Source organism: Dreissena polymorpha, chromosome 1, assembly GCF_020536995.1.
Source record: "Dreissena polymorpha isolate Duluth1 chromosome 1, UMN_Dpol_1.0, whole genome shotgun sequence".
Classification (NCBI taxonomy): domain Eukaryota; kingdom Metazoa; phylum Mollusca; class Bivalvia; order Myida; family Dreissenidae; genus Dreissena; species Dreissena polymorpha.
Window position 1 is genome coordinate 68,631,265 of NC_068355.1, and position 133,042 is coordinate 68,764,306.

A 133,042-nucleotide genomic window follows, 5' to 3' on the forward strand; every position below is an offset into this window, starting at 1 on the left:
AAGCAATACATTAAAACACACACATATTATTAATAACATTATTCTTTAACAGTAGTTCAGTGCAAATTTTGAACATGCCATATAACATTTATACAATTTACTTAGTCCTTTACAAAAATTTGTTTTAGATTCAAGCATGTGTCAAACATGTATTCAAACAAATTGCCCATGATTGCATACATAAAATAATAAGATTAACAATATTTGATATTTCATATCATTATCATTTTTTTCATATACACAATTATGAATAAATAACATCAAATAAACAAGATATGTGTTTGTCAGAAACACTATGTCCCCTTCTGCACCGCTTTGAAGTTATATATTTGACCTTTGACCTTGAAGGATGACCTTGACCTTTCACCACTCAAAATAAGCAGCTCCATGAGATACACATGCATGCCAAATATCAAGTTGCTATCTTCAATATTGCAAAAGTTATGGCAAATGTTAAAGTTTTACGCAAACACACAAACAAAGCAACAAAACAACAGACAGGGCAAAAACAATATGTCCCCCACTATAGTGGTGGGGGACATAAAAAGTTTATGCATCATCAATTTAATGAAACAGTGTTTAATACAGTCCCGCAAGGGGTTCTGAATCAAGGTTAGTTCCAAACTATCATTTTGTTTTACGCAAAGTATCTGTCTTTGTGATTGCTAATTTTTTTGGCAAAATTAATAATTTCGTTTTTTTAAGCATCCTCGCTGTCAGAAAGCAATAAAAACATACCTCGACAGCGGAATCAACATTTTGAAAAGAAACAGGTTTATAAGTTTACAATAACACAGAATGCTTTGCGCTCAAACATCATTCCCACGTATTTCTTGGGTAAATATAACCAGTTTACTTTTATTCAAGTGATGTGTCTTGAATGTTTTTTTAAACAACAAATGCAGTTATCATCAATCGTTTATTGGAAGAAGGAAATTATTCAGAACCTGAAATGAGGTCGCTTGGATAGTTATGAATCACATTTCAGGGGGCATCTGGGGTATTTATGGCTAGAAATTCCCATATTATCCAGCTCAGACAGAAATTCACTGGAGACATGCCGGGCGAGACTGTCAAAACCAAATGTGAATAAATGGTAGTTAAACTTCTGTGACTTTGTTGTTAACCTGGGACTTGAAGAAAAGCCAAGTCAGATTTTTAATGCACTATGAGAAAGGGTTCTCTCTTGGAACTAAGATACAAAAGGTGAAAGGCCTGTTAAAAAGGAAACTGCCCTAGTACCACATGTCACCGGTGGCCACAGTAAACAGAGACATACTGTGATGTTTTGTGGCGCAGCTGATGGAAAGATGTTACCCTCATATCTTGTGTACCCACAACCATGCCCAATAGGTTATAATCAATCACTTGGGCAATCGAGAAAATTGGCATCACTTATACACTTAAGGGTTTGATGGATGCAGTGGCATTTAAATGGTTTATTGAACATTTTAACAAAAACTTGGCAGAAGAAAGACCAGCGGTTCTTCTAACGAACAGAGTAAGCAGCCACATCAACATGGCAGCTTTTGAAATGGACAAAAGTAAGGGCAAAGAACTGTACAGAACTGTACAGACTAATTCCCAACGCAACCCACCTTAAGCAACCTGTCGCTAAAGGTGTGTTTGAACCCTGGAAGAACAGGTGGTATCAAGTTGTCAGGCCATGTTTGAGAGCATCCAGGAATACCAGTAGGAAAGGAGAATTTCACTGAGAAGCTAAAGGAAGCATTTTTCCTTTTTACATGCCTCTTACAGTTGTCAACAGTTTCTGGAGCTCTGGGATCTACCCTATTGACAGTGCTGTCATCACATCAACACACCTAAAGACAGGCTTAACAAACTCTCAGAAGACGGAGAGCTTGCCCTCGAAAATAGCAGGCCAACCCACACAGAAGAGGCAAGGTGACACCAAATTTGATGCCCTTAGTGCACTTCGTGATTAAAAAGTGCTCTTTCAACACCTGTCTGTGCCAAACACAAAGAATGATGTCAAGAAGCATATGATGTTGAAGAAGCTAACCATGCTTCCAGGTGTATAAGCAACTGTATCTTCAGTCACAAGGGAAGCAGGCAACTGCATCTGTTACAAGTGATACACAGATAATCATGACACTAGTTTTCAACCTGAAAGCAATACAAGCTTAGTCACTGATGAAGCAGCCACTGATAACACAAGTGCATTAAATCATCTGGCATCTGTTTGTTCTAAGGTTGAACTAAGTTCTTGAACTCAGTTCTGATGAAAATGATATTCAGTTGTTGAGGTTTCTGAACAGTCAAATACTTTCATTTCACATGCATTGAAAAGGAATCTGGTATATCCTTGGTGACAAATTCAAAAGCGCAGAGGTGCAATGCAGGACCTTCCCGACAACTTGACCTCCCATGAGTCACTATATTAAATTGCATTGAAGAAACTATTAAAAGCGAGAAAAAATGTGGAAAAGGACAAAAGGCCAAATTTAAATATCTCAATCAACTAAACAAAAAAGTGCCTCTCATAAAAAAACAAAGCCAAGAAATCTATGAAGAGAAAATCTGAAATGGCAAAGGAGAAGTCATCTTGTCCAAAGAAGGACGAGAATGTCTTCTGTATGAGCTGCCATTTGCTCTGGGTAGAAGATCAGTTGCTACAGTCTGAAGTTTTTGGATTCAGTATGACAACTGTAATGAATGGATTCACAATTATTGCTGCTCTGGAGACCAGTGTTTGGATAAAGAACGTCTATTTGTGTACCCGGAGTGTGGTTTGGTGTTAAGCTTAATTTCAGTTTTATTTTAAGAGATAGGTTTTTATCACATGCATAGAAGTTTTTTTAATTTTCAGTTACCAAGTGTTTATTTGTCAAGAATTCTAAATACTTATTCACTTCATTTCTCAGTTTGATTGTTAATTATTGAGGAAGTGAGTTGGACGTCTGCAATTTTTAGTCATTATAGTTATCTTAATCACTTCGTATTTGTTAAATAATCGTAAAAAAAACTTCAAAACACCATACTTATGATAGTGTGTTTAAACGACAGGTTCTTGTGTACTTTTCATGCATCACACAGAAGCACGGAGTCCAGAGCTCAGTGTTTCAAAGACAATGACCAGAATTCATTAAATTTGATATGTCTGCAGGACTGTGTGATTAAGGGTTGTCATGTGTACACAATCAGGCCACCAGTGACAAACCCACCAAAGCTGTTGGTGGACAGGGAGTATTTAAACATACATGACCACTGTGCTTTGTTTGTTTTGGGTTCTGGAGCTGGACTGTTATGATGCAGGGTTGCAATGTATGTTAACCGATGAAAAACAACGACTCTATCTTACTGACATTGCCTGTTTGCCTGTTGGTCATGTGCAGAGAGAGTTGGCACCTATTGTAAGGAACATTTTAGATGCTGGTGGAAATAAGTATGCAGAGACATGTGGTGAACCAGAACCAAGTACATACCCATGGCCAGAGCAACAAGACATTAGGGGTGGTGGTGTTTTGCCATTCACATACTTTTTTTCAACCTGCACACTCTCACATTGAGATTTTAAAAGATCTGAGAGACTTCATTTTAAAAATGGTGGCTTACAATATAATGGCAGTATCGGAAATATGAGATTGTTCTTGTCATTTGTTTGTTTTCTAAACATGTTCAGTGAGTTCTTATGTTAATTATGTTTTCCATTAGTTTATAAGTCACTATCCACATTCAAGCAAAGTTATTGCTGTTTTTGAGTTCAAATTTTTACATTTATGATGCATCTGATATTGGTTGTTTATGAACTTTTGCAAATACTTGGCACATGTTTTCATGTTCATGTTTTTATGTTCAAGATATTGGCTGTGATGTATTTGGTCTCAATTGTATAGTACTATTCCCCTTACTTTCCTTCACTTTAATTTGTATCGGAAATTTTCATTTTATTAACTGGTCCTCACTTCACTAAATTAAATTAAATTTCAAACAAACCAGATTGTTTATAAAGATTGATTTTGAGATATGTTCATAAATGCAGGGTCTTAATTCCAGAAACATTCCAAACTAGTCAGTCGAACTGTAAATTTGTTTATATATGTTGACATGTTTTTCTTCATTTTATTGTTTGAATCATTTTTGTTGGGCCTTTTTACCAAAATGATCAGTGATTGATTAGTTCTCATCTTTTTGTTGTTGAGATTAAAACATTGAAATTGTTGTTTCTGTTGCTTGTTTCATTTAATCACTTTGATGCACAACAGAAATCAAGTGTACTGCCTTTTGACAGCTGTTTGACAGTCAAATAATGTTTTGAGACGGTCACTGACCTTCACACTGAATGCATTTGGCAAACAATTGACCAATCAGTTATGTGATTCGGAACACCCTCGAATGGTTCAAAATTCCCATCCAGATTGGCGGGTATTGATTAATTTCAACAGGTTATTATGAAGGCGAAGATGAAATGCATTCAAAAGTCCAAATATGTACCACACGTGACCTTCTATATACATAAAGTTTACTTGATAAAACTTTAAATTATAACCGTCGGTGCTGAAAATATTGTTACTGATTCAAAACTCCTAGCGCTACTGTAGTTTATCAAACATATAACACCACATAACTGCAATCTATCTTATACAAATTAACATAATTTAATTATAAAATAATAATAAAAAGGTTGGGCATTTCGCCCACCTGACACATGCTTCCCAATAAAATTTTACCTTCCTGGACATGCGCCCTCATTGAAATTTACCAGTATGTGGGTAAGATAATACACAGGGTGACCAGTATCCAGAACAGCGTATGCCACTTAAGCAAAACAATATCAAGAGGGCATGGCCAGTTGGCCAACTTCCTTAAAATCTTTGTTCCTTCTGGACAAATGTTTTCAATAAATCATTAAATTGGGATATTCCTTTGTTATGATCATCTCATTAATTAATCATGAGTTGTTACATTGTACATATTTGAATCTGCAGTACTGTTACAATAGAATACTTAAAGCAAGAATAAAGTGAGCAACTTGTACAAGGATGAGTTTGTAAATTTGTGTACCAACAGGGCGAGTGATTTATAATATATTTTGTGTAATTTTTCATAGAGTAATTTCACAAACAAATACTTTTGTCCACCGGGCATGAAAACTATGATATGATGCCATGGTCTGGAAGGAAGAATTTCCTTAGATGGTCCCATGTTTAGGTGGCCCAGACGTAGAAATACATGGCCTGCCACGTCGGCAAATAGCCAAGTAAGGGTCCTAGAAACAAAAAGTACAAGTATTGCACGTCAAAAAAACAATTTTAACGATGTGCCAGTTAACATTCCTAGTGCAATAGCTATTCAGCAGCTTTACCTATATAAGATAAGCCCTTATAACGTGGAAAAAATTGAATAATACCTTGAATTGCCATATACCATAGCTCATTAAATTCATAAAGCAAACAACTAATACTAAAACATAGTCATAATAAGATATTTATGATTTGAACCTGTGTTCTATTAAATATTTTAAAGATAAACATTATTTAAGTTTATTTTTTACCAAAAAATATGTTAACATTTTCACAAACAAGAATATAATGATATAACTTGTAAACTTACTAATCACAAATCCGCTGAGAGGCACATACTGAGATATAACTGTCAGAACAGCAGTCAGCCGAGACCTGAAAAACAGGATCCCGCCACCACTATTGATGTTCTGTTATATTTAACCCTTTGCATGCTGGGAAATTTGTTTCTGCTAAAATGTCGTCTGCTGAATTTCTAAAATTAGCATTTTCTTCGATTTTTTCCAAAGAATATTATCAGAATAGCAAACAGTTTGGATCCTGATGAGACGCCACGTTCTGTGACGTCTCATCTGGATCCAAACTGTTTGCAAAAGCCTTCAAAATTCCTTTCTCGCACTGAAAGGGTTAACATTGTATTCTGTTAGTTTCAAAGGTTGTTCTTAATTCTATAAGTCATACAATGTCAATGTGAATAAGGTGCATGGACAAATATTAAGCCTTGATTTATTTAAGCTAATGGCATGTCAGTCACATTGGTTCAACAATATATCACAGAACAAAATCCCATTAAAAAATATCAAGGAACAAATTGCATCACTTAGGTTGTTTAATATAAATTAAAAGTTAAATTCATGATCATGACATTATTTATTTTTTATTTATATATTGAACAAAAATCTTCATTGACATTTAAGGAGGCGACCCTTGTTCAAATATGTTTAGATGTTGTGGTAAAGTAGTTTGTCTTAAACTGAACTGTGGGGTTTAAGGCACAGACTTAAGCTAACTTGCCTCAAAGAAAAAAACACGAGGATAGTAATTAGAGGTATTCAGAAGGGCCTAGTCATATTAAGGGTCTTAAAACAAACTTTACTTATTACTCAATTTTCAGTATTTTATACTGTATATAGGAAATCCTCGTAAAGTCGAAAAATATAATGAAAACAACAAAACTTTCCAATTGTTTGTAGCGCTTTATAATTTTCAGGTTTTTAATTCCTCAAAAGATGCATAAAAGGCATATTTTAGAGCATGGTTAATGTTCAGTATTACTTTTTTATTGCAAAAACATAAGTAGAAATAAAACTTGTAAATCTGAAACAATTTTTTTTTCAATTTACCATAATGTGGAAAGGTCCCTTAAAGAAATAGATCCACATAAGTCGCAATTTCGTAGTATGGTAAGAAGCTACCTGTTTTCTTGAGTCAGGCAAGGTTTCTTAGTCTTGTAAGCTTACAGAGAAGCTTCTGATATGGGTTCATTTAGGATAAAACCCATTTTAATATCACGCAACTCAAAAAAGACATTTGTAACCAATATGACCCTTAACTAAATGATGTGTGAAAAATACCAAAGAAATCAATATTAAAGACTTCCTGATATTAACTGAACATAGACATTAATATTAAGCTAATATGCTTATTAAAAAAATCATTTTATGATTCATTTTTTTATACAATATTCAGAAGGATGGAATCACAACTGGCCTGTCTGGAGTTTTCATTTTCTCATAATTTTCAAATGAGTATCACAAATGATTGATGGTATCTTAAACTTAGGTAAGAAAGACAGGGCTTTCTCAATCACTCACCATTTTGGGAACAAATTTATCAGTTTGGCTAAATAATTTTCCATATAAGCTACAACTGTTTTATTCATAAAAAAACTAAACAGAAAATAATTAACAATAAGAATTTTCCATATTGAGCCAAAATTAAGATTTACAACATTTTGAGCTAAGGGAATGCAGTAAATATCCCTCTGCAGTTCTATGTTTGTGGTATGTACATGATGGCCCATAGACTCACTTGGTGTAGTTGCAATAGAATGGTGACCTCATCAGGTAGTACAGCAACATCATGTTCCGCCTCTTCACCTCCTGCTGCTCTCTAGGATTGAGGTCCTTTAGGTCCCCATACAGCTTCTGACTGCAAGCAAACAAGCATCATCATATAGTATCACAATAAGGTTACAAATAGAATAACAACCAAGTAATATGCACACCTTTCTATCCTTGGATTAGATTCCAACATTTTATCATAGCATATTTTCTTATCTCTCTATTTGTTGTTGTTTTTTTTTCTACCAGATGGTTATCAACATTTTCTAGATAGGCATGAGGAGAACATGTTTCTGCCCACGTTTCATCTATGTTTCCAAAGATGCACAGCCATTGGAGAATCCTTTGTAGAAAACCACACAAGAAACATTTTGGTGAGCTACTGAGAAAGTTCCTCAAAAGCTTAAAGCCTCATTACTACTCTAACTCAAAATCAACAAAAAATGTGTACAATATTTCGTAAAATCAAGTTAAACAATTAAAAATCAGTGTTCCTTATGGCAATTGCCGAAATTTCAACGCCAAATGTGGTCTGGTAAAATAGATGTTTGTAGTTACAAAATGCTGAATTTAATTATTGTTTTGCAACAGCAGTAAACCAGAATCTTTGATCACTTTGGTAGAGGGCCTACTGTGTAACAGCAGCAAACCATAACCTTTAAGCACTTTGTTAGAGGGCCTACTGTATAACAGCAGTAAACCAGAACCTTTGAGTGTTTTGGTAGAAAACCTACTGTGTAACAGTAGTAAACAACACCTTTGAGCACGGTGGTAGAGGACCTACTGTGTACCAGCAGCAAACCAGAACCTTTGAGCACTTTGGTAGAGAACTTACTGTGTAACAGCAGTAAACCAGAACCTTGGAGCGCTTTGGTAGAGGACCTACTGTTTAACAGCAGCGAACCAGAACCTTTGAGCACTTTGGTAGAGGACCTCCTGTGTAACAGCAGTAAACCAGAATCTTTGAGCACTTTGGTAGAGAACTTACTGTGTCACAGCAGTAAACCAGAACCTTTGACCACTTTGGTAGAGAACTTACTGTGTAACAGCAGTAAACCAGAACCATGGAGCGCTTTGGTAGAGGACCTACTGCTTAACAGCAGCAAACCAGAACCTTTGAGCACTTTGGTAGAGGACCTCCTGTGTAACAGCAGTAAACCAGAACCTTTGAGCACTTTGGAAGAGAACATACTGTGTAACAGCAGTAAACCAGAACCTTTGAGCACTTTGGTAGAGGACCTACTGTGTAACAGCAGCAAACCAGAACCTTTGAGCACTTTGAAAGAGGACCTGCAGTGTTACAGTTTTATTAACTTTCATCAAATCCAGCTTCCATGTTTTAAAGAAGGATCTAACATTTAGGATTTGCCCAGAGGGCAAAATACCTTGGATTTGCCCAGAGTTCAAAATACTTTGAACATCTACTTTTGCTCAGTGAAGAAGGGTTGTCTAATAAACCTCCCTTTGCAACCTTCAAAAGATCTTAACATTTTTTATGTTCCTCAAATTGTATTGTGTTATATAAGCCACAGTCAAAAGAATAACCTTTTTATTATACAACTAATTATATTTTCATGAAGATTGGAAGGACTCTTATTGTGAATCTTTGGTGTAAGGTTTTGCTATAACAACTATTGGCATTCAGAATTTAGGAGTGTCGAACATGTTAGAGGGAAAGAGAAGGAAGTTTGAAAGGACAATATCATGAAAATAGCAAGACTTTGTAAGTTTTTCAATTTTAAAACTGCTATATTAACTTAAGGACGTACATGGCATTTTAGTTTCACTCAAATATTTTTACTGAAGCACCGGTTGCGAAATAAGTGCTATATATTTCGGATATCCTGATAAAAAAGAATGTAAACAATGTTATAAAGAAAGAACAAGTTATTTACTGTATTATTCTTCTTTTACTCATATTGCTACACATAATTTGTGTTTTCATTTACATTTAAATCTTCTTTTTCATTGGCATACAGCAATACATGTACTAGTAATGTTTTTTGACATGCACCATGTACATGGTTTTCACTGTGTTTTTAAATTGTATTTTAATACATGCATTAAAACTGCATTTGTAAACAAATGACCCTGGTGACCTATTGTTTTCTTTTTATATTTGTATTAAGTCATAACTCAATAAACATTTAGGTAAATTTGGAAAAAATCTAGGTGGAGGAAGTCATGTTAAAATAAAAATGACTGATGCATTTATTTTCAAATGTGAAATTCTGTTGTTTTTGTTTATGTTTAAAAATTGATAAAAAACATAATTTTAATGGATTCATGTTAAAAAACATTAATTTGCAGTCAAATTAAATCAGTATTACATATTTTGTGAGGAATATAGAGGTTGTTTTCAACACTTTTCTCATTAATTTACTCTAGTTTTTATGTTATTAACTTATTGGTGAATTGTTATTGTGCTGAAATATGCTTGTTGTTCAAGTGCGAATATAAAATGAACAACACTGGTGACCCATGATTTTTATTTTATTTTTCTATCAACAACAGATGGTTCTACCTAAATATCAAAAATTATCAAATTCTAAGTGGAGCAAAATTTGCATTAAAACTGCCGCGTACGTCCTTAAAAGTGTTAATAATTACAACAGAAAGATACCAGAGAATTGACATTTTGAATATTGAAATGCAACATGGATACCAACTTTTAAAAAGCATTTGCCCACCCCCCCCCCCCTAAATTTTTATTCAACATTGCAAGCTGACATCTGCTTAAGTAAACTCTTGAGAAGATGTCATTTAATTGAAAAGACTATTAACAAATAAACACACAACAATCAACTACAATGGGTAGGTTTTCTGGCCTTCTGGCAGTACATACCAATGCTTTGGAAGCCTACAATCTATTTTACTGGTACCTTGTCATGTCCAGCCCAAGTGCAACCAGCCACGGTTTCCAGGAATCCATTCCAAATGCATACATGCTTAATACTGTAGTTCTGTTAAGGTTAGTGGATGTAAAAACACATGTTATATAAATTTTAAGAAAATCGATAATTACAGGAATTATTATCATGCAAGTCAAACGTTCATTGCAACATAGCATTCAGTTATTTTGTATGTGCATAAGATATTTGTAAAGTTTATTTTCATCAAGAAGTGAAAAAAGAAGATATAAAGATAGTATTCATAATGATAGTGGGAAAGGGTTTATCCATCAGTATATGCAAAGGTTATGGCTGAGACAGGAATTTTCATGCTTTTTATCATTATGACCAAATTTGACCTTTGATGTTTAAAAAAAATCCATACCTTTACCATATGCAATTGAAATTGCAATGAATTTTTCAATCTTACCATATGCCCAATAATTATAAATAACATATTCTACAGACCAGTAGCAACAAATGCTATAAGTAACCCTTGGAAGGATACAGTGAGCCAGTGGACGGGCACAATGCAAGCCCTCTGCCCAGATTCTTTTGCCCGAAAGTGGTGTTGGTAGTTGTGTAAGAAGTCGTTGTTTCCTAGCCAACAAGTTTGCCTCTGGGCTCACCTTGCCGTTCTGTGGCACACCCCAGCTACGAATGTTGTTGTGTCCTGCTGAAAACAAGTAGCAAATTAATGAGCACATGACGGACAGTTAGGAGAAATCAACATGATCGAACCATTATGTGGCACACCCCAGCTACGAATATTGTTGTGTCCTGCTGAAAACAAGTAGCAAATTAATGAGCACATGATGGACAGTTAGGAGAAATCGACATGATCGAATTGTATAATCTAATTACATGTGTACATGTACATGTATCAGTTTCTAATTTCTTACCAATTATAATCGATAAACATGTATTTCCAGTTGCATAATCAACAAAAAACATTTGGTAATATCAAAGTCTCATTTCAAGAAATAATGAAAAAAGAAAGGAAAATCTTAAAAATTAAGTTTTACTTATTTATATTTATAAAATGTTTTAAATGGGTTTACACATGTACCTCATTAAATATTGTCAATTTAACTAAATTCAGTGAGAAGGACGGATCTATAAATTTAATTGACTGAAATTCGCTTAAACTATTGGACATAATAAGATATAAATACTCCATGTGCCACAAAATACATTTTACCCAAGTGATTGGTGAAAAAAATGTCTACAACAACACTGATTCAAATTGATGACTAGCTACCATAGTATGGTTATGTCAGTCATTTTATTAAAAATTCAATGATTGCCTTTGGTGCAACAGTTCACACGAAATTAACAGACCTCAATACAATCAATTTTCTTTTATGTCTTTGTAATATTAATATCAACAGAAATCTATGCTGTACATACTTGTTTCAGAAATATTAAACAATGCATAAGTCTGAGATGAATGATGCTAGTTAATTGTCCGGGGAACATTCACATTGAAGATTCTCAATCAGATTCCTTAAATAACATTTGACAAAAAGCTGAGTCAACCAAGTCAATAACTGTTCACAATCTACTAATATCAAAATCAGTGCGGGAACCGAATTTTGAAGGCCTTTGCGAACAGTTTGGATCCAGATGAGACGGCACAGAACGTGGCATCTCATCTGGATCCAAACTGTTTGCTATTCGGATAGTATTCTTGTAAAAAAATCGAAGAAAATGCTAATTTTAGAAATTCAGCAGACGACATTTTAGCAGAAGACAAATTTCCCAGCATGCAAAGGGTTAAAGCCCAAAACTCTGGAAAAAATCATTAACGAACAACATCCTGAATTAATGCACATGTTGGTTACATGGTGATTGATTTGAATACACCAATATGTAGCTGTAAATTATCTTGAACAAGCCTGTACAAATTATATATTAATTTGAGTAATCATTAAAGTCCTTAACTCTTTGCATGCTGGGAAATTTGTCGTCTGCTAAAATGTCGTCTGCAGAATTTCTAAAATTAGCATTTTCTTCAATTTTTTTCAAAGAATACTATTAGAATAGCAAACAGTTTGGATCCTGATGAGACGCCACGTTTTGTGGCGTCTCATCTGGATCCAAACTGTTTGCAAAGGCCTTTAAAATTCAGCTCCAGCGCTTTAAGGGTTAAGCTCAAGGACAAGAGGGCATGAGGGCCCTAAATCACTCACCATTCAAGTTACACCAACGTTCCACATGGTTACACTTTTTGACCAAACTTCACTCAGATTAAACATGGTCTTGATATATTCACAATAAAAGTATTTGTTAATATTTGACCTGATGACCTAATTTGTTGGACACCATGATCCAGATTCCAACTCGATTAAGATATTGTCAAGATAAACATTCTGATCAAGCTTAATCAAGATTGAGTCATATTTAGTCACAAAAAAGTTGTTTCTAACAAGTTTCAGCAAGATTGGCACATAAATGTGGCTTTTGGAGTGGTAACATAATGTTTCAAATATTAGACTGCGTGCTAAGGTGAGCTAATAAATCATTGACAGGGAATATCCTGGAAGCATGCACACCTCCCTCACGCAAAGTTTCTTTAAATTTTTAGTAAGTAGATGTTTAGAAAATGTCATTGCTAGTGTAATGTACAGACAAATCAACAATTACATGTTCCCTTGACAATTTTGGGGGGAGAATAATTACAGGATAAGACAACACTTCAAATATGGTCAAAATACCTGCATCTAATGTGCGTATTTCACGTCCAGAACTTTTCAATTTGAAGGTTTTCTGTTGGGCACTATTTTCAATCTCTTCGTCAAACACATCTTCAAGTCTCTGAAAAAATGACAACATGTACAATTTGTATTAGCATCGGCAATAGTTTTGCCAAGTATTAGTATAAAAGGAAAATTTTGAGGCAGTTAGCATTTATAAGAATAAGGCAAATTAAATGTTTAAAATGAATTATGAATAATCATTTGTATTTTGTAGAGTTTATTCAAATCCTCTAAAAAGAGGATTGTATATTAATTGACAGTATTAATTCTTTAAATATTTTAGCTCAAGGTCATTGTTCTAGAAATTTTTATTATTTTGAAATTTAAAAATGAATGGACTTCATTCAATTACAAAAATTTTAACAGCACATCAAATATAGGCATTCAACAATGAACAAAAAGAAGATCGATATAAAGTCGATCAAAGCTTAAACAAGACATAAATGGAACACTTATGTTTGGGAGTGACATTACATCATGTTCCTCCGATGTCTTTAGAATTTCACGGTCAACTGCAGGAATGGCTGGCGTTGACACCATGCCAGCCTCCATCTTGATCAGCAAATAGAACCGTAAAGCTGTCCTGTAAAAAGCAAGACACATGGGATATGTCATGCAAAAATTTGTCTTATTCCATATACTGCAAGGCTCCAATTTAACCAGTGCAAATGAGCAGTCTGGTCAGGCTCATTTGTTTGTTTCAAATTTATGTCCAATAAAAACCATGCAATGGACAGACCTAAAGACAGATTGACTTTCAAATAATAATTATTATGTTCCCTGACAATAATGATAAAAAAATTGCTTTACTATGTTTACTAGTCATGTATAAAATACATTTATTTGAATGTCTACTTAAAAGTTAGTTGCTTGATATTTATGTTAATACCACTTACCATGAAGCCATATACATGTACAGGACAATGCATATTGTAGTCAATAACCACTTTCTTCATTAGCCATATACCAGTTCAGTTTCACATACATCATGTGTATAACAGTTAAAAGTCACTTAATGCATATGTGCACTAGCTAAAAGCAACTTACTTGACAATGTGTATGATGGTTATGACTATCCAGGCCCCCTTTGTGCCCCACCTCTTTCGTGCCCCCATCTCTAGGAACACTTCCACATGGTCCAAGACTGTCAACCACCTGCGCAGGTGAGTTGCAAATTTATTCTGAAAATATTTTTTTCCGTATTATTGAATTCATGTTTAACAAAGACATCATAGGTCATTTTTAATGACTGCTTAAATAATTGTTAATTACTACTGTTTGAGAGAACTACACTTTGACTGAGAGAAACCTTTTCCAAAAAACATGACTACAGTGGTCGAGATACCTTCCTTAGAAACATGACTACACTTAGATACCTTCTTAAGAAACATGACCATACTGATTGAGATTTCTTCTTTAGAAACATGACTAAACTGATTGAGATACCTTCTTTAGAAACATGATCTAACTAAGATACCTTGTTTAGAAACATGACTACACTGATTGAGATACCTTCTTTAGAAACATTACTACACTGATTGGCAGTGATTGAGATACCTTCGTTAGAAACATGAATACACTGAATAAGATACCTCCTTTAGAAACATGACTACACTGATTGAGATACCTTCTTAAGAAACATGATTAAACTCATTGAGATTACTTCTTTAAAAACATGACTTCACTCATTGAGATACCTTCTTAAGAATCATGACTACACTGAGATACCTTTTTTCAAAAACATGGCTACACTCATTGAGATTTCTTCTTTAAAAACATCACTTCACCCATTGAGATACCTTCTTTAGAATCATGACTACACTGTTTGATATACCTTCTTTAGAAATATGACTACACTGATTGAGATACCTTCTTTTGAAATAGGAACATGATTATACTCATTGAGATGCCTTCTTTTGAAACCTGACTACCCTGATTGAGATACCTTCTTTAGAAACATGACTAAAATGATTGAGATACCTTCTTTTCAAACATGACTACACTCATTGAGATACCTTCTTTTGAAACATGACTACACTCATTGAGATACCTTCTTTTGAAACATGACTACACTCATTGAGATACCTTATTTTGAAACATAACTACACTGATTGAGATACCTTCTTTAGAAACATTACTACACTAAGATACCTTCTTCAGAAACATAACTACACTGATTGAGATACCTTCTTTAGAAACATGACTAAACTGATTGAGATACCTTCTTTAAAAAGTTAGAAACATGACTACATTCATTGAGATACCTTCTTTAGAAGCATAATTACACAGATTGGGATACCTTCTTTAGAAACAGGACTACACTGAGATACCTTCTTTAGAAACAGGACTACAATGATTGAGATAAGTGCTTGAGAAACGTAACTTCACTAATTAAGAAACCTTCTTTAAAAACATAACTACACTGATTGAGATATCTTCTTTAGAAACATGACTACACTTATTGAGATTACTTCTTTAAAAACATGACTTCACTCATTGAGATACCTTCTTTAGAAGCATGACTACACTCGGTAAGATAACTTCTTTAGAAACATGACTTAATTGATTGAGATACCTTCTTAAGAAACATGACTACACTGATTGAGATTACTTCTTAAGGAACATGACTACACTGAGATACCTTCTTTAGAAAATTTACTACACTCTGACTGAGGTTAACATTCAGCTAATATTTACAACATACATGTAGCATATGTACATGTTATTTAAATTGTCCTGTCTTAAGTCAAAATCCATTTATTACCTTTAATGAATAAAATTGCAAGCAATTTACATTGAGATCATGACACAGACATGGTAAGTATAGATATTGCAATGTTCCAAAGGAAGCAAAAGGTATGGTCACAAGTTTTACAATATTAAATGACAACTGTTAGTCCAGACACAATATACTGCCTATAAAACGTGTTAAAGGCTCTATAAAGGTGAAGATACGTAATTATTTACACATTTTTAAATATTTTTTTCATATTTTATTTATAAAAGTTATCAAAAAGCAATATATTTATGCTATTGGACATAATAATAAAAAAATGAGCAATACAACTCGTTTTGAGCTAAAAATAAAGTGTCCTCCAAGTCAATTCTGTTTACAAACAATCAGTATATTTACATTGCTGTTAACTCGCGAAAGAGAAAGTGAAAGTGACTCAGGTCACCAAAAATATAACGACGACTTTTAACAATTTCCGGTATCATTCACAAAGTAGATCTTTTCTAAATGGTTAAAACGTTTGTAGTGATCTAATAAGTTTCTTTCTGCTGGTAAAAAGTTGTTAAAATAGAATTAAAAATTGAATTTTCTTTCGGCTATTTTTAGCATATGTCAACGCTCTGAGGCTTCACATCACGTAAGTTGCAAAAATGTAAACATTTATTCCAATTATGAAACGGGTTTATCTTCCATAATTCTTGACAACGTTGTACCTAAGCTGTGTTATTAGCAGTTTTTATGCAAGAGTAACTGAAATCAGGTAAAAATTAAACCAGTTGATATGCATAATAATTGGATTTGTGACCTTTATAGAGCCTTTAAAGGGGCCTTTTCACAGATTTTGGCATTTTTTAACTTATTCATTAAATGCTTTATATCGATAAATGTAAACATTGGATCGTAAAAGCTCCAGTAAAAAATCAAGAATAAAATTAAAAAAAGGAAAAGAACATTGCCCGGGCCAGGTTTCGAACCAGTGACCCCTGGAGTCCTGCCAGAGTCCTGAAGTAAAAACGCTTTAGCCTACTGAGCTATTCCGCCGAGTACACATGCTGAACGTATTTTATACGTTATATAAGCAATCTTCGTAGTTTCACAAAATTTAACGACAAAAACAGAACTCTCCAAATTATTCAATCGTTTCGCGTTGCAACGCTTTATAATTTTTAGGTTTTATAATCGTCAAAAGATGCATATAATGGCTATATTAGACCATGGTAAATGTTCAGTATTACTGTTTCCTCACAAATATCATAACTAAAACGAAAATTTGCGAATCTGAAACAACTTTTTTCAATTTTGTCAATTTACCAAAGCGTGAAAAGATCCCTTTAAGCTTTATACATTATAATGTTTTAACATTACAGACACACAAACAAACTTCTTAGTTTCATTATTGGAATACTGGTAAGTATGCAATAAAAATTCACTCACAGCATCAGCGATGTATTTTGAAGCTTTCTTGAAGATATTGTCATTTAGAAACACCAGAAGGTTTGATGCAGAATACACCAGTTCAGATATTAAGTCCCCATTCTCAAAGCGTCCTGTAAACAAAAGTTGATATTTTAAAGGAAATATACAGTAATACACAAATCAGATTCTTCTTTGTTGCAAACTTTTTAGATTACAATACATGTTCCATTACTTATATATTTTATCTGTATGGTATCATAGCTTTTAAATTATGTCATATTTGTTTTTTAGAACACAAATGGCATATTTGCAATAAATAAGATTTTACAATTAAAGTGGATGATAACATTTAAATAAATTTGAAGCACATTATTTAAAAGGATTTGTTCACAGGTTTTGGTGGTTTTTTAAGTTATATGTAAGTGGCAAAAATTGATCAATTAAATTCAGAATTTAAGAGCCCAGTTATTATGACAAGAAGGAGTTGAGGGTATTTTTTATCATTCAAATGCAGATCAATTTGTATCTGTTTTCCTCACATTAAAGGTAATGGCCTTGAACTCTAGGTCAGGGTGTACTTATGCCTGCTGTCCTATGCCAGGTTACTTATTTTGGGGGGAAGTAGGGTGGTGCGGGGCCCATTAATCAGAGCAACATTTAATGTCATTATTTGAATTCTTCATCAAGTTAACATTAATATTTATCAATGTGAATTTGACGTGTATAGCCAATCAAACTGCCCTATGTCTGACAGTGTGTTGGGCAAAAATTATAAAGCAATCCAAATTTCATAAAGTAAAAATAAATAATTGCACCAAAATAAAATCCACAAAATAAAAAAAACAGTACTGGTTGAAGAATAAAAACAGGGGTTGTATGAAGTAGAAAACAGTACTGGTTGAAGAATAAAAACAGGGGTTGTATGAAATAGAAAACAGTACTGGTTGAAGAATAAAAACAGGGGTTGTATGAAGTAGAAAACAGTACTGGTTGAAGAATAAAAACAGGGGTTGTATGAAGTTTGTCAACTAGGTTTTCAACTGTGCATAATTCTGAGCTGATAATCAGATTTGATTTTAAAATTGCCTTACAGTATGGCATTATTTCTACAAATTGCTTCATATTAGAAACTTACTCTTAACAAAATCAAAGTAAACCTTTTAAAGTTAAATTTGTTATTTCCTTCATTTGTGCTCTGCATTTATTGAAATACAAGAATTATTGTTTTAACAATAATTATTTTAACAGAAAGTAAATGATAGAAATTTAACAATAAAATCCCTCTCCCATGGCTTGTAATATGTTTTTATTCAACCTCATTCAGCATTAAACTTTATGTAATATTGCAAGAAAAAGGATAACAAGCTTTTCATGATTTTAACCATATGAACTAATCTCACCACTGTATATAGTACAGAAAAGTTTAGCTGGGGTTTTCCTGTGTATATTCCTTTACGGAGTTGGTGGTTTTTGTATTCTCTGGCTCAGGTATTTGACCGTATTTCAATTAAAGTTGAATCTGCTTTTTGATGGAGACATTTACAAATTTGTCACTTTAGACTCCTTTATTTTATCTGCTGGCATTATTTGAAGCAAATATTGACCGCGAAACAAACACAAAAAAGTGTTAAAAAATTAATGGTGTGTGTGAGAAGTGATCTACTAAAATGTATAAATATATAATATATAAAATATATACATGTACATATAATGTATAAATAAAAACAACAATTGTAGAGTTTCCAACAAATATTCAACAACAAAATATCTAGGCCTCAGTATTTTTACTCCTGAAAATTGCATTTGACCACTGAACATTTCAAGCACAGGGTAATTTGACTATTAGGGTAAAGTGAAGGCTGTAGTGAAGATTACATTGGTAGTTGCAATATTCAATAATCTAATTCCCAGCTACTGAAAATGTTGGTCATTGAAAGTTGAAACTCGTAAAGCTTTTTTTCATGTAAACTTGCTGCCTGAAATCAAGGAGTCACTATAATTGTCAATATAAGCCACATTAAAGGTTACCTAGAATAAATAAACATAAATTATCATAAATACATGTATGTTCCTTTTGAGCAAATTAAACATACTTAATTGATATGATGTGCTTGAAGAATAATTAAATTAATCCTGTTTTTCAACACATCATTATTCTAAAAAATGTATTTATTTATGCGAAAGAAAAGGGAAGAGGACAATTACAACGAGGGAGGCATGGTATAGGGGAGATAACCCTGGGTTATGGTTAGGTTAGGGTTAGTGTTAGGGGTCGGGTTAGGGTTAAGTATGGGTTAAGGCTAACCATAACCCAAACCCGACCCCTAAACCTAACCATTACCCTTACCCTAACCCTCTAACCCCCTCATGCACATTACAATACCATGCCTCGCTCTTTGTAATTGTCCTCTTCCCAAAAGATAACGCTGAAACATTTGGAATTTAAAAATGTGAAAATATGACAATTTATTTAACCCAAAATAAACAAGAGCTGTCAGAGGACAGCGCGCTCGACTATCCGAGTGCTTGACAGTATAACATAAGCCAGGGGGGGGGGGTGGGGGTGAGAGGGGGGTATAATGTGGGGTGTGGTAATTTATTAGATGATGTTTAAAAAATAAAAATAATTTATTTTTTTTTGGGGGGGGGGGGGGTGAGGTTGGGGGGGGGGGGGGGAAGGAAGGAATTCTGGTAGGGGCGTGGGGTATTGTTTGGTTGGAATCCATTGTGGTATTCAGGTAAATGTTGTTTTGTCAAAGTAATAATAAAATGTGATCATAAATAAAGAAGTTATGGCAATTTAAGCAAAATATTCAATTATCTAAGTGTAAAAGGGGCCATAATTATGTAAAAATGCTTGATACAGTGGTCTACTCTTGTTTATAGGTTGGGGTCATGTTGGTTAACAAGTATGCAACATATAAAAGCAATATGTCAAAGGATATATGAAATATTTGGGGTAGTACGCAAACTTTAACATAGATTTATCAATAATATGCATATTCTAAGTATAAAAGGGGCAATAATTATGACAAAATGCTTGATAGAGTTGTCTGGTCTTGTTTATGGGTTGGGGTGATGTTGGTAAATAAGTATGCAAAATATAAAAGCAATATGTCAAGGGACAATGAAAATAAATGGGGTAGTACAAAAACTTTAAAATTTGCTGCATATTCTAAGTGAAAATGGGTCATAATTATGACAGAATGCTTGATAGAGTTGTCTGGTCTTGTTTATGGGTTGGGGTGATGTTGGTAAATAAGTATGCAAAATATAAAAGCAATACGTCAAGGGACAATGAAAATAAATGGGGTAGTACAAAAACTTTAAAATTTGCTGCATATTCTAAGTGGAAAATGGGTCATAATTATGACAGAATGCTTGATAGAGTTGTCTGCTCTTGTTTATAGGTTGGGGTCATGTTGGTAAACAAGTATGCAAAATATGAAAGCAATATGTGAAGGGAGAAAGAAAATATTTGGGATAGTACGAAAACTTTAACATTTGCACGCAGACGCTAACGCTAACGCAGACGCCGGGGTGAGTAGGATAGCTCCACTATATATATTTCATATAATAGTCGAGCTAAAAATATATTGCATGCCGTGTATTAACACCATGTACCAATAAACCTTTCCCAACAAAAATTAAATCACTATCATATGAATGTGTCCTCTTTCAAATAACACTGTTATACACTAAAATCTTTGGACAACCAGCATAAGAACAGACAATTTGACACTATTGAAAACAAGAGCTGTCACCATAAGGATGACATATGCCCCCTATTAATGCTTTGATAGAAGTTATGAGCAGTTTTAGAAACCTAAAAGCAGATTTCGAAACCTAAACGCTGACCCTAAGTTCAAGGTCAAGGTCACAGGGGTCAAAATTTGTGTGCGTATGGAAAGGCCTTGTCCATATACACATGCATACCAAATATGAAGGTTATATCTCAAGGGACATAGAAGTTATGAGCATTTTTCAAAACCAAAACGCAAATTTCAAAACCTAAACGCCGACCCTAAGTTAAAGGTCAAGGTCACAGGGGTCAAAATTTGTGTGCGTATGGAAAAGTCTTGTCAATATACACATGCATACCAAATATGAAGGTTATATCTCAAGGGACATAGAAGTTATGAGCTTTTTTTTAAAACCTAAACACAGATTTCAAAACCTAAACGCGGACCCTAAGTTAAAGGTCAAGGTCACAGGGGTCAAATTTGTTGTGCGTATGAAAAGGCCTTGTCCATATACACATGCATACCAAATATAAAGGTTATATCTCAAGGGACATAGAAGTTATGAGCATTTTTCGAAACCTAAACGCAGATTTCGAAACCTAAACGCGAACCTAAGTTAAAGGTCAAGGTCACAGGGGTCAAAATTTTTAAGTGTATGGAAAGGCCTTGTCCATATACACATGCATACCAAATTTGAAGGTTATACCTCAAGGAAAATAGAAGTTATAAGCATATATTCGAAACCTAAACGCAAAGTGTGAAGGAAAGACGGACAGACGGACAAAAAGTCCGATTACTATATGCCCTCCATAAAAATTGAAGTGTAACCTTTTGCAATTTCATTGTTAAAATTGTAAAACTTCCTGATTATGATTTGTAATAAGTTTTATCAAGTTTTTTTTAAGTATTTCTCCACAAATGACATGCAGGGCTCAAAATTAACACTCGCACACTCGCAAAATGCGAGTGAAAAATACCGATTGCGAGTTAAGTTTTAAGCCACTAGAATTTTTGTGCAAGTAAAGAAATAGTGAAAAAAGAGTGTTATTGCTTTATGCACTCGACGTTGTGAACGCTAAACCGCAGGTCAATTTATAGAACGTTCGAATACCCGTATGCGGAAGCTCGCACCTTGTATGTAGACAGGTATACTTATAGTACACATATGCGGATGGTATTGGTACAAAGAACGTGAAACAGTCAATTATCCACACATGTTCATTATAAGAGACATAAAACTTAAACAGTCATGGCGTCGAAGCGAAAAATATCTAGTTTCTTTTTGCCCACTGATGGAAATAACAATACGAAATACAAAGCAAAGTTAACCGTTGAGTTAGGTAAAAAAACGGAAATTAAATCCTTCTACGAAAAGAGTGAAAAGTGGGAACAAGAACTTAATATATAACACTAAAACTTGTTGTTGATGTCATATTTTATTTTGTGTTAATAGTACTAAACTAATGCCCAAACTTGCTTTTATTTATGTTTCCAGCAAAATTTGCGAGAATGTTTTTGATTTTGCGAGTTGGTATTAAAGCTGCTCGCAATTTTTTGCTAGTAGAAAAAAAAGTTAAATTCGCGCCCTGACATGCAATTGAATGTTGATTTAAATAGGTATTGATATTTTTTGGGATGTAGGTTGATTTTAATATGTCTATCTATCTATCTTTCAATACTGCCGGAACCCCCTTGCGGGTACTATTGGCAGGTGCGCGTGTCAGTGTAAGAATAAAAGGTTTAAAAGCATTGAAAGGGAGACTTCAAAGCATGAAAGTGAGGTGAAGTTAAAAGTGTGATAGTGTTAAACAAGAAGAAACATATTTATAGGTTAAAAGTTGTTTAAAAACACTGTTTTGTGCATTCAGGGACGACTGGGGAGTAGAGTGGGGCTAAGGCAACGCTTGAACCCCTCTAGGTCTTCCTGCTGTACAACTGAGGCCAGTAGCCCGTTCCAAAGAACTATGGTGTAAGGAAAGAAGGACTATTTAAAGTAGTTGGCTGATGTATGGACTTGTCTGAATGAGAGTGGGTGCATATGAGGAGTCATCCTCATAGGCCTCCCAAGATATGATGGCGGCGAAATGGCTACCAAGCCATACACAATTTTGTGAAAAAAAGGGTCAGTCAGGAGAGGTCACGTCGGTCCTTCAAAGTCTGCCAGCCAAGTTCAGTCTGCAAACCGCTAACACTGCTGTAGAAGTCGTTTTTCACCCAGCAGACTGCTCTACGTTGTACTTTTTCTATTTTGTCACTATTTTGTTTGGTATGTGGACTCCAGACAGAGGACGCATATTCTAACTGGGGTCTAACTAAGGTCTTATAGGCTACTTCTCTGATGTTTTCATTTTTAGTCTGTATATTCCTGCGGATGAAACCAAGAGATTTATTAGCATTCATTGTAATGTTGGTAATATATTTGTTCCAAGAAAGATCATCTGAAATGGAAACACCTAAATATTTAGCACTGTCTACGACTTCAAGGATTTGTCCATGTAGCCTGTAATTGAAGATGAATTTATGTTTTTTCTTAGAAATAACAAGGACTACACATTTACTAAGGTTAAACTCCATGTCCCACAGGTTTTCCCAATGTACTAATTTGTCTAAATCATTTTGAAGAGAGGCACAGTCTTGCAAGTTGTTAATAGCCAAGTATACAGCAGTGTTATCTGCAAACAAAGAACTTGAGAAGAGATAGAGTTAGGAAGGTCATTTATGTATAAAAGAAAGAGTAAGGGACCAAGTACTGAGCCTTGTGGCATGTCCGATGTTACAGGGACTTCTGATGAGCATTCTCCTTCCAGAACAACTGTTTGCGATCTGCCTATGAGAAAAGACTTAATCCAGGAAATTGTAGATTTGTTCGCTCCATGCTGCTGTAATTTAAAAAGTAATTTAAGGTGGCTGACTTTGTTGAAAGCTTTGCTGAAGTCTAGAAGTATAAGATCAGTTTGATGACCATTTGCGAGGTTGCGAGCCAGTTCATCGACAAGTTGAATAAGTTGGGTTTTGCAGGATCGACATTCCCTGAAACCATGTTGAAGATCATACAAAATGTTATGTTTATTAAAATGTGCTGTGAGATTGAAAGCTACAAAATGCTCTTAAACTTTGCAAAGAATACATGTAAGTGATATTGGTCTATAGTTGGCTGGATCTGCTTTATTTCCTTTTTTGAACAGAGGTACAACATTTGCAGAGGTACAAATCTTTGGTAAGATGCCTGTGTCAAGAGATTTCTGAAAAAGAAGTGATAATATAGGTGCAATTTGCTGACGAAGATTTTGAAGGACAAGTGGCTTGATGTTGTCTGGACCTGCAGCTTTGTGGGGTTTTAGATTGGAAAGGAGCTTCAAAACACCGTTGACCGAGATAGTGATTTCTGGCATGATTGGGTATTTGCGACTTGAAGAAGAATGAACATTAGAGTTCTCCAGGGCTGAAAAGCAAGATTGAGATAGAGTTAGAGGGGACATGGGGCTTAAAACCGACTGAAATTGCTGGTTCAGGATATTGGCTTTGTCTGTATTTGAAGATTTTGTTGTATCTGAAATTTTATCATATAATGTTGAAATACCGCATGCATCTTGTTTGGCGCTCTTGATAAGACTGAAAAGTTTTTTGGGGTTAAATTTTGAGCTGGATTCATCTGGTTCTCCATTTTGTTCTCTTATACCTAAAATATATTCAATGTAATTATTATATGATAATTTGATGGTCTTCTTGATCTGGTGTTTAAGATTTAAAAGTGTTTATTTAATTTTGCTGTTTCTCATTTTCTTCATTTTATTATGGAGTTTGTCCCTCTTCCTTATTAGGCATTTGATGGGCTTGTGTTATCCACGGAAGGGAGACTTTTGGAACTATTCTTTTTGTGGAGACGTAATCTGAAATTCCTGTAGTAATAGCATTACAAAAATTCTCCCAGATGACTTCCACTGGATCTGTTGAGTAATTTGACAAAATGTCATTAGACATATATTCCATGTACTCTTTGAATCCATCCCAGTCTGCTTTCTTATATAATGTACTGTTCTAGGTTTTTGACACATTTGTTTTGGTTTAACACTGGCTGTGAAGTAAACAATTTGATGATCTGAGATACCTGGAAGACAAGAAATATTATTTATTAAGTGTGTTATTTGTAGTGAGAAAAAGATCAAGAATGTTGTCGCCTCTTGTAATATCAGTAACCATTTGAGTCAGTCCAAAATCTGAAAGTAAATCAATGAAATCATCATTAAGGTTAACAAAATTACAGTTGGGTTTAATAGATGGAACATGATCTGTACTCCATGATAATTTTGGGTAGTTGAAGTCACCTAGGATCCAAAGATTTCCTTTTAATTTACTTGCAAGATCTAAAGATTTTCTAAATTCCAAGGCGCTGTTGATGTCTGCTTCTTTAGGTCTGTAATAAGCTGCAATGTATAAAGGTTTACATGATTCGAAAAGCAATTTTATCCATATGATCTTGCAATCTGTTTTGAGTTGTTTTTGCTCGGTGGCTATGATGGTACTTTTGAAGAGTATAAATACTCCACCTCCTTTGCCTGATCTGTCTTGTCTGAAAGAAGAATAACCTAAATATTGTGGAAAAATTTCACTATCTTTGTGATCATTATGTAGCCACGACTCTGTTCCTACAACAATATCGAGTAGAGCTATGAATTCAGGCTTTTTATTAACTATGGATTGACAATTTACTAAAATAACTTTTAATTTTGGATACTGTTTATTGTATGGAACTTTACGATTTGTTTTGGCTGGCGTCCCGGTACTTTGTCGTCTTGGGTCGGGTAAGTCAGTGTGAAGATCACTCAGAATGGAAAAGCTATTTTGCAAATCCACAGATAAAGATGAGTTGGTAGAAAAATTCACCGCATTCACAAATCGAGCAAACCCAGGAGAACGACGCATCACGAGCAACAAGATCATCATATGAAGTCTGACTGATGTCCTGACAGCTGATGTGAAACCAATTTGTACAGGAGTCACATTCAAGGGCTGGGTCATAATCTCTTACCTGAATGCCACAGGAACCACATGGATACTGAGGTCGGGAGTTCTTTTCAACATCGGGAGACATGGACATAAGTATTATACATAAATAGAGTAATGACATGTTACGTGATGGTTTGACTGGTGGGGTAGGGCCGCATCGACGCATGCTTTTCAAAAGACTAGCGCAGGCGACTGTTCTTGTTGGACGTAAGCTATTAGCCTGTTTACTCATAAAAGGACGAACTGTGTCAGCCTCTGACTGTGGAAACAACCTCAGACAGAAGACTGTTATGAATACTGGTGACAACATACCTGTATACATCTTGCTTAGAGATATGTAAACAAACAAAAATGGCGGGTGTTGAGGGTCAAGGTCACGATTTTACCTGTGTCAGTGTATGTAAACACCAAAAGTAGGAAAAATACGCACAAATACAGCTAGGTAAGAAAAACCATAGACCAAGGAACAACCTACAAACGTGTTACCAACTGATATTAGCACAAGGAATAATCCCTGAATGTCAAAAAACAATGTTTTTTGAAAATTGAAAGAGCGAAGAAAATTAGCTGTTAGTTAGCACGACGCATGCGCACTTGAATATGTTGATTGAACTCAATGCTATAAATACATGGGGCATGTTTTCACATGTTTTTTGCCTGTTTAAAGTTTATTTCAAATAACTATGAGCTGTATTCATGTATTCATAAAAGCTCATAGAATTCAAGGAGAACGTCTGTTGCTTACAGGATTTTTGGAGAGAACTATGACTTGCGTTAAGTCCAGCTAGGTCACACTCAGAGTTTAACGATGCTGTAAATTGCTTGTGTTAAGTCTTTTATTTACTTGTAATCAGTAGATCTATGATACTTAAACATTTATGAGGTTTATTCAATAATAACTTTGCATTTCGTTTACAACTTATTGCACATTTACAAAAGAAAATGAGTGTACGATAGTGTTTTTTTTCGAAATGTTAAATCGAAAGTAGATAGTTCACAAAATAGAACTCCGGAAAATCAAAGGTTATTCAGTAATATATATAAAGTACCTGCAACAAGAAAAGATAATATCCGTATTGCAGATTCAACTTGAGCAACGGTCTGCGGGTTGTTTCTAACAGCCTTTTCATACTTGTCCTTTAGTTCTTGAATAATTGAATCTAACTTGGATGCATGTCTCTCTGAAGCGTCCATTTTGGAAACGTTGCCGAGATCTCGAAGTGCGCACAATTTTAATTGGCTGATAGAGAATGTATAATCCAATCAAGTTCGTTGAAACAATTTTACGAACAACAGGTTACACATAAGTATTTGTTATGGTTACATTAACTAAATCATTGTAGTGCCGATTTCTTAAGAGTTCCTTTTCTCTTCGGTATTAAAAGCGATTTAGCGATCTCACCCATACTTTTTGTGATTATTTCCTGCATCCTATGTGTGTCTGCAACATTTTGGCGCATTTCATTTGGAATTACATTAAAGATGACTGTTTGGGGTGCGTTTATTGAAATGCGGGGCTTTTGTCGAAATTTCACTTTCGAAACTCTGTTTTCCGAGGGTGCTTGCATTTGGGCGAATTTCACTTTCTTAGAAGTTGCGAGACCATGTATTTTTGACTGCATTCATTGAAAGAGGACAGATTTATTTTTAAAATTATACCGGTCTTGCAAAATTTGATTTATAGGAGATACAAGAAAAATGCTTTAAAAGTTGGCAGTTTTATAAGGTTGTCGGCACTTTCGGCCCCAAGCTCTTTCGGCCCCGGTTTTTTCAGGCTCTTTCGGCCCAGGTACCAGGCTTTTCCGGCCCCATTTTTTATTTGAATTAATCGTTGCAAATCTGTTGGTGGAAACTCTTTAAAACAATGGAATATTGTTTATTACAGTAATATATTATCTTTATTGAGGATTAATGCATTTGAAAAAAGATTCTCTTTGTCTTTTGCTTCAGGTATATCGTCGTCGAAATGAGAAGAATAGATACAATAATATGAGACGGCTTTGAAAATAAAACAAACTATAAAATAATTTACATTACATTTATTTGGATTATTTTAAAGTTAAAAAAATAAGGAATACATACGTCTTAACAACACAATACATTAATTTAACCTAATTACATACTGCATAATTTACTGCACACAAGTTGGTTATTTTATTAATAATGCAATTACATCATCATAATAATCATCATATAAATATTAATTTAGGCTGATGTTTAGGCTGATGTCAGGTGTTGTATGGCGGTTGCGGCAGTCATTGCAGATGAAGGTAAGAACAATATCCCCCCTCTTTGCACTACAATATTCTGTCGCGGATATGCCTACAAAGTGTTTGCAAAATTCTTCATAAATTTACAACACAACCTAATTGATTAATAACTAACTTGACGATGTTCACACATCGTTAATGCATTAAACAGATGTTGTTTTCTTTAACTACTCCGACCCCGTCAATCATTATCGAATGAAGCCATTGTCTAGCACACTCGCACCTATGCCCGGTTTCATGATCTTAAGCAGGTTGTTCGATAATCTTAGCTAGTCAGTTGACATTGACACTTACCTGTACTTACCTGTATTGCATCATCATCTTAATGTTTTATATAATCAAAATTATGAAAAATATAAATATGGATGAGACTATAATAATAAAATGCATATCACAATTCGTTAATTAATGTGACCCCGTCTTTCATTATCAAGTGAAGCCATTGAATAGCATCCGCACCTATGCCCGGTTTTATGACCTTTATCAGGTTGTAAAATATATGTGTCTAACCATATTTACAAATTGTAATAAGGCAATTAGATTAATTCACATTTGCATTAAATGCCTCAGTTCTCATTTGAAAGCATTTTACAATGTTTCGCGAGAGAATTTTAAGTTTTTACTTTTATTGTTAGTATTTGAAAAAACACTTACCACATGTGATGCCATGCTGCAGCGAGCGAACGGCATTCTTACACACTAAACACTTGTCCTCCTCCATCACAAATTCACAATCACAAACACTAACACTTACAATTATAGAACCAGTAACCAAAGTATAACATAGACAGCAAAATGACTTATGATGCCAATTAACACAATAATAGCACTTATATACGTTTTTGCAATAATTTCGTTAAGAATTGCTAAATAACCGACAAACAAAACAACAATGGAACATACCAAACAAATACTCATCATTTACACCTTTAATCAAACGCAATATTTTACGAATAAACCGACAATCGATGCAATTAAAAGCCGGCACAATCTAACAATTAAAACAATTACATACATTGGTAACAGTTTGTAAAACAATAATGGTTTTCAATTTATTTCATTTTATCATCAATAATCAAAGCAATACAAAGGAACAAACCGACAACACAATATATACCATTTTGAACACCTTAATTCAATCATACACCCTAGTTAATAGGTGTAATAAAATATGAGGCCGAATGAGCCTGGTCGATTTGGGGCCGAAAAAGCTTGGGGCCGAAAAAGCCTGAAATTTCGGACTGGGCCGAAAGAGCTTGGGGCCGAAAGTGCCTGCTACCGTTTTATAATGGGACCCTATGGGAAATTGAATCAGCGTAATATAACCTCTACAGAAATAATCACAAGTAAACAATTGAAATATTAATATTAATATTTTGCAAATAATAGTCCAGCATTCAAAGAGGCAGTGGACCAGACTACATGAGTTGTCTGTAAAAAACTTGAACTCCACCGGTACAATACAGTAGGCTACGGTACAGTATGGTAAGGTAAACACTCACAAGAACAACAACAATAAATATCGCTAAAAGGTAAATAATGGGATACTTTGTAGTTAGTTGTTAGATTTTTTTATAAGTTCCAGTACATACTTTGTATGCAAAGTTTTTAGGTGTTATATTCGTCATATTCATAAACGTTCCAGTTCAATTGTAAAGCATTTTTGCACGTTTTAGTTACTGACGTATTTTTTCGGATAGAAAGTTCGGACATGTTAAACTATTTAGAGGTACACTTATTGTGTTATTCATTAGTGTAAATGCAAAGCTAAGAGTATTTTGTATATATTTATAATGATGAAAAAACCCGCATCAGTCCAATTTAGTCAAATTAAAGAGCAAAAGGCACCAGCTTAATAACAACAGCAAAATTCATCTTCCATTCAAGGGTTGCAAAGCTTGAAAAATACTAGAGTGAAAGTGGAATTCCTCTTACACATTGCCCAACCTAAGACTTTGTCATTTTAGTGCCTGTCAAATACATTTTTCCATCTTAATAGTCTGCAGACAGCTGAAACAAAAATTGCAAATGACAATAATAATTGCAATACACTAATCACTATTGTCAATATTATGCTTTGTGAATTACACAATTGTGAAGTTAGTCATAATAAATGGTAGTTGAAAAAGGGTATAATAATGTTTTTCTTTTAATAATGTTTTTAAGCTTACCTGAACAAAACGTGCTCATGAAGAGCTTTTGTGATCGCCTCTGTCCTTTGTGTTGTCTGCCATAATTAGTCTGTTGTGTGTCGTCAACATTAACATTGTTAACACTCTAGAGGCAACATTAATTGTCCAATCTTCATGAACCTATGTCACAACATGTCCCTCTTATATCCTGGACAAATTTGAAAATGGTTCCAGTTTGTTGAAAAACATGGCCACCAGAGGGCAGGTCATTTTTTTCAAATTTTGCTATAGTAAACCTTTTTAACATTCTGTAAGTCACATTTTAAGTCCAATCTTCATGAAACTTATTCACAATATGTGTCCAAATGATATCTTGGAGGAGATTTATAATGGTTTAGATTGTTTCAAAAACATGGCCGACAGAGGGCAGTTTATCCTATATGGCTATAGCAAAACCATGTTAACACTCTAGAAGTTACATTTTTTGTCTAATTTTCATACAACTTGGTCAGAAAATTTGTTCTAATAATATATTTGATGAGTTTGAAAATGGTTGTGGTTTGTTTAAATACATGGCAGCAAGGGGTGTGGTACATTCTTTCCTTATATGGGTATATTAAAAAAAACATGTTAACACTGTAGAAGTCACATTTATAGTCTGATCTTCATTAAAGTTAGTAAGATTATTTGTTCTTATTATAGATTTTATGAGTTTGAAAATGGTTATTCTTCGTATAAAAATCATGGCCATCATGGGGCGGGGCATTTTTCCTTATATCAAATATGGCTTTAGTGAAACCTTGTTAACTCTCTTGAAGTCACATTTCAAGTGCAATCTAAATTAAACTTAGTCAGAACACTTGTTCTTATGACATCTCTGTTGAGTTTGTAAATTCTTCTGGTTTGTTGAAAAACGTGGCAAATGTGGGGCAGGACAGTTTTCCTTATATTGCTATAGTGAAAACTTGTTGACACTATATTGGCCACATTTCTTGGCAAGTCTTCATGAAACTTCATGGTAAGAACATTTGTACCAATAAATTCTCTGCTGAGATTGAAACAGGGTTATGTGATTTATAAACTAGATCATTAGGTCAAATTAAAAACAAACATGCTAATACTCAAAAGTCACTTGTTTGGTCCAATATTTATGAATCAGCTCTGTATAATTCAGGAAAGTCTAGTTTGTTTGGGTCTCAGATGAGTGCCTTAGGGCTCATGGCCCTCTTGTTTCATGTAAAAAAAAATGTTGATTTGTTTAGGAGCAGTGAGTTTTGACTCAAGGAAAATAATATTTTTAAGTTTTCTATGTGGACAAGAAATTTCCAGCACTGGAACATTTGCTCAAATTGCTAAAAGCTGAAACCACTGTTTCTGTTTTCAGAACCTTATGACCTGAAAATCAAAGAGCAGACTTCACTGCTGTCTTTAATTATGATCAGATTGAAAAAGAACATTCTCTTATTTCTGGTTATTGCTGGAGCTTTTCCTGTTCTTTTTCTGGTGTACGTAGCCCTGCATTCAGATGGTTAGTATTCTTAATTACTTCAGTTATTGTTGATATTTGTTTCACATGTACTTTCCTGGCTACCAGCTCTTTTATGAAAAACCTAAACAGTGCTTATTAAGAGAGCATTACATAGTAAAGTAAAAACATTTATTTTTGGATATTTTATCAATTACTGATTCATAAAATTATAATTACATATCATATTGCTTAATTTATAATATTTTATGAAGATCATGTTGTTTAATTAATATAATTTATTTATATATTTGTATTTACCAATACAATGTTTCACTTAAGCCTTAAATATGCAGATGAACTTGTTGTCCATACATGTCCTATTAGATTAGTTGCTTGTAGTTAGATGCTTATGACAATGTTTTTTTTGTGTCACTTGTTTCTACTTATTTGTCATATGTGCATGGAAGAAAATTTGCGCAAATAAACATTATTTCTCTGACATATCATATTGCTGCCTCCTTTTGCTTGCTTTCTGCACAAATCTATTTCAATTCGTGACTTCATTTTAAAATGAGGAGATAACACTTTTTATGTCCCCCACTTTAGAAGTGCGGGACATATTGTTTTTGCCCTGTCTGTTGGTCTGTTGGTTTGTTTGCGCCAACTTTAACATTTTGCAATAACTTTTGCTATATTGAAGATAGCAACTTCATATTTGGCATGCATGTGTATCTCATGAAGCTGCACATTTTGAGTGGTGAAAGGTCAAGGTCATCCTTCAAGGTCAGAGGTCAAATATATGTGGCCAAAATCGCTCATTTTATGAATACTTTTGCAATATTGAAGATATAAACTTGATATTTGGCATGCATGTGTATCTCATGGAGCTGCACATTTTGAATGGTGAAAGGTCAAGGTCATCCTTCAAGGTCAGAGGTCAAATATATGTGGCCCAAATCACTTATTTTATAAATACTTTTGCAATATTGAAGATAGCAACTTGATATTTGGCATGCATGTGCATTTCATGGAGCTGCACATTTTGAGTGGTGAAATGTCAAGGTCATCCTCCAAGGTCAGAGGTCAAATATATGTGGCCCAAATCGTTTATTTTATAAATACTTTTGCAATATTGAAGATAGCAACTTGATATTTGGCATGCATGTGTATCTCATGGAGCTGCACATTTTGAGTGGTGAAATGTCAAGGTCAAGGTTATCGTTCACAAGGTCAAGGTCATCCTTCAAGGTCAAACGTCATATAGGGGGACATTGTGTTTCACAAACACATCTTGTTATTAACTAAAGCATACTACATGAATCATTGCAAACTTTTGATTAAACTGGAAGATCTAAAGTGAAATTATGATATAATGTCACTAGTATCGTTCTTATTTTGTTATCTTAGATTTTTCCTTAATGTTAACTGAAATTCTTGATTTTCATCTTTACATGTGTGATTATTTGTAATAATTTTTTATATTTATATTGTCTGTATGTCCAGGGGCCACAGAATTCAATTCTCAGGAAAGCCTTGAGCGTCTGGAAACAAAACTGGCCAGCAAGATCCGAGAACTAGAGCAGCACAATAACTACCTTCAGCAGAAGCTGAGGTACCAGCTAATAACATAGTGATCCTTTTGTTATTAAAGGACAAAAGACTCTGAAATCTCTTAATGACCCGCCAGACGCATTATCTTGTAATGTTGGAATCTGTGTTAGACATTTGGCGGATCTGCCATGCATGTCAGCAAAAAAAATTCTTTTTTTATAAAGTACTGGAAAATGGCCCTTTCCGAATAAGAAAAAAACTACAAATTTCCAGATTGCTGTCAAAAAAAACCCAATTGAAGGTTTCTGTAAAAACAAAATATTTTTTAAATAAAATTTAGTAAGTTTCTGTATGAAGCTGCTGCTCTATGGCTTGAACCTAAATAAATATAATATTGACAACTTGACAACATTGAGATATCAATTTTAAAATATTTGGGAGCAGCAACTCAAATACACTACTTTCCCAATGTGAATACTTCACGTAGAAAATTTCCAAATTTCAAGTTTTTTCGCGTCAATTTTCCCAATTGGGCAGATACTGGTCCTTTTCCTTTTATTCCTTTTACCTGTTTTCTTCTCTGGTTTTAGCTCACCTGAGCACAACGTGCTTATGGTGAGCTTTTGGGATTGCCTTTTGTCCGTCGTCCATCGTGCGTCCGTCATCAACATTTTGCCTTGTGAACACTCTAGAGGCCACATTTATTGTCCCATCTTAATGAAACTTAGTCAGAACATTTGTCCCAATGATACCTCAACTGAGTTCGGAAACTGGGTCATGCTGGATCAAAAACTAGGTCACTAGGTCAAACAAAAGAAAAACCTTGTGAAATCTGTAGAAGTCACATTTGATGCCCAATCTTCATGTAACTTTGTCAAAATGTTTGTGTTAATGATATGTTTGTTGAGTTCAAAAATTGTTCCGGTCCGTTGAAAAACATGGCCGCCAGGGGGCGGGGCAGTATTCCTTATATGGCTATAGAGAAACCGTGTGAACACTCTAGAAGGGGCGGGGCAGTTTTCTCAATATGTATATAGTGAAAACATGTGAACACTCTAGAAGTCACATTTTTGGTCCAATCTTCATGAAATTTGGTCAGAACATTTGTTTCCTAGATACAATGGTTGAGTTCCAAAATGATTTGGAACGGTTAAAAAACATGGCCGCCAGGGGGGGTCTTTTTCCTTATATTTATATAGTAAAAAAGCTTGTGAACACTCTAATGTCACATTTTTGCCTTATCATCATGAAATTTGGTCAAAACATTGGTTATGTGGATTTCTTGGACGAGTTTGAAAATAAATGTGAACATTTGAAAAACATGGACACCAGGGGGTGGGGCAGTTTTCTCTATTTGTATATAGTGAAAACATGTGAACAGTCTATAAGACACATTGTTTTCCCAATCTTTATGAAATTTGGTAAGAACATTCGTTTCCTTGCTACGACGGTTGAGTAAACAAATGGTTCATATTGGTAAAAAAACATGGTGGCCAGGGTGGGGGGTAGTTTCCTTATATTTGTATAGTAAAAAAAGCTCGTGAACACTCTTGAAGTCGCATTTTTTGTCCAATCATCATGAAACTTTGTCAAAACATTGGTTTTATGGATATCTTGTTATGATATCTAGGCCGAGTTTCTTAATGGTTGCGGTCTGTTGAAAAACATGGCTTTAAATGGCTTTATAGTGTGACCTTGTTTACACTTTACTATGAAATTACCAATGTACAGGTTGAATGAAATTTATGCATATTATGATATTCATTATCTCCATGCAGTCATCTGAATATTAATTCTGCCGATAAGATATACAGTTAAATTGCCAAATTTTTTAAAATGTATTTTTGTTCCTTTCTGAAGAGGATTATTTATGTTTATGATTAGTTGGGGATGAAGTGCAACAAACATATTTTTGCCATCTGAAAACCCTTTATTAAATTTTAAGTAGTTATATTGATTTCACAGAAAATTACTTAGGGGAGAAACAATTGTATATAATTTGAATTCTGTTTGACCTCCCATCATGAATGCATGGCTTGTCAGGAATGCACTCTTATTTCTTCATTGATCCCATTCATCCACCTGCTTATCAGCAACTAATTAATTCTCTATTGACTGTGCCTGAATTGTTAATGTGATGTAACAGGCTTGCAGCGTGAAAGCCCTTAGTCCCTAGAAATAGGCCCCAGCTGGGAACTCACATCAAAGACCTTCAGACTGATAAGAGTGGAACACAAATTGTTATGGCACACAGTTTATTGATGTAAGGTCAGTAGTTTGGTGTGATTATCAAAGATTTGTGTTTTAAATAGGGTTGATTGTTGTTTTAATTGGAAATATCATTGCAAGGTGAGTCTGAAAATAGTTCCATTTTGTTTAAAAGCAAGGCCTTGAGGTGGATGGCAGATTTCTTTTTATTGCTATAGTGAAACATTTTGAACTCTCTATAAGTCACATTTTAGTTTAATCTTAATGAAACATGCTGAGAACATATGTTCCTATAATATCTTGATTTACTTTGAAAATGGCTCTGGTGCTCTGAAGAGCATGATTTCCAGGGGCGAGCAAATTTTTTCTTGTGAACCTTACGATGATATTTATGTTTCATGAAGTACTTTTATTATTTTGAACTCCACCTTCCCAGAACAGTTTAGTTCCTTTGGGTCTCAGGTGAGCGCCTTAGTGCCCATGGCCCTCTTGTCTTTTCTCACTTTGTATTTTACAATTCCCTTGTGTCTGTAAAACATGGTTAATTTTCATCAGATGTGTCTTACTGACATTTGTTTGTAAAGTTTGTGAATATATCCAAAGCACTTGTTTTCTGTACTGAAACAATCATTGCAATCATATAATCCTCCAATAAATTTCCATCTGATAAGCACAGAACATGACCAAAGCTTTTGTTAAAATGTTTTTAATTATTTTTTTTGTAATGCCATTTTTTGTTAACAGTAAGACTCGGACCCAGTACCTGAACTTGCAGCTGGCTGTTAGTTTAAGTAACCAGTCTGATTCAAGCTTGGCCAACCACAGCAGACTGGACTGTATGAAGCAGGCCTTCAACAATTGTGAAGTAAGTCAATGATTCATTTATGTGTTTTCCATTTGCAGTAACATAACTCAAGTGTTTTTTATGCTCGAGTACCTCTTCAAATAAGTTGGCATAAAGCATTTGCACTGTCTGTCTGTACGTGTGCACTGTCTGTCTGTACGTGTGCAATGTCTGTCAGTACGTGTGCACTGTCTGTCTGAATGTGTGCACTGTTTGTCTGTACGTGTGCAATGTCTGTCTTTACATGTGCAATGTCTGTCAGTACGTGTGCACTGTCTGTCTGTATGTGTGCACTGTCTGTCTGTACGTGTGCACTGTCTGTCTGTACGTGTGCACTGTCTGTCTGTAAGTGTGCACTTTTTGTGTGTGTGTGTGCACTGTCTGTCAGTACGTGTGCACTGTCTGCCTGTATGTGTGCACTGTCTGTCAGTACGTATGCACTTTCTGCCTGTATGTGTGCACTGTCTGCCTGTACGTGTGCACTGTCTGCCTGCTGTGTGTGCACTGTCTGTTTTGTATGTGTGCACTGTCTGTCAGTACGTGTGCACTGTCTGCCTGTATGTGTGCACTGTCTGCCTGTACGTGTGCACTGTCTGCCTGCTGTGTGTGCACTGTCTGTACGTGTGCACTGTCTGCCTGTACGTGTGCACGGTCTGCCTGTATGTGTGCACTGTCTGCCTGTATGTGTGCACTGTCTGTCTGTATGTGTGCACTGTCTGTACGTGTGCACTGTCTGCCTGTACGTGTGCATGGTCTGTCTGTATGTGTGCACTCCCACTGTCTGTCTGTATGTGTGCACTGTCTGTCTGTATGTGTGCACTGTCTGCCTGTACGTGTGCACTGTCTGTACGTGTGCACTGTCTGTCTGTATGTGTGCACTTTTTGTGTGTGTGTGTGTGCACTGTCTGTCAGTACGTGTGCACTGTCTGTCTGTATGTGTGCACTGTCTGTCTGTATGTGTGCACTGTCTGTATGTGTGCACTGTCTGTCTGTATGTGTGCACTGTCTGTATGTGTGCACTGTCTGTCTGTATGTGTGCACTGTCTGTCTGTATGTGTGCACTGTCTGTCTGTATGTGTGCACTGTCTGTACCTGTGCACTGTCTGTCTGTATGTGTGCACTGTCTGTCTGTATGTGTGCACTGTCTGTCTGTATGTGTGCACTGTCTGTCTGTATGTGTGCACTGTCTGTCTGTATGTGTGCACTGTCTGTATGTGTGCACTGTCTGTCTGTATGTGTGCACTGTCTGTCTGTACGTGTGCACTGTCTGTACGTGTGCACTGTCTGTCTGTACGTGTGCACTGTCTGTACGTGTGCACTGTCTGTCTGTACGTGTGCACTGTCTGTACGTGTGCACTGTCTGTCAGTACGTGTGCACTGTCTGCCTGTATGTGTGCACTGTCTGCCTGTACGTGTGCACTGTCTGCCTGCTGTGTGTGCACTGTCTGTACGTGTGCACTGTCTGCCTGTACGTGTGCACGGTCTGCCTGTATGTGTGCACTGTCTGCCTGTATGTGTGCACTGTCTGTCTGTATGTGTGCACTGTCTGTACGTGTGCACTGTCTGCCTGTACGTGTGCATGGTCTGTCTGTATGTGTGCACTCCCACTGTCTGTCTGTATGTGTGCACTGTCTGTCTGTATGTGTGCACTGTCTGCCTGTACGTGTGCACTGTCTGTACGTGTGCACTGTCTGTCTGTATGTGTGCACTTTTTGTGTGTGTGTGTGTGCACTGTCTGTCAGTACGTGTGCACTGTCTGTCTGTATGTGTGCACTGTCTGTCTGTATGTGTGCACTGTCTGTATGTGTGCACTGTCTGTCTGTATGTGTGCACTGTCTGTATGTGTGCACTGTCTGTCTGTATGTGTGCACTGTCTGTCTGTATGTGTGCACTGTCTGTCTGTATGTGTGCACTGTCTGTACCTGTGCACTGTCTGTCTGTATGTGTGCACTGTCTGTCTGTATGTGTGCACTGTCTGTCTGTATGTGTGCACTGTCTGTCTGTATGTGTGCACTGTCTGTCTGTATGTGTGCACTGTCTGTATGTGTGCACTGTCTGTCTGTATGTGTGCACTGTCTGTCTGTACGTGTGCACTGTCTGTACGTGTGCACTGTCTGTCTGTACGTGTGCACTGTCTGTACGTGTGCACTGTCTGTCTGTACGTGTGCACTGTCTGTACGTGTGCACTGTCTGTCAGTACGTGTGCACTGTCTGTATGTGTGCACTGTCTGTATGTGTGCACTGTCTGTCTGTACGTGTGCACTGTCTGTCTGTATGTGTGCACTGTCTGTATGTGTGCACTGTCTGTCTGTACGTGTGCACTGTCTGTACGTGTGCACTGTCTGTCTTTATGTGTGCACTGTCTGTATGTGTGCACTGTCTGTCTGTATGTGTGCACTGTCTGTCAGTACGTGTGCACTGTCTGCCTGTATGTGTGCACTGTCTGTCTGTACGTGTGCACTGTCTGTCTGTACGTGTGCACTGTCTGTCTGTATGTGTGCACTGTCTGTCTGTATGTGTGCACTGTCTGCCTGTACGTGTGCACTGTCTGTCTGTATGTGTGCACTGTCTGCCTGTATGTGTGCACTGTCTGTCTGTACGTGTGCACTGTCTGTCTGTATGTGTGCACTGTCTGCCTGTATGTGTGCACTGTCTGTCTGTGTGTGTGCACTGTCTGTCAGTATGTGTGCACTGTCTGTCTGTTGTGTGCACTGTCTTTCTGTACGTGTGCACTGTCTGTCTGTACGTGTGCACTGTCTGTCTGTACATGTGCACTGTCTGTCTGTATGTGTGCACTGTCTGTCTGTACGTGTGCACTGTCTGTCTGTATGTGTGCACTGTCTGTCTGTTGTGTGCACTGTCTGTCTGTATGTGTGCACTGTCTGTCTGTACGTGTGCACTGTCTGTCAGTATGTGTACACTGTTTGTCTGTACATGTGCACTGTCTGTCAGTAGGTGTGCACTGTCTGTCAGTAGGTGTGCACTGTCTGTCTGTTGTGTGCACTGTCTGTCTGTACGTGTGCACTGTCTGTCAGTAGGTGTGCACTGTCTGTCAGTATGTGTGCACTGTCTGTCTGTTGTGTGCACTGTCTGTCTGTACGTGTGCACTGTCTTCCTGTACGTGTGCGCTGTCTGTATGTATGTGTGCACTGTCTGCCTGTACGTGTGCACTGTCTGTCTGTACGTGTGCACTGTCTGTCTGTACGTGTGCACTGTCTGTCTCAACGTGTGCACTGTCTGCCTGTACGTGTGCACTGTCTGTCTGTACATGTGGACTGTTTGTCTGCACGTGTGCACTGTCTGTCCAGGCATTGAAGAATTTTTCCAGAGCCACTCGCTTGCAGGGCGAGTTGGTCTGACGATCCACTTGCCCTTCACTTTAATCTACTCGCCCTGCATTTAAAAAAATATATATCTATATTTATAGTTATGATCAACCAGAACCTTTTTAACCTACGTAACATAGTGACACTCAACTGCAAGCAAATTAACTGCATTATCTGATGATTTTTTTTTGCTTTCCTTACGTTTCCTGCACCTGTTTCCTTTTCTCAATAGTTTCTGCTTCTCATTTTGATGACCTTTCTTTCTGTTCCCTGTCTCCACCACCTTGCAGATATTTTAAAATAGAACACTTTTCTATGCTGAGTTTTAATATTTCAGACGAACTTTTACTGAAAGACACGCTTGATTGACAAATGTTTACAATATGGTAAATTTTGGCTAAGGCTTCTGATCACGAATAATTCTGTTCATAAATAATTATTGTTTCTGTTTATTTTTAATTAAATATAAGAAATATTATAATTAACCAGTTATGTATTTTTTTTATTTATATTTACATTAAAATGAAATTTTATTCTTCATAGAATGACTAATATCTTTAACTGTGTTTTTTTTTCACTTTAAATCGATTAGCTAAGAGCACTGACACCTACGAAAAGAGCTCAACCGATTTCGATAATTATTTTTACTGTGCCCATGGCGTCATTTTTAATTGTCAAAACGAAAGTGCATTTTCTTTGTGTACATAACCTATTTTTTGTTCGTTCAAAAAATTGTTCGCAATATGTATCAATGTGGCAGGTGTTCTGGAACTGAATTTATATTTCTCAACTTGAAAAACAGCACTCGCCCGGTCGGTCAAGTATTTAACAAACTTCACTCGCCCGACCGTCAACTTCACTCGCATATGCGAGCGGTCGAGTGGATTCTTCAATGCCTGCTGTCTTTACGTGTGCACTGTCTGTCAGTACATGTGCACTGTCTGTCTATATGTGTGCACTGTCTGTCTGTATGTGTGCAATGTCTGTCTGTATGTGTGCACTGTCTGTTGGTACACGTGCACTGTCTGTCTGTACATGTGCACTGTCTGTCTGTATGTGTGCACTTATGTGTGCACTGTCTGTCTGTATGTGTGCACTGTCTGTCTATATGTGTGCACTGTCTGTCTGTATGTGTGCACTGTCTGTCTATATGTGTGCACTGTCTGTCTATATGTGTGCACTGTCTGTCTATATGTGTGCACTGTCTGTCTATATGTGTGCACTTATGTGTGCACTGTCTGTCTGTATGTGTGCACTGTCTGTCTGTATGTGTGCACTGTCTGTCTGTATTTGTGCACTGTCTGTCTGTATGTGTGCACTGTCTGTCTGTATGTGTGCACTGTCTGTCTGTATTTGTGCACTGTCTGTCTGTATGTGTGCACTTATGTGTGCACTGTCTGTCTGTATGTGTGCACTGTCTGTCTATATGTGTGCACTGTCTGTCTATATGTGTGCATTGTCTGTCTATATGTGTGCACTGTCTGTCTGTATGTGTGCATTGTCTGTCTATATGTGTGAACTGTCTGTCTATATGTGTGCACTGTCTGTCTGTATGTGTGCACTGTCTGTCTATATGTGTGCACTTATGTGTGCACTGTCTGTCTGTATTTGTGCACTGTCTGTCTGTATGTGTGCACTTATGTGTGCACTGTCTGTCTGTATGTGTGCACTGTCTGTCTGTATGTGTGCACTGTCTGTCTATATGTGTGCACTGTCTGTTGGTACACGTGCACTGTCTGTCTGTATTTGTGCACTGTCTGTCTGTTTGTGTGCACTTATGTGTGCACTGTCTGTCTGTATGTGTGCACTGTCTGTCTATATGTGTGCACTGTCTGTCTATATGTGTGCACTGTCTGTCTGTATGTGTGCACTTATGTGTGCACTGTCTGTTTGTATGTGTACACTGTCTGTATGTATGTGTGCACTGTCTGTCTGTATGTGTGCACTGTCTGTCTTTACGTGTGCACTGTCTGTCTGTATGTTTGCACTGTCTGTCTGTATGTGTGTCCCAGCATCCAAATATCCGCTCCAAAATATTATGTATCAACCATGTCTGCCATGTATTTACGGATTTGTATATTAATGGATTTAAAATACAAATATAAGCCAACATAAAACGACATGTTGAGTTAATCTCACTTTAAAGTTCAGTATCACTTTAAGAGGTCATTGGTCTTTTTGGCCATTAAAGGGCTTGAAAATTCCTTCCATAGCCATAACTTTGCCATATACCCCGGTATGTACGTTTTAAAATACCTTGGTATAAATTTTTAACAACTATAAAACTACATGTCATATTTAACTACCATCTCCTACCTCAACAGTCAAGGTCCAGCCTAGAGGTCAAAGGTCAATTTTGCCATTTAACAGCTTGAAATTTCTGTTTAATCCAAAACTTTGCCATATATTGATGGTTTGAAAAACAAACTTGGCAAAAATGTAAACCATCATCAGGCAACGTGACAACATAATACACAAGTCTCAAATATTAAGTAAAAGATCAAATTTAGCCATGATCAATCTTGTATGGACTGTTACTTTGTCTTTAATATTTCAAATTTCAAATAACATTCACAAATGAGCACCTTTAGGAGAGGGCATGTCTCTTAAGGTACAATTTAGAGTTCCTTTTAGATCCCTGTGTTGTTTAACCCTTTGCATGCTGGGAAATTTGTCGTCTGCTAAAATGTCGTCTGCAGAATTTCTAAAATTAGCATTTTCTTGATTTTTTTGAAAGAATACTATCAGAACAGCAAACAGTTTGGATCCTGAGGAGAAGCCACGTTCTGTGGCGTCTCATCTGGATCCAAACTGTTTGCAAAGGCCTTTAAAATCCGGTTCCCGCACTGAAAGGGTTAAAACTCATCTTATTGCTTATTTCAAATACATAAATACACAAATAAAACAATAAATTGAAATAAAGACATTTTCTTAACTTAACTTAATTAGTTGTTGTGTATTCAGGACCTTATTTCAAATGTACTGTCAATATATAATAATGAGATGATATTGGTGCAAGTAAAAACAACAGTTTTATTATTTAAAAATGTATTCATTGTAAGGTAATGTCAAAATTAAAGCCTTATGTTAGTCAACATAACTTGGAATAACTGTTATCCCAAAGTTAATGAATATTCATTACATTTAGGTCATCCATGTTGCAATCGTGTGTGCAGGCCACAATGCAACTAGAGATGTCGTCACTTTGATCAAAAGCGTCCTCTTCCACAGGAAGAACCGTCTCCATTTCCACTTCATCTCGGACTTTTCCGCAGAAATCATTATCAGAAATCTCTTCAAATCATGGAATCTCAATGAACGTAGGTGATTTTAGCTCTCCTTGTCATGGATAAGGCGGAAGTTACCACTAATTTTTAGTTGGGTTGTTAAAAATCCAAATGCATGCCAGATGGGCTTAAACAAAATCTATATCATTGATTATAGGAGTGTTACAATCTGTTATAACCTGATTAATCAATTATCTTATCAGTAATTTTTACCAGAAATTTACTTTAATGTTGCTTTTGTGTAAAAGTGAGGTGAATTAATGTCACAATTGCTCATTGTTGGTTTTCTTTTTATGTAATGATCCATTATTGGTTAGTTTTAAACACATGCCATATTAGATTGATATGTAATTATGATGATTTTGTTTTAAAAATTTTAATCTAGTTTGCAACACTGCACTGTCTTTCATATAGTAATATGAACAAGTATGCAAAAAGTAACGAATACACACACACAAAAATGACAATTAACCCTTTCCCACTCAAAGGCAAAGTGAAAATGGCTATGAGCAAACAGCATAAAACCAGAACAGCCTGCGAGTAACTCGCAGTCTGTTCAGGTTTTATGCTGTTTGCTGCCCATCAGTAACTTAGGATTGGAAATGAAGTCTTTAAAACTTGAATCTAGTAAGAAAGGTCTTCAGTTAAATAATACTTTCTCATAGACTAAAAACACGTCAAAATACGTATCAAAGAGGAAAAGGGTTAATGAAAGTGCTGCAAAACACTAAAGAGTGATAACCAATTTTTGGGACATAGACATAATCCAAGGAGTGATGGAGAGAATAATTATTGAGGTAAGTTTGCTTCCTTGTGAGAGAACAATGTTTTGGTTTTAAATTCACTGTTGCTTTTGGTTTACAATTGATATATAGAGAATAACAGGTTACTGCCTGATGGTTTTGTAATATATAAGGCGTGGCTTATAATGAAATAAGTGGCAAGGCATGCCAAATGTTAAAAATGACGTCATGAGCACTTGCGCTTATATTTGTAAAATATTATTTTTGCTGTTTTTGTTGCTTTTTTGTGTATAAAATATATATATATACTTCTTGGTATCTAATTGTTTGTTCTGTTGAATCTGATTTTAATTTTACTAAAAATGATGACTTTATAGTTGATCCCAAGTAATAAGACCTACCTCATAGCACTGACTGATAAAACAACTTCCAGTAGAACTGATTAAGAAAAATATCACAAGGTGTTATATCAGGCAGATATCAATGCAAGGTATGATAAATACGCTTCTGTATGTGACTTGATTAATTGATTTTATTCAAAATGTTAATAGTCTTCAATATTAACCTCATTTAAAAAGCGGTCTATCATGGGTCTATGTTCCTGGTTCTTTAAGCAGGCACTCATTTTTAAAGTAAAAAAAGAAATCCCATGATTGGCATGATGAGTTTAATTCTGCGAGCTCAAAGTACCCAAGTTTCATATTGCAGGAAATAATAAATCTGTCATTATTTTATTGTCTATAAAGTTGTTTAAAGCCCTGATAATGATAATGTCTCATGTTTATTTCTTGCAGTGGAGGTGAGTATATACCCGACCAAGACGGTCCATGAGGACATCAGTTGGATACCCAACAAGCACTACTCGGGGATCTACGGCCTCATGAAGTTGGTGCTGCCAAAGATACTGCCTGTAGATCTACGCAAAGTAAACATTCTATGCTTTTTTCTACGGGAATGTAATAAAAACTTATGTCATTTGTAATTTTCATATTAAAAGGTTAAATTCCATCTGTAGGTTTAATCCGTTTTTGCTTTACTTACTACAAAAGTAAAGAACATCCTTAAAAAATACAATGTGAGATGTTTTAAAAAAGATAAAAATTGACATTACAAAAATAAATTGTAAAATTATCAATACATAGAATTATATGAAGTAAATGTCAAATTTTATTCTTAAATTGCATTTTCTGTATTAAAGAATTTTAAAATAATTCTAAAGTAAAAAATGTTGAAGTAATTTTTAGATCGGCAGTTTTCGTTTTGTCCGTGTCAGTCGTCGTGTCGTCTGCGTCTTGTAAAACCTTAACATTTTGTTAAGGTTTTTAACATTGGCTCTAAAATCAAAGTGCTTCTACCTACAACTTTGTAACTTCACATGTAGCTGCACATCTTGATGAGTTCTACATGCCACACCCATTTTTGGGTTTCTAGGTCAAAGGTCAAGGTCACTGTGACCTCTAAAATAAAAATATGACAAGCTTTCGCAGCTGAGCGTGGCACCGGTTATGCGTTGCTATTATTTAATAATAAATGTACTGGTACACACAAATATAAATAAAGAAATATGTTACTGGCTGCTTTGGACATGAAACCTAGGCCTTTTGTAATTTGTTTGTGTGCTTTTGATATTCTTAAACATATGGTCAGAGTGGGCAGAATTTGATTTACAAATTATGTCTTTTGTGATAAGCATGCATTATGAACAGAACAGAACAGAAAAGAATAGTTTATTTTTGACTTAAGCATGTGAAGTTCATTGTCATTGACATATATATAAATATATGTAATGGACTGAACAGAAATATTTGTTTTTGATGCCTTTCCACTAGGTCTAATGACAATACAATTTTCATGAAATGTTTCAATTTCTGCAGATTGTGGCATACATTTTTGCCAATTTTGTTCACTGATTTTGAAATGGGTCCATTTGTATTGGAAAAATATAGCATTGTTATGAATCAAATTGTGTGTTTTTTTGGTTGCAGAAACCATAAAACTGAGAAAGCGTTTTCTACATGATGTTTACAAAGCATCAAATCATTGAACCATATAGGGGGAATGAAGTTTATTATTTGAGATTTTTTTAATGGGCCGAGACGAGAGAGAATCTTAAATTGGGATTTTTAGCGATCATTTGGGCAAATGTCTATTATATGAGATTTGGGCCCTAATTTGACCCCGCTTTTTAAAAGAGCACAACAACCCCATTGAGTTCTTTTATTATTAGCCCTGAATGTCTCTAAAAAGCAGTACAGGGGTTTAAGACATGTATGTTTAAGGCTTTGCGCTCTGTGCGTCAGTCCGTCACACTTGTCTTGATCTTGCGATAACTTAATAGTTCTTCATATTTTTTCATGAAACTTGAAACATGGACAGATGGCAAAATGGAGATTTTTCCCGTCATTTCATTTTGTTCCAACAACAAGAAATCTGGTTGCTATGGCAACAAGTAGACTTGAAATATTAACAAAATACTCTAGAAATATTGCTGAAAATAGTGGATCTTGCAATAACTTTAAAAGTTCTTCATATTTTTTAATTAAACTTGAAACATGGATAGATGGCTATATGGAGATTATGCGCGTCATTTCATTTTGTTCCTACATAAAAATTCTAGTTGCTCTGGCAACAAATAGACTAGAAGTATTGCTGAAAATGGTGGAGTTTTACCGGTAGGAGACTTATTTTGCTTGGCAATAGTCTTGTTCAATATAAAACTGTATAGAGATACAGACTTTTACCCAAGTGTAATGATAGTGCAGAGTTATGTCTGTTTCTGAATATCCCAATCAGGTTTGCTCCAGTGCCTTAATATCCCAATCAGGTTTGCCCCTATGTCCACATTTCCCAAACAGGGTTATTCCTGTGTCTGAATACCACTTTGCCTGAATATGCCAATCAGGTTTATCCTTGTGCCTGAAAATCCTAATCAGGTTTACCCCTGTGCATGAAAATCTGAATTAGGTTTACCCTGTGTCCAAATATTCAAATCAGGCTAACCGCTGTGCCTGAATATTCCCATCTGGTTAATCCCTGTGCCTGAATATCCCAATCAGGTTTACCCCTGTGCCTGGATATCCAAATCTGGTTTAACCCTGTGCCTGGGTATTCAAATCAGGTTTACCCCTGTGCAATGATCCCCAAATCAGGTTTTCACATGCACAGTGATCTCCAAAATCAGGTTTGCCCCTGTGCAATGATCTCCAAATAAGGTTTAAACATGCACAGTGATCCCCAAATCAGGTTTTCTAATGCACAGTGATCTCCAAATCAGGTTTGCCCCTGTGCCTGGGTAATCAAATCAGGTTTGCCCCTGTGCAATGATCCCCAAATCCGGTTTTCTAATGCACAGTGATCTCCAAATCAGGTTTGCCCCTGTGCCTGGGTATTCAAATCAGGTTGTCAGATGCACAGTGATCCCCAAATCAGATTTTCACATGCACAGTGATCTCCAAATCAGGTTTGCCCCTGTGCAATGATCTCCAAATCAGGTTGTCACATGCACAGTGATCCCCAAATCAGATTTTCACATGCACAGTGATCTCCAAATCAAGTTTGCCTCTGTGCAATGATCTCCAAATCAGATTTACTCCTGTGCTTGAATATCCAAATTAGGGTTACTCTTTTGCCTGGGGTAACAATTTGCTTAAATTTCCATGCATTTACTGCACAGGTTTCAGTTTTTAAGTTATCTACAAAATAAAATAAGACATATAAAATGTCAAGATATATATATACAACTGTGTTTCTTTTCCCTTGCTACTTAACTATTGGGGAAATGTATGACATGTTGGATTTTCTCTCTTTTTTCTTGGTGTGAATGTTCTTATGCAGAACTTCATTTTAATAATTGAACTTTAAGTAAATAAATATGTGACAATGAGAATAAAAACGTCTTTTTATTAGAATTTTGTTCGAGGACATGGATGGACATTTAGGCACAGCTTGCAGTTGTACTTTTGTCTTTGGTCGATATCTTTTCATAAATTTTATAACATAAAATATGAAGAAAACTTTAAGACAATCTAAGTTTTAAGTTTGATTTATTTGATGCGTAGTAGCATGAGTTGTGTTTTGACAGTCTTTAGATATTCATTATTGTACATTTTCATTTCAGGTCATAGTTTTAGACACAGACATCACGTTTGCCTCAGATATTGCTGAACTTTGGAAGCTGTTTGGTGTACTCGCAAAAGAGGTAGATAGAGGGGACTGTGTACGGAGGTTATTATGTCCTCAGGGTGGGAAAAATGTCTGATGGGGTATAATAGTATCTTATGTTTTTGGGAAGATTACAAAAGTAACATTTACTATTGTGAAAACAACAACCAAGTTATTATCTAATAAGGTTCATAGGATTTACTCATGCATTTTATTTGTATACTATTTTGTCTAATTGTATACAATTGTATTTGGGTAGTGTTATCACTAATTTTCTAAATTGCTTTTTTTTTTCAAAAGATTGTTTTCATAGCAATAATTTTTCATGTACTTAATTTGTGTACACATTCTCAAGGACAGACTGAGGAATATTTCCCCACCCCTGATGATCTCATTTAATTGAATACATTTTAGTGTTGTTTGGGGAAAACTGGGCTAAATTAATGTGCGTATAGTGTCGTCGCAGATTGGCGAGTGCAGTACCCTCATGCTAATCAGCCTTACACTTTACACTTGTTTTATTTTGTTTGTTTAAAGGAAGTCTCTTCGAAACAAAAATCTAGTTTAGGCGTAAAACAGTGTTGCTGATTACTGTAATAACTTGATCTTTTCGGACACTAAATAATAATAATAAAATAAAAATATTTATTTGTTTCTTGTTTTAAAATTTAGATACGGAAAATATTAAAAAACAATTACAGGTGTCCAAAAATTAAGAGATAAAATTAAATGTTAATATAATTATAATTGTATTGAAATAAAAGCAATAAATTAATGCACAATAGTGTTTCTGCTTTGAAATAAATACAACTTAACAGCTTTGCTAACTCTTGCCTGAGCAAACAAGTAAAAACATTAAACATACTACTTCTTTATTAGGGAGATATTAGTTAGGATGCTGTTGCCTGAATCAATTGTTTTCTACTGGTATAAATGGTTACTTACCCAATTACACAAATATTCTGGTAAATTGCCCTCAGAAATGCATCTCCCAAGTTTTATCACCTTAATCCGTTTGTAAAAACCCATGGTTGAAGTGTCACAAGATAAGCAAGCAAAGTGCCGAAATCTTGGTAAATAGCGCTGTAAAATATGCTGTCAGAAAATTTAGAGTCATACTTGATACACAAAAATGCGCATATGCGAAAATTAAAAATAATTATTTTGGCAAAAAATGGGAGCGTCAATACATTACTAATATGCATTAATCTCTGTCTTCACAGAACGTTGCTCATTTTATTATGTGTACTTTTTGCAGGCTCTGGGTTTAGTAGAGAATCAGAGTGACTGGTATCTAGGGAAGCTCTGGAAGAACCATCAGCCCTGGCCTGCCCTGGTAAGTGAATGGTAGTGGCTTTACACATTCATAGCATATTCTTTGCTGTAGTTTTGTTGCCTGTTAAAAATAAAAAAAACTTATAAATATTTGTTAAATAGAAAATGTGAAAAATGTTTTTGAAAAAGAATTTGACATTTTTAAGAAACAAACATACAACTTTATTCATCAGGTTTATATACAAATTAGTTATAACTGTATAGTTTATAATGTTTCATGTTTAATATATTAAAAGATTGGTGATTATTTTAGTAGTTAAGTTGAAAAATTAGCATTTTTTTACCAGGTTTTCAACAAATTTGAAGTTGAAAAGCCTGGTTATAAGATTGGCATTTGGTGGGCAGTCTGGTCGATATCTTGAAATTTGACTGACTGATCTTTATGAAACATGGGATATAGCTGTTAGCAAGCTTATTGAATGGGGGCATGTTGAGTCAAGGTCACATTTTCTATAAAAAAAAAACTGCTGAATAACTTGAGTTTGGTTGAAGATTTTGTTCTGCATTTTGTATCTGTAGGCAGCATTCATTCAGATACAGATTGCAAATAGGGACAAAGGCAAAACAAGTGGATTCTAGTCAATAAATTGTGTTTGCATGGGCTAATGTAGAGGAAATATTGTATATAGCAAGCTTTAATGGAGATCTAGCGTTGGGATTGTATTTGAGACATTTCTGGTAGTAATTTGAGATATTTCACTTAAATTTTGTGTTGAGGTAGTTTTCATGATGACCTAGTTGCATTTGGGACCAGTTAGGTAATTGTCACTGTGACTAAACATGGAACAATGGCGGAATTGTGGTTTTGGTTCAATAACTTAGGTTTGCGCTGATCAATTTTGATGACACTTATTATCTTGATTGGGGTTGCATTTTGGGCCAGTTTAGGTGAAGGTGACTGTTACTTAAAAAATATTTTTTGGTAAATACCTTAAGTTTGGATTGAAATTTTTGTGCATGTTGCTTATATGCAGACTATAGAATTACATTCATTGGGGGCCAAGGTTAAGGTTAATATATGTCAATTTCAACATTTTTTTTTTTAACTTGAAAAATTGTTTCCTGTCAATAGCTTGATTCATTTTTGGGAGGGGGGGAGCATTATTCCAAAATTGTATCATCATCAGAGTGTGGTTGCATTTGGGAGAAGATGGATCAAGATTAAGATTACTATTACTGTAAATATGAAAATTGTTTTGCACTTAATTTATTTGTTTGGATTGAGAAGCTGTGATGAAGTTTTGTGAGGATGGTGTTAACATGCAGTCTAAGCTTGGGAATGTACTATGTACTGAGCTGCACTTGGGTGGTTATTCATGCATGACTGTAATAGCTTTTGTTTTATTAAATGAATGCTTTTATACCATATTGTTATCGCAAACAGCTGATTGCAATGTCTTACTTAGAACACATTTCCATGTCTTACCCAGGGTCGTGGGTTCAATACGGGCGTAATGCTCATGAATCTAGCAATTCTTCGAGGGATTGATTGGATGAGAATATGGCGACAGGTTGCGGAGAAAGAGCTCCAAGTAATGTTACACACTGCCCTGGCAGACCAAGTAAGTATAGAGGGAAAAGAGAATGCTCATTTATGTAATCATGTTTATTTCATATGTAAATCATATGTCACTTATAAATAGACATTTTATGAATTAAAAGCTGTATTCAAATTTGACAGTTTTTTTTTTTTGTATTTCACAATTAGTCTTGTACATGTACCAAACATGTTGTAAAGCTTTTGAAACAGTTATTTCTGGTCACAAGCACAAAATAATCCTACAAATTTTCAAGCAAAATAAAAAAAAAGTGTTTTTATTATCAAACTTTTTTGTAATGCTCTGTAATGTAAAAAAGATAACAACATTATGAAAATGTTATTTCCTGTATCTATTTAGAAGACTTCCTTGCAAAAATGAAAGAGCCAGGAGTTTATTTGGTATTTCTGTAATTTCAGGATATTATCAACTCAGTATTAAAACAACATCCTCAACTTGTTAAAACCCTGCCTTGCCAGTGGAATGTACAGCTGAGTGACAACACACGCAGTGAGCAGTGTTATTCTGAGGTCACTGACTTAAAGGTAGGCAGGGGGATTTAAGTTCATCAGGGCTAAAAGTAATTATATCATTTCATTTAAAAACTTAAATTAAGAAAAGAAGTATTGAAACATGTGTGTATAGTGTTGTCGCAGATTGGCTAGTGCAGTACCCTCATGCTAGTTAATTAAGCCTTAATTAAAAACATTAATTGCTTGTCATAATAACCTATTGAAATGGTAAATTGCTAAGTTTCTCAGTTATATTTTGGTAAATTGCACCAGACAAATATACCGTAAAAATCCAGTCATAAGTCAAGATTTTTTTTCCTCAAAAATTTGATTAAATTTACAGTCTCGACATGAGGTCGTTCATGAAAATAAATGATGACATTCTACCAAGATCGATCCCTGCCGCAATGGTTAAAGTTGTTCTTGTAATAAAAACATATTGAAATACGACACATGAAATGTCGTCTTTTAACTGATCCTTACCAATTAATATAACCACAGTTTGCCGCAACATTTCCCTTGTTTTTATTTTCATAATTTAATCCAAAATTGTCATGTTAGCAAGTCCTTTTAACAACTGAACGTGTAAACAAAAGATCAAGTCATATTTAAAGTCAAACGAGAATTGGCAACCTAGTGCGTGAAATGACAGTTTGACGTCATCAAAGGAAAGCCGCTTCCTGTCAAGAACCTATATAGCATCACCCCTCACGCCGATAAAATAAGATTCCTTTAATTTGTGAAGTGACATGTTTAACCAATTGCAAGTTTGTTATTCACTGGTAATTGTCCAATTATGTTTGAGCAAGTGCATAGCTCCGCCTTTGAAACTGTTATGTAGAACAAAGGTGGAGTTAGCGGTCTATTGGTTATGTCAATCATTATTATAAAAACGTGTTTTACCGAGGAAGTTATCAATTGTTTTGATAGTCAAATTTAAAGTACAAAGATTTGATAACAGTGATCACAGTGTGTCATTGGATTATACGTTTGTGGATTATTACTAGCATGGACATTTAGTGCAAACTTTATAATAATAATTACACTTACACATTTGATTTGTGAAAATGCCTGGAAAACGCAAACGCCATGCGTATAACAATCCGTTTAAAATATGCGTGATAGAATTTGCAGAGCTATCAAATAATAATAGTGCTGCAGAACGCGAGTTTGGTATTTCGTATGTTAATGTTGTGTAAATTACGATGTGCATGTATATACATTCTGGTTTCCTTTGTTGTTGTCTTTGTTTTTATGTGGTTCATAGTGATTTGCTTGTCTATATTTTTATATATTATTTTCGATTTCCTAAACATATATCGTATTGATTATATTAAACAAAGTGCATAATACACCTGCCTGCTATGTCTACGTCATGGTCTATGTATAGAATAAAAACTTCCCGTACATTTAAAATGGCGTCTGTTTATGAAATTCATGGACTGACAATTTCTGACTCGACTCATGACTTGGACATATTAAAAATCTCCGATTTTCATATCATTTTTTACCCACCGACATATGAGTGGGTAGACTTATGACTGGGTTTTTACGGTACTGCATATTTTAATTGCATTAACAATTCAATTTATTAATCAAAATAAAAGTTACGAGATTTTTAATATTTTTTCAGAAATTTTTCAAAGTCAACAAACTGTGTATGTATATTTCAGTAAACACGTTATTTGTTGATTGAAAGGCGACACAAATTATTTCATATATACTGCAGTCACTGAGCATACTGTTTGTTTGACCTGATTTACTGTTTGAAAAATGAGGCAAAATCAAGTGTCTGAAAATGTGTGAGATTTACACCCTAAGGAAGGTTATAAACATAATGAATAAAATGTAATGTTTTGATCTACAGATAATTCACTGGAACTCTCCAATGAAGTTGAAAGTGAAGAACAAGCATATAGAGTTCTTCCGCAATCTCTACCTGACATTCCTTGAGTATGATGGAAACCTGCTGAGACGGGAGCTGTTTGGATGTGGTAGCAATCTCACCTACAGCTCAGTCCAACAACAGGTTGGCGTAGATGATTGAATTGTATTGTTCAAATATTTATGTGAGCATGATATGTGTCTTGTTCTGAGAAAATTGGGCTTAATGCATGTGCGTAAAGTGTCATCCCAGATTAGCCTGTGCAGTCCGCACAGGCTAATCAGGGACGACACTTTCCGCTTTATGGTATTTTTAGTTTCAAGGAAGTCCCTCCTTGCCGAAAATCAAGTTAAGGCGGAAAGTGTCGTCCCTGCACAGGCTAATCTGGGACGACACTTTACGCACATGCATTTTGCCCAATTTTCACAGAACACGACACGTATGATTGTATGTCACTTCAGTGCAAACTATTATGAAAATGGTAAGAACAGAAGATTATTGTACAAGTCAATTTATATTGTTGATGGTAATTCAATGATTACCATTCTTAGTATTTGTTCAGTAACACAGGCTACACAAAAATACATCTATATTACAAATTTGTTATAATCAACAACAAAAAGCTTGTGGAGGGTGAAAAAATTATCTCTGCTTGACATTTGAGCTGGTCTTTGGGGTAAACTGGGCTTAAAGCATTTTATTGTCCCAGAATAGCGGCTGCAGTCCGCAAAAGCTAAACTGTTTGATATAACTTTTTGCCTAGAGTGGTTGTTAGTTAGGAAGAAACAAACCAAATATTCTAATCAGGGAAGATTCTTTACACACAGTCATTAAGACCTGTTTTTCCTGAGTGTTGCTTGTCTGTATATCTGTTAGTAAACCTTGATATATCAATACGAAAATAGGCATTAAGTACTAGAAGTACATTAAGAAGTAAAAATGTCAATTAATGAAACTTATATGTATTTTTACCCTCAGTTTTCAATTATTATAAAGTGACTAACAATAGTTTCTGTTGAAAAATATGGATCATGCTTGACTTATTTATTTAGATCAGTGAGATCAGTGAGGATGATGAGTGTTATGACTTTCGTCGTGAGCGTATCATAGTTCACAGAACCCACATCTTCTATCTGGACTACAACTACACGGCTGTAGAGTGGGATGTGACCCTAGTAGCTCAACTCAGCATGGACAGACTGCAGGTTGGTGTGAGGGGAGATGTCTGTGGGGATAGAATGGACAGACTGCAGGTTGGTGGGAGGGGAGATGTTTGTGGGGATAGAATGGACAGACTGCAGGTTGGTCAGAGGGGAGATGTTTGTGGGCACAGAATGGACAGACTGCAGGTTGGTGGGAGGGGAGATGTTTGTGGGGATAGAATGGACAGACTGCAGGTTGGTGGGAAGGGAGATGTTTGTGGGCATAGAATGGACAGACTGCAGGTTGGTGGGAGGGGAGACGTTTGTGGGGATGGAATGGACAGACTGCAGGTTGGTTAGAGGGGAGATGTTTGTGGGCATAGAATGGACAGACTGCAGGTTGGTGGGAGGGGAGACGTTTGTGGGGATGGAATGCGCAGACTGCAGGTTGGTGTGAGGGGAGATGTTTGTGGGGATAGAATGGACAGACTGCAGGTGGGTGTGGGGGGAAATGTTTGTGGGGATAGAAAAGACACTGCAGGTTGGTGTGAGGGGAGATGTTTGTGGGCATAGAATGGACAGACTGCAGGTTGGTGGGAGGGGAGATGTTTGTGGGGATGGAATGGACAGACTGCAGGTGGGTGTGAGGGGAGACGTTTGTGGGCATAGAATGGACAGACTGCAGGTTGGTGTGAGGGGAGACGTATGTGGGCATAGAATGGACAGACTGCAGGTTGGTGGGAGGGGAGACGTTTGTGGGGATAGAATTGACAGACTGCAGGTTGGTGTGAGGGGAGACGTATGTGGGCATAGAATGGACAGACTGCAGGTTGGTGGGAGGGGAGACATTTGTGGGGATAGAATGGACAGACTGCAGGTTGGTGGGAGGGGGGATGTTTGTGGGGATAGAATGGACAGACTGCAGGTTGGTGGGAGGGGAGATGTTTGTGGGGATAGAATGGACAGACTGCAGGTTGGTGGGAGGGGAGATGTTTGTGGGGATAGAATGGACAGACTGCAGGTTGGTGGGAGGGGAGACGTTTGTGGGGATGGAATGGACAGGCTGCAGGTTGGTGTGAGGGAGACATTTGTGGGGATAAAATGGACAGACTGCAGGTTGGTGTAAGAGGAGATGTTTTGGGGCATAGAATGAACAGACTGCAGGTTGGTGGGAGGGGAGACATTTGTGGGCATAGAATGGACAGACTGCAGGTTGGTGGGAGGGGACACATTTGTGGGCATAGAATGGACAGACTGCAGGTTGGTGGGAGGGTAGATGTTTGTGGGCATAGAATGGACAGACTGCAGGTTGGTGGGAGGGGAGTTGTTTGTGGGCATAGAATGGACAGACTGCGGGTTGGTGTGAGGGGAGATGTTTGTGGGCATAAAATTGACAGACTGCAGGTTGGTGGGAAGGGAGATGTTTGTGGGCATAGAATGGACAGACTGCAGGTTGGTGTGACGGGGGACGTTTAAGGGGATAGAATGGACAGACTGCAGGTTGGTGTGAGGGGAGATTTTGTGGGGATAGAATGGACAGACTGCAGGTTGGTGTGAGGGGAGACGTTTGTGGGCATAGAATGGACAGACTGCAGGTTGGTGTGAGGGGAGACATTTTTGGGCATAGAATGGACAGACTGCAGATTAGTGTGAGGGGAGACGCTTGTGGGCATAGAATGGACAGACTGCAGGTTCGTGTGAGAGAAGACGCTTGTGGGAATAGAATGGACAGACTGCAGGTTGGTGTGAGGGGAGATGTTTGTGGGCATAGAATGGACAGACTGCAGGTTGGTGTGAGGGGAGACGTTTGTGGGCATAGAATGGACAGACTGCAGGTTGGTGTGAGGGGAGATGTTTGTGGGAATAGAATGAACAGACTGCAGATTGGTTTGAGGTGACACTTTTGTGGGCATAGAATGGACAGACTGCAGATTGGTGGGAGGGGAGACATTTGTGGGCATAGAATGGACAGTGGGGATGGAATGGACAGACTGCAGGTCGATGGGAGGGGAGACATTTGTGGGGATGAAATAGACTGACTGCAGGTTAGTGGGAGGGGAGACGTTTGTGGGCATAGAATGGACAGACTGCAGGTGGGTGTGAGGGGAGACATTTGTGGGCATAGAATGGACAGACTGCAGGTTGGTGTGAGCGGAGATGTTTGTGGGCATAGAATGGACAGACTGCAGGTTGGTTTGAGGTGAGACGTTTGTGGGCATAGAATGGACAGACTGCAGGTTGATGCGAGGGAGACATATGTGGGCATAGCATGGACAGACTGCAGGTTGGTGTGAGCAGAGACGTATGTGGGCATTGAATGGACTGACTGCAGGTTGGTGTGAGGGGAGACGTATGTGGGCATAGAATGGACAGACTACAGGTACCGTTGGTGTGAGAGAAGACGCTTGTGGGCATAGAATGGACAGACTGAAGGTTGGTGGGAGGGGAGATGTTTGTGGGGATAGAATGGACAGACTGCAGGTTGATGTGAGAGGTGACATTTGTGGTCATACAATTGACAGACTGCAGGTTGGTGTCAGGGGAGATGTATGTGGGCATAAAATGGACAGACATCAGGTTGGTGGGAGGGGAGACGTATGTGGGGATAGAATGGACAGAATGCAGGTTGGTGTGAGGGGAGACATTTGTGGGGATAGAATGGACAGACTGCAGGTTTGTGTGAGGGGAGACGCTTGTGGGCATAGAATGGACAGACTGCAGGTTGGTGGGAGGGGAGACGTATGTGGGCATAGAATGGACAGACTGCAGGTTGGTGTGCGGGGGAAACGTTTGTGGGCATAGAATGGACAGACTGCAGGTTGGTGGGAGGGGAGACATTTGTGGGCATAGAATGGACAGACTGCAGGTTGGTGGGAGGGGAGACAATTGTGGTCATAGAATGGACAGACTGCAGGTTGGTGGGATGGGAGACGTATGTGGGCATAGAATGGACAGACTGCAGGTTGGTGTGAGGGGAGACATTTGTGGTCATAAAATGGACAGACTGCAGGTTGGTGTGAGGGGAGATGTTTGTGGGGATAGAATGGACAGACTGCAGGTTGGTGTGAGGGGAGACATTTGTGGGGATGGAATGGACAGACTGCAGGTTGGTGGGAGGGGAGACGTTTGTGGGCATAGAATGGACAGACTGCAGGTGGGTGTGAGGGGAGACGTTTGTGGGCATAGAATGGACAGACTGCAGGTTGGTGTGAGGGGAGACTTTTGTGGGGATAGAATGGACATATCCAAAAATATCTATCATATATAAATACGCCACATTACTGCACATTACATTACATGTTTATTGTTTACAAATTTTATACAAGAAAGCATGTGTATTTTGATTGTGATTTTTCAAAATCAAGCGTGGTAATGTTTGTGATTTTTCTGTGAATACAAAGGATACTTTTTCTTAAGGTGGGGTGGATTGTTTACTGGTTTCAAGTGTTTTCTACTTTAGATTGTAAGTCATTTTGCCTCACAGAGAGTTTGGGGCTTGAATTTATGTTTCCGTCATGCAACATTTTGCCAATAAAAGAGTTAGTTTTGTATTTTGATTTTTTTTTGTTGTAAACATTTTCATGTAATTGTCATTTGCACCAGAAATAGGGTGTTTTTTTGCATTTGCGACTCTATCACAGTGATGCTTTTTCATTTTAAGCATCAATTTTAGAAATAGGTAAAATTATGGCTAAGCAAGCAAATTTATTATAACATTATAGTCTTACCTCTAATGTGGAAGAAAATGTTTCAAAACATACAAGTAAACAAGTGCTGTTTGTAAAACACGCATGCCCCCCAAATGGGCTGTCAGTTGTAGTGGCAGCCATTGTGTGAATACGTTAGAAACCATTTTACTGCTTCAGGTCACTGTGACCTTGACCTTTGACCTAATGACCTGAAAATCGATAGGGGCCATCTGCCAGTCATGATCAATGTACCTGTGAAGTTTCATGATCCTAGGCCAAAGAGTTCTTGAGTTATCATCCGGAAACCATTTGGTGGATGGACCAACCAACAGACTGACGGATGGACCGACATGTGCAAAACAATATACCCCCTCTTCTTCCAAAGGGGGCATAATAAGTTTCAAAGCCTTTTTCCAAATTGAACATTTACTGATTTATTTACTCCTTCTTTAATATGAAAAAACCTTGTTAATTGGTTGCCTAAAAGGTCATATTTATTTATTAAGTAAAAGGCAAATTATAAATGGCAATTTTATAAAGTAAATAAAGAACAATCATAAGGTTTCTAGTAAAATGAAAAAATACGCCATTAGTAACAAAACCAGCCAATAACACATGTTAAGCTCAGCTGAGCACAATATGCTCATTGTGAGCTTTTGTGATCGCCTTTTGTCAGGTGTGTGGCGTTAAAACTTTCCTTGTTAACACTGGAGGCCACATACATGTATATTGTTTGATCTTCATGAAACATAGTCAGAATTTTTTTGCCCATGATATCTTTAAGGAGTTTGAAAATGTTTCCGGTTGGGTGAAAATATGGCCACTAGAGGGCGGGGCATTTTTCCTTATATGGCTTTAGTGAAACCTTGTTAACACTCTAGAGGCCCCATTTATTTCCGATCTTCATGAATCTCGGTCAGAAGATTTGCCCCAATAAGACCTTGGACAATTTCGAGAATAGTTCCAGTTGGTTGAAAAATATGGCTGCCATAGGGCAGGGCATTTTTCCCTATATGAATATAGTGAAACCATGTGAACACATTAGAGGCCACATTTATTGTCCAATGTTCATGAAATTAGGTCAGAAGATTTATTCCAATGATATCTTTCACAATATTGAAAATGGTTCCAGTTAGTTGAAAAAAAATTGCCACCAGGGACGGGACATTTTTCCTAAAATAGCTTTGGTAAAACCATGTTAACACTCTAGAGGCCAAATTTATTTTCCAATCTTTTTGAAATTTGGTCAGAACATTTTTTCTAAAGATATAATATTTAATGAGTTCCAGTCTGTTGAAAAACATGGCTGTAAGGAGGCGGTGAATTTATCCATATATGGCTATAGTAAAACCTTGTTGGCACTCTAAAAGGTACATTTAAAGTAAACTCTTCATGAGTTGGTCAGCACATTGTTCTGATGATATCTTGGTCAGCACATTGTTCTAATGATATCTTGGGCTGCACATTGTTCTAATGATATCTTGGTCAGCTCATTGTTCTAATGAAATCTTGGTCAGCACATTGTTCTAATGATATCTTGGTCAGCACATTGTTCTAATGATATCTTGGTAAGCACATTGTTCTAATGATATCTTGGTCAGCACATTGTTCTAATGATATCTTGGTCAGCACATTGTTCTAATGATATCTTGGTCAGCACATTGTTCTAATGATATCTTGGTCAGCACATTGTTCTAATGATATCTTGGTCAGCACATTGTTCTAATGATATCTTGGGCTGCACATTGTTCTAATGATATCTTGGGCTGCACATTGTTCTAATGATATCTTGGGCTGCACAGATCAGGTCAGAACCTTTGTATCTCAGGTGAGCGACTTTGGACCTTTTAGACTCTCTTGTTTATCAATACAATGCGAATTGGTGAAAAGAGATTTTACCAATGTTCAACAAAATAAAGCCTATGCTACCTGTAAAACATATTATGTCTTAATAAATTTGTGATATTATTTCTGAATTATTATAACAATACTGACAAAGAAGAAGATCAGTCCATCTTGCTGTTCCTCCAGATGCTGGAGACAATATGCAAGCACTGGGAAGGACCCATCAGTCTGGCGCTGTACATGTCAGATGCTGAGGCCCAGCAGTTCCTGAGGTACGCACATGGCTCCGAGACCCTAATGAACCGCAACAACATCGGCTACCATGTCGTGTACAAGGATGGGGTGAGTTAATTCTGTTTCAGGAATCAGCAGTTCTACTAAACAAGATTTATTTTAACACTATTACTTATGACCAAGAAAAAATGAGCCGTACTCTGTGAAAAAGGGGTTTAATGCATGTGCAGTATGCACAGGCTAATCAGGGATGACACTTTCCGCCTAAACTTGATTTTCGTCTATGAAGAGACTTTCTTTAAACGGAAAATATTATACAAGGGGAAAATGTTGTCCCTGATTAGCCTGTGCAGGCTGGACAGGCTAATCTAGAATGACACTTTACGCACATGCATTAACTCTTTTTTTTTTAACAGAGCACTGCTCATAAATATTATAAACCCACCTATATGAAACTGGGATTCTGAGAAGGCTCAGCCCACCTATATGAAACTGGGATTCTGAGAAGGCTAAGCCCACCTATATGAAACTGGGAATCTGTAAGCCCACCTATATGAAACTGGGAATTTGAGAAGGCTGTAAGCCCACCTATATGAAACTGGGAATCTGTAAGCCCACCTATATGAAACTGGGAATCTGAGAAGGCTGTAAGCCCACCTATATGAAACTGGGAATCTGTAAGCCCACCTATATGAAACTGGGAATCTGAGAAGGCTGTAAGCCCACCTATATGAAACTGGGAATCTGTAAGCCCACCTATATGAAACTGGGAATCTGTAAGCCCACCTATATGAAACTGGGAATCTGAGAAGGCTGTAAGCCCACCTATATGAAACTGGGAATCTGAATAGGCTCGATATAAGCCCATCTATATGAAACTGGGAATCTGAGAAGGCTCGATATAAGCCCACCTATATGAAACTGGGAATCTGAGAAGGCTCGATATAAGCCCACCTATATGAAACTGGGAATCTTTAAGCCCACCTATGTGAAACTGGGAATCTGAGAAGGCTCGATATAAGCCCACCTATATGAAACTGGGAATCTGAGAAGGCTCGATATAAGCCCACCTATATGAAACTGGGAATCTGAGAAGGCTCGATATAAGCCCACCTATATGAAACTGGGAATCTGAGAAGGCTCGATATAAGCCCACCTATATGAAACTGGGAATCTGAGAAGGCTGGATTCAATTTACCAGTGCAGGGCTTTTGGACTTGCATTTATTTTGATAAATGACCTTTTAGTGAGGGTCATTCAAAATAATGGATTTACAGAGTACTTGGTGAATATTGATTTAAACATGATACACTGCTTGTTTTCTATAGACAATAATGGAAGTGTAGGTTATTCTCCAATAATTATTGGTGGAGCCTAATGTTTTGGAAATTGTTCTGAAGAATTCCTGAAAAGTTAACTGCACTCTCTAAACAAGAGGGCCTGAAAGGCCCAAAGTCGCTTACCTGAGATTCAAAGGAACTGACCTGTTCTGTGCAGCCCAAGATGTCATTAGAACAAAATGTTTTTACCAACTTTATGACTAGTGAACACCCTGGCAGCCACGTTTTCCAACAGACCAGAACCATTTTCATACACATCCAAGATATCATTTAAACAAATATACTGACAAACTTTCATGAAGATTCATAAGTCCATACAAGGAAAAATGCCCCGCCCATTGGTAGCCATATTTTTCAAGCAACTGGAACCATTTTCGAACTTGTCCAAGATATCATTGGGACAAATCTGACAAAGTTTCAAGATGATTGTACAAAAAATATGGCTTCCAGAGTGTTAACAAGGTTTTACTATAGCTACTTAAGGAAAAATGCCACACCCCCTTGGCGGCCATGTTTTTAAACCAACTGGTACCATTTTCGAACTCATCTAAGATATCATTGGGATAAATCATCTGACAAAGTTTCACAATGATCGGACAATAAATGTGGCCTCTAGTGTGTTAAAAAGGTTTTACTAAAGCCATATATAGCCATATAAGGAAAAATGCCTCGCCCCCTGGTGGCCATGTTTTTAAAGCAAACAAAACCATTTTCGAACTCATCCAAGATATCATAATACAAATCTTCTGACCAAGTTTCATGATGATCAGAAAATAAATGTGGCCTCTTGAATGTTTACAAGGTTTTACTACATGTATTGCCATATTAAGAAACAATGCCCCGTCCCCTGGCGGCCATATTTTTCAACCAACCAGCATCATTATTGAAATCGTCCAAGATATTATTGGGATGATCTTCTGACCAAGTTTCTTGAAGATAGGACAATAAATGCGGCCTCTAGAGTTTTAACAAGATTTTACTATAGCCATATATAGCCAAATAAGGAAAAATACTCAGCCCTTTGGCAGCCATGTTTTTCAAGCAAGCGTAACCATTTTTGAACTTATCAAAAATATTATTAAGACCTATCTTCTGACCAAGTTTCATGATTGTCATGAATTTATGGCCAATCAATGTGACCTCTAGAGTGTTAACAAGGTTTTACTACAGCCATATATAGACATATAAGGAAAAATGCCCCGCCCCTTGGCAGCCATGTTTTTCAAGCAAACGTAACCATTTTCAAACTCATCCAAGATTGAGACCAATTTTCTGACGACATGTCATGAAGATTGGACGATAAATGTGGCCTCTAGAATGTTAACAAGTTAACTATAGCCATATAAGGAAAAATGCCCCGCCCCCTGGCAGCCATGTTTTTCAACCAACTGGCATCATTCTCAAACTCATCCAACACGTTATTGGGATGAATCTTCTATAGCCATCTGAGGAAAAATGCCCCGCTCAATGGCAACCATGTTTTTCAAGCGAACCTAACAATTTTCGAACTCATCCAAGATATTATTGAGACCATTTTTCTGAACAAATTTCATGAAGATTGGACAATAAATTAGGCCTCTGGAGTGTTCACAAGGCAAATGTTGAGGGCGCACGAGGGAAGGCGGACAAAAGGCGATCACAAAAGCTCACCATGAGCACATTGTGCTCAGTTGAGCTAAAAAGTATTTTTTTATTATAAATTGTTGTTGAATAACCCACAGTCAGGAGTATAGATGTGTGCATGCAGATCATATGTGCTTTGTACTTGTGTTTTAGTTCCTTACCATCTTTACTCTTGGCCATTTGAAAAAACTATGATAAACAAATTATTATTTTGTAAATCAATTTAATAATCATGATGGAATAAAAAAAAAACACAACCACAAGTCTTGGCATTTGTATTATTACATCAATGCCAGCATGATGAAAGGATGAAATGAAATGATGTAATTCCCAATACTTGATGTTGATCTATTCAGTGATGATGCAAGCAAGCAAGAATGATCATGTGAATATGTTTCATGGTACTGACTTTTTTTCATGGTACTGACGTTTTTCTGGATTTTAGCTAATCTTGAGATGAACAATCTAAACTTTAGATGGTCCTTTAGAAAACTGCCTTATTTCAATGAAATATATACATGGCAAAAGAAAAAGCTTTCAAACTTCCAGAATTTTTTAGTCTTTATAAAATTAAGATTTTTTACAATAGTGAATTTTGACATTTGCATCTTTTTATGGATTTATATATACAATAGTCTCCACAAAACCTTTTGGTTATAATCCAGTAGCCCACATCATTACATAGTCAAAGGATCAATTTTCAGAAACCTGCCATTAACTTTAATTGAATTTCTTCTGGCCCGAGTTAGTTTTCTCTAGCCACGGGCTGTTGGCTAGTTGTTAGTGTGAAGACTGATGCAATAACTTGATTAATAGACATTTACACGTATTAAACCATCTTTTGTAAAATCAGAATCTGACACCTGTCCTTATTTGCAGCAATACTACCCCGTGAACTACCTACGCAATGTGGCAATGCAGCAGGTACACACAGAGTTCATGTTCCTGTCGGACATTGACTTCCTGCCCATGTATGGACTGTACGAGTATCTCAAGACTGCAGTCAGGATGGCTGACTTGAGAAACCAGCACAAGGTACACAGCATCTTGTGAAAATATTATTGTTCTTATTTCATATATGAGTTTTTTTTCCTTTCTTTGGCTGATTTCCTCTTTGTATTCACATACAGACCTTACAGATGTAATGTGTCACACAAAAATGTGGAGATATTAGCGTTGATTTGCCAGAGAGAATTTGTGAAGTGCATTTCTACCAGGTGATGCAAATGAGTGAGAGTCACAACTGAAAGATACATTTGCATAAGCAGTTATGTATAGTTCAGCATTTATAAATGATTATACCCCAACAAACGAAGTTTAGGGAGGTATATAGGAGTGAGCTTGACTGTCGGTCGGTCGGTCTGTCTGTCGGTCCGTATTAAGTGTCGGCTCTCAAATTCAAGTTGTTTTCATCCAATCTTCACCAAACTTGGTCAAATGTTGTATTTAAATGATGTCCAGGTCAAGTTCGAATATGGGTCATGCTGGGTCAAAAACTAGGTCATAGCGTCACTTAAAGCGTTTTAAACATTGAGCATGGTGTCCGCTCTCTAATTCAAGTAGTTTTCATCCGATCTTCACCAAACTTGGTCAGAAGTTGTATCTAGATGATGTCTAGGTCAAGTTTGAATATGGGTCATGCCGGGTCAAAAATTAGGTCACGAGGTCATTTAGTGCGTTTTAAACATTAAGCATGGTGTCAACTGTTTTTTGTGAAGACAACGTGCAAAATATTTTGTGTCAATGGGACATGTGGGGGTATTCGCCACGTCTGTGGCAAAGCTCTAGTTTTATTTATTGGTTAATATTGATACATGTTAAGTTTATGAAAAAAATGTTCATTGGAAGAATTCCAATCTTCCAAGAAAGTAATTTAACCTATTAATATGGGCCATGCTCTGTGAAAAGGGGGTTTAATGCATGTGCATAAAGTGTTGTCCCAGATTAGCCTGTGCAGTCAGCACAGGCTAATCAGGGATGACACTTTCTGCCTAAAATGGTATTTTTTTTAAATAAAAGGGACTTTTTTTTAACAAAAAATACCATAAAGGCTACAAATGTTGTTCCAGATTTTGCTTGTGTGGACTGCACAGGCTAATCTGGGACAACACTTTACCTACAGTCATTAAACCCCCTTTTCACAGAGCAGGGCTCATATCTTTGCTTAATGTTGGTAGGTAGCAGACTGACTTACAACAAAACGCCACAACACGACCTCTTTTATGGTTATCATGAATATCTTTGCTTTTAAATTACTTATTGTTCCAAAAATCTGGTTATCTTAGCTTGTGGTAATGATGATCAATGATGCATGTATTCTTCAGGCGCTAGTGATCCCAGCGTTTGAGACACAGAGGTATCGACTGACGTACCCTTTGTCCAAGGCACAGCTACTATCACAACTAGACACTGGGGAACTCTACACATTCAGGTAGGTATTTTTGTAGTTTAAGGTTAAAATGCAAATAAACTGGGCACATTGTGCACAGGTCTTTTTGATCCATTCAAGCAAATCGTTTAAAATTGTCCCATTATGCGGAAGTCGTTTGCCCCTTAAATTAAAATTTGTTTTTTAAAATAATAATCTCACCAATTCAATAATTACCATGTTATTACTCCATAAAGCTGTTTATTTTCAAGAGACACATTACTTTAGTATAATTTTAGTTTTGTGTTGTTAATTCAAGCTTATATAGTTTTGCACTATTGTTTTGAAATTTTGAGGCTTAATAGGTTTCTGCATTGGTAAGACAAGTAATGGGTGTCTTTAGGAAAAATATTGAGATCTCTTAGATTGGGGATCAAGCCCTGGCACCTCCTGATCGTTAGGAAGACACCATATCCTTTACACAAATGTGACCTCACAGTCGTTGGTTTAAGATACCACGTATGGGCCAAGGGCCATGCAGCAACCAACTATGAGAAATGGAAGAACGCCTCCAGTCCGTACACAGCCAAGTGGGAGATGGACTTTGAGCCATACATAGCTGTCAACAAGAACATCCCACTGTTTGATCAGCGTTTTGTGGGCTTTGGCTGGAACAAAGTCTCCCACATCATGCAGCTGGATGCAGATGGGTAGGTGTAATTTGTTTGCTTAGGCTCTTACAATGTCCATTAGTGCAACTTACTGGCCCATATTGAACGAATGGTTTATGTTTAAGAATTTGAAAAAAACAACACTACAACCAACTTGTTTGTAAAAAGGAAATTTGGTATTTTAACCTGATTCAAAAGATAAGTCTTTTTAATGGTCGTAATTTCCCATCATTATGGATCGATTTATTTTATACTTAGGTCACTCAAATACTCCTGACAGTTATTAAAATACCGATAACCTAGTTAATTTTTAGTACAGTAATTGTTTACAAAAGCAATGTATGACATGGGTTTCAATTCTTTGATCCATGTTTTTTTCAACCGTGTTTTGCAAGTGTGAAGTAGTTATGAAAGCACTTGTATCAGGGTGAGCTTACATATTTATTATTTGATTTCATTACATACACTTTCAATGTTCTGTTTGTAGGTATGAGTTTGTGGTCCTACCAAATGCTTTTATCATACACATGCCACATGCTCCGAGTTTTGATATAGCCAAGTTCCGCTCTAGTTCTTTATATAGAAGGTACGCACTGCACTTTATATTGTGTTTACTTACATGTATTACATTGTACAAGATAGATAATATCTGTTTCCATATTTTACAAAACAGCTGTATATTTGCAATTATCTGGCACAAGATGTCTTTTGAAACCATATTTCATTAAACTACTTATGAATTGTGTAAGTAAGCGAAACTTTAGGTGGACAAGTATAACTAAATATGGTAATAAGCTATTTATGAGATGGGAAGCATTTTTTTTATCTCAAGCTTTAAAATTGGTAAAAAAAGAACATTTATGTAAAGGTCATCATACAACCAGAAAGTTGTTAACATTGTGTGACATCACTTAACGCTGAAACTTCATTTCATAAAAATAATCTATAAACACAAGCGGTCAGTCAACAATAAGAAGCCCAAAATGCTCAAACAGCTATGTTACACCTCTTTAAAATAAAAATAATTGCTTTTGTTATATTACATAGAAAACAAGGTGTAGCGCATGATAAAATTGTGACACTGACTTATTGTTAGACTATATAATAACTTATATTAATAATGGAACATATTTATATGGCATGTGAAGGTTCAAAAAGTTTATTATTTTGCCTCTTGACGGTTATTTATGTTTTCAGTGTCTTACAAATATTTGATCTATTAATTTCAAATAATGGAACATCTAATTTGTCAACCATATATTATGCACAGGTAAAATGCATGTATAATGAATACAAAATTGATGTGCAGTCTTCCTTGTTATCTGATGCTGAAATATGATTACTTAACTGCTAAAGCAGTCAATGTTTTTTGGATGTTTTCTGTTTATTTAGTTCCTTTTTCTCCAGTATTGCAATCATATCATTTAACCAACTCAAGAACCTCGTTGTTTAGCTCTTTTTTTACATGTACTAAGCGTACATCTCTATGTCAGAAACTTACAAGGAGTCCTTTAATCTGAAACATGGGGTGAATAGCTGTAGAATCAACTACATGAAAAAATACCTTATTGGGTGGTGGTCTTTCATTTCAGGTGTCTATCCAGATTAAAGCAGGAATTTCAACGAGACTTGTCACAGAAATATGGAATAAAGGCTCTTAAATATTTATCTGTAGAATAGTCATAGAAATTAAGAATATTAACTTTTCCATTCATGTACGTAACCATTAAAACAGCTTTATTAGACAGTTGCTTTGCCTGTGGTAAATTCTGAAAGTATTTCAATAATGTTTTGCAATATACCACAGATGTTTAAAGTATACCCATTGTTTTTTCACTTCAGTTTTGTTTAAGTATTTAAGTACAAGATTATATAAATGTCATACCATGTTAAAGCATATTGAAACATACATACTGGATGGACATATTTGTAATACAACTATATAAGACATTGTTTGTGGGTACACTTTCTATAAAGCTAAGCATTAATGACTCTTTGTCAAGAATAAGCTATTAACTTGATTAGGCAACCATTTTCTTACCAATGAAATAAAGTATACATTTGAAATGTGTGATTTATAATTATTTACAGGTCATTTTAAATTAATAGATAACAGCTTAAACAATATTTTACTCACATAACTCAGTAAAAGTCTCAAGATTGGAGGAAATAATCATTGCAGTTTATTTTTGGCTTTTACCAGTTGATGCTAAAATATGGCCCTTTGTCATTTGTGCAATGTATATCATTTAGTGCATTTGTCTGTCCAAACAAATTGAGGGCAACAGTGTCAGTGAAACACAGTTGTATTGTGTAAAAGTTGTCTTCAATTGGCACATGGAATTGCTTAGAATAAAGGGAATAAAGTGTTTCATTTGTTTACCTAATGCTATGATACTTAATAAATTTTTGTATTATTTAATGGGTGAAAATTTTGATGAAAAATATAAGTTATGAACATCTGCTATAATGGTTGTTTTGCTGTGTTGTTTATGATTTTCTACCCATCAAGGCTTTGACCAACTTTGATTGCACATCTGTTTGCTCTTCAAGATCTGGACATGGAGTGCTTTTGCCATCAGTTTTAAGGGATCTCAATGGTTAGTATTTATGTTTGTATGTCACATATACATGACTGGTACGGGTTATATGCGAGTTATAAAGTTACATATGAAATTTGTTAGACATTGCGTTGGTTAAATAAGCATGCACAACGATAAAGAATTGTTGTAAGTTTGGCCTGTTACTGAATCAACTTCAAATTATTGACCAAAACTACCTATACAATGTATTTATATTCACAATTTCTGTCTGTTGTGTGCTAGACCAAGGTACATCTTATAATTGATGTTCTTGTTAATATTAAAACAAGAGCACCGCCTTGCGGGTGCAGACCGCTCATCTATTTTCTTTTTAAAGGTGAAGGGACTCTCATTTTCAATCACAAAGGAGGGAGGAGTGGAGTGAAGAGGGGTGTATAGTGTGGGGGTTGTGGACATTTATTACATTATCTTCCAAAAAAGCGAAAAAAAAAAAAAAAAAAAAAAAAAAATCGGGGGGGGGGGGGTATAGTGTGAGGGTGTTGGTGATAATTTGTGAGATGATCTTAAAAAAAAAAAAAAAAAAAAAAAAAAAAAAAAATCAAAAAAAAAATTTGGGGGGGGGGGGGTGGGGGGGGGGTGGGGTGGGGGTATAGTGTGAGGGTGTGGTGGTCATTTGTGAGATGATCTTATAAAAAAAAAAAAAAAAAAAAAAAAAATTAGGGGGGGGGGGGGGGAGGGGGGGGGGGAGGGGGGGGAGGGCACGGGGGATGGTTTGGGTGAAGTCTATTGTGGTATGTCAGGTAAGAGTAGTTTCATCAAAGTATCAATCAAATCTAATCATAAATAAAGAAGTTATGGCAATTTTAGCAAAATTTAATAATTTGACCTTGAGAGTCAAGGTCATTCAAAGGTCAAAGTAAAATTCAAGTTGCCAGGTACAGTAACCTCATGATAGCATGTAAGTATTTGAAGTTTGAAAGCAATAGCCTTGATACTTCGAGTGGATCGAAACACAAAATTTAACCATATATTAAAAGTTACTAAGTCAAAAAAGGGCCATAATTCCGTAACAATGACAACCAGAGTTATGCAACTTGTCCTTTTACTGTACCCTTATGATAGTTTGTGAGTGTTCCAAGTATGAAAGCAATATCTATGATACTTTAGGGGTAAAGTGACCAAAACATAAATCTTAACCAAATTTTCAATTTTCTAAGTATAAAGGGCCCATAATTCCGTCCAAATGCCAGTCAGAGTTACATAACTTTGCCTGCACCGTCCCCTTATGATAGTTCATAAATCTTGCAAGTATGAAAGCAATAGCTTTGATACTGTAGGAATAAAGTGGACCTAAACACAAAACTTAATCAAATTTTCAATTTTCTAAGTATAAAAAGGGCACATAATTCTGTCAAAATGCCAGTCAGAGTTACATTACTTTGCCTGCACAGTCCCCTTATGATAGTTAGTAAGTGTTGCAAGTATGAAAGCAATAGCTTTGATGCTTAAGGAATAAAATGGACCTAAACACAAAACTTAACCAAAATTGTCAATTTTCTAAGTATAAAAAGGGCACATAATTCTGTCAAAATGCATGCCAGAGTTATCTAACTTTGCCTGCCCAGTCCCCTCATGATAGTAAGTAAGTGTACCAAGTTTGAATGCAATAGCATTGATACTTACTGAGAAAAGTGGAACTAAACGCAAAACTTAACCAAAATTTGCAATTTTTTAAGTACAAAAAGGGCACATAATTCTGTCAAAATGCACGCCAGAGTTATCTAACTTTGCCTGCCTAGTCCCCTCATGATAGTAAGTAAGTGTACCAAGTTTGAATGCAATAGCATTGATACTTTCTGAGAAAAGTGGACCTAAACGCAAAACTTAACCGGACGCCGACGCCAACGCCAACGCCAACGCCAACGCCGACGCCAAGGTGATGACAATAGCTCATAATTTTTTTTCAAAAAATAGATGAGCTAATGATCAGTGTTGTGATATATTTACTAGTATTATAAAACACTTGCTAGATTGTTGAACATTATATTTTTATAAAAAAAATAAATAATAAACTGATGCTAAATGCAGTTGAGTTTGTATTCAGAAGTAATATTATATAAAAAGCCTTAAAAAGGTAAAGCAGACATGAAGCAGATACTAAAACAATGAACGTTAAACTATTTACCATGAAGTCAGACCTTTGCTTCTCACATTGTCTCAATGGTCTCAACAAGGCTTCAACTTTCAACCATTAGAAAGAATGACTTAGACATTGGGAAAGTGTGACTTGCTGTATCATAGTTCTTAATGAACTAAACCTTTCAAGATTCATAAAAATCCTTCAAAGGGTATAGGAGATATGAAGAAGCTGCAACAAAGAAGGCTCATTTCTTTAACCTTAAATTAGACTTTAACCCGGCATGAGCTCATTTGTTACAATGTCTATAATATCTTTTAACATTTTATCCAAGTTTCATTTTAACCAGTCAAATGTTATAGATAAAGGAATTATGTAAATGTGAACACACATGCATTGAGAAACATGCCAATAATATTTAGAACAAATGGCAGAATCTGGAAATAAAATGCAATCAAAATGCATTAAAGTAGTATTCATTAAGGTAAACAATCAACACAGACTACAGTAAGTTGGCTGAATGAAAAACTGGTGGATAAGAACCACTTGCATAGCAATGGAAAAATTTTAGAGGAAAATTTCCTTAATATATAATTAGAGGTTCCATACAAAATTAAACACATGACCAAAGTAAATGATTTTAAACTGACCGATGCTTGCTTGTTAACAAAATATTGCTTCTGAAACGCATGTCAAATACTGATGCCATCTTAAGTTAAAAAGCAAAAAAAAAAATATTACACATGTTTTACATGTCTGAGAAACTTCAATATCAGTGATTAAATTATCAAGATTTGTTTTTATTCAATCATGATGCTCAAGACATTGAAAAAACTGGAGGCAATTAATAACTGACTAAGCAATAAAAACACATTTCTTGTTTATGTTTTAATTTGAGATAATATTACTTCATTAATAATAAGAAAAAAATTATTCATGAATTCACTGGAAATAATTAACACTATTTTAGTCATGTCATGCAAAAAGGGTTTTGTGCCATGTGTTGTCAGCGCATCTTTAGACTAGCCAGCACACTTGCATGACCTTATGAGTCATGTTCTGAGAAAACTGGGCTTAATGCTTGTTCGTAAAGTGTCGACCCAGATTAGCCTGTGCAGTCTGAACAGGCTAATCAGGGACAACACTTTCCGCTTTTATGGAATTTTAAGTTTCATTGAAGTCCCTCCTTACCCAAAATCAAGTTAAAGCAGAAAGCGTTGTCCCTGATTAGCCTGTGCAGACTGCACAGGCTAATCTGGGATGACATTTTATGCACATGCATTAAGCCCAGTTTCTCAGAACGTGACTCATATATTTAAAAGGGTAACTCCTGACCACACTGGTCGTATATGGCATAAAACGCTAATTTATGCACAAGACTGCTCATTTTAATAGCAACAATCAGTTATAGTCTGTGAAGACTTAAATCTATTCACTTCTAAATGCAACATACATTAATGAACACAATGTACAATGACATAAATGGCTTTGAGCATAGCAATTAATTCTCATTGTCCAGCATTTCCAAGAGCATATACTTGCAATTGAAACATTTCTCAACATAGACAGACTGGGCCGATTTCTAGAAATTTTGCCAAAAGTTGGTTGTGCCGAGTCCACTGTTGATTGCTGTAAAATTCACTTTTGTATAAGAACGCTAAGCACAAATCAAAATCCTTAACACTCTGAATAATTTTCATTTTAAGATCCAAGAATGGAGGTTTTTGTGTTTATAAAGTGGAGACAGGACAATTATAAATATCTCTTTCAGCACAAATAACGATTTCTAGAAGTCACTTCCACTTAAAGCGGGTATATACGATTTTGTCAAATATTTATGAATTTATATAAACTGTGTAAAAAACTTATTATATATATATTTCAATATAAATTAAAATAAAAGTTAAGAAGAACATGTGTCGAAAAATGCGAAATAAGCCAGATATTTAATTCTGAAATTGAAAACGGCTGTACAGCTGAATTCGCCAGCATGTATACCATACATGTACGACGTGCATCTAAACTTACGAGGGGTGTTCCAGAAGTTCGTGGAATTTCGCTATAACTTTCATTTGGTTACATAAATGGACAAACACAAAGCATGTTAAGAATATTTCGTCCTTTCCAAATATACTCTCCAAATATCATGGAAATACATAAAACAATAAATATATATCAGAGATTTAAACATGTGCACAATGCGCACACCAACGCACATGTAACGTTTCTGTTCAACGTCAATGACTTTATGAAGTTAACAACTGTCAAATCTTTTCCATATAATCCCCTCCAACGCGAATGCACTATATGTGTCGGGAAATCCACTTGTCAAAAGTGTCTCTATACCAGTCAGCGTCAAAAGACGACACGATTCGCTTTGCTGCTACTGTAAGTTCCTGTTTACTTGCAAAGCGAATACCGCGCAACTGTGATTTAACTTCCGGGAAGACGCGGAAGTCCATAGGGGCCAAATCCGGGCTGTAAGGAGGACTTATGCGCTGTAACGTGAAATTTGCCGTAAATTCTGTTTATCAACGACATTTAAACTAAATTTAAATTCGGGTAACGCTCATACTTATAATAAAATACACGCGTGCGCCGCATGTCGTTACTGAGGTCTCTATGGCAAAGCGTTTCAAACGCGCTTTATGGAATTCATGCATTTTTAGCTTATATATAAAGTCCGTGATAATTGGTTTGTATAATATGTAAATTTCATTGACTTTTACCATCAAACTAATAAGTTATAGCGAAAATCCACGAACTTCTGGAACACCCCTCGTAGTTTAACGGTTTATAATACAAAGACAAATGCTTCGGTTATTGTAGGAAAATATGTACGTCACTATCGGCTCGGGGCGCTAATTTGTCTTTGCTGCATTTTATGAAATTCGGCTTTATTAAATGTATAATTTTTCTTGCCTATTTTGTGTTATTGTAACATATTTTTTCAATATATTACAATTAAACACATATAAAAAATCGTATATACCCGCTTTAAGGACTATGCGGTAAATGGATCAAGTCCTCGTAAACAACTGTGCACTATGATCATCTAGTCAATAATCAGCTAACATCACACCAATTGCATAACTTAAGCTTGTAAGAGCCAATTACACTTGACGAGTTCGCAGCTGAACTTGAATAATATCTAGTCCAGCTGGAATGGGGATCTCATGTCTGAGCAATATAATGAAATACTTCTGTGGACATGTATATGAACACAATGGGCACATTGCAAAAAATTGTTGATACTAGATGACTAGGCTGAACTGAAATCACATCCCAAAATCCAGGCAGAGAGGTAATGTATATGTATGCAATGAATTACTTGTAACCAGCCTTAAAGACCTTGCATATGTCATTATTAGCAGCTGTATGATTCACTCATCTGTATCAATACCAATGGCACAACTAAAGGTCATGTCCACTTGAACACCTTGCATATGTCATCATTGTATGATTCACTCATCTGTATCAATACCAACAGCATGTCTCGCTCATCTGCATGACTGGTAATAACAATGGTGAAACTCAAGTTCATGTCCACTTGTAGATCTTGCATACTTTATCATTGAGGGCCGCCAGGTAGGTGGTGTTGTTGATGTTGAAGGTGCACAGGTCCACAGTGACCCCCCCTGTCATGAGACGCTGGGTCAGCTGACCTGTTGCACTATCCCAGACGTGCACCTGCAGCATATATAAACAAGCTGCAGTCTGGAGAAAAGGGGCTTAATGCATGTGCTCATAGAGTCATCCCACAGTATCCTGTGCAGTTTGCTTATCAGGGATGACACTCCGCTTTCAGTGAATTTTCTGTAAAAAGTCTCTTCTTAACCCTTTGCATGCTGGGAAATTTGTCGTCTGCTAAAATGTTGTCTGCTGAATTTCTAAAATAATCATTTTCTTCGATTTTTTTAAAAAGAATACTATCAGAATAGCAAACAGTTTGGATCCTGATGAGACGCCACGTTCTGTGGCGTCTCATCTGGATCCAAACTGTTTGCAAAGGCCTTCAAAATCTGGTTCCCGCACTGAAAGGGTTATCAATATTACAGTCTACGCAAAAAGTCTCTTTCCTGATTAGAGAACTGCATAGGATAATGTGGGACCACTTTTTACAAACATGCATTCATGCCATTTTCCAAGATGTGAACCTGTATCATTGACACCTAATATACATAATGTATTCTTAAAGGGGCCTTTTCACAGATTTTGGCATGTATTGAAGTTTGTCATTAAATGCTCTATATTGATAAATGCAAACATTCGATCTAAAAACCTCCAGTTAAAAACAATAATAAAATTAAAAAAAACAAGATGTGTTTGTGAAACACAATGTCCCCCTATATGATGTTTGACCTTGTAGGGTGACCTTGACCTTGACCCTTCACCACTCGAAATGTGCAGCTCGTTGAGATACACACGCATTTCAAATATAAAATTGCTAGCTTCAATATTGCAGAAGTGACATTACATGCGCAATTTTGACCCATATATTTGACCTTGAAGGATGACCTTGACCTTTCACCACTCAAAATATGCAGCTCCATGAGATACACATGCATGCCAAATATCAAGTTGCTATCTTCAATATCGCAAAAGTATTCATAAAATAAGCGATTTGGGCCACATATATTTGACCTCTGACCTTGAAGAATGACCTTGACCTTTCACCACTCAAAATGTGCAGCTCCATGAGATACACCTGCATGCCAAATATCAAGTTGCTATCTTCAATATCGCAAAAGTATTCATAAAATAAGCGATTTGGGCCACATATATTTGACCTCTGACCTTGAAGGATGACCTTGACCTTTCACCACTCAAAATGTGCAGCTCCATGAGATACACATGCATGCCAAATATCAAGTTGCTATCTTCAATATTGCAAAAGTATTCATAAAATGAGCGATTTTGGCCACATATATTTGACCTCTGACCTTGCAGGATGACCTTAACCTTGACCTTTCAACACTCGAAATGTGCAGCTTTATGAGATACACATGCATGCCAAATATGAAGTTGCTATCTTCAATATAGAAAAAGTTGTTGCAAAATGTTAAAGTTGGCGCAAACAGACAGACAGACCAACCAACAGACAGGGCAAAAACAATATGTCCCCCACTACTTTAGTGGGGGACATAAAAAAGTAACCCGCAACTGGGCTCGAACCACTGACATCTGGAGTAGAAGTCTATCGTTTAAACTCGGCCATCCGCGCTCATACAATGAGTGATGAATTTATATTATATTTAAGCAATTTTTGCAGTATCACAAAATATAACGACAACAACAAAACTCTCCAAATTATTCAATTGTTTTGCGTTGCAACGCTTCATGATTTTCAGATTTTAAAATCGTCAAAAGATGCAAATAATTGATATTTTAGAGCATGGTAAATGTTCAGTAATTACTGTTTCCTCACAAATATCAGAACTACAACAAACATTTTCTAATCTGAAACTTTTCTTTAATTTTGTCAATTTACCGAAACGTGAAATTTGGCCTAAAGAAGTATTGACACTTGGTAAAATCTGAAAATGGTAAACAAATAAAATGTGGGTACAAGTCAGTACTTACAATTGCATAAATGGTTCAATGACACACACACAATAACAAAATAAAATTACACACTCCACATTTTACTTTTTTAAATATATTTGGAAGCGAAGTACATGTATTTAAATATATGATGAAAGTTTAGTAGATGCAAGGAGTTTTCATTACATGCTGTTTGTCAACTATGAAAGTAAAAATATCATTTATTTATTTTTTGAAAGTGGTTAAGATTTATACCTCATTAAATAACACATCAGACTAAAGCACTGAACAGTTGTTGTTTTTTTTCAATTAATTAACAGATAGTTGATTGTGTATTGTGAGTATTTAGGCTGATAAGAACCTAATTGGATGCTACCCAATTCATTCAAACCTGCAACAATTATACTCTCTTTTTTTCCAGTCCCTTAGAAATTACTTAATGCATATAATTTATTAATAATTACAGTTGTGACAGAGTAATCAAGTGTTTGACAAGGAAGGAAAGATTTTTGTTCAGCAATCTGCTCAAATAAAACATAGAAAGCCCTTCCAGACTTACACTGTTACTGGTTTCATCACCCGCACACACCAGCAGTCTCTGCCTGTCCCCTGGATGTTGCATGACAATTGACCGGGACAACAGCGTGTGGGTCCGCCCACCGTGGAACGTATGTACCGTCTGACACGTGCACACATTATCAATGACTGTGGGACTGGCACTGATATTCTGGCACACCATTTCACCCAGGATATGACGCACTGTGGGGTGTTTGGATGTTGGTCGGTAGCTGGCGACGATGTGTCGGGTGCACTCTTCCACATAGAGGCTCGTTAGGGAGCCCTCTAGTGGCAGCATGTGTAGGCGCTGCTGCTGGTTGGGCAGCCATTCAAAGAACGAGACTTTCTCCAGCTGACCGATGAGCAGGCCACCTTGTCTGGAAGTGATCAAGAGGCTGAGCAGGTTTAACCCTTTACCTCGTAGATATGTATTTTGATAGATGTGTGGTCCCATAGAAAGTTAAATATAATTAAAGATCTTTCTTACTAGATTCAAGTTTTTATGGCTTCATCTCCTAGCCTTAGATACTGATGAGCAGCAAACAGCATAAAACCTGAACAGACTGCGAGTTACTCGCAGGCTATTCTGGTTTTATGCTGTTTGCACATAGCCATTGCCACATTGGCTCTGAGTGCGATTAGTGCAATTTTCAAAAGATGTTCTTAGAAATTCTCAATTTAAGCTGAAACCATGCCAACTGGAGTCAGTTAGTAATTTACAATCAAAGAACTATTGGAAACTTAACAAAAAGGAAAGTGTCGAACAGTTTTATACGTTGTTAACTTCGTTACATTCACAGATGTGTGCTTATAAAGGCTGTTTTCATTTCATGGACATTCTTTATGCCTTAATTTTTTAAATGCTCCAAAAAACAATAACAAAAATCAGCTATCACAAAGCACGTTTCAAAAAGACCTCTTGGAAATTTTGAATTTCAATCACTTTGCTATGCATTTAATAAAAAAGCTATAATCATAAAGAACATGAAATCTGCACAAAATATCACACAAATTTGACATAGATTATAAAAGGACATTTCTTTCCTGGACTTGTTACTCTAAACATCATTACCATAAAGATCTCAACAAGACTATCTCTTGCAATAGGTGATTCAATCAATTTAATCTAACATTCTCAGATGATAATAAAATGAAAAATTCCTAAACCAGTGTCAGGCCAGAGCCCATTCTGTTTTCTGAGACGTTCAGCTAATCAAGGTCTTGCAAAAATGCCATATTTTTTCAAAATGAACAGCCAATTTTCCATGTTCATTCTTTAGGCAAGAAGACAACTACATGTTGTAGTAAACACTTGTATTATTGTTTATATTTTTATTATTATTTGGTAAATAAAATGAATAATGTGCACATATTACAATGTTAACAAGCAAATTCGTTAAATGATATTTGCAGCCCATTAAAATGTGTTTATGGATGAGTGCAGATCACTCTATATACAGTATAATCCTAAAAAAAGAAAGGGTAAATGTTTTCATGGATTGCAATGATCCTGATTGATCTCTTAACACCCATGACGTTTTATGTTGAAATTTTGTATTTTATCTCAGATATAGTAACATCATTATTAAATAATTATAACTCTCTGATTATACTCCTTTAATTGACTTTTCGGCATAATGCCTTAATCAAAACATTGGAAATTATATGTTAACTACATTTTTATGTCTTTTGACTGCACAATTTAAATAACAAAGAAAATATTTTTAAACGTCAAATGACGTCATCATGTACAACGTCTTTGACAAACAAGAAACTGTTGGAGACTGGTGATGCTCCCCAAATTTTTTTTTGTCACAATATTGCACTATATATTCAGATAAAAGGAAACGTCTTGAGGGGCATAACTTTGGACAAAATAATACGATGGATGGTTTAGCAACTTAAAAATTTCAAAGGGCTATAACTCTCTAAATAAATCAACTTACCAGAACCCACAAATAACATGTGCATCTCCTCAAGGTAGTTAAGCTTCCCATAAAGCTTCATTGTATTCCAGTCAGTAGTTGGGGAGAAATAGCCCGGACAAGAATTGCACTATATGTACAGTTAATAGAAAATTTCAAAGGGCCATAACTCTGTGAAAAATCATCCGACCAGAACCGGCTGATAATATGCACATCTCCTCTTGGTAGTGAAGCTTCCCATAAAGTTTAATTGAATTCCCATAATAAGTTGCTGAGAAATAGCTCGGACTTGAATTGCACTACATGTACAATGGAAAATTTCAAAGGGCCATAACTCTGTGAAAAATCATCCAACCAGAACCGGCTGATAATATGCACATCTCCTCTTGGTAGTAAAGCTTCCAATAAAGTTTCATTGAATTCCAGTCATTAGTTGCTGAGAAATAGCCAGGACAAGAATTGCACTATATGTACAGTTAATAGAAAATTTCAAAGGGCCATAACTCTGTGAAAAATCATCCGACCAGAACTGGCTGATAATATGCACATCTCCTTTTGGTAGTGAAGCTTCCCATAAAGTTCCATTGAATTCCGGTCATTAGTTGCTGAGAAATAGCCCGGACAAGAATTGCACTATATGTACAGTTAATGGAAAATTTCAAAGAGCCATAACTCTGTGAACAATCATCCAACCAGAACCGGCTAATATGCACATCTCCTCTTGGTAGTGAAGTTTCCCATAAAGTTTCATTGAATTTCGGTCATTAATTGCTGATAAATTGTCCAGACAAAAATTGTGCACGGACGGACGCATGGACGGACAGACGTGCTTCGGCGACTATATGCCCCCCCCCAAAAAAATTTTTGGGGGAGCATAAAATGTAACTGTTTGTAATTTTGTTAGCACACAGCAAAAACACACACCCAAGTATCTCTTTTACGTGTTTATATTTGCTATATGCACTGACCTGCTCATGGCACAACAATACTCTTGACTCTTATCAAGAGAGTGATTAGATCTACTGTGTTTGGGTTCAAACTTCTGACATATCGCTTTTTCACTCTTGTCAAAGAATGCTGTTTGGTTTGGTTTATATCCAATAAAAGTATTTAGTTTTTGGTAACTAAAGGCCTTGGTTTATAAAGAATTTTTAAACTAGAATTGTGGCACAAACACTAATGCCCCTACAATAATAAATAATTTATCATATTATGTGTTATAGCCACAAACAAATCCATATTTTATTCTACAGTATACAATAGACAAAATTACTAAGGGTTATTATTCAGCCGAAACTGTTCACATTCACTGTTTCTTTCTTTACCGTCTTCAACAAAGTCCTTCAACTTTGAAAGCGAGATTCAACCACTAGGTAAAGAGGAGTTGGAAACACGACATTTGGGACCATATATATGATAAAGAAAGAACTGGCAAGAAGGACCACAATTCTGCATGAAATATGTTCCCATGTAGCTGCTAGTTTTTACAAATAGTTTGTTTTTAAGCAGTTTTATTTAGACGGGTTTCATTCTATTATCAGGTTTTTTCCCCACTTTTTGGGAAGATAGCCCATGGCTTTGGAATTGGGAATTTTATCGGCATTTTCATGATATTGGGATAATAAATTCATTAGCCTTTTTATTTCAAACAAAAAGTCAACTGATTAGGGAAATACTAAATTTGATATAACTCTTTATAATCATTCACATTTAAAAGAACAAAATCATATAATTCTTTGTTAGATGTAATTGAATTACAATTGAGATAAAATACACATAAGACACTTCTTTAAAAAAAAAAAAAAAAAAAAAAAAATTTTTTTTTTGGGGGGGGGGGGGGGGGGGGGGGGAGTAAATTGGGAATTTTTTGCCACATTTTGGGAAAAAAGTATACTTTTTGGGATTGGGAACATAGCCGAATTTCGGCTATAAAATCGGGCCAAAAAAAAACTCTGATTATAACGCGTAAAAAAATGCGTAGAAGAAATAACAACAAACGTTCAATTCCAAAATATCAACAGTACAATCACTAACAATCTGTTTCCAACAAAAACAAACTAAAATTTTAGAACACACTACCTAAAATCAGCGTTGACATCACTGGGCATGAACTTGAGAGACACGACAGGTGAGCGACTCCCCTCAGCATTCATTTCTCTCACATGAGCCTCCGTGTTGCGTACGTCGTACTCCAGGACAAGGCCATTCTGCAGCCCCACATAAAAGTAGTTCCTGTCTTGAATGTTCCAAGTGCAGCTCCAGCCAGGCATGGGGGTGTCATACCTGTGGATCAGCAAAAATATTAGAACTGCCCTGCATGGGGGTGTCATACCCGTGGATCAGCAAAAATATTAGAACTGCCCTGCATGAGGGTGTCATACCTGTGGATCAGCAAAAATAATAGAACTGCCCTGCATGGTTGTGTCATACCTGTGGATCAGCAAAAATATTAGATCTGCCCTGCATGGGGGTGTCATACCTGTGAAATCAGCTATAATATTAGCTCAGCCCTGGGTGCCCATGAAATCACAGTTTATATTGGGCCAGCCTGACATGGTGTTGCTTTAAGTAAATCTTTTTAGGGAAATAACAAGATAATCATTTCATTGTAAAATCTGAATAAATAAAATGAATGAACTAAAATAACAAAATGTACAAAATAATAATTAAAACTATGAGATAGCAAGCCTACTACGGCTATCAATTGAATTCATAAGTACAATAGATCTCACACAGAAACAACACACTCACTTAATGCTTTCAAAATAAAATCATAAGCTTAAAGGGATTTAACCAGCCAGAAGGGTTATCAAAAACCTATGAAACTGCAATAAACTTCTCTGACTTATGGTTTTTATAAGTGAAAATGTTATAAGTAAAGAGCAATAACCTGCTATATCTGTCGAGAAGAATGGTTTGATAATATGCACATGCCGCCCCAAATGGACGGATAAACAGAACATAGAAAAAAACAACAGAAAATAAAAATAATAGACAGACAAAATGCAAACATATTGCAGCATTATTTGAAGATCAAATATCACATCTTTCACATCCAAATAAATTTGTTCTGTTTAGTTGTCTTTACATTAAGTTTTATTCTATTTTTAGCAAGAGGAACCAGCCCCTTGCCTTAATTTTCTAGACTACAAAACTTGAATATAATTACTTAGTAATGAAGTACACATTGTATTACAAAAAGCTCCACTTGCATGTTTAAATTGGGATACAGTAACCGCGACATCCAGAACAATTGTACTTTTGAATGCATAAACTTTCTTCCCATAAATGTTTGATTCCATGCAAAAATGGATCTTATGCCATATAAGGCCAGCGTAAGTCTGGACCAGCCTGTAAGCTACCCTGTATAAGGCCAGTGTAAGTCTGGACCAGCCTGTGAGCCACCCTGTCCACTATAAGGCCAGTGTAAGTCTGGACCAGCCTGTGAGCTACCCTGTCCACTATAAGGCCAGTGTAAGTCTGGACCAGCCTGTGAGCTACCCTGTCCACTATAAGGCCAGTGTAAGTCTGGACCAGCCTGTGAGCTACCCTGTATAAGGCCAGTGTAAGTCTGGACCAGCCTGTGAGCTACCCTGTCCACTATAAGGCCAGTGTAAGTCTGGACCAGCCTGTGAGCTACCCTGTATAAGGCCAGTGTAAGTCTGGACCAGCCTGTGAGCTACCCTGTCCACTATAAGGCCAGTGTAAGTCTGGACCAGCCTGTGAGCTACCCTGTATAAGGCCAGTGTAAGTCTGGACCAGCCTGTGAGCTACCCTGTCCACTACCAGTGTAAGTCTGGACCAGCCTGTAAGCTAACCTGTCCACTAATGAGTGTAAGTCTGGACCAGCCTGTGAGCTACCCTGTCCACAAATGAGTGTAAGTCTGGACCAGCCTGTGAGCTACCCTGTCCACTAATGAGTGTAAGTCTGGACCAGCCTGTGAGCTATCCTGTATAAGGCCAGTGTAAGTCTGGACCAGCCTGTGAGCTACCCTGTATAAGGCCAGTGTAAGTCTGGACCAGCCTGTGAGCTACCCTGTCCACTATAAGGCCAGTGTTAGTCTGGACCAGCCTGTGAGCTACCCTGTCCACTACCAGTGTAAGTCTGGACCAGCCTGCAAGCTAACCTGTCCACTAATAAGTGTAAGTCTGGACCAGCCTGTGAGCTACCCTGTCCACAAATGAGTGTAAGTCTGGACCAGCCTGTGAGCTACCCTGTCCACTAATGAGTGTAAGTCTGGACCAGCCTGTGAGCTACCCTGTATAAGGCAAGTGTAAGTCTGGACCAGCCTGTGAGCTACCCTGTCCACTACCAGTGTAAGTCTGGACCAGCCTGTGAGCTACCCTGTCCACTATAAGGCCAGTGTAAGTCTGGACCAGCCTGTGAGCTACCCTGTCCACTAATTAGTGTAAGTCTGGACCAGCCTGTGAGCTACCCTATCCACTAATGAGTGTAAGTCTGGACCAGCCTGTGAGCTACCCTGTCCACTACCAGTGTAAGTCTGGACCAGCCTGTGAGCTACCCTGTCCACTATAAGGCAAGTGTAAGTCTGGACCAGCCTGTGAGCTACCCTGTCCAAATATGAGACCATGAAACCTTGCTGACATATCTCTAGACCAGACTGCATGATTGTGCATGCTGACATATCTCTAGACCAGACTGCATGATTGTGCATGCTGACTTCATTGACATATCTCTAGACCAGACTGCATGATTGTGCATGCTGACATATCTCTAGACCAGACTGCATGATTGTGCATGCTGACTACATTGACATATCTCTAGACCAGACTGCATGATTGTGCATGCTGACTACATTGACATATCTCTAGACCAGACTGCATGATTGTGCATGCTGACTACATTGACATATCTCTAGACCAGACTGCATGATTGTGCATGCTGACTACATTGACATATCTCTAGACCAGACTGCATGATTGTGCATGCTGACTACATTGACATATCTCTAGACCAGACTGCATGATTGTGCACGCTGACTGCATTGACATATCTCTAGACCAGACTGCATGATTGTGCATGCTGACTGCATTGACATATCTCTAGACCAGACTGCATGATTGTGCATGCTGACTACATTGACATATCTCTAGACCAGACTGCATGATTGTGCATGCTGACTGCATATGTAGTTGCTACAATAACCCCAACATGTAACTCACGACTGTACAACAGCGTTGCTGAGCAGACTGGTCATCTTGACCTTCTTGTCAAGGCCACAGGAAAGCAAGATACCGTCCTCCACTGCAGGGTGGAAGGCCACGTCACGTATGGTCTTTGAGTGGATCGTCAGGTACTGGGATGTCTTAAAGTCCAGTGTACTTATCTGCAAGGACAAAACAACTTAACAGACATAAGCCTTTATTTTTTTATTTGTTGCTTTACTAAAATGCTTACTTTAAATTTTGACCAAACAAAATTAAACAAGATATGTGTCCGTGCGAAACACAATGCTATTGCGCCGCTTTGAAAAAAATAATATCTTTTTTTTACCCTTTGACCTTGAAGGATGACCTTGACCTTGAACTTCCACCACTCAAAATGTGCAGCTTTATGAGAACGCCGCTTTGAATATAAAAAAATTACCTTTGACCTTGAAGGATGACCTTGACCTTGAAGAATGACCTTGAACTTCCACCACTCAAACTGTGCAGCTTCATGATAACGCCACTTTCATTTTTTTTAATTTGACCTTTGACCTTGAAGGATGACCTTGACCTTGAACTTCCACCACTCAAAATTTGTGCAACTTTATGAGAACGCCGCTTTGATTTTGATTATTTTTTTTACCTTTGACCTATAACGATGACCTTGACGTTGAAGGATGACCTTGACCTTGAACTTCCACCACTCAAAATGTGCAGCTTCATGAGAATGCCGCTTTAAAAATTTTATACATTTTTTTATCTTTGACCTTTAAGGATGACCTTGACCTTGAACTTCCTCCACTCAAAATGTGCAGCTTCATGAGATACACATGCATGCCAAATATCAAGTTGCTATCTTCAATATTACAAGAGGGCCAAGATGGCCCTTGTTCGCTCACCTGAGAGGAGTCGGTTCATTCAATCTTTACCTAATGTCAAACTTGACCTAGATATTGACCAGACAAACATCCTGGGCAAGTTTCATCATTATTGAACCAAAACTCTGGCGTAGGGAGTTTTTTTGTTTTTGTAAGATTTGAAATGGTGACCTATATTTTGAGTTGACCCCCCTTACCAAACATCAAACTTTGCTAACAAGGATTTTGTATAATATAATGAAAATTTGGACAATCTAAGGGCAATAATTATGGCATTAATGATGTGATTTTGCTCATCATCAAACTTGACTGAGATCTTTCAGCAACTTTGATAAAGAATGCTTGAGAAAAGTGAATGCTAGAGTGTTTAATGTGGACGGACAGCGGACAAAGACCAATCCTAAAACCTCGCCTGAGCAATCAGGTGAGCTAAAAAGTGTGTTTCAACGATCTGAGCCATTTTCCAACTTTCCAAGAAATCAATAAAACCAATGTATTGACTAAGTTTCACGATGATTAGGCAAAAAATGTGACTTCTATAGTGTTTGATCACGAGGTTTCTCTCTATATAGTCACATAAGGAAAACTGCCCCACCCCCCTGGCAGCCATGTTTATTGACCCATCGGGACCATTTGCAAACTCATCTGAGATATATATAAAACAAATCTATTCACCAAGTTTCATGATGATTGGGCAACAAATGTGACTTCTAGAGTGTTCACAAGTTTTTTTTTACTATATAAATATAAGAAAACTGCCCCCACTGCAGCCATGTTATTCAACTGACCGGAACCATTTTTGAACTCAACTCTCGTATCAAGGAAACAAATGTTCTGACCAAATTTTATGAACATTGGGCAAAAAATGTGACTTCTAGAGTGTTTACATGTTTTCACTATATACATATAGAGAAAAATGCCCCGCCCACTGGCGACCATGTTTTTTCACTGATCTGGACCATTTTCGAACTCGTCCGACATATCAATAAAACCAATGTTTTGATTAACTTTCATGATGATTGAGCAAAAATTGTGACTTCTTGATTGTTTGCAAGGTTTTTCTATAGCCATATAAGGAAAACTGCCCCGCCCACTGGCGGCTATGTTTTTCAATGGACTGGAACCACTTTTGAACTCAACCAAAATATCATTAAGACAGACATATAGACAAAGTTACATGAAGATTGGAACTCGACCGAGATTTCATTGGGATGAAGCTTCTGACCAAGTTTCATGAAGATTGGACAATAAATGTGGCCTCTAGAGTGTTTACGAACAAATGTTAACGGACGGACAACCGGTCACAAAAGCTCACCTGAGCAATCAGGTGAGCTAAAAAAAGTTATGGCCAATGTTAATGTTTTGGGATGGACAGACGCCTTATATTTGACATTTGACCTTGAAGGATAACCTTGACCTTCACCTTTCACCACTAAAAATGTTCAGCTCCATGAGACACACATGCATGCCAAATATCAAGTTGCTATCTTGACTTCAATATTGAAAAAAATATGGCCAATGTTAAAGTTTTCGGACGGACAGACGCCATAATTTGACATTTGACCTTGAAGGATGACCTTGACCTTTCACCACTCAAATGTGCAGCTCCATGAGATACACATGCATGCCAAATATCAAGTTGCTATCTTCAATAGTGAAAAAGTTATGGCCAATGTTAAAGTTTTTTTCTGACGGACGGACAGACTAACTGACATACTGACACACTGACAAATTGACGGACAGTTCAACTGCTATATTCCACCCTACCGGGGGCATAAAAAGAACTTTCTTTCATGAATTTATTCTTACACATTTCACAGGCCAACCTGCTCAAATAAAATGTCTACTGATCATGCATTAAACTATACAAATTACATAGAACACTCTTTCATTCTTACGGATAAATGAATAATATTGTTCACCAATCCTGGATAGTTCTTTTCAGGTCTAAACAACACATTTGTGTTCATAAATTGATTAAATGATTAAAAATGTATCTCTGAAAAAAATAAAGTCAACTAGACAAGATTTCAGAGTTATAAAATCCATGATTCTTGACCAAACTGGCAGATAACAAACATAGTTTGATTTAAGTGTCAGAGGGTCTGTTTATGAACTTCTGCTTACTGCGTTTATCATATAACACTGACTAACAGAAAGTAGCTGTTCATGAAAAGTTGTTCAAAAATCAAGCACATTACATTTAACCCTTAAAGCGCTGGAGCTGAATTTTAAAGGCCTTTGCAAACAGTTTGGATCCAGATGAGACGCCACAGAACGTGGCGTCTCATCTGGATCCAAACTGTTTGCTATTCTGATAGTATTCTTTGAAAAAAATCGAAGAAAATGCTAATTTTAGAAATTCTGCAGACGACATTTTAGCAGACGACAAATTTCCCAGCATGCAAAGGGTTAAACCAGGACTGTTCAGATTTCAGTTTAAGGTTATCGGTTGGCATTTTGCCAACAACTTACACTTTTGATTATTGACAAATATCTCCATAAACCTTTTCATATGTCAGAATTAAATCAAAAGCAATATTCCTGGATTCAAGCTAGAGGGCTGGCAAAAAGACCATACCTTCTAATTTTTATTTGAAGGACCCTTTCTGCATAGAGGGCACATACTTTCACATGCTCATAGTGTTTTTTTCATATTCACATATATAAACATCTTTTAAATATAAGTGTTTAAATCCCAAAACAGGTCATTGATGCCAGTTTAATATGCAATCTCTCACCTTTTTTACCCCAAACCCTGGGAATAGCGGGCTAGAGGATGGCTGAGATACCACTAGAGTGGCCATGGATGGACAGTAGGCCATCACTCGACATTGCCCCGCCTGCAACGGAAATAAGAAACACTGCAGCTTATATATGATCCTCAATCTTTAAAAAGGGGGTTTAATGCATGTGTGTAAAATGTCATCCCAGATTAACCTGTGAAGTCTGCCCAGGCTAATCAGGGACGACACTTTCAGGTTTAATGATATTTTTTGTTCAAAGAAAGTCTCTTCTTAGCAAAAATCTAGTTTAGGCTAAAAGTGTCACCCCTGATTAGCCTGTGCAGATTGCATAGTCTAATCTGGGACAATATTTAAAGCACACCCCTTTTCATAGAGCATGGCTCTTATTGTTTCTTGAATTTCTGATATGAACAAGAGATGTGTTTGTCAGAAACACAATGCCCCCTTATGCACCGCTTTTTTTTAAACCTTTGACCTTCAAGGATAACCTTGACCTTTCACCACTCAAAATGTGCAGCTCCATGAGATACCATGCATGCCAAATATCAAGTTGCTATGTTCAATATTTCAAAAGTTATTGCAAAACTTCACTATATTGAAGTTTTAAATTTTCGACCTTTGACCTTGAAGGATGACTTTGACCTTGACCTTTTACCCCTCAAAATGTGCAGCTCTATGAGATACACATGCATGCCAAATATCAAGTTGCTATTTTCAATATTTCCAAAGTTATTGCAAAACTGTAATATATTTAATTTTTAATTTTTTACCTTTGACCTTGAAGGATGACCTTGACCTTTCACCACTCAAAATGTGCAGCTCCATGAGATACACATGCATGCCAAATATCAAGTTGCTATGTTCAATATTTCAAAAGTTATTGCAAAACTTTACTATACCTTAAAGTTTTGGGACAGAATGACAGACAGACAAGCCAAAAACAATATACCCCCGATCTATTGATCCGGGGGCATAAAAATTTGTATTGAAGTTTAAAATACCAATCAGCAGATTGTGAAATGAACAATTTCATAGAAAAGCAAGGTTTTTCCTCTTGCAATATTAAGGACTGAAATTAAAGCCTATTACCCTTATGAACAAGAGATGTGTTTGTCAGAAACACAATGCCCCCTATTGCACCGCTTTCAAATAAAACTTCAATAGATCATTTGGCATGTTTAGAAATTATCTTCCTTTTAAAGCTTATTACTTCCCTTGGATTGTATTTTTTTTACTTTTGACCTTGAAGGATAACCTTGACTTTTCACCACTCAAAATGTGGAGCTCCATGAGATACACATGCATGCCAAATATGAAGTTGCTATCTTCAATATTGCAAAAGTTATGACCAAGGTTAAAGCTTGTGACAGACAGACACATACAATGACAGACAGGCCAAAAACAATATGCCCCCGATCTTTTGACCAAGGAGCATAAAAAGTAAATTCCTATCCCTTATACAATTTTTTTTAACTTCATCTTAGTACTTTTATATTTATCTAATTACAAAAGTCAAAACATAGACACAACATAGACACAACATAGTAAAAACATAGACACAACATAGACACAGCATAGTCAAAACATAGACACAACATGGACACAACATGGACACAACCAGGGCTTTTCATCCTTATATAACAGAGGCCGATATTCGGCTCCTTCCCAATTCTAAAAAGCCTTATTTTTTCCCAACTCTGGCTGAAAGACTTCCCAAAAAAAACGATTGAAATTCCCCTGAAAATCAAAAAAATAAACACAGCGGATAGTGTTTTGTAGCCAAGTTACTATTCGGTATAGTTTTACTGGTCTTGTAGATGATTGTAATTTCATTAAAAGCTTCCACGAGCGATAAACAAAGATGAAGGTTTATTTTGCGTAATTGTTGTCTGGTATCGATTTTTTCGCTACCAGTTCAGTTCAGGTATTTCCCCACTACCGCTAAGCCGAATTTTAATTGTATTTGTGTACCAGTCTAGAACAGAATATTGCGTAGTACGGGTTTTATTGTCGGTTTTTGCACGAGGGCCGCAAGGGAGGTCACCAGTGTCATCGCTGAATTTTCAGTTTGAAAATGTCACATAATGGTAAATATTACCTAAAATCAGTTAAGAAACAAAGAAAAAAGAGATAACTTTTAGTTTACTGTTCAAAAACTGCTGTTACCTGTTGAAAAGTTTATCTGTTTGAAAATATAGCTGGCCAATCTTTGAAAAGAACATTTCCAGGTCATTAATTCATAACAAAAATAAAGTTCAAACCATTATTGTGACTGTTTAAAAGTGATTAAATGATTTACCTGTGATGAAATGCTTTAAAAGTTTTTTTCCCAAAATGGCCATTCATCGCGCTTAAATTTCCCAATTTGCAAGGCTAGGGCTTCTTCCCAATTTCCAGATGAAAAGCCCTGACAACATAGACACAACATAGACACAAGTTGACTAAACATTCAAGTAATGAACAATCTAACTTTTTTTACAAACACAATTTGATTAATTTAATAAATGCATTACAAAACAATTTATATATGTTTATATTGCATACACGATTTATATTTGTGATGTAAAATGCCATTTTTTTTTATTCATAAAATCTCTCTTTTAACCCTTAAACTTCCCCCTTGAAAGGACTCAAGATAGTCCCTTTAAAAATCCAGAAGGGCTGTATACTGTCGAATAACTAAGGGTTATTTTGTGTTTTTCTCATAAAAGCCTACAATTAATGACACCAAATAAACATTTATTGTTGAAACAATATCTGTCATCCCCTAAGAGTACTGCTTCGTTCACATACATGGGCTTTTATTCAATTAAAAGAGAAAACTCATTTTATCAATAATATGTTGTACACACTTATTCCAATACATCATGAGCAATCTCCAACAAATTCAGACATTGATCCCATGAATATATTTCTATATTTTTGGTGAACACTTTGATGTAGTTTTTTTTCGTTTTGTACTCATTTATTACTGGGCGCACAATCTTAACCTAGCAAAGACAAGTAAAACTACAGTTGCCATTCACACGTGTATCACATAAAAGAACAACTTTCTTATAATGCACTGTGATTTAAATGTGGAATAACTAGTTCCCCAAGATATTTTGGAAACAAAAAAACATTTATTGGAACCTGAAAGCTGTACTAAGTTAACAAGTTTCAAAATATATTTACTAAAATCTTGGAATACTTTCCCTAGGTAATAAACTTGACCTTAAAATTACCCCTTGAACACTGTTCATACTTACATCCCATATTTTGATTGTCTTATCAGGGACAAATTGACCATGAACTGGATTTAAGCTGGAAGGTCGAGCTTCTGGCATACTGGAGTCAGACAGGCTGCCAGTGCCTCTACAAACAATATATTGCGGCATAATTATGTTGAATTTAGAACAGCAAAAACATTTAATTCACTTAAGCATATCACAGATCATCATGATCAATATTAAAAGACATTCATACATGCGTGAAAAAAATAATTTGTTATTAAGATTCAAATGCATTATGAGTGAGAGAGTTGTTTTAAACAAAACAGGATTTACAGATGTAGTGGATTTAGAGATGAATTCAGATCATGAACAGAATGGGTATCATTTATGCCTGATAAGCCATGTCTTCAGTTTGGCTGGTAAATAAGCTGCTTACAATAATCCTTTCCTAATCTATGTTAATCTTTCCACATCCACATTGAAATCAATCCCTGTTATGGCTCACCATAAGAATAAAGCTTCCCATTGAGATAAATGGACTAACAAACAAGAACATTTGAATAGACTCCATTTTTTCCAACAAATCAAACCTCTTGGTCTAAACTAAAAACAGAAACATAAAAAACAAATGCCCCATGTTACGACCCCTTACATATTTTGTCGAATCTGATTTTTCAGCCGTTCCAGCTCAAGTCTCAGTTTGTTGGCCTCTTGTGTAACTGTCTGAAACTGCAGACGCAGTTGCGCCCCTTCCATCTCCGCCTTCCTCCGCACTTCTCGCTCCTTTTCCAGCTCCTTCAAAGCTCGGTCTCTCTCACTCGTGTCCAGTGCCTGCAGTATTTGCATTTGTTTTTAAAAGTCATGGTTTTCAAACTCTTCCAAGATATCATTGGGACAAATCTTCTGACCAAGTTTCATTAAGATCGGACAATAAATGTGGCCTCTAAAGTGTCAACAAGACAAATGTTGAGGACACATGGACAAAAGGCGAGCACAAAAGCTCACTAAGTGAGCTAAAAAAGTGTGTGAGATCTGTACTGTGACATGTAAATCTGCTCTCAGTTTGCTTGAGCAAACTGCTTCTTACGATGACGATGCACGAAAAGTTATATTGTTTAGTTTACAACACAAAAGCTAAAGGCCCTTAGGCACTCACTAGTGCCCCAAAGGAAGGTAACTGCCATGAAGAAAAACTGCCAACACACACTTAGCAACTCATTTTTTTAAAGGAACAAAACAATGTTATTTACTCACCTCATACATAATTAAATACAATTTTCTAACCATGCTTTATTATGATTGAGAAACAAATGTAACGTCAGGAATGATCACAGGGTTTATATACAGTACATACGGAGCAAACACTGTATCACACAACATAAAAGGAAAACTACCCTGCCTTCATCAGAACTGATACAATGTCAAACTCAGCCTGAACATCATAAGAACAAACGTTTCATGGATATTTGGCGATAATGTGACATCTAGAGTGTGCACAATGGTTCACTTTACCCATATAAAGAAAATGCCCTTTAGCAGCAAGGTTGTTTGACTTAATCAATACATTTTCCAAATACGCAAAGATATTATTAAAACAATGCATGTGCAGATTTTACACATACTGTGACTTCTAGAGTTTTTACAAGGTCAAACTAAGGTTAATCTATAACCATACAAGGAAACTCACCCATCTCCTTGCAGCCATCTTTTTAACGGTTTCAAACCCTTTTTTAAACTTGCTTGATGGTTGAGATTTTTTTTAATGAGCAAATTCTTTGAATTTATATCATTTGCCAAATAAATTGTGTTTATTGATGGGTGCAGAACTAAAAGAAGTTTATTTGAAGGGTTGTGCCTTTCTCATTTATTAAAATTTACATCATACAAAAAAATACAAAGAGCTATTACACTTACTTAAGAATGAATAGGGTTATAGTTATTGTGAACGGCACTTCTCCTTGGGTATCAATACAACCATAAAGTTTCAAGTTGAAATCTTGTATTGTGTCTGAGCTAAAGCCCAGAATTTAAATTAAACAAAATCAAAGGACAATTACTTTTATTTAAGAAAGTGTATGGCTATGGTTCTTGGGTGTGGCACTTCTCCTCATTGATATCTATAAACCCACATTGATATTTTATATAGTTTCTGAGATAAAGCCCTGAACAGATTGTGACAGACAGACGGACTGATGAAGGGACGAATGGACAGAATGAAAAACAATTCTTTAACCCTCTGTCTTTGACAGTGGATAAAAATGTTCAGAGCAAGTATATTGACAATTTAAAAAAACAAAGGGGACTTCTACATTATTCATCGTCATATGATGAAAACTGGCCAGCCCACTGAAGGCCAAGTTTTTCAAAGGAGTGGAACCATTTTCAAATCATCTCAGCTTCATTAGAACACATTTTTTCATTTGAACTGGACAAATTATGCAACTTTTACAGTGTTCTAATGCTTTCTTTACGGAACTTATTGACCAGTTTGACCCCATATGATCCAGTTTCGAACTTGCAGATATATACTTGGGACAAATCATCTGACCAAGTTTTATGAAGATAGGAGAATGTTGACAACCAAAGGCCAATGACTGACAAAAGTGATCACAAAAGCTTACCATTAGCTCAGGTGAATTAAAATAACATTATTTTGATCCAGAGAAAATGTAGAATATCAAAAAATATGACAGTATTGTATATAGTAGGCATTTTTAGAGTAATTATAATACAATGGCACATTTTTAAAGATTGGCTATTACAAAAAATAAAACTATTCAAAAACTTTAATAAAGTTAATTAGTTGTTAGCCCCTTAAGGGGTGTTGCTGCAGTTTTGCTGATTTTTGTCCATCTAATAACTTTTGCTCAAAATTTATATTCAAGTACTACATACAAATACTATATGAAAAATGAAATAAAAACATAGGGTCACCGGCCTTGTTTTGATTTTATTCACCATTTTATAACATGTACTTTTTCATTAAAACTGAAAAATCTCTTATTGCATAAAAATGATTAATAACCTATGAAATTGGCAACATATTGATATTATATAAGCTAATATATATCATATACCATTTAATTAAACCACAAACTACCAAAAAATGGAGAACACAAGTTAAATTTTAAGAAATTTTAATTTTTATAATTTTTATGTCACCCAAAATAACGTCATTTTTTTACTATTTTAACACAAAAATGGAAGTTAAAAAAGTTCTATCCAATAACTTTTTGCGAAACTGCTCAAATATGTTCATCTACGTATTGTTATCATAAAACAAAAATAAAAAAGGGGGGTCACCGCACTTTTAACAGAGATTTTTTTGTTTAACTACCCCTACCGTCTATGTCAAATTTCTTAAAATACAGCAATTAGGCGAAACCCCAAGTACCGGTACATAGACTGTTATGCATAAACATTATAGATTGTTTACAATGTTAATTGGGATCACAACGGCTTACTAAAACACAACACTAATACAATATTTAATCACAAACAAAAGACCATACAGTATCAAACTCGACCTTAATCATCCATAACAGGGACTTGTTGACAGATTTCGGCATGTTTTGGAGTTTGTGATTAAATGCTTTAAAATTGATTAATGTAAACAACAGGACGTATAAAGAGCTCCAGGAAAAAAACAATAGTGAAATAAAAGAAAGAAAAAAAGAATTTAAAAAAGTTAACCGCACCTGGGATCGAACCACTGAGTACCTATTATGAACCTACTCGGTCATAAATGTGTGATATTTCTGATAACAAAACTATTGGGTTGTGATAATAGCATCGGTGTTGCCATAAATATATCCTCGGTTAAATAAACTGCCGCAACACCCCTTAATCTATAAAGGTGCCATAATTTCAGAAAACATATTGATATTGAAAGACAAGCTGCATATAACTTTACAGGTATGGTAAGAAATTTGTCTCGTCTTTAAACATAATCTTTCAAGCAAATAACTCCATTTTGAAATGCATTTCTCAATAAATCACCTTAAAAGATAAAATACCTTGATGGATTTGGCGTAGAGTACTCGTATGTCCTGCCTCTTTGCCTTGTCATTACACTGAGGACACTTACCACCCTGACCTCGCAGCCACTTCTCAATGCAACTGAAGAGAAAGGACATACAAATAAAAAGTTTTCTTCATCAATACTGAAGTACCGTAATTACTCTATGTTTTCGGACACTCTAAAGTTTCGGACACCCCTTCTTTTAGCACAAATAATTATTTTTCGTGACTCTTAATTTTTGGACACACGAGTTTTTGTCCATAATTAATGTCTCTTAGTTTTCGGACAGTATATTTTACAGGGTTATTTTACCCAATTTCGATCCTGTTTTCGTTATCTAATGACCCTTCGATCATGGGTTTTTACAACCAGATTAAGATCATAAAACATGGCAGGTGCATGCCTGAGGGCGACGGACCATTACATTTGCGTTATTGGGTAAATAACCTTGTAAACCGGTATTATACAATGGTTTTGCCCAATAGCATAGGCGTTATGACAATTACCAGGGGTAGTGCCAATTAACAGTTCAATAATCTACCGCAATGGTACTACCCCTTCTCAGTAAAATAACTGTGACAAATACTAAATGCTTCAAAGTTTGATGCCCCTTATTGCAAATTTTACGAACAATGGAATGAAATTTACAAACAAAGAATTCATAGCGTGCTTTTTTATTGCGTTAATTACTGGTTCATACTAGCCAGTATCGGTACATCACATGCTCATCTATGAACTCGTTGGTCAAACTACAACCTTGTAGTAACTGTCTGTCAAATAAATTAAGAATTTAAAATTATTTAAAATGCAGTGCAAACATATATAACTGTAATTTATACTATACGGCATGGTATTTTACAAGCGCGTGCTATTACCGGTAGTCGTTGATAACGCTATTTTCGGACACTTCAATTTTCGACTTTAAGTTTTCGGACACCTGTATTCTGTGAATAATTTTCGTATCTAAGTTTTCATACACGAATTTTTTTTATTATTTTTAAGTATCCAAAAACATAGAGTAATTACCGTATGCCACATTTAGGCCAACCATTTTTCACAGGGGGGCAAGTTGATATTCAAAGCAGTACTTTTTTCAATATTTGTTTTTAGAAACTTTTAATTGAGAATGTTACACAGTATATTGGGAAAAATATATACCTTTTGAGATTTGGAATTCTTCCCCAGATTAAAAAAAAGCAAGGAGTCTTGCCCTTTGGACAAGTTATTGTAAAATCTTTGATAAAAACCCAGCTAAATTAGTTGTATACATAACTGACCAAAATCCCTCGAAAGTAATGCTTCACAGGAGGGCTCCCATGATTGCTTTGGTTCACTTCCCTGAGTTATAACCATGTTATGCATAGGAGTATTATATAATGTGAGCATATGATTTTGGTTCCATTTTAATGGTAGAAAAAACAAACAAAAACAATAAAATACAACAGCAACAGTCATAATTGATACCAACCAAAAAACAAGAAGGCCAAAAGGTGCCAGATGCTCATCTGTAATTAAGTCAACAAATTGTAAAAATCTGAAATCCAATTTTACTTTTGACAGAACTGAGAAAAAAAGGTGTGCAAGTCCCCCAGAAGTTACCTCTGCCCGAACAGATGTCCACATTTAAGTGATGAAAGTCTGTGTGCCCCAGATGTCGTCCAAGACTCGAAGCAGATTGGACAACTCTGAAAGCATGGAGCAAACACTTCCTGTTAGGGATAGTAATCAATTATTTAAGACTTGAAAACTGGCTGAATATTTGAATCTTAAGTTCCAATTCAAATATTCTATTTTCATCATAATAACTATATTCTGCAAATGAAACAGAAGTTTGTTCAACTACAATCAGGGCTTTTCATCAGGTAATTGGGAAGAGGCCCTGCAGCCTTTCAAATTGGGAATTTCATGCGCGATAACTGCTCATTTTGGGATGACCCTGTTTTTAAAAGTTTATCAAACAGGGTCTTTTCATTCTGCAGAAGTATTAAAAGACACACTGTGGTGCATTCTTAATCATATTAGAGCTAATTGCTTTCAATTTGGGAGATGCCGTATATGTCTTAGTACTTTTTTTACAATTTGGGAAATTCCTCCATCAATTTTGGGAAAAAATAACCTTATTTTCGATTGGGAAAAGGCCAAATTTCGGCCCCTGTTATATAAGGGTGAAAAGCCCTGTCAATGTCAAAGTGTTTACAGACTACTGTCGTGAATAAGTCGATGTTTCGATGTCTTAATAAAAGCAGTAAGGTTTGCATGGTGCCCAGATATGTTTTGTCCTGGTTAATAGCAAAATTAAAGATAGTTACAATAATGCAAAAATTTAAAAAGTTTATATTATTAGGTTTTTTATTACAACACCAACAAACCAAATGAAAGAACTAAACACAAGATGCCAAAAGAAATTATTAATCACACTCAAATGCAATAGATTATTTTAGTTCACATGTCCCATCCATGATTAACTATTTATTAACTATCTATATAGTATAAATACATATAGGATCTTGCATGAGTGGCCGTTTTGTATTGAATTTATTAAACAAGTCATCTTAATAAAGATAAAAACGAGGCTTGCCGAATCTAAGATTCTATTTATAACATGACCAACAAATTTTCTTTTAACTTTATGCTCTTTCACCGTTTATTCACATTGTAAAAGAGTTTAACTGTAGAAATTCACTGGAATAATGACATCATTTCTGTGTTTCACAGTTATATAACTAGTGTAATAACACCTGTTTAATAAACAAAATTTAGCATTATGTTATTTCACTTCTGGAGCGTAGGTCATATTATACCTGAATAATAACAATATCCTAGAAAAGTTATTGAGTAATGGTTTCTTTGTAGAAAAGGAAATATTAACAGCAAATCATTTGCGTCAAGTAATTTATATAGACAAGTAGTTGTTTTTAAAAGTATTTTTCTTATTTCAAACAAATATGCCTACACATTCGTTTCCATGCTATCCGAGATACAGTGATGCTGTATCTGTCAAAATTTAATTCCTTATTTGCAGAACAGACATTTAAGACGATGTACATATGAAATTCATTTTTAAATCAGAGCTTTTGGTTTCTTCACAAGAACATTAATATTCAAATAACCACTCTTTCATTTCCACTATTATGCGTGTACTTGTGTGGTTATGACAAAATATAAAGTTTCTTACATAACAATACTTTTATTGAGATTGACTATTATAAATGAAAAAGTAATTTAGTTTTTTAAGTTACATGTTGTCTAGTTTGTACCGGTATATAAATAAGTTGAAAGTAATTACTTTTGATGGCCAATTTCAAAATTAACTGTTGTTCATAGTATACTATCACTGCAGTTGTCTCGTAACAATACAGGTCAAATTGTCTTTTCTGCACAAACAAGCCCAACTAAGTACAATGTCCACATTCTCCTGCATGGATTTTGAGATAACCATTTACACAAGCTCTGGCTAAGCAAACATCAGGTCAGGCAGTGACCAAGTTTGAATTACATACGACCATATCAGCAACATTAACTCTTTAAGTGCTGGAATCAAATTTTGAAGGCCTTTGCAAACAGTTTGGATCCAGATGAGACGCCACAGAATGTGGCGTCTCATCAGGATCCAATCTGTTTGCTATTCTGATAGTATTCTTTGAAAAAAATGGGAGAAAATGCTTACATAAACAAGATGCGTTTGTGAAACACAATGTCCCCCTATATGACGTTTCACCTTATAGGATGACCTTGACCCTTCACCACTCAAAATGTGCAGCTCCATGAGATACACATGCATTTCAAATATAAAATTGCTAGCTTCAATATTGCAAAAGTTATTGCAAATGTTAAAGTTGGCGCAAACAGACAGACAGACAGACCAACCAACCAACCAACAGACAGGGCAAAAACAATATGTCCCCCACTACCATAGTGGGGGACATAAAAATTCAGCAGACAACATTTTAGCAGACTACAAATTTCCCAGCGTGCAAAGGGTTAAATCTCTTCAACAGATTACCAGTGTCCCATATACCCCCACCTGGATAGGAATAAAATCCTGAGCAAAAAATACATGTACTTACATCACCATCATCATCGTCGCCGCCATCTTTTCTGGCCGAGTATTCAGGGGTGGCCACTCTCCTTCTCTTGGGTGTTCTGAAATCAGCCGGGGACGCTTCAGGACCTGGTATGAGGGCCACTGCTGGGCGGGAAATGGCAACCTGCTACCAACAAAGAGGAAGCTTGTTTGGGTTGTAAGTATAGCTGTATGGATAGCATTGTTGTTGAAACCAGTAATAATTCAGGTTGTGCTTATTATATTTAAACGGAGGCACTTCTCAACAAATTTAAATACTGTGAAACCATTTATTTTCGTCAGCACGAAATTTCGTCCTTTTTTAAAAAAATGACTATTTCGTCAGCACTTAAATTCGTCCATTTCTGGTTTTGAAAAAAGGGCGTCCGATTTGTTTGTAATGTTTGTAATACATGTTATACACGGTTGCAAAAAATTTGTGCTGGGGAAAGAGGGGTGACACTTGGTAGTCACTTGCAGGAAGTGGGCCTTGTTTGGCATATGCCAATTAACAAGTCTGTTATTTCAGGTGATAGTAACTGTCCCTTATATTTTTAATAGTATTGTCTTTTAATCCGGATTAGCCGTGTGTTGGCTGTATAATCTGCAACACCCCTGAAAAACACAATACACACAATGGGTAATAAAGTTGTTAACAATTAGCGCTAATCAACACTATTCTACCTAAACGAAGTCGATGCATTCGATACAGCCTTATTGCATTCTCGGTTTACAGGAAATGTCAGTTGTCAGTACACTGTATAATGTACACCCCTTTGTGTCAAAACCGGATTTTACTTGAGTGTGAATAGTCGACTGTTTCATGTTTTTTGTATCAATACCATCCGGGTATCTGTACTATAAGTATACCCGACTACAAACAAGGTGCGCGCTTCCGCATATGGGTATTCGGACGTTCAAAAAATTGACCTACGGTTTAGCGTTCATGCCGTCGAACGCATTTAGCAATATAACTCGTTTTTTTTTTATTATTTCTTTACTTGCAAAAAAAACTAGTGGCTTATAACTTACCTTGCAATCTTTTTTCACTTGCATTTTTCGAGTGTTTGAGTGTTAATTTCGAGCCCTGTGTATATGCGTGGATTATGCTGGATTCAAATGCCTCATGCCTACGGTAATTCAGTCTTACTTGTTTCAAATATGGGACATGATTGTTCGTTAGGATCTTGAATTCGGTCGAAGGACGAAAAAGACGAAAATTAATGTCTGACGAATAGTAATGATTTCACAGTACATCAGTATTGTTTAAAAAGTACTTTGACACCCAGATTTCTACCAAGGCAGCTCATTTGACCAAATGACAAGCCACAAATTAAGAAAATAATCACATGATTTCTTTTTTATTTTCTATAAGTTTTGAGCTTGCAGACTTCCGAAAAACAGCCCTCAAAGATCAGCAAGTTATGAGTTGGTCCGATACTTATAAACAAAGTATATATATGTTAATAACAAAAAAAAAACTTTGAAAAATCGCTCAAAGATTTTGAAAACATCCAACACTCCTTTGATCTTTCATGAAGTCTGACTCAGATGTGAAGGGATTTATCAAGGTAAGGCATTGGGTGGTTGGAAAACAAGCTTATGAATGAGATTATTTCTGATGTGTCAAAATCTTCAAGCATTTCAGGTTAAATTTGTAACAAGTAAACACAAATAACAAGCAAAATTATAACCCTGAGCGAAGGTAACTTGCAATACCATTTTCATGTCATTTAATCAGTATTTTGTAAAAGAACCAGCATTTTGTTTTTTAATGTATTTATCTGTCCTACATGAATTTTCAAACAACTTCAGAATTAAAACAAGCACAAACAGGTACTATTTTGAAGATTAGACACATGGATACGCATGATATGATAACTTGAGGCATAGGTTCAACTTATCTTAAAGGTCCAAAGGAAATGCTTGCAAATCTAATTAGAGAATTCACAAGAATAGAATTACACATTATAGAAGTCTATTCAATGTTTTTTAAGCTCAAAATATAAACACGCCTCCAACCTGTTGACCAGGTGTAGATGGTAGGGCTAGAGGTGCGTCTGTTGCCTCACCCAGGGGCAGGTCACCCCTTGGGTCCACCTGATCCTCCTGTGGGGCAGGGTTGACAGCACGCTCAGGTTCAATGTCATCTGTGACGATCACCTCCATTACTGCATTACCTAGTACAATGAAAAATGCAGCACACATGTGAGTTTACTTTAACAACTTTTTTTAACACAAGCAACTATCTTCAGAACTCTCTTACAAGAACACACAAGAAAAACTTGTGATTGCTCATCAATTTTGCGTAGGTCAATTTCGTTTTTAAAAAAATTGGTGGACTTAACCAATCTGACTGACACAAACAATACAAATATGTATTTAATCAATGCCATAATAACATGCATTGAATATTCCAAGAAATTCTTGAAGACTTACCAATATCTGGCATTTGTTGGTTACTGTTTTCGTCTTCAATTTCAATTTCAGACTCTACCTATAATTCAAAATAAATCTTATAAAATACAACAATAAAACATATTTTTTAAGCAACAGGCTATAAATCACAGATAATATTTAATACATTCATATCATTTTCGAATGACATAAGTATGTATGAGCAAATAACAAACTTAAGGAAATGGATAAAAATCTAGGACCATAAAAGACAATAATCTTTAGACAGTGCAAAGGAGTCTTGCTTGTTAGTTGCATTTCGTAATTTTTTTTGGCTTCTCAGAACATAATAATTGTTTAGTACTAGGAAGACACAATTTTGTTTTATTGAAATCAAAGTAAAAAAATAAAATGTTTTATACCATGAACATTTTAGAACAAACACTATAAAAGTTAAACATTTTGAGAATTCCTTAGGAAAAGGAATCCCTCTTATTTAGTTACAATTGCACCATTTTCACACCTTAATTGGTCTTAATTGGCAATTGCCAAAATAAATCTCAGTCAAAGGCAGCGAAAAGCAAGATTTTACTAAAAAAAATCATCAATAACAAACACACACATTTTGCATAAAACAATTACAGTATGAGGGGTGGTTAGGTATGCCCTTCCAAAAAAATTGAAAATACAAATACAAGCCATAACAACAACCATAAAACAAGAGGGCCAAGATGGCCCTAGTTCGCTCACCTGAGAGGAGTCGGTTCATTCAATCTTTACCAAATGTCAAACTTGACCTAGATATTGTCCAGACAAACATCCTGGCCAAGTTTCATAATTATTTCATCTGCGAGTCATGATCAATGTACCTATGAAGTTTCATGATCCTAGGCGTAAGCATTCTTGAGTTATCATCTGGAAACCATTTTTCAAAGTTGAGTCACCATGAGCTTGACAGCCATTGTGTGAATACTTTTTTTTGGCACTGTGACCTTGACCTTTGACCTAGTGATCTGATAATCAATAGGGATCATCTGCGAGTCATGATCAATATACCTATGAATTTTCATGGACCTAGGCTCAAGCGTTCTTGAGTTATCATCCAGAAACCATTTTACTATTTCAGGTCACCGTGACCTTGACCTTTGACGTAGTGACAAGAAAATCAATAGGGGTCATCTGCCAGTCATGATCATTAAACCTATAAAGTTTCATGATCCTAGGTATAAGCGTTCTTGAGTTACCATCCAGAAACCATTTTACTATTTCAGGTCACTGTGACCTAGTGACCTGAAAATCAATAGGGGTCATCTTCGAGTCATGATCAATGTACCTATGAAGTTTCAGGATCCTAGGCATAAGCGTTCTTGAGTTATCATCTGGAAACAATTTTACTATTTCGGGTCACCGTGAGCTTGACCTTTGACCTAGTGACCTGAAAATCAAAAGGGGTCATCTACGAGTCATGATCAATGTACCTATGAAGTTTCATGATCCTAGGCCTAAGCGTTCTTGAGTTATCATCCGGAAACCATTTTTCTATTTCGGGTCATCGTGACCTTAACCTTTGGCCTAGTGACCTGAAAATCAATAGGGGTCATCTACGAGTTATGATCAATGTACCTATGAAGTTTCATGATCCTAGGCCTAAGCGTTCTTGAGTTAACATTCGGAAACCATTTTACTATTTCAGGTCATCGTGACCTTGACCTTGACCTAGTGACCTGAAAATCAGTAGGCGTTATCTGCGAGTCATGATCAATGTATCTATGAAATTTACATGATCCTAGGCATAAGCGTTCTTGAGTTATCATCCGGTAACCATTTTACTGCTTTGGGTCACAGTGACCTTGACCTTTGACCTAGTGACCTGAAAATCAATAAGGGTCATCTGCGAGTCATGATCAATGTATCTATGAAGTTTCATGATTCTAGGCATAAGTGTTCTTGTGTTATCATCCGGAAAACATTTTACTATTTCGGGTCATTGTGACCTTGACCTTTGACCTAGTGACCTCAAAATCAATAGGGGTCATCTGCGAGTCATGATCAATGTACCTATGAAGTTTCATGATCCTTGGCATAAGCGCTCTTGAGTTATCATCCAGAAACCATCTGGTGGACGGACGGACCGACATGAGCAAAACAATATACCCCCTCTTCTTTGAAAGGGGGGGGGGGGCATAATGAGAAAACTGCCCCCCTCCCAGCAGCCATGTTATTCAACTGACCGGAACCATTTTTTAACTCAACTCTCATATCAAGGAAACAAATTTTCTGATCAAATTTCGTGTAAATTGGGCTAAAAATGTGACTTCTACTGTGTTCACATGTTTTCAATATATACATATAGAGAAAAATGCCCCGCCCACTGGCCGCCATGTTTTTTCACCGATCCCGACCATTTTCAACCTCGTTCGAGATATCAATAAAACCAATGTTTTGACCAACTTTCATGATGATAAGGCAAAAATTGTGACTTCTAGAGTGTTTACAAGGTTTCTCTATAGCCAAATAAGGAAAACTGCCACTATATGCATAAAGAGAAAAATGCCCCGCCCACTGGCGGCCATGTTTTTTCACCGACTCGACCATTTTCGAGCTCGTCTGAGACATCAATTGAACCAATGTTTTGACCAACTTTCATGATGATTGGGCAAAAATTGTTACTTCTAGAGTGTTTACAAGGTTTCTCTATAGCCAAATAAGGAAAACTGCCCACTTGCGGCCATATTTTTCAACGGATTGGAAACACTTTTGAACTCAACCAAGATATCATTAAGACAAACATTTTGACAAAGTTACATGCAGATTGGGCATGAAATGTGATTTTACAGTGTTTACAAGGTTTTTCTTTTTTTTTACCTGGTGACCTAGTTTTTGACCCGGCACAACCCAGTTTCGAACTCGGCCGAGATTTCATTGGGACAAAGCTTCTGACCAAGTTTCATGAAGATTGGACAAGAAATGTGGCCTCTAGAGTGTTTACGAGCAAATGTTAACGGACGGACGGACATACGACGGACAAAGACCGGTAACAAAAGCTCACCTGAGCAATCAGGTGAGCTAAAAAGGCTGTTTGAAATATGAACCTACCACATTTTCCACATCTGTTTCATCATCACCAACTGTGATGACCTCACTTGAACCTCCAGACTCTGCTGATCTGCGCGTATCTGTTGCATCTCCAGAAGTAGCAGAACCTCGAGAGTCCTCATCAATGACAACCATGTGACCATCATCCTGCAACACATTTACCCATTTATGCCTAGCGTCTAGTAAAAAAGCCTTGGCAAACAGCGTAGACCCAGATGAGACGCTGCGCTGTTTGCTTAAAGGAATTTCTGTAAGAAATATTCTAAATATAGAAATAAATATACGAGACATCCCTAATTTTGGAAATAAATTGATCCAATTTAGAAGGACTGGAGAGTCCATTAGGCATAAATGGGTTAACATACTGGTATTTTTAGGTACTTGATGCGATATACATGTAGCAGAGCGCTAAGATGATACAAAAGTAGTTTGGTTTCTATTGGAAATCTGAAATCTAATCCCTTAGAAATTTCCTTATTAAGTTTTGTAATTAAAGTCCCAAATGTACCTGAATGCCGTGTGGTTGTATATAGAAGCCAGGGTGTACCAGGGGCTGGACCTGCACCACAGGACGGCCACTCACAATCCAGCCCTCCAGCCTGCAACACACAGCAAAACCACACTCTTACTACACATTTTGTTGTGCATTCACAGTACTATAGAGTTAACCTTTACCACTTAGATACTTATTTTGACGCATTTGTAGTCCCTTAGAAAGTTCCATTTAATTAAATACCTTTCTTACTTAATTCAAGTCTTAAAGGCTTCATTTCCAACTCCTTGTTATTAATTTATTTGCAAACAGCATAAAACCTGAACAGTTACCCGCAGGCTGGTCTGGTTTCATGCTGGTTGCAAAAGCCATTTTCACTTTGCTTCTAAAGGGGGAATGGATTCATTTATATTGCCTTCATTGCTGTTCTATGTTTTAGGTTATATAATGGCACATACGCTTTCCTTAGCAAGCATAGCCCAACTTGACTCAGAGGTGAAAAGGTGGTGTGAAGTCATTTGGTAGTGTTATATCATAGTCCTTGGTAAATTGCAGAAACAGTCTTAAAATATGGCATTCTTTTTCACAGTGATAATAAAAAGTGAGACCTTGTTTGACATTGTTGGTTTGAAAAGACTACTTAATAGAATATACTTAATCTTTGCAAAGAAAATGACTTTGACTGTTCTGGATGACCTAACATTTTGGACTGAATAATGTTGATGTCCACTCTTGATTGCTGGAATTACAGAAGCTTCCTACATTGTAGTTTACTACATCAACACTCATTAGAGCACTATGGTGAACACAAAAGTCAAGTTTCAGTTATGTTTCAAATAACTGCAAAGTAAACTTTCTCTTTTTTTATATAAAATAGTCTGTCATTCATGAAAGCATAGGTTTTTCTTATGGTATCACAGAAAAACAGTGAATATCTGGTACCTACCTTTGTTGTGAAACTTGCAGTTGTGAACTGCCAATGTTCCTATCAGAATGAATCTCAACATCTACTTCAACTGAAAGCAAGCATTTTTTTCAAAGACTAAAACGTGTAGTGAAACCAATAAACAGAAAGTACTGTTACACCAAACACAATGGGGTGAAACAAAATGATTTGCAAAAGACATTCTGATGTAAAAGTATTAACATAGAGGCAAAACTTACAAAGTAATAAGTGCAGTCAGAGACAAAAGGATTACCTGCATAACTGCAGAATGAAAGAATAAACAAGGGCTGTTTGTAAAACATGCATGCCCCCCATATGGGCTGTCAGTTGTAGTGGCAGCCATTGTGTGATTACATTTGTTGTCACTTTGACCTTGACCTAGTGACCTGAAAATCAATAGGGGTCATCTGCCAGTCATGATCAATGTACCTATGAAGTTTCATGATTTTATGCGTAAGCATTCTTGAGTTATCATCCGGAAACCATTTTACTCTTTCGAGTCACTGTGACCTTGACCTTTGACCTAGTGACCTAAAAATCAATATGGGTCATCTGCCAGTCATGATCAATGTCCCTATGAAGTTTCATGATCCTAGGCGTAAGCATTCTTGAGTTATCATCCGGAAACCATTTTACTGTTTCAAGTCACTGTGACCTTGACCTTTGACCTAGTGACCTGAAAATCAATAGGGGTCATCTGCGAGTCATGATCATTGTACCTATGAAGTTTCATGATCCTAGGCGTAAGTATTGTTGAGTTATCATCCGGAAACCATTTTACTCTTTCAAGTCATTGTGACCTTGACCTTTGACCTAGTGACCTGAAAATCAATAGGGGTCATCTGCCAGTCATGATCAATGTCCCTATGAAGTTTCATGATTCTACGCGTAAGCATTCTTGAGTTATCATCCCGAAACCATTTTACTATTTCGAGTCAGTGACCTTGACCTTTGACCTAGTGACCTGAAAATCAATAGGGGTCATCTTCCAGTCATGATCAATGTACCTATGAAGTTTCATGAACCTAGGCGTAAGCGTTCTTGAGTTATCATCAGGAAACCATCTGGTGGGGACTGAGACCCCACGACACCAATACATAATATAATCTGCCAATGTGGTCCTAAACTGCATTAAAGAACGAGTCAGTGTGACCTTGACCTTTGACCTAGTGACCTTAAAATCAATTGGGGTCATCTGCCAGTCATGATCAATGTACCTATAAAGTTTCATGATCCTAGGCGTAAGCGTTCTTGAGTTATCATCCGTAAACCATCTGGTGGACGGACATACGGAAGGACATACGGACGGACGGACCGACAAGTGCAAAACAATATACCCCCTCTTCTTCGAAGGGGGGCATAAAAATATTTAATTTAATGTGCTTCATCAAATGTGAAAAATCTTAAAAACAAAAATTGGTGGAGCCGCACTGAAGCCATTGTTTATATTGAAAGCAAATTATATAATGAAGATTTTTGGTTTAAATTATGATTTATAAAAAAATATAAATATTTCAAAATTCTTTTAGTCAAGTGTTCATAAAGTAACAAGTTGTTGCCTTATATATCAAAACAAACTAGAGCTTTGTCACTGACGTGACGAATACCCCAACATGCCGCATTGACACAGAATATTTTGCATGTTGTCTTTACAAAAAACACCAGACACCATGCTCAATGTTTAAAACGCACTAAGTGACCCCGTGACCTAGTTTTTGACCCGGCATGGTCATGTTCGAACGTGGCCTAAACATTATCTAGATACAACTTCTGACCATGTTTGGTGAAGATCGGATGTAAACTACTTGAATAAGAGAGCGGACACCATGCTGAATGTGTAAAATGTACTATGTGACCCCATGACCTAGTTTCTGATCAGGCATGGCCCATGTTCGAACTTGGCCTTAAGATCATTTAGATAAAACTTCTGACCAAGTTTGGTGAAGATCAGATGAAAACTACTTGAATTTGAGAGCGGACACCATGCTGAATGTAAAAAAAACACAAAGTGACCCTGTGACCTAGTTTTTGACCCGGCATGACCCATATTCGAACATGGCCTTAAGATCATCTAGATACAACATCTGACCAAGTTGAGTGAAGATCGGATGAAAACAACTTGAATTAGAGAGCGGAAACTTAAAGCGGACCAACAGACCAACAGACCGACAAGCTCACTCCTATATACCCCCTAAACTTCGTTTGTGGGGTTATAAAAAACTGAAACATTTAATAGAAAACAACACTCATAAAAGAAAATTAAATGGAAGCCTCAAAAGCTAAAAGTTTACCATCTATGTCAAGGGCAGGAAGTCGTGGCAGAGGAGGCAAGTTTCGGAAGCCCCCATGAATCTGAGTTGAAGTTAAGGGGCCCCCAACTTGACTGCCAAATGTTCCCACTGACTGAGAGAATACTGCAGAAGTGTTCATGCCCAGCCGTCTACCTATGTCTTGGGATGAACCAGCTATGGGTGATGGTGGCACAAAATCTTCATCTTCATCCATTATCTCTTTGCAACATGATGTAAGATAAATATTGGTCTGCAAATAGAAAATTTTCAATCAAAATTGTGTTCATGGAAAAAAAAGGAAATTCAAAATCTTTTGTACCACTGGTTAACCTTTTGCGCTTTTTCATTATTGCCATTCAAGGTTTATATGGACTGAATAATACTTATATACCAAAATACAGTCGAAATATGGCAGTGTACAATTACTGAAATGTCTATCATTGAATTTCGCAATTTCACCAATAATTCTTACACTTCAAAAAGCGTGGGGATATTGTGGTTATCTCCGCCGTCCGTCTGTCTGTCCATCTTTCTGTCCGTCACTGACACCTTGAAACTTACACGCATGGTAGCTATGAGCATATGTGCGACCCTTCACTTTTCGGAATTTTGATCTGACCCCTGGGTCAAAAGTTATGGGGGTTTGGGTGGGGCCAGGTCAGAGATTTTCACTTATTTTTATGCCCCTGGTATGGTGCATTGGCCATAACTTTTGCAATATTGAAGTTAGCAACTTGATTTTTGGCATGCATGTGTATCTCATGGAGCTGCACATTTAGAGTGGCTAAAGGTTAGTCAAGGTCATCCTTCAAGGTCAAAGGTCAAATAAACAAATCCAAGGGAAGTAATAAGCTTTAAAGGGAGGTAAGTAAATAACCTGCCAAATGATATAAAAAAAAAAATTTAAAAATCAAAGCGGTGCATAGAGTTACACAGTAGTGGCGCAGAGATGTATTTAGTAATTAATTGTTTGTGTTAACTCATCTGTGAAATGGTTAAGCTCATTCATCAAATGTTTATACAAGGGATTATAAAATATTGGCGCAAAGGGAAACCTGTATATGACAGAAGAGATAGAATGCAGTAAAGCATAAAAAGCATGAGAAACTCATGGAATAGAGCCTCAAAAATCTATAACAGGGCTGAAACTTTCACTTTGTTCAATTACAATTTTAGACTCATTACTGAAAATCTGTCACAATGTTCAAGTGGGAAAAATGTGAGAAACAATTTAAAGCAAGATGGACTTTGAACAGGCACATCAAAGACAGACATGAAATTCAACATATTCATTGTTGTGTACAAGATTGCGATAGAAAGTTTCTGAGACGCTACTATTTAGTCAACCATTTAACCTCAAAACATAACTTTTCAAAAACAGAAGCAAGAAGATTGGTTATAAGAGAGCATGTTCAGCCATCTCATAAGTCATTCCAATTAGGATGACATGTACATAATTGACTACAGTGAAGTAATTTCATTATAAGATTTGTTAGGAGAGCAGGATGAGGAGGAGAAATTAGGGTACAGATTTTCACTCATTTTTTAGGTTATTTTACATTAACTTCTTCATTTCTACACCGTATTACTTCAAATTTATACTGAACATCTCTTATGACAATACAGTCAATCTCAACTATGCATGGCCCCATTACCAACCCTGGGGCGCCCCTGAGTCAAACAAGCGGACCGGGGATACGCGTCGGCCTCTGCCGAATTCAATGTTTGCTGCGCTACAAAGTTTGTATTAAAAAAATCAATACACGCACGCTTTCCTTGACCTTGTACATTGCCGCATAATTTTCGCGCTCTTTTGTCGGGAAATATACATGATGACTAAATATATATACCATACATGCCATAATGTTTTAGACCAATTCCGGGACATTGAGTTAAATTGTCCGGGACTTTTGCCGATTTAACGGGACATGTATAAAATGTAGCGATATATATAGATATAGATATATATGCATTTTTGGTACGCTTTTTTTTGTTTTGCATCGTTAATTGCAAAAGTTCGAAAGCCTATCCGAAATACACTTGATCTATTAACGTCAAATTAAACATTACTACTTCCTTTTCTAGATACAAGCCACGTATTTTCAGTGTAAACGTTCTTAACATAGATGGTGACGTCACTGCGTTATTGTAATTAAGACCGGTGTGCAACGCGTAGTTGTTGATACGCCTTATTCATTTATAACATTTATATAATAAAAAATACAACAATACAGTACCGTTAGATCGTCAACTCAAATCAATCCACAATACATACAACCAATCACAAACTGCTTTTAATTTTTTACTTAGCGATGTTGGACTTCATATACAGTACACTCCACGCGTTTTCCCCAAAAAACGCGCTCCCTCCGCGGGTTTTTTCTGCTAGCGAGTGTTCACGCGGCGTTGGAAGAGCGAGGTGAACTCGATAAAACGCTCGGCGTTACGCCGCGTTCGCTAATTCCCGCGGCGTGTATTACTTTAGGCTAGTCGGTAAATGCAGACACCTTCCGTTCTTATCAGTGATCGCCGCGCAACGCCGCGTTAGCAGTGTGCTACTGGGCATGCCAAAAAATAAAAACATTTTTATAATAAATTGTTTAAATACTGTAGTACATGTATAAAAAGATAATTGTATAGAAAATTAATACGTATAAAAATAATGTTTTTTAATTCACAGGTACGTCTACAATATGAATTAGTCTAATATAATACATTTGACAAATTAATATTTAAATCATAACACAAGAATAAATGTTCCGTAAAATTTCCAAATGAGAATAATAATTAGTAATCCGAAACACACTACGATTTTTAATTGTTAACACGACGTTTACAAATGCTTCCAATATACAGTCATGTATATTTCCCGACAAAAGCGCGCGAAAATTATGCTGCAATGTACAAGGTCAAGGTACAATGTATACTCCTGCAAAGCGTGCGTGTATTGATTTTTTATACAAACTTTGTAGCGCAGAGAACATTGTTGATTTCGGTTAAAAGTTTCTTTGGTATTTTATTAACGAAATTATATCGCGAATAAGTTGATATTTCCTCTAAAATAATTTCAAATCGAACACGCCGAATCTTTATCGTTACGGTATTTTAGTAGAGAAATTATTTTAACACTAATTGTACTGTAAACTGATTACAGAAGACATCTGGGCGGAACTGGATTTTAAGTGTTTGACGTTATGAAAACACGCAAAGCTTGTCTACTGACCTATTGTGTACACTGCTGTTCAAAAGGGATTAACATGTGTGAATGTCACTCTGCCGATTTGGTCCATAATTACTGGTAAACATTGTTTAGAATGTCGACGCAACAAGAATACAACTGTGAATATTAAATGCAATTATCAACTCAATAGTTACCACCTTTTAGCAATCAATGGAATAACCTACAAACAAAAAGAAAATCAATGCATTAGCGAGCAAAGAATAGACTTTGTTCCGACAATTAAAACCATTCCTTATGCATTCGTTGAACGTGTTTACTTGAGTAAGTTATGCCTTTAGACAGGAAGCGGCTTTTCTTTGATTACGTCAAACTGTCAATTCACACAGATTTGCGAGATTTTTAGGGTCCTTGGTCATTTGTATACATGTTCATTATAGAAAATCACCTGCTTACATGAAAACTTTAGATTAAATTATCAAAATAAAAACAATGTTGCAAACTGTGTTTATATTAATTGGTAAGTATTAGTAAAAAGACGACGTTTTGTGTGTCGTAAATCAACGAGTTTTCTATACAACCACAACTACTTCTACAACCACGTCGGGATCGATCTTGGTTGTTTTTTTTTTATTGTAAATATTATACTACATGTACATGTATGTACTTGTAATAAATGTAATTTTATTTGAAAATCAGAAAGTCAAACAAAATTAAATTGATCGTTATCTCGTAAAACGCGGAGTTTCCCCCGCGTTGCCAACGCCGAGGGCCGCCGCGTCGGTTTATCAGTTTTGCCGATCGTTAACCGCCGCGTACAAAATCATGCAAACGCCGCGTATAGCGGGATTTTCTTAATCTCCCTCCAGGTCGAAACCCGCGGAGTATGGAGGGAAATTGGGGAAAACGCGTGGAGTGTACTGTATGTGAACAACTATCCTTAGCCCTTACCCAGCAGAAAATAATGACGTAGTAGATTAAAGTCAATTAACAACCAAATTAAGCAATGCCGCCTTTTCGGTTTGACCGCGAACGCGAGACAATCGATATGATAACAGGACCCCTGTTAATTGATCGATTTTGACACGTAGCGTAGTCTGCCTATTCGGGTAGGCATTGTCTTGGAGACGCTGCAGATATACACAGATTCGAGGTGCAGTTAAGCCTAATATAAGGTACATGTATATATGGATTTTGTAAATTCCGGGACATTTGACAGATTTCCGGGACAGCAGGACAAGTTCTTCATTTCCGGGACTGTCCCGGACAATCCGGGACGTATGGTATGTATGTATATACATCGGAAGTATTTGTAAACGTCGTGTTCACATTATAAAATCAGATTGTTTTGGATTACAAATTATTATTCTCATTTGGGCATTTAACGGAACATTTATACTTGTGTTATATTTGTTATAAATAATACATTTTTTGTTAAAACGCTTTACGTGTCGAAAAATATGTTTTAACAATATTATGCATTAAAAGCACAATTTCCAGGAGGATAACACCCGTTTGCTATCATCAGTCTCTTACGTTACTTGCCATGGTTTTATCGCAAAGTACACTGTTCGGACCAATTAATGTGGTACATGTAGGTAAAACAAAGCCATAAAACTGCAATAAACCCCTGAAATTATCGTTTGATAGTAACATGGGGTTATTTCCGCGTATCTGATTCACACTGTTGCCACCAGTTTATATCAGATCCTACAGCAAAAAAAAAAAAAAACCAGACCTACATCATTTTTTTGAGGCCGTAACCTGAAACAAACATGTTTTTTTTTTAGGCCTAATGGGAATAATATATTCTAACAATTATTAATGACATAAATTTACATGCAACAGGAAGCATTCCTGAAACGACCGCGTACTCGAAAGTGCCCATTTGACAAAATAATGTACGTCGAAAGTGTCCTTTTTACAAAAAAGACCCTGCCCTTTTCAAATCCTTGATTGAGGGCTGAGGCTGGGCACTGCATAGACAAATAAATTTATTTCATGAAAAAGTTGTTCATCAACGCAATAAAGTCTGCAGTTAAATGATGATGGTACTATGTTCATAAACACAGTTTGCAGTAAATAGATTTATCCATCATGGCCATTGGTTTTATTAACTTACATAAGTATTGGTCTCGGGGTACAAAATATAAAATACCGCCAAATAGTAACTACCGGAACCGGAAACGAACTCCAAGAATGAGTAACCGAATTAACCAACCATGTTTACATGAATCTACCGGATTTTGTTACTTTAATGAAAAATAATATCCTCTGATGAAATAATATCCTGACGCAAACATTTCCCTAGATTGACATAGATCATTTCAAAATTAATATTCTAACTAACTTTCGGAAAGACTATATCATAAATGAGGCGTTTACAGTGATTTTAAAGTTTTTCTTAGATTTAATCATGTTTTCAAGTTTTGACCTCTCTTTTTGAACCGCATTCGCAGCAGGTCCCGATGTTGTGCAGATAACCAAATTTACAAAGTTTAATCAATATTATGTCAGACATGTTTCATCTAGTGGCTATCATTTTATTTCAATATTGGACATAGTGACTCAGTTTAAATTCACACGCAATCCAAATTCGAACTTTGCACAGATAATTGTCCGATGTCGAGATATAAACTATGACCAATTATCATAACGATTAAATCATACGTGTATTTCATGAGTGGAAATAAGATTTTTTATTTGACATGGTTACCTAGATTTTAAACAAATTTGACCAAGAGTATATCTTTGTCTAGATATTGTCAAGATAAACATTCGGACAACATTTTTTAAACATTGAACTTCAATGTTTGCCTGCATTGTGGTAAAGAACGATACGATGCATGACGCCGAACTCTTGATATAGACTGACCATAATTGGTAAAAAAGTGAGCTCAAATGTTTGTTGTTTTTCAAGATGCCCAATTGCTTTTCATTTTAAAGCAAGTTCTTCGAGAGTTAAGTATTGATATATCAATGAAAGTTATATTAATTGCATGCTCTTGTGCTGTCTTACACTGTTCGGCATTTGGTTATTAATCATAAATGAAGGAACATGCAATTTAATAGTTCGTATAACTAGTTGTAATTTGAGTCTTTTAAAATAGAAATTATGATTGAGCTCTCTTGAATAGAATTTAAAAAAAAATATGTATTGTTTCATACCATTAATATGCACACCACTTTGATGATTCACGAACCAACTACCTGGCTGTGTCTAGTTTCTCAGTGCGCTAATTGTTTGAAAGTTACGATTTTTTCGTATGAAAGAATGCTCTGAACGGAAATATTTGTTTTCTTATCACTAGAACACAGTACACACATTTTAGTTCAACCTCAAATAAGTTAGGTTTGCTATATATAAACGAGCAGTTTAGCTTTCATTTCTAAATGTTGGGCATGTAATATAATATCTTAAAGTGTACACAACAACCTTGAATACGTCACAAGCGAACTTTATCGATGATTTGTTGACTACACGATAACCTAAATTCCAATTGTGATACCATAGTGCTATAGTACTCGATTTTAGCGGGGAATTTTGTTTTTACCATGAACAAAAAGGAAACCAAGTTACCAGCATGGCCCATATCATCATAATCATCATCATCGATGATAATCATCGTCATCATCATCATCATCATCATCATCATCATCATCATCATCATCATCATCATCTTCGTCTTCTTCCTCTTCTTCTTCTTTTTCTTCTTCTTCCTTTTCTTCATCTTCATCATCATCATTATCATCATCATTCATCATCATCATCATCATCATCATCATCATCATCATCATCAACATCATCATCATCATCATACCCTTAACCGGCTATGGGGTTAATAAGAGACGACGATACAGAGATCCTCCGTCAGTTAGGTCTGTTGTCGGCGAAATTACTCATCCATAAAGAAGGACGCCAAGTCTTTTATATTGTCCGTCCATCTTTTTTCTGAAGGCTCCGACGGCGACGCCCCTCTGGCGTGCCTTGGAGCACAGTCTTACACAGAGTGTCGTGTCTGGCGACGTGTCAAAACCAGGCCAGTTCTCGTAATTGGATGGTCGCCTGGAGGAATATTGTGGGCTGCTGTTATGTACCGGACGTACTCGTTTGTCTTTTGCTCTCTATACGAGACGTTTAAAAGTCTTCATAGACACTTGCTTTTACATTCCTCTATCCTGCGTTTTGTGTCCGCATGCAGTGTCAATGTCTCGCAGCCGTACACCAGGTTGGATACATCGAAACGGACTTGTAGAGCATGTGCTTATTGGGGAAGCTGATGGAGCTGTTTGTCCACAACTGTCTTGTCATCGCTGCGATTGCCAGGGCGATTCGTATTCGGACCTCAGCGGTACTGGTACCATCATTGGACAAAGATGCTCATAAGCACTTAAAGTTGGTCACTTCTTCCGCTTCTCGCCGTTCATGATGTTGTCTGCATGCATGCTATTTGTCCAATTAACAATGCTCTTCGACTACTCCGATTTGACCTCCATCATATATGCTCCCGTTTTTTAGAGCGTGTTGGTGAGGTCTTGGCGTTCACTGACGGAGCAACCCATGAGGTCAAGTTGGAGAAGGGTCTTCCACAGATGGAGCTGGAGTTGTGATTGTCCTTAAGGGTCCTCTCAAGGAAAATGTTAAACATAACGGGGAGAGCAGACATAACTGACGGACGCCCATTGATATCCCGAAGAAGTTACCCATCTGTAAACTGACAGATAAAATTATCCAAAGAATTCTTGTGTGAATTGTGCCAGCCATTCGTAGTTGTTGATTTCTACCAGAAACGGCCATATGTCACGCGCAGTCGAACGATTTCTTAAAGCCCATTAAGTTTTTGAAGAGCTGTTGGTGTCGCTGGTTTTTCTAAATGATGACTTTCCAGTTGAAGGTTTATTCTATTGTCCTCCCTTCAGCTCTGAATCCAGCCTGCTCTTCCGTGATCAGTTACTCGGCCCTAATTTTCAGTCGGCTGAGGATGATGCGTAGCATGACTTTGCTAGGATGGCTGATCAGGCCGATGGTGCGGTAATTCTGGCACAACTTGGGGTTGCCATTTTTCGGTAGAAGGGAGACTGAGTCAACTTATTTTGCCACTTCTGCTCCACCTAGAGCTTCTTGTCTAGTACCGTCGTTGCTGCAGTCGTTTCTTCTCCTTCATGTTACCGGTAATCGTTCATACCCGTTTTAAATACATCCAAGATTTGTGTAACCCGTTAGAAAAGCGTTTAAATGTATGCTTACCATAAATGAGAGTAAAGTAAAAACAAGGAAAACAAATAAAAAGCAAACAAGCTGGTGGTAAGCTATTAGTAATTAAATAATTCGCATGAGCTTCATTCAAGACGAGTTTCTATCCGACGAGTTCACTGTGCGAGATGTCGGCAGTATCGGTGGTGATTTTAAAATTGCGGAAGTACGAGTACGTGTCGTGTGGACTGGCCCACGTGCTGTCTGAGCCGCCGAAAAACGTCGAAAAAAAAAGCCCGTCAATGTCGAAGTTTGTGTTAGAGCGCATGCGCACTTCGGTCACGTGAACTTCCGCTTTGCCATCCACCCATACTTTAATATAACCGTTTTGACCTGGCTCAGCATTCAGGCGAACTTCTTGTTTAATATGGTGCCAGCGTTCGTGTTGGAATCGCCAGGCGCCCGTACCGATTTCAACTCCGTAAGTTGGATCACAGTACACCTTCATATACGTGGCGATGCTCGAGTTGCCGTACCTGGCACACCACGTGTCAAAGTCAGGATTCTGACTGTGCGTCACGTAGGCGTACACCTGAGAAGTGATTTAAAACACTAACTTAACTTTACAGCTTTATGATAAATACATATAAAAATGAAATATGTTTCATACAAAAAAGAGCAAAATTTTATATAAATGTAATATTAAAATCACACCGATATGACAGTGCATTATGGTTTGTCTAAATAATTAAACGTTAGTACTTAACAGTACTTCATTACTTCAAACACATTGATAACGCCACATATCAAAGATCAATTTACAAAAAAGCTCTTAGTGTTTAAGTTCAAACTAACCTCTCCGTCCCCCTCTGTGCGCCACATGAGTCGTGTTGAGAAACATGTCTCTTTAATACGACCTCCGGAGCAGTCCCGGGTACCTCCCCAAAGGCCGGGGAGTTTGCCGCCTTTCACCCAGCTGAACGATGACGGAAAATACACCTGCGAAAATTTAAATATACAGCGTTTTATGCACTTAAAGCGGGTATACACTATATTTATATGTGTGTTAAATTGTAATATATTGAAAAATTATGTTACAATAACACAAAATAGGCAAGAAAAATGATAAATTGAAGACGAATTTCATAAAATGCAGCGGAGACAAATTAGCGCCCCGAACCGATTGTGACAAAGATATTTCGTACATATTTTCGTACAATAACCGAAGCATTCGTCTTTTTATAAGGATCGGAGGTGGTTTTCGTGTGTCGTATGAATAGGTATCGTTGCAGGAAAATTAAAATGATCCGTAAAACTAGATTTAGATTCACATCGTGCATGCATGATATACAGCATGGCGAACATGCTGTACAAACATTTTCAATTTCAGAATTTAATGTCTTGCTTATTTCGCATTTTTCGATACATGTTCTTCTTAACTTGTATTTTAAATTATATTGAAATATATGTATAATAAGTTTTTTACACATTTTGTATAAATTCAAAAATATTTGATAAAATCGTGTACCGTAATAACTCTATGTTTTCGGACACTTAAAAATAATAAAAAAATTTCGTGTCCGAAAACTTCGATACGAAAAATATTCACAAAATACAGGTGTCCGAAAACTTAGAGTCGAAAATTAAAGTGTCCGAAAATAGCGCCAATTATATCAACGACTACCGGTAATAGCACGTGCTTGTAAAATACCATGCCGTATAGTACAAATTACAGTTATATATGTTTGCACTGCATTTTACATAATTTTAAATGCTTAATTTATTTGACAGAAAGTTACTTCAAGGTTGTACTTTGACCCACGAGTTCAAAGATGAGCATGTGATGTACCGATACTCGCTAGTATGAACCTGTAATTAACAAAATAAAAAAGCAAACTATAAATTATTTGTTTGTTCGTGTCCTATAGTTGTTGTCGAACACCTTCCATTGTTCGTAAAACTTGCAATCCTGAGTGCATCACACTTTGAAGCGTTTAGTATTTGCCACAGTTATTTTACTGAGAAGGGGGAGTACCATTGCGGTAGATAATTGAACTGTTAATTGGCATTACACCCGGTAATTGTCTTAACGCTTATGCTATCGTGCGAAACCATTGTTTAATACCGGTTTACAAGGTTATTTACCCAATAACGCACATGTAATGGTCCGTTGCCCTCAGGCATGCACCTGCCATGTTTTATGATGTTAATCTGGTTGTAAAACCCCATGATTGAAGTGTCATTAGATATCGAAAACAGGATCGAAATTTGGTAAAATAGCGCTGTAAAATATACTGTCCGAAAACTTAGAGACATTAATTATGGACGAAAACTCGTGTGTCCGAAAATTAAGAGTCACAAAAAATAATTATTTTTGCTAAAAAAAAAAGGGTGTCCAAAAACTTAGAGTGTCCGAAAACATAGAGTAATTACGGTATACCCGCTTTAAGATCGTTTGTCAAAACATGTTAACGCAACATGTAAAAAATCAAAATGTAACATTCTGCACAAATCACCACTTCTATATAGGGCACAATGTATTGAAAGTTCATGTTACCTGTGGTTATCTCTTATTTAAAATGCGATGAAGTGAATAGAATGAGGTATCAGCTCACCTTCTAAATCGCCTCCTATTATAAAGCAAGTTCATAAACGAATAAGATGTGACCTTCATTCAACCCATTCACTATTATCAAGGTCGTTTACAAATAAGATTTGACATTTTACTCAACCTATAATTCAGGATTAAGTCGTGTCCGAATAAGGCGTGACCTTCACTCACCTCATACTCCAAGGTCAAGGTCGTGTAGGAATGAGATGTTATTTCGCTTGGTGTACCGTAAAACTGGGCTCCTCTGTGTTTTCCACTGTGGCTGTAACTGCCTGTGGTGATATACATTACCCAATTTGTCCAAGTATATACATGTACTCGCAAAATAGAGCATTTGGATTAAAAATATATCGTGTCAGTTCTAATCAATTATATGCATCATTCTTTTTTATAGTAAATTACCGGTAATAAATACTAATTACATCTAAGGTACGAGATGGCTTTCGAACCTGATAATTGCCCTGTAAACCCAATGCTCACCTTGAGCATAGAATACCCTCAGAACCCACTGGCCCGGATTTTGGGGGTCTTCAGCAAGGGTGAGAGAGTCGTCTGCGCCAAGCCCAAACTTCCCTGCGTAATCGGTCATGTGAAAACCCTCCTTTAAGACGGCAATAATATCCTTGTTCTGGCTTTCATGGCTCCAACTCCAGAGAGTGGCGCCTACATGAAAGAATTGTACGTCTTTAAAATGAATTGCGGAATTATAGGGCCTGTTTAAAACGGCAGAATTTTATGACCTGTAAGTATAAGGCTTCCGATTATGTTATATATTACCCGTCCCCCTTGGTAACCATTATACATTTGTTTTTTTAACTATTATTGGCTCTAACTGAAGAGCTTCATGCCTTACATACACACAGAAGTAAAAAAAATGAGAATGGTTACGCGAATGTATTATTACTTTATTTATATTTCTAATGTCGATGGCTACACGATACATCAACTGCCCCATGTTCTCGACAAGAGCCCTAGCTACTAACGGTGTACGACATGCATACAATCATTCCCATATGAACCAAACAAGAAACAACGCGCTGTTCACATGTTATATAATTATTATAGACTTTAATTTACGAATAGCACAACCCTTTGCTCTGTATCCACAATTCAGTTTTTGGTATAAACATTTTAAAGGGACCGTCATCCACGAATGACGAAAGAAGAAAGTATTTTTTTACAATTATTAGTTTATATTGAGTAAAATATCACGACTGGTATATTTCATTACTTGAAAAAGTACATATTTTCAGTATATTCGGTAATAACATTTCGCGATGTGAAATCGAAAGTACATCGCGAAAATAGGTGATATAACGATATACACACTATAAATAACGCAAGTAGATTGATCATTTTATATATAAAATATAAACAATTCACAACGCATGCTCAATTTGCATTCCTGGGTTTACCACGTGACGATGATGATCAATCTACTTGCGTTATGTATAGTTAACTGGTAGCTTAAATTTATTACCGAATACACTGAAAATATGAAAACTTAGCAACTTTTTAAGTAATGTAATAAACAAGTCGTGATATTTTAAACAATATAAACGAATTATTGTAAAAATATACGGTATTTTAGAACTTTTCTTTTTTGTCATTCGTTGTTGACGGTCCCTTTAACATGATCATCTACAAATTATTGTATAGGAAAGCTTCAAGCTTTTCATAAAGCATACATTTTGCATTTGATGTTGACTTTATTGCACACAACCTCTATCGCTCTGACTCCTGCCAGGTACATGTAGTGACTGTGCAGTTATTGAACAACGCTTTACACAGCGACATTTACATTTTGCATAATTGGAAGCAGGTTCACAATTATTTTAGGCCAAGTGTAAAGAAAACTAATATTTATGTTTCAGAAGATTTCACCAACCGTAAGTCAGATGCGTTGACAGAAACGCGATCCAAAAAGTCTGAAACGTATTCGTTAAGAACGCCATGTCCCAATGTCCACGGTGAATGAATCGAAAGTCCCCTATGCGTCTATTTATACAGTAGCACCTGCTACAACTCCCTTATCTCAGATGTCTTCCTCCTGGGGCAGTGGTGAAATCATGTTTGTATACATAAATAAATTAATGCGAGTGTAAGTGTACCAATAAGACTGTTATATACAGATTGATCCACAATCATCATCATAATCATCATAATCATCATAATCATCATCATCATCATCATCATCATCATCATCATCGTCGTCGTCGTCGTCGTCGTCATCATCATCATCATCATAATCATCATCATCATCATCATTGAATCAGCTCACGTTAATTGATCGGTCGTACAAATGGCGCCACGACAATATATTAACTTCAAGTTTAGACCCAGTGCTGCAAGTTAGACGAGCTCAAAAATCCACCAAGAGCTCCAGAAAACAGAACACGATATGAGTTGATTCACTTGTAGGGGTAACCAAAGCTAGACGAATTCTACAGACTGACATACTTGGGCTGAATTGATTCGTTACATTTATAATTCTCTAGATAAGTAGGAATATAGCTATACTATTTTGAAAACTCGACCGTTTGTCAACATACATAAAGAGATTAACATGCTAGAAATTCAATATAATTTTCGAAGATACTGGGTATTGTACCAAAACATAATCATAGTTCTCGAAAACGCATTAAAGGAAAAGGGACACATTCACTTTTCAGCAATCACATACACAGACTGTATAGTTCTAAATAAAATAAGAGTAAAATAATGATATCGGCGTAGAACTAACGTAGTTGTTATTGCAAATTTCTCATTTTGACTGGAATATAATGTATGATATCACAGACTATTGCTTCACGCACACAGAACAAGGAAGGAAGCACTGGCCCAGGGGAGATATCGCTGGAGACACGACCAGGTACTCCGAGAGGTAGCTGATACACTTGAGAGACACAAGAAGAAGGCGCGAGTACATGCAGGGGCAAAACACATCAACTTTGTACCAGCAGGGACAGTAACGAAGGGTACAAAGGGAGGACATCCGAGTATCCTAGACGGCACAAATGACACAAATGACTGGGAACTGCGGGCAGATCTTAGAAAACAGCTGCAGTTTCCAGACATTGTCCACACCACCCTACGTCCATACATTAAGATGGTCTCTGAAAAGACAAAGAATATCATTCTGGTAGAGCTGACTGTACCATGGGAAGAAAGATGTACTCAGGCACATGAGAGAAAAAAGGCGAAGTACGAAGATCTAGTCCAGGAATGTAGAGAGGCCGGATGGAGAGCATGGAACTACCCAATTGAAGAGACATTATTTTGGAAGAAAACAATTAGATTTTAATAGAAAGTTCATACTTAGAAAGAGAAGGGTGGGCCGCAATGAAAACAATCGGGCATCGAAAAGCCAGCAACAAACAAGAAACTGTACTATAATGCCAAATAGTATAGTTAGAGTAAATTAACTGCATCAATCTTTTGTTCAATGTTAATAAGAGTTGTCTCTCATTTCACATGAACATGAAAATAATAAAGAGATAAAAAAAACATGCTTCGAATTCATAGAAACTTTCAACATATAAAATTTATGCATACAAAACATTTGACACAAAACTAATTCTTTATCAAGTAATTTAAATGAAAATTGCACACATTAAATATTAATTTAATGTAAGACACAAGTGCAAACAGTTATGATGACTGTTTTAAATGTAATAACTGTACACAAACTAATAAACGTGTTTAATTGCAATAAATCACGTCCGAATGTTTGTTCAATATTTACAATTAAGGAACCATTCATAACAACACATAGATTGATGTGGAATTTCACAAATTGTTTTCAAAGATAATGTACAAGTATACTGGACATTTTTGTTTTAACATGTTAAAGCAAGGCTTGTACAGCACAATTTTTTCAGACAAAATATTACAATACAATAAACGCTTTCAGAATATAAATTTATAATATATTCTGCATATGTCTTGAAGATATTAATATGAATGGTATCACTTTCCAATTATTTAAAATTAGTATTAACTTGCATACACATTTTATTATAAACCTAGACTTGATCAATCTCCTCGCAGAGTTGTCGTTTCATGCTCTCACATACAATTTCTGCCCTCACAAGAATATCCTATCAGATTTGGGATGATTTGATTTCTAAGTATTACATTATGAAAATTAGTATCATTGTCTTTTTATATTTTAAAAATAGCTTTAAAATGCTTGTAAGCTGTACATAAGATTCATATCTTGAATTATAGTCACTATCATTGCAAGACTTGTGTATGCGTTCTGGATTTGCGGACGGTTGCGTAGTGTCTGTTTAGGTTTCTGGGACATAATCAAATGGCATGCTCATATGCAAAATTTGAATAGGTTCTTTGCGGTTCTCTACCTCTGTTCTCTGTACACAGACTGGCATTAATATGGGTTATCTAGAACCATGAAGTGTTCTCTCTCCCATTTACCAGCCAATGTTTTTTTCTGTCTTCAGATTAACTTGCCTTACAAGTACAAGATCACTCGTGCTGATATGTTCTTGTAACTTGACTAATATATTTGGTTCATGCTGCACGTATTTACCTGTCACGACTCTGCAACCTGCAACAATGAGTCCGATATAGCCATATTTACCGCCATGTACGTAGTTACAATAACTGCTTCGTAGTCTTTGAAGTGTAATTGTAACACGCTTTGATGAGTATTCTGTTCGCTTCAGAAGAACAATCCCTAATCCAGTGCCAGAGGCATAAATATTCAAAATTAATTAATTGGAGTTGAGCGCGAAAGCAAAATCACGGCAACATGTCGGATTTGACTTACCATTAAAGGCGACTTGTTGATCTTGACCCCTAAACCAAGAGAAAGCGGTACGTTGAGGCGACTTGTTGATCTTGACCCCTAGACCAAGAGAAAGCGGTACGTTTAGGCGACTTGTTGATCTTGACCCCTAGACCAAGAGAAAGCGGTACGTTTAGGCGACTTGTTGATCTTGACCCATAGACCAAGAGAAAGCGGTACGTTTAGGCGACTTGTTGATCTTGACCCCTAGACCAAGAGAAAGCGGTACGTTTTCGTTTGGATAATGTCCTTCAATTTAAGAGTATTGGCGATTGCAACAAAAGTTGTCAATGAACGCCATCAAAAGCCTGAAGTTCAAGAAATTAGCGTATTAAACTAGATAAAATTTTCCGGAATAGCCATGCAGAAATCTTCTCATGGTATGTGACATAACCATATTATGACATGATGTTTCCAAGATCTGTAACTGGGATTTTTGAAAAGTTTAGAACCTTTAAATTGAGTTCCAATAGATTTTAGACTTTGGAACAGAATATACAGTCTCTCGAAATGTGTTTCAAATAAACCTGAAAACATTCAGACGTGGTATATACAAACAAGGCACTCAGCATTCAGTCAGGCTCACAATCTTTTCACAACAACTCGCATTCTTTGAATCCTATGTTACCGACTCAAATGCAGTTTGGTCATTTTCTTCCTCCGCTATCTCGACTTGGCACTACACAGCTCGTAGGTTACTAGCTTCGAAAAGTACTTAGAACCAACAAGTATATCAAATGAGCCTTGTTCTGAGGAACCTGGGCATAATGCATGTGCATAAAGTGTCGTCCCAGATTAGCCTGTGCAGTCCGCACAGGCTAATCAGGGACGACACTTTCCGCCTAAATTGGATTTTTGCTAAGAAGATATTTCATTTAAACGAAAAATGTCATAAAAGCGGAAAGTGTCGCCCCTGATTAGCCAGTGTGGACTGCACAGGCTAATCTGGGACGACACTTTACGCACTTGCATTAAGCCCAGTTTTCTCAGAACGCGGCTCAACTGTTTCGTCTAAACGGGGAGGCATGTAGACATCACTCTGAGTCCTTGCGTACTGAGAAAACTGGGATTAATGCATGTGCGTAAAGTGTCGTCCCAGATTAGCCTGTACAGTCCGCACAGGCTAATCAGGGACGACACTTTCCGCTTGTATGGTATTTTTCGTTCAAAGGAAGTCTCAAAGACACGAAAATCCAGTTAAGGCGGAAAGTGTCGTCCATGATTAGACTGTGCGGACTGCACAGGCTAATCTGGGACGACACTTTACGCACATGCATCAAACCATGTTTTCTCAGAACGCGTCTCAGATAAACACACATTCTAACGGACTAAAACACAGTTTAATGTGTAACAGGAATTATTAGCACCACACTCCAGCATCTTGACATGATGGCACACCTACTCCTAAATCCCTGGGGGAATCCTACTGTACGGCTGATTGAAAGGCGTGCTGTCCTCAAGGGTGATGTGATGCTTGACCAAATTTTAATAGCCAATATCTGTTTGCCATGGGGAAAATCAAGGAACAGAGAAAGAGATGACAATTTTAAAAATAACAAGAATATTTAAATGATTTCAATTTGCAACAGCAGCATTCAACTCGACAACTACTATTGATAGTACACACAGAGATAGTCGTATCCCTTATCCACAATTAAACATTTGTATTTCAAAAACGGTACGAAACTTGATCACCTTAATGTTTTAGCAAAATCTATTTTTAACTCACGCTTCCAAGAACCAGCTTGTGTGATTATAAGTATGTCACTTTACAAGACGCACGGTGATTTTGTAAAGAGCTTTTAAAATCACAATTCGGAACAGCTTAACAGTGTGCAATATTTGGCTGTGGAATATGTGGTAGAGAGACACTGCGTGAGTCGAATATTACGATTTGTTTTCGATAGTTTGCACTTGCAAAATGATGCACTTTTCAAATAATACACTGACATTCCCAAATTTGCTTACCGGTATACATAAGTCAACGAACGCATTGCTAATATTTGAGTGCAAATGATAAAAAGTAAGAATAATAAAAAAACATCAAACAACAAGATGGCTTTTTTTATATTGTAAATTTAACTTAGGCAAGATTAATCTTAGACTTTCCAGACAACTTTTTGCGTTCTGATATGTTGTCATATGCTTTTCTGTAATATATGTTGCATATATTAATCTTTACGAATAATTTTATTCGGTGCAGAATCTCTTTTGCATTATGTGTGAATCAACTGTATGTGTATGCTTTCTAGATTGGGCATTTCGTCGCAGCGCTCTAGCATAAAAAGCATTGCTCTAGAAAAATTGGGCCTCCTGTATTTGATTATAGGGTTGTCACATATTATCCTGTGAAGTCCGCTTATCGGGGACTTATATTTCCGCTTTTTGATGTTTAAAAAATAAAACAAAAAAAAAATGCAGTATATTTTTAGCATAAATCAAGTTTAGGCGGAAAGTATCGTTCCTGATAAGACAGGACGACTATTTACGCATATCGTTCCTGATAAGACGGGACGACTATTTACGAATATCGTTCCTGATAAGATGGGACGACTATTTGCGCATATCGTTCCTGATAAGACGGGACGACTATTTACGCATAAAGCCCAGTTTTCCCATATCGCGGTATATATATAACAACAAAACATCACCACGGACTGAAATATATAAAAAAAAATATAAATATATAACCCCCACCCTCAAGATAAACCTTAGAATAATCACAGCTGTTACCACAATATGAAATTGTTTCCAACACACTTCAATAAGGTCGCCATTAGAGGCAAAATAATTTTTTTTAGTGCGTTCTAGCGTGCGTTGCGTATATGTTGCCTACAAACTATGTTATACGAGACATTGTATTTATCATAATATCAAAAATAGCTGAAAGGTTTAAGATAATTATATTTAATTCTGACAATCGTAGAGTTAAGCTCATAGACCTTAACAATGAAATAAAACAACAACAATGCATTGCAGGGATAACATGCAAATTACCGTATCGTTTAACATCGCTTTGAATGATGCATAAAATAATAATCGGTTACAACTTGTATCTATTTATTTTATTAAAAACAATTAGAGTACCTTTTTATTGTACCTATATAATATAAAATCATTACGATGCAGTTAACAAACATTGTAATCTTTCAAACAAAAATACACACAATACAAAATCAGATCAGCGAAATAATTCGACACACCACAAACCGCGATAAATTTTAATAACAGAGTTCACGCACACTTATTACTATGTTATTAGGATAACAGCATGCAAAATAACCAACAAAAAAACTTTTTAAAACGCGACAAAATTTTATTTTTTTGTATTAATAGATTGAGCCACGTCATACGAAAAATGATATTATGCCCTAGAAGGCGAGCGTTGTTTTGGAGATACGCTTGCCGATTATGGCATAATATCCATTTTCGCACTACGTGGCTAAGTTGGTTTAATAACCCATCCCCCCCATTTACCATCAACATCATCGTCTTCAACAACAAGAACACCACTTATAGTAACGTGTATGAATAAGTAATTATTGTACCATGTTTATGGGATATGTAGACCTATATGTCGAAACGGCGTTACAAATATTTTCTCCTCCACCCGTATGGCTTTGAGAATTCATATTGATAACCAAATATGTCTGGATTATAGGTTATTGTGTTGCTAGGTTGTAATTTCACATAGGTCTAATTTCAGCGTTTATACACCGTTGACAACATCTCCATTACTAAATAAGTTATGAAAATATTACTTCTAACACTATATTCAGAAGAATTAACAACCTTTTCGCTCGCTTATAAACGAGACAAGTATACATCGTAAACAGCTGCGTAACTTAGTATAAGATTGCATTATGATAGTCACACAAAACGACCACTCATTTTAAGTTGTTAGTGTGTTTTTAATAATATATATTTTTTCGCTCTCAATATCAGTGGTTAAGAAAGAAATCTACAAAATGAAGAAAAATAAGACATTTGAATCAAATTCGGTTTATGTGATATCACAATATATAGTATATATATATATACTTGCACGGGTACCAGCATCCCCCAAGTTACCACATATAATAAACGGCGGTATTTGTTATCCGTAACCTTTCTGCCGCGATGGTATTTACCTATGCTATTTATGGAAATATGACCACAACATTTCACTTGTTTTGAAACAAAAATGCGATTCAAAACGGGGATTTCTGTTGTGACGCAATTAAATGTGATATAATTTATATAAATAGCGGATATCGGTAATTGTACACATTGCAACCTCAACTCGTACTTATCAAGACAAGATCACGTTTCAATTCAACGCCCCTAACACATCTTTCTTTATACAGACTATTTGAGATACATTTACCCCATTTATACCGTTTAGTCTTTTTGTTAATATTTTTTTCCGAAGAAAATAAGCGAAACCTTGATTAACGCTGATGTTTAATTATTTGTAGTTTACTCTGAGTACTAAGATAGCGTTTATAATTAATTAATATATCGATCGTAGCGCAATTTATAAGCATCTTCGTTGGTTTCTAGAGGACCTAGGTCGAATCCCGTGATAAGAAACATTTTTATTTGGCTTTCCCTTTCCCTTGTTAATTAATAAAGAATAATTAAATATTAACGATTTTGTAGTAAACGGATTTTATGACATTTTTGTCAAAAATTACAAAAATCCGTGAACATGTCACTTTAAGCTCGATTGCATGGACATTCTACCGCTAATGACGACACTCTCTAGTTCATTTCCTAGGTTGAATAGGAACAACGTGTGTTAATAGAAGCTCATTTGAGCAGGGATTCTTACCGGGGCCTCAATATCTCTGGGAATGGAGATGATGTGCTAACTGACTTGACTGTTGGTGTCCAGCAATTCATTAGGAAATAATTTGTTTCACAAATTCCACAAGCGCCCCTGATCACTAACTTACCCAAAATTAACCTGAAGGGTTTTTTGTAGTTGAAGGATTAATTGAGATAACCCCCATCCTATCTTCCTAGTAGTCCAGCATCGCACGATTGTCAATATCGAATAGATAAACATAGGTGGTGGTATAAAAGGATATAGACATCTTAGGTTTTTTTAAGCACGAGCAGTATTTTATACTGGGAATATATTCAAATTACGGACCTAGAAAAATTGAAAAGAAAATCTAATAATTTGAAACTTTCCTCCTCTGCAATGTATTCAAAATCCAGCCATTCTCTGAAAGGATCCGTGGGGAGATTTTAAATATTTTTTGCGCACATTTTAATTTCATAATACACAAATTGACTTGAAAAGAACCGGATTTGAGAACACTTTGCACAACTGTCAAGAACATGTTTCAGTCACCACAGGTTATGTTTTTCTCTTATATTTTGTATTAGACATGTAACACTGATATGACTATATGATAAACGCTTTGAAACGAAATTTTCTAAATTCAATTCTATTACTGCTGCTGCTGCTCTTACAACCACCGCCACCATCAGCACATGTGCGAATGTTCTTGACTAACACCAAAAAAAATGCGTGTTATTAAATTTTTCTTATTTTTACAGATGCCCAGTTTAGTCTCGGAACGACACAACTCATCTCTTCAGAACAGCTACACTGGTGGGTCACAAAGTTGGTCACCAGGAACCGTCACGTGCGATTGTGTTCCGGAAGCTCGATATTTTCAAGAGACTGAATGTGGCTTCAACCATACGTATTATCCCCGATTAGATTGGGACGCTGATGCATTAAATAGCATGTGCAATACTTTAAACGGTTATAATCAACATCAAAGTGCTGGCCTGGAAAACGACTTTCTCCGAAAGGAGACGTTCGCAGTTGAAAATAGTGCGAGAACATCATTAAATCAACAAGATTCTTTCGGTATCGACGTTTTTAATTTTCTTGAGGAATTGTGCAAAGGGCGCGTAGGAGAGAACACGGTGACTACACGAAGCAATTTCCACGAGGATCCACAGTCACAAGAAATGCAGTCGTTACATAAAGGTATGTGCTGCAATTCCACAACTTGCTTACTAATAACGTTTATGCGTCATTCAGTGGCACACTTGTGGATCTTTTCCCCGAGTTGTTTATGGTAATTAAACAATGGACATTTGCATATTTGTATATTCTAAATGTCTAGTAGAAGTCGTGATTCTTAGACTATATGTTGGTGTTTCCGGACTATTATTAAGAGTCCTCGAACCATTTCAAAAATGTGTAGCCTTGTATGATTGTTATTGGAAAACATCAATATATTAATTGAATATCGTACAAGGTTTAGCCTGGACCTGGTGTTATCAGTTTTCATATGCGCAACACCTGAACTGAACTTAGTTGATTCATGATATAGTATATGATATACTATAACTGTAATTCACGCAATACAAAAAAAAACTATGACAGGATACCGTTACCATCTCGCCTGAAAGGCAATCATTCGGCCCACTTAATCACCTTGTCTAGCGGTTAAAAAACAGCGAGATGAAAACGCAAAAGTGGTGATGTTCCAGATGATTTTGATATACATGTTTTCTTTTCCTATAACACTCGTAAAAATGTGTTGTTGTTTTTTCATTTATTATTATTCAAATACCAAACTATTAGTTTTTTAAATTATGCATGCTTTCTATAATATTTCAGTTAATTGAACATGGTGTCCGACGCTTTCGTTGGCAATGAAATACCCCCTGTTATTGCATGTAATTGTGATATAAGTGACAAATAACACTTTTTCAATGGTTGTTACCCAAGTTATTAACAAAAATATTAACAAGAACATTTTGTTCACATAAATCTTACAAGAAATAACGTTTTATAACTGGGACGCAAAAAGTTCACGAGGATTTCGTTTTTTAACCGCATTGAAGCTTCCAATCTCACTTGTCATGATCTCATTTCGCCTTTGTGTGGTATAAATGGTAATCGTGAAAATGGTATACATTCGAAGCCGCCAATTCATCATTCTAGATATCGACTGTCATTCGCGCAATGTGGTCAGAAGCTGCCCTGTCTGCTTTAAAGTCAGTCAAGGTGTCAAGGTCTCATTAGCAGACGGTGTAGGCTCAGACCAGATTTCTGGACATAGCAGACTGGCTTGGATCTACGTTTGTCGCATATGATATAAGATCTATTTGATGGTTGCACGTATTCTATTGGTTTCATTATATGATGAAGGCTATGTATGTTTAAGATGAATATCTTCCTCGCGGTTTAAACACACTGTACCAAATATGAGCGTTGTAGTATTGTTGTACTAAAATTCTCCTTTACGTCTGGTACATTTGTTTAAAGAATTATTTGTCTAAATAGCACGATGAATTTATAAACGTAGATAAAATATGTTTATTTAATGTTTTTGTATTTGAATTCTTTGACAATTAGCTTTGGGAATATGTGTGTATATCTAAATTTTGACAAAAAATGATTATAAGTGTTCGAAAACTTGGCATAATTACGGGACTGTACTTGATAACCTGCTGTTCAAATCCGGTTAATAGTAGAAAAATATCATGTTCTCTGACTATTTATTCTTTGACACACAAATACAAAACATGGCACTGACTTAAAATGAAGTGCTTCTGTTGTGAAGCATATCAGTTTGTAAATTCCATAAACACAAGTAATGTCGGCATTAATTTGCTTCGTATGACTCACAATTAAATTCTAAACAACGTAGATTTAAGACTTCTTAGTTTCATAGCTATTAGGATGTTGAATGCAGTGTTTAACTTTCCCTTTTTCATCCGAAAAGCTGACCCCTTATCTAGGACGTCGGAATCATTGATACAGAAAAGTACGTGAGCAATCCAGAAATGCGGTAGTGCATTTGTTTAGATAGCTCCAGCATCGTACTTTTAATAAGCTAATTCGATGCGGTACAACCGCCACCACCACCACCGCCACCGCCACCGCCACCACCACCATTACCACCACCATTACCACCACCACCACCACCACCACCACCACCACCACCACCACCACCACCACCACCACCACCACCACCACCACCACCACCACCACCACCACCACCACCACCACCACAACCACCACCACCACCTTCACCACCACCACTACCACCACTTCTACTTTTCTTTGTAAATACTTCTACTCACGTTTTCCTTCTTTCTACACAAATGCAATCTCTTGATTTAATTATTTAAATCTTTAAACAAGCGACCTACACCAGACCATCCGCACACGTGACTTTGAGTCCTCAGTATGACGACACAACAGGCGCAACCATTGTCCTTGTAGCCGGTCATAATTACCCGACTGATGCGCGATCAGCAGCCCCAGCATGTGAACACATCGATCGAGCTGGTCTGAAAAAAGATGATTGTCTACTATTACATGAAGGTATTTGACGGGAATGGCAAAATATAATTATTGTAAGCCTGTCAAAACATCTGTGCTATTCTTCATTTTTCATTTTTCAAATTTAGATTTGTGGTACTGTGTGTGTACACGTACATGTATGTCAAGAATAGCAGACACAGTTTTGGTAAACCATTTGATCCGTTGTTGCCATGTTTTATTTGAACGATTGTTCTAAATATTGCGCACGTGATTTGATGTTGATACTTATTGTTTTTGAATTGATAGTTTCGTTTCCGCAGTTACAGATCGCATTATCCAGGAAGAGAAACCTGACTTCACAATGACGATAGAGAGAGTAGACAGGGACGAATGTTGCTTGGAAAGAAAGCGATCGATCAAATCTTTACCACAAATGAAATCGTTAAAAATGGAGACAGACGGCTTGCTCCCTTCTGTGCATGACACCTTTTTGTATGGGAACGCCCAGGCGAGTTATTGTGAATTCAATAACAGATTGATCCCATTGACCTGGGAGAACATCGACGTGTCAAATCTCGCCATGACAAAAAAAACCGACCACGATGACACGCTCGATTGCGTTGGTGACGGCAAAAGTACTTATCACGAGCTTTCATCGGAAAGCAGCGTCGCAAATGAAAATATAACGTCAAGAAATATAACGTCATCCCCGACAAAAGCTGAAAACTATCATACGACAGCCGCGTTACCAACGCAATCGCGTTCACGCAAAGCCGCGACTTCTCGTCTGCCGTCGTTTTCCTCCTCGTTTTGTGGGTCCGCCGACGCCGCATGCTCAATGAATCACGTCTCCGATAACACACATACGTCTGGTGATATTTTGCAAGGGTTGT

General features: G+C 36.5%; 5 protein-coding genes across 15 annotated transcripts in view; 2 read left to right on the plus strand and 3 right to left on the minus strand.

The window, feature by feature from the left end:
- Positions 1-5,029: 5,029 nt before the first annotated feature.
- Positions 5,030-27,112, minus strand: LOC127880318 (peroxisomal membrane protein PEX16-like). Its single transcript, XM_052427738.1, has 10 exons — positions 26,927-27,112; positions 17,146-17,258; positions 14,025-14,158; positions 13,452-13,560; positions 12,936-13,035; positions 10,727-10,894; positions 10,210-10,282; positions 7,296-7,415; positions 5,575-5,639; positions 5,030-5,230 (listed from the first exon to the last, which is right to left on the minus strand). Exons 1-10 carry the CDS (start codon positions 27,069-27,071, stop codon positions 5,169-5,171), a joined length of 1,089 nt encoding a protein of 362 aa, XP_052283698.1. The 5' UTR covers positions 27,072-27,112; the 3' UTR covers positions 5,030-5,168.
- A 2,313-nt stretch (positions 27,113-29,425) lies between these two features.
- LOC127833888 (xylosyl- and glucuronyltransferase LARGE2s-like) lies at positions 29,426-68,512 on the plus strand. 6 transcript variants are annotated; one of them, XM_052359392.1, is made up of 18 exons: positions 29,426-29,679; positions 31,664-31,807; positions 33,251-33,359; positions 36,251-36,371; positions 42,825-42,996; positions 44,501-44,631; positions 47,824-47,904; positions 49,126-49,203; positions 50,633-50,764; positions 51,160-51,285; positions 53,120-53,281; positions 54,190-54,342; positions 60,000-60,155; positions 63,890-64,045; positions 65,335-65,441; positions 65,891-66,088; positions 66,537-66,635; positions 67,642-68,512. In XM_052359392.1, the coding sequence occupies exons 2-18, from the start codon at positions 31,714-31,716 to the stop codon at positions 67,727-67,729; spliced, it is 2,163 nt and encodes a 720-aa protein (XP_052215352.1). In that variant the 5' UTR covers positions 29,426-29,679; positions 31,664-31,713; the 3' UTR covers positions 67,730-68,512. The 6 variants fall into 6 exon arrangements, with proteins under 6 accessions (XP_052215352.1, XP_052215362.1, XP_052215371.1 ...); XM_052359402.1 differs by having other exon boundaries at positions 29,426-29,637; XM_052359411.1 differs by having other exon boundaries at positions 29,426-29,632.
- A 3,090-nt stretch (positions 68,513-71,602) lies between these two features.
- On the minus strand, positions 71,603-116,403 carry LOC127833866 (E3 ubiquitin-protein ligase RFWD3-like). Of its 4 annotated transcripts, none has more exons than XM_052359371.1 (17): positions 115,069-116,403; positions 108,070-108,319; positions 105,779-105,848; positions 104,848-104,938; positions 104,336-104,486; positions 101,286-101,339; positions 100,869-101,026; positions 98,851-98,994; positions 96,383-96,468; positions 94,779-94,881; positions 91,415-91,593; positions 90,799-90,904; positions 87,545-87,646; positions 83,941-84,104; positions 80,836-81,039; positions 76,833-77,208; positions 71,603-74,419 (listed from the first exon to the last, which is right to left on the minus strand). In XM_052359371.1, the coding sequence occupies exons 2-17, from the start codon at positions 108,281-108,283 to the stop codon at positions 74,270-74,272; spliced, it is 2,352 nt and encodes a 783-aa protein (XP_052215331.1). In that variant the 5' UTR covers positions 108,284-108,319; positions 115,069-116,403; the 3' UTR covers positions 71,603-74,269. The 4 variants fall into 4 exon arrangements, with proteins under 4 accessions (XP_052215331.1, XP_052215341.1, XP_052215318.1 ...); XM_052359381.1 differs by having other exon boundaries at positions 98,851-98,991; positions 113,370-116,403; XM_052359358.1 differs by having other exon boundaries at positions 113,370-116,403.
- A 144-nt stretch (positions 116,404-116,547) lies between these two features.
- LOC127833971 (uncharacterized) lies at positions 116,548-121,107 on the minus strand. Its single transcript, XM_052359497.1, has 5 exons — positions 120,941-121,107; positions 119,533-119,715; positions 119,224-119,324; positions 117,297-117,440; positions 116,548-117,033 (listed from the first exon to the last, which is right to left on the minus strand). Exons 1-5 carry the CDS (start codon positions 121,005-121,007, stop codon positions 116,605-116,607), a joined length of 924 nt encoding a protein of 307 aa, XP_052215457.1. The 5' UTR covers positions 121,008-121,107; the 3' UTR covers positions 116,548-116,604.
- A 4,522-nt stretch (positions 121,108-125,629) lies between these two features.
- LOC127833923 (ETS homologous factor-like) overlaps positions 125,630-133,042 on the plus strand; it is a 16,403-nt gene continuing 8,990 nt past the window's right edge. The window contains exons 1-4 of one of the 3 annotated variants that reach the window (XM_052359450.1): positions 125,630-125,737; positions 129,413-129,854; positions 132,027-132,209; positions 132,470-133,042. The exon at positions 132,470-133,042 is cut by the window's right edge and continues 111 nt beyond it. In XM_052359450.1, coding sequence (XP_052215410.1) covers positions 129,413-129,854; positions 132,027-132,209; positions 132,470-133,042 — 1,198 coding nt within the window. In that variant the 5' untranslated portion in view covers positions 125,630-125,737. Of the gene's footprint in view, positions 125,738-128,894; positions 129,209-129,412; positions 129,855-132,026; positions 132,210-132,469 lie in introns of those variants that run through there. The other 2 variants (XM_052359437.1, XM_052359445.1) reach the window with 2 other exon arrangements.

What these genes read in the sequence shown, in the direction of transcription:
- LOC127833866 (XM_052359371.1), bottom strand. Translation starts at nt 108,283, where the DNA reads ATGGATGAAGATGAAGATTTTGTGCCACCATCACCCATAGCTGGTTCA. An exon ending in GCGACGATGATGATGGTGAT is followed by an intron (nt 96,469 to 98,850) that starts GTAAGTACATGT and finishes CCATGCTTTCAG; the next exon opens with AGTTGTCCAATCTGCTTCGA. An exon ending in GATGTCAACGCTGATTTTAG is followed by an intron (nt 77,209 to 80,835) that starts GTAGTGTGTTCT and finishes GATCACTTCCAG; the next exon opens with ACAAGGTGGCCTGCTCATCG.
- LOC127833971 (XM_052359497.1), bottom strand. Translation starts at nt 121,007, where the DNA reads ATGGCGTTCTTAACGAATACGTTTCAGACTTTTTGGATCGCGTTTCTG. An exon ending in CCTTGACCTTGGAGTATGAG is followed by an intron (nt 117,441 to 119,223) that starts GTGAGTGAAGGT and finishes AAATTTTCGCAG; the next exon opens with GTGTATTTTCCGTCATCGTT. An exon ending in GCACAGAGGGGGACGGAGAG is followed by an intron (nt 117,034 to 117,296) that starts GTTAGTTTGAAC and finishes ATCACTTCTCAG; the next exon opens with GTGTACGCCTACGTGACGCA.
- LOC127880318 (XM_052427738.1), bottom strand. Translation starts at nt 27,071, where the DNA reads ATGGACGCTTCAGAGAGACATGCATCCAAGTTAGATTCAATTATTCAA. An exon ending in ACCATCATACACATTGTCAA is followed by an intron (nt 13,561 to 14,024) that starts GTAAGTTGCTTT and finishes TGCTTTTTACAG; the next exon opens with GACAGCTTTACGGTTCTATT. An exon ending in TTCTATTGCAACTACACCAA is followed by an intron (nt 5,640 to 7,295) that starts GTGAGTCTATGG and finishes CCTGTTTTTCAG; the next exon opens with GTCTCGGCTGACTGCTGTTC.
- LOC127833888 (XM_052359392.1), top strand. Translation starts at nt 31,714, where the DNA reads ATGATCAGATTGAAAAAGAACATTCTCTTATTTCTGGTTATTGCTGGA. An exon ending in CGTAGCCCTGCATTCAGATG is followed by an intron (nt 31,808 to 33,250) that starts GTTAGTATTCTT and finishes CTGTATGTCCAG; the next exon opens with GGGCCACAGAATTCAATTCT. An exon ending in TTGGTGTACTCGCAAAAGAG is followed by an intron (nt 47,905 to 49,125) that starts GTAGATAGAGGG and finishes TACTTTTTGCAG; the next exon opens with GCTCTGGGTTTAGTAGAGAA.